Genomic DNA, 144179 nt, shown 5'->3' on the forward strand with positions numbered 1-144179 from the left:
ATATTTTGAATTCAGGTTTGTCTCTCCATGTACTACTACATCCACTTCTCTCACCCAAGAAACTGTTAACATCTTATCTTCAGTCTTGGTGTCTTCACTGTAATTAAAGAGCTTAAAATAAAAGGTTGGATTGTATAGACATTATAGAATCCTTTGGACATACTACAACATTTCCATATCATTTTAAATCCATAAGTTACTATACTTATGCTTTGAAGAGAAAATTCTGGAACTACAATATATTCATGAATATATCATAGCTTTTGTTTTAAAAAACCTAGCTTTTGTTTTCATTCAAAAAACTACTCCAAAAATGAGAGAATCATCATATGTTGAAGTCCTTACAGTCTCTCTCATATTGCAGGTCACTTTCTCAATTGAATTTAGCTTGAACAAAGTAATTTGGCTGAAATTGTATCAGACAATGTTTACGGAGGTCACCTGAAACACCTGATATTTAAAAATTATGTAGGGGGCAAAAAATCTCAATACAGCTTTAGCATTGTAAGCAGGCTTCTTGAAAACAAGTTATTATAATACAGAAATTACAAACAGCATAAAATTTCTGTATCAGCATCATATACTAAACCAAAAATATTATAACAAATAGTTAAAGGTAAAAGATGAAGATGTTGGTAAAACTTTGATGGGCAACTCAAAGTTACATCAAAGTTCTTCTGGTGATAAAAAGGACAATAATGTTGAAGATATATATGAAGCATTTAAGTAAAGTCATTTCACGAAAAGTGTAAAAGAAATAAATCATTTCTAAATCAATATACTAGCTCATGTATTATTTTATATCAATTTATTGACTCTAAAATCAATATTTCAAATATACATAGGTAATTAATTAATCAACCGTATAGGCACAAATTACCTATTTTATCCATCCCTGAAAGAGATATATGTTCACATTGGCCACACAAATGATTCTGTTATCTTTTCATTGGAAAAATGAAAAATGGCCTAAAACCTGGGGTTGTGAAATATTCAGACATATGGTGAGTGAAGTGAAGTGAAAGTCGCTCAGTTGTGTCTGACTCTTTGTGACCCCACGGACTATACAGTCCATGGAATTCTCTAGGCCAGAATACTGGAGTGGGTAGCCTTTCCCTTCTCCAGGGGATCTTCTCAACCCAGGGATTGAACCCAGGTCTCCCACATTGTAGGCAGATTCTTTACCAGCTGAGCCACAAGGGAAGCCCAAGAATACTGGAGTGGGTAGCCCATCTCTTCTCCAGGGGATCTTCCCAACCCAGGAATCAAATCGGGGTCTCCTGCATTGCAGGTGGACTCTTTAAAAACTGAGCTATCTGGGAAGGCATATGGTGGTGGTGGTCTACTAGAGATACGCACGCAAGCTATGTCTCTTCAGTCTTGTCTGACTCTGTGCGGCCCTACGGACAGCAGCCCACCAGGCTCCACCGTCCACAGGATTCTCTAGGCAAGAATATTGGAGTGGGTTGCCAGTTCCTTCTCCTCTATTAGAGATAAGACATCCCCAAGTCATATCCGACTCTTGCAACCCCATGAACTGTAGCCTGCCAGGCTCCTTTGGATTTCCCAGGCATGGATACTGGAGTGGGTTGCCATTCCCTTCTCCAGAGGATCTTCCTGATCCAGGGATCAAACCCACATCTCTTGCATTGCAGGTGGATTCTTTACCACTGAGCCACCAGGGAAGCCCCATTCAGACAAACACAGTATATCAAAATGATATACACAGTATATCAATATTTAATAATATCTACACAGTGTTTTTTTAATTCAATGTATTTATTTTAATTGGAGGCTAATTATTTTACAATATACACTGATTTTAACTAAGATCGAATCCCTGTCCCCCTGGTTTTTGCATTCAGTGTTGCAAAGATGTGGGAAGGATTTCACAATCCTTAAAGAACTTCATTTTCTTTTTCCTTCTCAAAATACACTGAGAAAAAAATTACCTTACTTTACTTTTATAATGTCTCAGATGCTAAAAAAGAATCTGATTTTTCTAACACTCCCAAATATATCTGCTAAATTTGACTTGTTATCATTATGACTTAAACTAGGTTTCCATTTCCTCAAATGCAAAATCAGGGGGAAAAATGCACCCATCCTCACAGGACTGGCAATGGTTAAATGAGATGCTGTGCATAAGCCCAGCCAAGCTGACATCAATAAAATTTAACTACTATTATCATCAGGAAAAGTAACCGGATCTAACTCGCCATGCACAGTTACTGGGAATTATCTGGTAGATTTCAGCATTGTCTCAATTAGCAATACACAGAGAGTCAATTATGTAGAGTCTGTTAGTTCTGATATCAACTCACAAGCATGCATATAAATTTTGAGTAATGAATAAAATTTATTTTCATTTTAGCAGAAGATATGTAGAACAAGAATTCTAGACAAAGAATTTTGCTGAACAGGAGGTGTGATCGGATAGACCACAATGTGAAAGGAAAAGCTAAGAGGTATGGTATTAACATTATATCAAAGAGTAGAGATTTTCCGAAATCTGGGGGAACTTTCTCTCCTGAATTCAAAACACCACACGTTCAAACAGTATCCCAAATGCAATATATTCCTGTTGTTGTTCAGTCTCTCAGTCATGTCCAGCTCTTTGCAACCCTATGGGTTGCAGTACACAAGGCTTCCCTGTTCCCCACTATCTCCCAGGATTTGCTCAAATTCTTGTCTATTGAGTTGGTTATGCTCTCTAACTATCTCATCCTCTGCTGCCCCTGTCTCCTTTTGCCTTCTTGAAGGGCAACCAAATGATGGACATTATTTACAGATACTTTAAGGATGTACCTTGACTTCCCTGGTGACTCAGATGGTAAAGCATCTGCCTACAATGCAGGAGACCCGGGTTCAATCCCTGGGTCAGGAAGATCTCCTGAAGAAGGAAATGGCAACCCACTCCAGTATTCTTGCCTGGAAAATCCCATGGACGGAGGAGCCTGGTGGGCTACAGTCCATGGGGTCACAAAGAGTCAGACACCACTGAGCGACTTCACGTTTCACTTTTTTTTTTAAGGATGTGACCAAGTTCCTAGCAATGAGAATTAACTCTCCAAAGAGAGAGGGTGGGAAGCAACTCCTTGGTAGACTGAATCCTTTGTGAGCAGTTGCTAATTTAATTATTTTCCAACTGTGTCTGGTACATAACTGGTACTTAATATATACTTGTAGAGTTAATGAAATGTTGAATACCTACATTTTCTAAATTGATTAGTTGTGTAAATCCATAATTTTTAAATCTATTTCTAATTTTTAAAAAATCCCCCTTTTGGACATTTCTTAAGCTACTGAAGGGCTTCCCCGATAGCTCAGTTGATAAAGAATCCACCTGCAATGCAGGAGACTCCAGTTTGATTTCTGGGTCAGGAAGATCCCCTGGAGAAGGGATAGGCTACCCACTCTAGTATTCTTGGGCTTCCCTTGTGGCTTAGCTGGCAAAGAATCTGCCTGCAATGTGGGAGACCTGGGTTCGATCCCTGAGTTGGGAAGATCCCCTGGAGAAGGAAAAGGCTACCCCCTCCAGTATTCTGGTCTGGAGAATTTCACGGACTACAGTCCATGAGGTCACAAAGAGTTGGACGCGATTGAGTGACTTTCACTTCACTAAGCTACTGAAACATGAGGGAGCAAAACAGAGTAGGCATGTGTTTCCCTAGGCCCGTTTGACCAAGAGGGAAACTGATCCCTGAAGTGAGGGACTGGTACATATTAATATTCCTTGCTGGGCTTCTCCTAACTATACAGTTCTCCAACTTGTCATGCTCCCCACCTCTCTCTCAATCTTGTTTCTCTCAGATCCTAACAGGAAGGCTAGAGAAAGGAAGTGATTGCAACCAAGTCAGAGGGCAAGGCATAGCACTGAGCAGAGGAGAGAGGCAGGTTGGGGTAGGAATGTGAAAGTGTTGTATGGTACCCATAGCCTATACGGAGTGATATAAGGCACACTTTGAAAAAAAAAAATCAGGTCTTTATGGAACCCAAAGTAACCACCATTCATTCCTTTGCACTACAATATTGTATCTGAGAAACATGCTTAATTAAAAGGCACATATATCTATGTTTTCTAAATGTTATGCTATGGAATATAATAATTTTATACTTTATAGTAACTGAATTGTACTATTTCATTATTCAGTGACTTGCTTTTTCTACATAATAATTTAGATCTCAGGTTAATAAATACGGTTTTATCACACCAAAAAGAACAAAAAGGTACATATATCTAAGAGGAATATACATGATTCACACTGAATAATCCTTTTAAATTGAAATCGTACCCAAGACAAAGAGAAGACAAACTGTCCTGAGGGTACGGAAGTTCAGAGTGGGCAGGACTGCGGGGAGGCCTTACAGAGAAGGCCTGCGGTCAGGAGCACCTGTGCAGAGGCTGAGCGGCACCCGACCAGGGGAATGAGCGCCACAGCACAGAGGACGCGGAGGGGAGCGGAGACGACGGCGAACGGACGCCAAGAGCAGTAAATTAGTCCAAATAATAACTTAGAAGGCAGGGCCAGTAGAAGGGTTCTTCAATGAGAGGAAAGAAGGACGGTACCTCTGGGGTGGCCTGCTGAGTCTAGAGGTGTGATCTGTCCAGAAAAACAGTGGGGAAACTCCAGACTAGACCACACGTCCTTCCATTTAGTGTTCTGGAAGAAATTTTGAATAATTCTTCAGGTCATTAAAATCCAGGGAAAATTTCAGGGAAATTATCCTACCCAGCACTTTATAAAACCACTTACCATAAGAATAAACACAGGGAGCTTGGAGATGTTACTTTAAACGGGCAAGAGGCATTTTTAAGTGCTTTTCTCCACTTCCTCTCTTAACTACCCACACTCCCCAGCTTGTACCCCGAGAACACACACATACTGAAATGTAAAGAAATTAAAGAGTTCAGAAATAAAGAGCTTAAACAGATTTTCATCTTCATAAGCCAACTAAATCTCTAGAAGCAAAGGAAGAAAAGATGAGATGAAGAAATATTAGTTCAAGTTCAGAATTTTTAAAATTTCAGTTGATTAAAAAGTTTGAGAACACCCAGGATATTGTCAAAAAAATTCATGAATCATGCTTCAGAAGCCATTAAAAATACAGGACTCTTTCACACTCGATATGTGTGCAATAAAATAAAAATTATGTCATATTTCTCAGACAAGAACCATAATATACTATTGCCCGAAGGTAAGGAAAGTTAAAATGATGTAAAATGCTCATTTTATTCATCAGCTTGGCACATTAAAAATGTATTCTCTGGAAGCTTTCTTTCCCTGGAGTAGTATTTAAAATAATTATCATTTATTACTATAGTGTCCTACAGAATGTAGGACCTGTGATGTAAGCATTATTTATTACAGCTTTTCAGCAGCTAATGAGACACCATCAGTGCTAACAAACAGGCTGAGTCAGGGAGATTTCCTTGCATGAGGGAAAGCTATTTTCCAATCTAGATACTATATTAGAATGCTGAAGTTAATAACTTTTCTTCTAACAATACCATCAGAACATTCCTCTGTTTCATAGCCATCACTGTCAAATCACACAGTTTGTGGAAAATATAAACCCACTCATTTATGTATCTAGTCATCTTTAGTTTTGATACATTAACATCAAATAAAATTTAAGCTGTTTGAGAGAAAGAAAAGCCTGCAAGTCGGAATAGTTTGATGAAATAAATAACATTCCCTGTAATTACAAATAGTTCCAGCCATTCACTGTGGTTATAAACCCCAAGCTTATATCTGTAGCAGTGACTCACTGCCTTGTGTGCTTTTCTCCAAATTTTAGCCTTTCATAGCTCTGATATAACAAGCCTCTCTTTAAGGAAATTCTCCAAGAAAGTTAAATCAATTTAAATCAATTTCATATTAATAGATGATGCAAAATAGCAAGAGACAGATCCCAGATGCAACCAAAAAACTACTTATAGAAGAAATATGATTGTGACATCATCATTTGGTGAACCATTACTGAGCTTCTACTAAATGCACAAATTCTAGGCATGATGGGGGCTGGTGAGTATTTGACATTCCAAACATTCTGTTTCTAAATTTTAAAGATGAATGCTATCAGCTTAGAGCCATTCCTAACTATAAATACATGGAAAAGTATTATCTTGAAGAAAAAGCTGTGTTTTATGAGTTTACAAAGGGAGTAGAAATAATGAAAACTTTAGAAGCATCTTATCTTAAATATGGGGAAATTGAGGTGATAAAATTGATTACTAGAATCTAAATCTGATTCTCAATCCAAGCTTCTTTCACCATCTCAAAAAGCAGATCTCCACCTGCCTTGTAAAATCACTGCAAGGGTAAAATAAGGCAGAATGTGTTGGTAGAAAAAAATGTGACAGTTCTTTGAAAAGACTCTACATAATGCACTTATTATTAATTAAGTAGAAAACAGACTACTGTTACTGTGACCTGCATTGTCCACCCCAAGCATGTTCCTGAACATTCAGTTCACACATAGTAATTAAAAGGTACAAAAAAGAGCCATTGTCTTGTTTCTTCCTACATTCAAGCCCAGGTCAGGCCTATGAGGTCCCTGGCATTCTCCATGCCCATTGACTAGGCAATAACTTTTCTATGACATGCCTACACCATCCAAGGTCTGGGTGGAAAGCCTTGGGAAGACACAACAGAGGGAAAGTTTTCTATTTCTCCATGGTAAAATCACAAGTATTGAATCCAGGCAACCAGGGCAGTAATTTTAAAGCTCCTTTGAGACTATATCAACATTGAAACATAAATATATAAAATAGTCCCACATAACACTGAAACAGTTTTAAATGAGAAAACGTCCCTTCTGAAGGAACATGCTTCTCCATCCTACTGGATATACGCTCTTCTTTGACTGAGTTTCTATCTCAGGATTAAAGGGTACAACCATGCTCAAAGTAACACATGAGATTTTATTACACTGAGAAACACAAACAAAATTAAATGATTGTGATTATGAGAACACCACCACCCTTCCAAAGGTGTATTTCACCAAAAACACAGTAGTCAGAGAAAATGCAACAGACAACTCTACTTGTTTGGTTAGTGATGTCTCATGCACACAATCACTTTTTTTCTATTCCACTACTTAACCATGAATCAAGGAACAACTGTTCAAGTACATACCACCCTGAAAGTCAGCTCAAAAACATAGTTCCAGAAACCATTCAGCCCTCTTGCTGCTTACATCCTACTTTGGGGAAAATTCTAGAGCTAGGTGAAGCATCCTGGATAAGTCTACTAACAGAAAAATTTCAATTATTCTTTGCTAGGATTTAGAAATATAATTTATTTTTACATATTGACTTTATGTCCTATGAATTTGCTAAATTAACTTATTAGTTATAGGAGATACATATGTTTGGTAGGTCTCAAGCTATTCAAGTACCTGATTAACTGTACTCTTCCACTAATATGCGTTAATTCTATAATTTAACTTGCTCACAGAGTTCATCTTATTTTCTGTTTCTAACTTCTTGAGCAAGTTCCAGAACCCAACTCATTAGCCAGTACTAGGAAAATATATATATGTTATTTTCTGCCCTAGGGCACCAAATGAAACTATCTTGGCCAGTGTGCATGCCTGCTAAATCACTTCAGTCATGTCTGACTCTTTGTGACCCTATGGAAGACAGTCCTCCAGGTTCCTCTGTCCATGGGATTCTCCAGGCAAGAATACTGGAGTGGGTTGCCATATCCTCCTCCAGGGGATCTTCCCAACCTAGGGATCGAACCTGTATCTCCTATTTCTCCTACTTTGGCAAGCAGGTTCTTTACCACTAGCGCCAGCTGGGAAGCCCCTTGACCAGTGTACTGAAGCCTAAAGCAAAGCAGCTTTAGCTTACCCCTCTTGAGTCTGGAACCCAATTACACTCAGAAGATAGTTATAAGTCCCTTCTACTGGTCTCCAAACTTCACATACCTGCATACTTAATTGGAATTACCTTTACAGTCAATGTATCTTGACATTCCAAATACATAGTATAGAGGAAGTATACAATGAGGAAAGAAATCCCGTAGAAAATCATAGCTAATAGTGTTTATACTTCCTCTCCAGGATCTGAAGTTCAAGTTAAGCAATGTGAAGGAGTTAACATATTAGGAGAAATCACTAATTTTCCATGTGTTTTTTATCTTATCCACATAGCTCAGATTTATGATCAAATGTGAGAATAACACATAAAACTCACAGAATTACATTTGAACTTTTAAGGAAATAATTTGATACCTTTCTAGGAAAATATCTCCCTCTTTCCACCTCAATTAAATAAGCAATGTGGAAAATATTTCCTAAGTAAGAAACAGTTCATGGAGCAGATTAAAATGTAAAATTCCTTTTCACACAGACAAATTCCAGCACATAAGAGATGTGAGTGAAGGGTTCAGAGTGCATGGGGGTAAACCGAGAACTCTTACACAGTTTATACAACTGTATCATATGGCTCTACCAAGATTGGCAGAGCTCACATACTTTCTGAGTCACAAATTAAGAGTGTGTCATATTAACTTATTTGTGAGAATTCCAGTATCCAATTGATCAGCTAGCAAATAAAGTCTTTCAAAGCAGAATCACTGAAATAATCAAAGTTCCTGAAATTTCTAGAAATCACCAACACAAATGCCCAGTCACCACAGATTCCAAATATCATAACAAAAATAAAGAAATAAACAAACATAATCACCAACCACTGAGAAGAGCAAAAGGCCTCAGACTACATTCACTGTGTGCTCCAGTTTCTTCTCCTAACAGTTAGGAAACCAGGTGTGATACTTAAATTAAAATAAAAATTAAATTTACACAGAGAATGTAACCACTATGAGCAAGTAATTATGATTAATCATGCCAAATAAATTTTTTTTATCACTAAATGTGAATCATATAAATAATTGCCTTAATTGGTCACTTCATGTTTCTTGCACAGCACCTTAAATTTTGAAATCATGATTGCATATAACTTAAATGTTTCTTAGGACTCGTAAATGTAAATGATGAGTTATTTTTAACTCCTCACTCTGGGTAATTTAAAACCATGGAATATGAATTAACAAGTTAAGAAGCCAGAACTTGAGCAAACTGAAAAGATCTCAAGATACTGAATGAATTTCCATACAGTCATTTTAAGGTCAGGATATACTGATGGAAAGTAATCAATGTGTCATCAAGATGCATGATATTATGTAGACTGAGAGAGAACTATTTGGGTTTTACCATTTCAACCCCAAAACGGTAACTAGTGCTCTTTAGGCTTTTGTGTAAACAATCAAGTTGTCATACTGGATTACCATGCCCTTCAGGGTTGAGGACTCTCACAGTGCCAGGCAGATAGGACCTGACCCAGGGTACCCAAGACACGGCCCCAAACACCTCTTCTCAGTGTGAGAAACATAACAACTCAAAGGAAAGCTTTGAAGAGCTGAATTCAGAGGCTGTTTCCCATATTAATAACTATAATACTCACACTTCGCGTGTATGGACTCTCAAAGTCATTATTGTAGTCACAGAAATTGCTCAGATGAATGTTGAGATGAATCAGTCTTAAGTATTAAACAGTGACGTAAGGATGTCTTGGCTTATCAAATTAAATGTACAGAAGTTAAACTGAGATGACAGGGACTTCCTTGATGGCCCAGTGGTTAAGAATCCACCCACCAATTCAGGAGACACAGGTTCAATCTCTGGTCAGGGAACTAAGATTCCACATGCCATGGGGCACCTTGAGCCCATGACATATCTACTGAAGCTCACTCACCTAGAGCCCATGTTCTACACAAGAGAGTAGCCCCTGCTTACCGCAGCTAGAGAAAGCCAGCACACAGAAAGACTCAGAGCAGCCATAAATAAATAAATATCTTTAAAAATAAAACTGAGATGACAGGAGACAAAGACTCACATTCATACACACCCATACACATAAATGTTTCTAAGAATGGCAGTGGAAGTCAACTAATTGCTTTCAGAGAAGGCTTTATCTTTGTTCAACAGTAAATGTGTTTATTTGCACATGCATATCTATATTTCCCCTAAAAACTTTTGAGGGAGGCAATAGGTTTTCAAGTAGAACAGAAATCTAATCAGAAATGGAGGAAAGGTTTCACAGCATGACCTTTATGGTCAATTCCAACTTGTCTAAAGCATAGTTTATTCAAACATTCAACCAACCAACCATCTCCTGAGCACATACCATGTGTTAGGCACTGTGGATAGAGAATTAAGAAAGAGTCTTGCCCCCAAAGAAGCCTCCTGCTTCACAGGAGAGACAAATAAAGATTGTCAGGAGAACTGCAGAAACCATAACAAAGTCATAAGGTCCAGCCTGAATTAGGGAAACAAAGAAAAAAATGTTATTTAGGCCCCTGGTGGGTAGTAGTGAAAAGAGTTCAACAAGAGGAAAGATGCTTGAGCATCTTGGAGGATTGGCTGGAATTTGACAAGTAAACATGACCAAAGAGAGTAGGCCACAGGGCCTGGTGGACCAAACAGCATATGTGCATTCACAGAGGCAAGAAACAGCACAGCACGTTCAAGAATGAGTAGTTGAACTGTCGTTGGATTTAGATACAGAACAGTTGTATTAATATATTCTATAATTTCCTTATAAATAAACCATACATTAAAGCCCCATTGCTGCTTTTCCCCATCTTTTAATACTGAGAAAAATAAATCCCATGAATTTTCCTTGAAATCTTACTAGATCATCCAAAATACATTCTAGGGGAAAGTTAGAAACACAATTACAGTAGACATAAATTCACAAATGACTTACAGTTGAATTTAAATCAGGAAGAAACTCCTACAATTTATTTCTTTTTCATCACCCTTGTGTTTCAGTGTAAGCACCTAATTCAACGCTTTTCTCAGAAGCCCCATGTGGTAAAAGTTATTCCTGGAGCACAGTGCAAAGGTTCAGAACTTTGGACCTCTACTCATCTGAGTTTGAATCTTGCCTTTGTTTCTCAGTAACTATGTGACCTTAATAAGTATCTGCCATCTTTTTTTTAATTTAAAAAAATTTTAATTTTAATTTTCTGGGTTTTTTTGCCATACCACAGGGCATGCAGGATCTTCATTCCCCAACCAGGGATTGAACCCTTGCCCCCTGCTGTGGAAGTGCAGAGTATTAACCACTAGACTGCTAGAGAAGTCCAGTTTCTTACCTTCTTGAGCCTCAGTTTCCTTGTGTATAAAATCGGAGTTATACATGCCTCAAATGGATAGTCTGATAAGTGAGATTATATGCAAAGAGCTTTGCAGAGGGTCTGGAATGTAGTAAGATCTCAATTAATTATTTAAAAATAAGAATGAAACAAAACAATATAACACTTGTCTGTAACGGCAAACAAAGCTAGGAGTTTATGTAATTATCCAAATAGTTATGAATTAATTCTTATTTTTTGAGAAATAGCTATTTTAGATATTTAAAAGGATATGGGTTTCAGATGAAAGTGGTTTGGGGTTGATTTTTTTCTAGAAAAGTAAGTCAACTCTCTTTTATTCCTGTAAGTGTATAGAATCAACCTAAACTTCTAGTCTCATTAAACTCCTTAAACTTCTTGAACTTGGGTTATCCCAAATTACTCTGTAGTTATATGTCACTGATATTGTTCATTATAAATAGATGAATGAAAAACTGGAAATAGAACTGCCATGCTGCTACTGCTAAGTCACTTCAGTCGTGTCTGACTCTGTGTGACCCCATAGACGGAAGCCCACCAGGCTCCCCCGGTCCCTGGGATTCTCCAGGCAAGAACAACCCACTGCTGGGCATACATACTGAGGAAACCAGAATTGAAAGAGACACATGTACCCCAATGTTCACTGAAGTATTGTTTACAATAGCTAGGACATGGAAGCAACCTAGATATCCATCGGCAGATGAATGGATAAGGACATTGTGGTACACATACACAATGGAATATTACTCAGCTATAAAAAAGAACACATTTGAGTCAGTTCTAATGAGGCGGATGAAACTGGAGCCTATTATAAAGAATGAAGTAAGTCAGAAAGAAAAACACTAACACAGTATATTAACACATATATATGGAATTTAGAAAGATGGTAATGAAAACCCTATATGCGAGACACAAAAGAGACACAGATGTATAGAACAGTCTTTTGGACTGTGGGAGAAGGCGAGGATGGGATGATTTGAGAGAACAGCCCTGAAACATGTATATATATATATCTCATACATGTATAATATAAACATGTACATATTACCATATGTGAAATAGATGACCAGTCCAAGTTTGATGCATGAAACAGGGCACTGAAAGCCAGTACACTGGGACAACCCAGAGGGATGGGATGGGGAGGGAGGTGGGAGGGGAATTCAGGACAGGGGGACACATGTACACCCGTGGCTGATTCATGTCAATTATGGGAAAAACCACCACAATATTGTAAAGTAATTAGCTTCCAATTAAAATAAACAATTAAAAAAATATTTTTTAATAAATAGATGAGTGAAAGAAAAGTACCTATACATGAAAGAAGAGGATATTGAGATAGTTGAAAAGCCTAACAATTCACAAATAGCATGGCACACTTTAAAAAGGCAGCCAGTAGAAGTCCACAGAAGCTGTTTCCAAGAACACCTTAATAATTACCACTGTCAATAGACTCATTAATTGATGCAATTGCACAGTGCTTTTCAACCTTCACTGCATTTTAAAATCATCTGGAGATCCCTTTATGCTCCCTTGTGTCTTCTGTTGAATTGGTCTAGATAGCAAGCAGCCTTGGCATCAGAATTTTTAAAATTCCCTACTCCATTCAACTGGGCATCCAAGGTTGAAAATTACTGGTGTGACATAATGCCTTCTTTTAACACTGAAAACAAAAAAAACTCTTGTTATATACAGGGACCCTTGAAAATGGTCATTTTGATTTTTGTTTCCATTAATAATTTTGCAAGGGAAAAATAATGTCATGTCTTTTTTCCTTTTTAATTCAATTTAATGACAATGTTTACTAAGTGCTCACTATGTACACTGTACATTATGCTAATAACTGTCAGGAATATTTTTTTAAGTCAGTGATACTGTTCTTGGCAGAGGAAATAATCTGGTTAAGGAGACAATATTCACACACAAAAGCATAATTAGTGATAGCTATAAAACAATAATATGAATAATTGAATAGTCTGATTCTAGAGCTCTCATTAAGGTCAGGAGAAATGACCAAAGTGACTGAATTTCTAAGGAACATTTGAAAGGCACTGGGGGAAACTGAGACAGATCTTAAAAAGATAAGATTTGTAAAAGCAGAGAGGAAAGAAAGAAGTTCAGCATTTCTTTTGGGGGATGTATGTGGGGAAGAAACAAGTTTTCAAGGCATCTTTCTAGATGGGCTTATTATCATCATCCTCAGTGTTCTTTGGAAGGACTGATGCTGAAACTGAAACTCCAATACTTTGGCCACCTCACGCGAAGAGTTGACTCACTGGAAAAGACTCTGATGCTAGGAAAGGTTGGGGGCGGGAGGAGAAGGGGACGACAGAGAATGAGATGGATGGATGGCATCACCAACTCAATGGATATGAGTTTGAGTGAACTCCGGGAGTTGGTGATGGACAGGGAGGCCTGGTGTGCTGTGATTCATGGGGTCGCGAAGAGTCGGACACAACTGAGTGACTGAAATGAACTGAACTGAGTTTAGAGGCATACCTAGCATGCCCTAGGCCTCCTATGAGGCTCTCCTCTCTTCATAATTTGGTGACTGTTGTAAGACATGAACAAACATACACCATGATAAAATGACAGCCAGGGCCTCTTTCTGCAAAGAAAAGGTCTCTGAGTTCAGTTTATAGGGAAAAACAAATCCAAAAACAACAGGACAACTGTGTAGATATCAAGACATTTTCAACACTCTTGAGTTTATTTCATTGTCACACCAGAGTGGGTTTCCTAACATTTTAGTTTCTTGGCCAGTGTTCTTTAGTTTGCTATTTGTCTTCAGTCTACAGTCTTGGTCCCTAGATTTGCTTGTGTCTCTCTTTAAAATGCTGGCAGTATTTAAAGTAGGTTTTAATACTGGTTGAAGATTTTTCTTCTTTAATTTGCAATTTGTGGTTGGGAAATGATCTGTTTAATGTTTTCCAATATAATATTTCTTCTTTCACTCCAGTGGGTTCATTTACAAAACATTTAATGTCATTTGTGTCTTTGAAGAACAGTATATTCACTTAGAACAAAAGGGAGTTCTTACACTGAGCTTGTGATGGTTTATAATTGGAAAACTACTAACTTAACTAGGTTTGTGAACTAATAAAAGAATAGGGAACTTTTGGATGTACACTCTATTCCTTTTACTCATTGATTTATTTATTCAACAAATGTTTACTGAGACACCCTCTCTGCATCAGACACCAGGCTCAGCACAAATAAGACTCAGCTCCTGCCTCCAGATAAGTTATGATTCTTTCAGAGAGCGAGGCTCAAACACAGTGTGAACAATGACATGACAAAGGCAAGCACAGGGAGCTATGGGAAGACCAGAGGGAAGGTAATCCCATCCCTAAAAGCAAAGTGTTTCAGCTGCACAAATAAGAGAGAAAAGTTACTTCAGGCAGAAGAAGCAGTTTGTACAAAGGCCTAAATGTCATAAGAGATCATGAAGCTCCAAGTATGGAAGAAATTACCAACGATAAAACTGAAGAGATGAACAAGAACCAAGTACGGAACGTGGTGCCAAAAACCATGAACTTAACTCTATAGACAATGGCAAATGATGGAAGAACTTTTAAGTAGGAAGATGCACGATCCAGCTTAATATGGCTCTGATTTGCAGGACAAGGAGAACAGATGGAGCAGATACAGTGATCTGAGTGAGAAATAAAGAAACTATGAACCACAGGAGTAGAAATTCATATGTATAAAAAGGAATGAATTTGAGAGGCAGATAGCACTGACAGAGTACACAGAATGATTTGATGAGGATAGATATGGGAATGGGAGAAAGGTGGTCAGTGACGATGTCTAGGTTCTAGCTTGAGCAACTGCCTACAGTGATACCACTAACTAAACATTCCTCTCTCACATTCTCTGTGGCTTAAGTAAATTTTGCCCAGAACAAAAGTAAACACATGTGTTTGAGTAATAACGGAAATTTAAGTAATTCATTCACGTGTCAATGAATAAAATGGGAAATTTTTCATTTGTGGTTCTGTCTGGATGATAACCTGTGTTGAGTATCTCTTATGGTTTCATGGGTCTGATGACCCATCCAGTTCATGATGGGAAGCTCAAGCCACCTATTCACTTGGTGTCCTGTGGCTGAACATCTGGTCTTTACACAGCACAGTAGCAAATCAGAAGCTGTTTCAAAAGGATAATTACTTGCACAGGAAGGCACAGATCTCCTTCAGAAGCAGAGATCTCCTTGCCCGAAGCTCCATACTGCACCCCTGTTTGCTATACACGCATTGCCGCTGGATCTGCTGGATCATCAGGCCCAGGCTGTGGAGCAGCAGGCTCTGAAGCTGGAATGGCTGCAGAGCCTTCTCTTGCTCTGGTTCACGTTCAGAACTGGCAGCATTATGGGGTATACCCTGCACAGAGCTAGCAGCATATACAAATGTGGCATATGTGACCTCAAATTTTTTAAAAAACCACACACTGAGCATTGTACCTCTTTTTTCATGGTGGATGGTGCAAGATGCAGCAACTTATCTTTCACCTTTCTCCAGGCTGCGGAACCCCCAGAAATCTCACCAAGGTGGTGGGCCACTGAATTTTTGTGGGATTTATGTCCCACTCTCTTCTTTACACAATTTTTTTTGCACCAAGGCATCTGATTTCTACTTTCTGCTCCTTATACACAATCAACACCACATTATGTAGATCACCAGTGTCATGGTTTGTTCAGTGTCATGACAATCAATTGCTCTGCAGACTACCTTATAGCAATGAGCAGAATTAATATAGCTCCTACTCACAAGCGTGAAGGTCCACTGTTGACTGTGCCAGATAAAAGCAAACTGCCTCTGGTGGTTCTTGCAAAATAGTTTATAGAGGGAAAGGGATGATTCAGGTCAGTAGTTGTATTCCAAGCTCCAGGGCCAGTGTTTCTTTGTTTGAGTCATATTTAGAGACTAGAGAGTAATTGGATTTCGTACCTGTTTATGATTCACAGGCATTCTCCAAGATTCAGTCAATGTCTGCATAGGCTGAACAGGTGAGTTCAATGGGCACAGGAACAGGCACCCTGCACCTTTCAAATCTTTGATAGTGGCACTAATCTCTGCAATCTCCCCCAGGGATGTGGATTTGCTTTTGGTTTACTATAGTTGTAGGAATGGGAAATCCCAGGGGCTTCTACTTTGCCCTCCCCCTATTATAATGACCCTTTCTCCACGGGTCAGAGAGCCTAAGGAGGAATTCTGAATGCTTCCAATTACATATCCCAATTACTACAATTATATATTCAGCAGAAATAATCACAAAATTGGTCAGTTGAAAAACTAAGCTCATGGTGAGTTAAACGGGCTCAGACTACATCGGTCTCTTGACCACTGAAAACCCCCATTTTAACTGGTGGACTACAGTGGATATTGAGGTCATAGAAATTAACATAATTAAGAGCCAGTATCTAGTAATTCCTGAAAGACCTGTGTATTTCCTTTTGCTTTTCCACAAGGCATGGTCATTCTATCAAATGGTTGCAGGTCCCTTTAGGAAAAGACTTGTAGGAAATTTACGGTATTCACTTGAAGCAATAATGAAGGAACCTCCCTCCAGGGGGCCTGGCTTTCAATCAAGAAGCTCTGAATCTGTGAATTGGATTCAGTCAGAAAACTTGGTGAGTGGCCTTTATTTTCCACTGTGGCAACTCAAGTCAGGTTTTGGCTAGCCGAACTTGTGGTTTTCTTTTATACAGATCAAGCAATACTTTTATACAAGTAAAGTGCTCATCTATTTCATTCCTAGGGACACCATGATCAATTAGCCATCACCAGAGATCTCTGCAGCCCAATGCATTCTGATGATTGTGATGTCCCCGATGTCTACAACTGCAGTAGAAAGAAACTCCCTATCATGGGTAGGAAGAAAAAAAGGATCTTACCGATCTTGTCCTGGGATTTTCACAGTAAAAGTGATTCTCTCTTTGGCTACCTCGTGTGGGTCTGAGGTTCTGATTTATTCTACATTTATGGTCCAGGAACTCCCCAGCTGAAAAACTGACAAGCAAAACCCCCTTCTGGTCATAGTTCACTTGTCTGAAAGATGTAAATAATATTTACCTCCCACAAAGGGTAGTTCTAAAGGTTAAATGCAATAATGTATAAAAGAACATAGCATAACGCAGAGTACATATAAAATTTTTGAAAAATATTAGCTGTTATCATTATAAGAGAAGACTATCACACATCGATTCTACACAAAAAGTGCACCTCGGTTAATATACGCTGTCCAGAGTAGCAAGACAAGAGCACGCAAACTTCCCAGTGTCCCCGGGTCAGCTTTTGCCACTTGTCTTGTCTGAAGCAGCTGTTCTCCCTCAAGCTGACTGAAGCTGTATACCTCTGGCTTCTTTAGCGGGGCTACGTGCATACCCCTCGGCGCTGGCTGAGTTTGTCCTCAAAGCAGCGTGACTCTCTAACCTTAAGTAAACTCAGCGATCCAGGGCCTATGACAAATGCACTGTAAGGACGATGTTACAACAGAAGAGTTGCTTGATTTATTGTGTCTTATGAAATAAAAACCTCCTCACATCATGGGAATTAGTGATGGAATTTTTAAAAGAATAACAAAATGAAATCATGAACGGAAGAAAAAAATACCCCGATCCAACTCAAAAAAAAAAAAAAAACCTTTCTAATAAAAAATGCAAACCAGATGCAGTTAGAGATGACTGATAATTAAGGATGATAAATGACTAATGTTTTCTATTGAATTATCCAGTGCACACTATTGTTTCTACATGAGGGAATGATTTACATATGGCTGCTGGGCTATCTTTTTACCTAAATTTGATTTCACAGGCGATTCTTCCAATCCCATAGTGCCCACTCCATCACTGAGTTCTATACTTCCCTCAGGAAAGTGACTATTTTACCTTTCAAATATTCCTTTTATAAGAATAAAAAAGAATAGGATATATTATAGATAAATATTTTCTCCAATGAATATAAAATGTATTTCAGCAAAGCCACAATAAATAGGATACAAATGCTGTTTCCTCGGCAGTGCAAATGACGCATTAGCGTGAGACTTCCCATATTCCCAAACCAGTCTGTCTTGTGACGAAGGGTGCATATTTTTCAGGCACACATAGCGGGTGAGGTGCATGGTCTGTAATTAAACGTTTCTTAAATCCCTGGAACAATCCTTCACTCTCACTGTCAATATATCATTGACAGGCCACAGCCTGTTTTTTGAGCTCCTGAAGTTTCAGTCTACATCACATCACATAGTCTTAGCGATATGCTGCCTTTTGCTAGGAACCACTTCCCAGGTGGCACTAGTGGTAAAGAACTGTCTGCCAATGCAGGAGATGCAAGAGGTGTGCGCTTGATCCCTGGGTCAGGAAGATCCCCTGAAGGAGGAAATGGCTACAGTCCATGCGGTCACAAAGAGTCAGACACAACTGAGCAACTAACCCTATATACTATTGCTTAATATGCTAGTATTATCTCAGCAACTACATTATGAGCAGACTTGAGCCACTGCCCCCTTCTACTTAGTACCATGTGAGCATGAAGAGTCTCCTCAACAAATACTTGGAGGATGTGTTCTCCATCTCACACATCCATATACATGCTAATACTCAACTGAGACAATTACCTTCAACCCAGACTTTGTTTAAGAAACTTCAGGATTTTTTAGACATGAGCTGATTATGTTAAGCACATAATAAGCAGAATCCTGAAGAACAAGTCTAATGATAGATCATATAGTCTAATGATAGTCATATGATAGATCATAGTCTAATGATCCACACTCTATCCCTAGAGAATCCTGTGTGGGTGTGCCAAGTTGCTGTAGTCGTGTCCGACTCTTTGTGACTCCATGGACTATAGCCCGCCAGGCTCCTCTGTCCATGGGATTCTCCAGGCAAGAATACTGGAGTGGGTTGCCGTGCCCTCCTCAGAGAATCCTACTTAAAGCTTAGTATTAGCCTTTCCTAGTCAAAGATGCCAGACATCAATTATTCTCATTTGAAGTTGTCAATTGAATTGTTAAATCTCCACTCTCACATAGGGAAGAAAATAGTGTTTAGTTTATATATGTTGAGGGGCTTCCCAGGTGGCACAGTAGTAAAGAATCTGCCTGCCAGTGTAGGAGATGCAAGAGATCCAGGTTTGATTCCTGGGTCGGGAAGATACCCTGGAGTAGGAAATGGCAACCCACTCTAGTAAAATTCCGTGGACATGGGAGCCTGGCATGCTACAGTCCATGAGGTCGCAAAGAGTAGCACATAACTGAGCACATGCACATACATACACACGTTAAAGGAAAAACAGTCCCGATTTGGGAAAAAAGGAGATGTCTTCTAACAGCGGTCCCCAACCTTTTTAGCACCAGGGACTGGTTTCATGAAAGACAATCTTTCCCCAGACCAGGGTTGGAGGGATGGTTTCAGGGTGATTCAAGTGCACTACATTTATTGTGTACTTTCTTTCTATTATTATTACCTCAGCTCCACCGCAGATCATCAGATCCCAGAGGTTGAGGATCCCTGCTCTAAAAGGAAACTTTTTCTGCCCACCCCCCACCCCCCTTCCAGAGCCAGTAACACTTTCTATCCAGTCGGTAAAAGGGTTTTGGTTTAATTAATCTTAATACCTGAGGACAATCTAAGGGGAGGGATTTAAGGGAATTTTCATGTGGATTGTTATTCAGTTCATTTAACTATCTTGGACAATAAAACTTTCTCTACTTTTGCTGCCTGGCTTGTGAAAGAGGAGGAATTCTGTTTTCCAGGTAGGGGTTTCCAGCAAACCTTAACAGAATCAGATGAAAGAAACTACATAAGAAAGGAAAGTGGTCTGTCGGAGCCTCTTGCTTCATGTTGTATGTCCACATGTCTTGTCTGATTTCCTCGTCACACTCTTCAAAGCCCAGATGTCGCACATCTGGGGCAGAGCAGGTTGGACCCTGTGGTGATGACAATGTTAAAGGAAAGTCACTCTTTGGTTCCACGTCAGACAGCCAAATTGCTCTGTTAGTTTTAAATTTAAAAATTGGCCCCAGCTGCTTCAACTTCTTTTGGCTCCTGCCTGAGAACACTAAATAAAGACAAATAATTAATCAGCCTATTGGAAAGAAAGGAAGCAAATGTCATGTGATTTAGAGACTGAGGTTACAATAGTTTGGGTCACCAGAAAGTTAGAGAATATCTTCTTTCAGACTTTTCAGCAGAAGTGTTGGGTTGAATAGGACAACTGGGCCAAATTCCCTGACACATTCTGCAAAGCTTGGTTCCGGCTGTGAGATCTATAGCTCCACATTGCTATGGCCAGAGAAAACATCACTCAGATTTATTTCAGATATCTGCCAAACAGTCTCATTTTGGTAGAGGTTATGGGGATGGAGGGGATTGTCTCCCTCCATCTGATTTAAATATTTGACTTGTCACAGGTGGAAATTATTAACTGGCAGAAGTAAATCCATTTTGACTCACATAGTAATCAGCCAACTAGTAATTATAAAACTACTAGCAGTTAAACTAGGATTAGGAAAAAAAAAACATATGTAGGACAATTTGTTACTCTCCATTTATACGATATCTAAATTACAAAAGCAACGATTCTGTGATGTAAATATATGGGTTATAACTATTAGTTACTCTCTTGCTGCTGCTGCTGCTAAGGTGCTTCAGTCATGTCCGACTCTGTGCAACCCCATAGACAGCAGCCCACTAGGCTCCCCAGTCCCTGGGATTCTCCAGGCAAAAACACTGGAGTGGGTTGCCTCTTCCTTCTCCAATGCATGAAAGTGAAAAGTGAAAGTGAAGTCGCTCAGTCGTGACCGACTCTTCGCGACCCCATGGACTGCAGCCTACCAGGCTCCTCCGTCCATGTGATCTTCCAAGCAAGAGTACTGGAGTTGGGTGTCATTGCCTTCTCCAGTTACTCTCTTAGGCAACTGCTAGTTGTTTGGGTTTAAAGACAAAGAAGAACAAGGGTGTTATTTGGAGTTTGTAGAGTGATAACTACTAGCTTTTTTTAAGTTATGACTTACAGAAACCAAACTCATCCTAGTTCAAACTAAAGGAATACATGGCTTACATAACTGGTAAAGTCAAGGCATGAACTAGCACTGCTTCTTCCAGGGGTTCTATCAATGTCATCCAAATTCTGTCTCTTTTCTCTTGCTCTACAGTCCCTTTGTTTGACTTCATTTTTGAGCAGATACATCCGCTGATGGTATTGCGTTGGCATACCTACTGGCATTATAGACATTGGGAGACTGAAAGAAGGGCCCCTCCCGTCTCATACTATGTCTGCTTGCCCAGCTCCAGAGAGGAAAGGTCAAGCCAGAACTACATGAACCAAAACTGGGAGAGCTGGTTCTCATAAGGAAACAGGAGTTCTGCTACCAGAGGAGACAATAACTATCTACAACCTATGTCCTCTTCCCTCCGCCTCCTACTCCTAACCCATCAATTCTCGTAGTACATTTACCAGGCAGAAAAGGGGATGAGTGAAATCCAGTTGCTAACACTACTGTGGTTGAAGCAGTTAATGTTTATCAAGCAGCCACATCCTCACATGCACATCTCAGCCTCCCCTGCAGTTATCTGGATAACTGCCACTAGATCTTGCCAAACAGACTCTGAACCACAGTGACACGTGTCACTTCTAGGCCAGGACAACTAAGACTCACGTGCCTCCTCCATCTTCTTTCTTCTTCGCATGAGTGACCTTGGAGACTCTGTGGTCCAGGTGGGATGGCTACTGGATGGAGGATTCACCTACCCACATGGATTCCATGTGAGCAAAATGCAAACTTTATTATATTGTTACTGAGGTTTGGCGATTTGTATGTTGCAGCAGCACCTAGCATTAATTATCTAAGTAATATTTTTCAACAATAGAGAGATGAGAGGCATCATTTAAATAAAGCCTCATAGATCTTGCATAGTCATGTACTCTATGACTTCTTAAAAATGGAAATTTCAAAGTTTCCTTTATTTTTTAAAACTTTTAATTTTGTAGTGGGGTATAGCCAATTAACAATGTTGCGGTAATCTCAGATGAACAGTGAAGGAACTCAGCCATACATATACATGCATCCATTCTCTCCCACATCTCCCATCCAGGCTGCCACATAACATTGAGCAAAGTTTCATGTGCCATACGATGGTCCTTGCTGATTATCCATTTTGAATATAGCAGTGTGCGCTGTCCATCCTGAACTCCAGAACTATCCCTTCCTCCCAAAATCAGATGGACACTTTTAATTACTCACTTTAAAGGCATGACTGACGAGAGAAATATGAAAAAATGAAACAGAAAAATTCCACTTGAGACCATAAGTTTGTTCTCTAAGTCTGTGAATCTCTGAAAGTTTCCTTTAACAAGAGAGTGAAAAGCAGATGTTCTAAGGTGTCCTGAATGTGTCTCCATGATGATTTTATTGACAGTATTTTCTTTATACAGAACACTTATTGGAATTTAGGAATTAACTTAGGAAACTTGATTCCCTAAATGTCATGTTAGTTTACATTTAAATGACCTTTTGAGTTTTTATTAAGAACCTTCCTTAAATGTATTATTCTCATTATCAGCCATTATTTTTCAAAATTTAGGAAAATTTTGATGATGTAACATTACCATGAAAATTGATTATCTTTATATACTTCAATAAATGATGAAATGGATTAAATGAGTGCTGACCTTCAGACTTTTTTCTGGCAGCATATCTTGAAAATAAATTATTTAATTACTTGCTCTTTGTATTGTATTTTTCCCTAAAGTCTGTACAGGTAGGATCCAGTTAATTATGGATCCTGCTTAATTAACTTCTTATTTATCTAAATTCATTGAAATAAGAAATTAAGAAGTTGTCATGTTGGATGCAGTGTAGAAAAAAGACAATGTTCCAGGGATCCAACAGCAAAAAGAAAATGTGATTAATTCCTAGGCTCTAACGTCTTTTCTCTCCCTGAAGTTTGCAGATTGGTACCACACTGGTACAAACTAGTAATGGCCCTTTAGATCATTTATTTTAGCTATAGGTACTATTCAATTAATTTAGCTTATATATACTTATCTCTAACCCATCACCAACTCTATGGACATGAGTTTGGGTGAACTCCGGGAGTTGGTGATAGACAGGGAGGCCTGGCATGCTGTGATTCATGGGGTTGCAGAGAGTCGGACACGACTGAACTGAACTGAACCCAAGAAATCCATTTTGCTGAGAAAAACCTTCGTATCATTTATTCATTCAACAAGTAGTATGCTCCTATAATAAGTAAAGAAGCCTGTGCCCTGGACTTAAAGAGCTCACAGTCCAATGGGGCACAGGATAAGGAGAAATTATGGTGTAAGAAACGCTAAATGCTATGTAAGCCATTTGCACAGGAATACATGCAGCAGGAGTGTAGACAAGACTTTCTGGCAGAAGAGATCCCTCAGCTTGTCCTTAGGGATAAGCCTGGTTAAAATGCAAATTTAGGACATATTTCAGGCAAAGAGCACAGGTGTAGAGGCAAAGCAAGGAAGAAGGATCGGCTTATTTTACTTATTAATGTAATCAGCCTGGGAATATTCAGGAGTCCCTTTGCAACCATGGGCATCTTTTCAAAAGACATGATTCTATGACCAAGTAAGTTATGACTTATCTCTTGGAAGGACAATTCACAGCATGTTGTATGAATTATTGGTTTGAAAATGCGTTGCCCACAAATTGATCCCAGGAAGCTGAGATATGGCAGTTACCCCTGCAAGGACTGTCAGGAACCCCAAGAGAGCCAGCCAGAGGGCAAGTGGTGACCTGCAGGCTAAGCTGATTGGCTCCACAGGTTAGCATGCACCTAAGATGAACAAAAGTGGGGCTCAACATGGTGTAGGTCAGTGAGCTTCCTACTGGTCCTCAACTGTGGGACCCCCAACTGTGGGACCCCCAACTGTGGACTGAAACTTTGTCCCAGCTGTGTTAAAACCTCAGTGTGGTACCCATCTGCCACCTTCACGAAAACACCACTTATAGTCCACGTTTTCTTGAGGATAGGTTGGCAATTTATTTTGATAAGAAGGGTGGCCTATTCTTATATGAAGGGTATATATTCATTTCTCCATCACAAACACCACTGCTGAGGGAAACTACAGGGGATTTCAATGTATTTTTCACCTTTCGTGTGATCAGGATTATTCCTTATCAATCTGTATCTAGTCACCAGATACTGGTTTGTTTTTTTAAGTGTGATTAATTCACATGTATCCTTCCTTGCTCTGAAAGAATTTTAGGTAGTTTAAAAGAAATATAAACACATAAGGATAGCATACATTAAGAGTAAGTGATGAGAGACGTGCTGTTTACAGAAAAAAGAAGTGGCTTATAACACAGTTACATACTAATATGCCAATTTATTGAAACAGAAAGATGTACCTGTGCATAGAAAAAGATCATAAAATATTCTGGGCTTGTTGTTTTTGCCTATGTTTTCCAGTTAGTCTAAAATAAACATGAACAATTTTATAGTCTTGTTTATAAAGTAGATAACAAAAGAATAGGAAACACACACACACATACACAAAGGCAAAGCCCATATCCTCAACATTAGCTGATTAGTCACAAATAGGGTCCAAGCTGTCTAACAGCTACTGTGAGTGTGGAAACTCAGTAACAATTTCACATTGTTTAAAAGAAACCAGCAGTTCAGGAAAAACATTGATATTTATATCCAAGAAAAAATCTCCCGAAGACACTAAAAAAGAATGTAATAATATATTCATAATAAAGTATTAGTTTATTACCTAACCAGTCAACTTTTGATGCTCATTTTCCTGTATACAGGAAAATAAAAGAGGAACTATTTTATATTCATATCACATTAATTTTCTGAGTATCAGGCAAGGAACTATTTCCAAAATGGGTTTATGTTGTAACTTTGTCATTCATGTACCCATTTAAGAATGGATAACAAGAGTGGATTGTTGTGTTCAGTCATGTTTGACTCTTTGTGACCTGTGGACTGTAGCCCACCATACTCCTGTCCATGGCATTTCCTCTGCAAGAACACTGGAAGGGGTTGCCATTTCCTCCTCCAGGGGATTGTCCAACCCAGGGACTGAACCTACATCTCCTTGCATGGGCAAGCAAATTCTTTATCACTGAGCCACCTGGGAAGCCAACATCATTAGAGGACTTCACTTATTAACTAGAGAAATGAACTTGCCCTGACAATTAAAAATAGAAAATGAAATTATCCACATGTACTTAGTGTGCTAAGTCCAGTGATTCAGACTGTATTTTATAAGAAAGTGGTTTCAGTAACCGCTCGCTGAGTCTTTATGAGTAAAGACTCAGGAAGAGTGCTCATTCTCCTGAGTTCAGAGTGGGCAAATCTCCTTATGTGTGGTACTCAACTAGGGCTCACAGCATTTCTACTACAATACAAGTCTGTATTTTTAACAATGTTCAGAATCCAGCCATCAGTGAAAAAGGGAAAAGCCTCCCAAAGAGACATAGAGCCAGAAGGTGACTCCTGGAAATTCTGGTAAGGGCAACATGAATACTCCTCAAATAAGATCCTCTATGAGCTGAGCCCCAAATGTTCAGTCATTACCTTCAACTTTTAAAAAATTGAGGAAAACAGACAATTTCTCCCAATTATGTATAAATTCTAATTCACATATGAAGGGTGCAAAGTTTGTATTATTTCTATCTACTCAAAGACTATAATCTTACAGAACTGGCAACCAAGTTTAAATTTAAAATTCAGCGTTTCAGCTCAACAAGCATCTATGGAACACCTATTAAACTTAAGACATTCTCTCAGGTGCTGTGGCATACACAAAGACAAGAACACAAGTATGTGCCTTTCAGAAATAACAGTTTTCTTTTCAGAATGTCAGTGCTGAAAGTAATTATCAGGCTTTATTCGCTATGTTCAACATTGCTACCTGACCTTATACTGAAGAACATCATTAGTTCATTCTCAGAACTCCCCAAGAACAGTGAGATAAATATTTTTATCAGCTGAGATCCCAGCAGGTGCTGTTAGATATATCGCATCATTCTTTTTTTTTTCTTTAACATGATTTTATTTTTAAAGATTTTTTTATGTGACCCATTTTTAAAATCTTTTTTTTAATTCTAAAATTAATTTTAGTTCTGAACGATAATTGCTTTACAGAATTTTGCTGTTTTCTGTCAAACCTCAGCATGAATCAGCCACAGGTATACACATATCCCCTCCCTTGTGAAACTCCCTCCCATCTCCCTCCCCATCCCACCCCTCTAGGTTGATACAGAGCCCCTGTTTGAGCTTCCTGAGCCATACAACAAATTCCCACTGGCTATGTATTTTACATATGGCACAGTCATTCTTAAAGTGATTCCTAAACCTGCAGTGGACTAGGAGCAAGTGATTTAGGAAAAAAGACACAGAACACTAAGAAGTGTTCAGGTCACACAGCTGGACAGCATGGAGCTGGGACTGTAAATTAGACCCTCGAAATTTGGTACCTGCCCCCAGCAGCATCAGGATCAACTGAGAACAAGACAGCCATGCAAATCTCAGGCCCCATCAAAGACCTACTGAGTCAGAAACTCTTGCATGGAGCCCGGCAATGCGTGCTGTGACAAACCCTCCAGATGATTCTGATACATGCTGCAGTCTGAGAACCACTGATATGCCAGGAAACAGAGAAAAGCTGAGCTGAGACTTGATTTTTCCAGCTGTGGCCATGATGTTCTGAACTAGATCTGATGTTACATCTTAACACTAAAGGCCAACTGTAGTATGACTTCTAATCCCATCTTCCTTGCCCCAACTCTTAGAACAGTTCATTTTAGCTTCTGAGAAAAAAGAAAAATCTCCCTCACTAATCACTATGCCAGGTTTTATTCTTAGAACCAGGCCTGCACTGAATTATCTGCAAAGATCTCAAAGATCTTTAATATCCCACCAACATATGGGAAAATAAACCACTGACAACGTGTCAATGCTTTCTTTTGCTTTTTACTTTGCTTCACTTTTCTGTGATTGAGTTACTGAAAACAATGCAATTACTTTTGCAATCCTGAGCTCTGTGGACTTACAGAGGATCTACTAAAAATGTCATAAATTCAAAGCAATTTGGTAAAGGAAAACAAGAATTCAAGCTATCACACAAATGGCAATGGCTCAACTGGCTTATGATTAAAACATGACATCTACTTTTCATGATTTTTATAGCTAGATTTATCAGTATCTAAAAGAAGCCCCCCAAAGAAACAGAGCTGCATGCAATGATTAATGATAACCAGTTTTTCCTTCAAGGGCAAACTACTGCACTCCAAACAGTCACGACTGGCAATGAGAATGACAATTGGTTCTGAAGGGAAAGAACTGATCAGAACTGATAGCATAATAAGGTCATAAATGACATTCACTTCCCCCACATATTCTTCACTAACTCAAGCCCCATCAACTCCTCAAAGATTGACTCAGTGGCAGTTTATTTCCTTCTGTTTCTCACCAAATTAGCCAGTAAGGCACAGTGTAGGTTTCACTGGTGCCTCAGCAGTAAAGAATTAGCCTGCAATGCAGGAGACACAGGTTCAATCTCTTATTCAGGAAGATCCCCTGGAGAAGGAAATGGCAACCCACTCCAGTATTCTTGCCTGGGAAATCCCATGAACAGATAAGCCTGGCGGGCTGTAGTCCATGGGGTCACAAAAATCATTGGATATGACTTAAGAAGTTGGCTTCTTTTAAGAAAAATAAACTATGCAGAAATCAGAGAAACCCAAATGATTTTTGCTGTAGGGATGTTTTCAAAATTCTCCCACAAACAGTAAAGGTACACTCACTAACAATTTGGCATTTTAGTGGTTGCTCACAGCTTTGTCTCTTTGGCATCACAGACAACACATCTGCTCAAAGGAATCCCCTATCTCTGACACAAATTACCAAACCACGGGTTTACTGCTGCTTTAGCTGCTTGCTGCCTAACACTTGTAGCCTAGCTGCCTAGTCCTGTCATGTGTTCATTCAAGCACAACCTTACAGGTAGTTGGGTCAGAGGAAGAGAACAAAGGAAAGGTAACCATTTACCAAACATCTGTGACTTGGCATTGTTTTATGCTTATGGATCACTCTTTCAATTATCAAGGAATCAGAATGATTGGATTTCACCAGCTTTCAAGCCCATACCTTCGTACCTTAACTTACCGGGACTCCAAGTTCTCCCTCTTCAAACTGGCAGACTTTTCTTTTCCTGTGATCCCCTGCTCAGGTGTCCAAGAATCCCCAGATAGGCTGACTCATCTCCTAAGAGAGTGCTGTCTCTTTCCACTGGTCAGGAACTCCAATGACTCTCGATTCTGGATAACTCCACAGCTTCTGGTCTGGAAGTTGGTTCTTATAGAAATCAGTGCTGGACCACAGTCTCAACCATCATATTAATAGCTGTAGTGCCTGGAATATTGTCACTCACAAAGTGAGAGGAAACAATTTTTAGGGGATACCTTTGTAAAAATGGGGGGGAAAGGGAGAATGAAGAAAGTCTTCCGGTCAAAATTCTAACACACACTTTTGTGGGACGTGACAAGATGATTTTTAAATTCATAAGAAAATAAAAAGAGGCAAAAACCACTACAATATTGTAAAATAATTAGCCTCCAATTAAAATAAATATATTAATTTGCCAAAAAAAAATAGTCAAAATGCTCCTTTGAATAAAAGCAAAAAAGGAAAGAGACGACGACTGGCTTTTCTAGATATCAAACATCAAATCATATTCTAAAGTTACAGACAAGGAGGTAAAGTTAAGACAAGGCGGTATTGGCCCAAACATGTACAACCCTATCAATGGAATATTTAATAGAAAAAGCCCTGAACAGACCAATGCATAAATGAATACTTTATTTAGGTCAAATGTTGCTCTGCAGAGCAGTGGGGAATGGATGATAAATAATAATAATAATAAATATTCTAGCACTTTGAATAAACAGTGCTATAAAATTGGTATTTAAACAGAATAAAAATAAAATTTTCTCCTTAACTCACATCATACACTAAAGTTATATCTGAGTGAATCACAGATCTAAAGGTGTAAGGCAAAGCAACAGGTTTTCTAGAAGATAATATAGAAGACTAACTATGACTTGATTTAGGAAATTCAGTATTTCTTAAACAGGACACAATAAGTTGTCACCATAAACAAAAAAGTTGTTGAATTTATATGCAACAAAATTGAAAACATCTGCTTATGAGATAGCAATATTAAACAAGTAAAATCCCACAAGTTGAAGAAGGGTTTAGAGACAGAATCTTTTAAGAATTCCAGTAGAACAATTGAAAAAAAAAAGATGGGCAATCCCGCCAAAGGAGGCACAGACCTAGACCCATCACAGCTGAAATCCAAATGACCTATAAACATGTGAAGAAGTGCTCATCTACAGTACTAGAAACCAGGAAAATAAAAATTACAAACAATAAGGGATGGTTACACAATTCTGTGAATATTCTAAAAACCATTGAATTGTTCACTAGAGAAATGAGTAAATTGTGTGGCATATGAATTCTATCTCAGCAAAACTATTATGAAAAGTAATATATAGCACAAAGGAAATGGCAACCCACTCCAGTATTCTTGCCTGGAGAATCCCATGGACAGAGGAGCCTGGTGGGTTACAGTCCACTGGGTCGCAAAGAGTCGGACACGACTGAGCGACTTCACTTTCACTTTCACCAAAATGACTAAAATTTAAAGGATTGTACTGGTGAGAATGCTGAACAATGAAGTTGTTAATCACTTCTAGTGGGAAAGTGATTTGATATAACCATTTGGGAAAATAATCTGACACAATCTGCTAAAGTTGAAAACATGCATACAGTGTAACTAGCACATTAACTCCAAGGTACATGTGCATTCTAAGTCACTCCAGTCATGTCTGAGTCTGTGCAACCATATGGACTATAGCCCACCAGGCCTTTCTGTCCATGGAATTCTCCAGGCAAGAATACTGGCGTGGGTTGCTATGCCCTCCTCCATGGGATCCTCCCAACCCAGGGATCAAACCCATGTTTCTTGTATCTCCTGCATTTGCAGGAGGATTGGGAAGTCCCAGCTCCAAGGTATCAGTTCAGTTCAGTCGCTCAGTCATGTCCAACTCTTTGCAACCCCATGGACGGCAGCACGACAGACCTCTCTCTCCATCACCAACTCCCAGAGCCTACTCAAACTCATGTCCATTGAGTCAGTGATGCCATCCAACCATCTCACCCTCTGTCGTCCCCTTCTCCTCCCGCCTTCAATTTTTCCCAGCATCATGGTCAACTGAAGAGTCAGTTCTTCACATCAGGTGGCCAAAGTACTGGAGTTTCAGCTTCAGCATCAGTCCTTCCAGTGAATATTCAGGACTGATTTCCTTTAAGATGGACTGGTTTGATCTTCTTATAGCCCAAGGGACTCTCCAACACCACAGCTCAAAGGCATCAATTCTTTGGCGCTCAGCTTTCTTTATAGTCCAACTCTCACATCCATACTTGACTACTGGAAAAACCATAGCCTTGACTAGACAGAACTTTGCTGGCAAAGTAATGTCTCTGCTTTTTAATATGCTGTCTAGGTTGTTCATAACTTTTCTACCAAAGAGTAAGCATCTTTTAATTTTATGGCCGCAGTCACCATCTGCAGTGATTTTGGAGCTCCCCAAAATTAAGTCTCTCACTGTTTCCACTGTTTCCCCATCTATTTCCCATGAAGTGATGGGACCAGATGTCACGATCTTAGTTTCGTGAATGTTGAGCTTTAACCCAACTTTTTCACTCTCCTACTTTACTTTCATCAAGAGGCTGTTCAGCTCTTCTTCGTTTTCTGCCATAAGGGTGGTGTCATCTGCATATCTGAGGTTATTGATATTTCTCCCGGCAATCTTGATTCCAGCTTGTGCTTCTTCCAGCCCAGCATTTCTCATGATGTACTCTGCATCTAAGTTCAATAAGCAGGGTGACAATATACAGCCTTGACGTATTCCTTTCGCATTTTGGGACCAGTCTGTTGTTCCATGTCCAGTTCTAACTGTTGCTTCCTGATCTGCATACAGATTTCTCAAGAGGCAGGTCAGGTGGTCTGGTATTCCCATCTCTTTCAGAATTTCCCACAGTTTGTTGTGGTCCACACAATCAAAGGCTTTGGCATAGTCAATAAGGCAGAAGTAGATATTTTTCTGGAACTCTCTTGCTTTTTTGATGATCCAGTGGATGTTGGCAATTTGATCTCTGATTCCTCTGCCTTTCCTAAATTCAGCTTGAATATCTGGAAGTTCACAGTTCACGTACTGTTGAAGCTTGGCTTGGAGAATTTTGAGCATTACTTTACTAGCCTATGAGATGGGTGCATTTGTGTGGTAGTTTGATCATTCTTTGGCATTGCCTTTCTTTGGGACTGGAATGAAAACTGACCTTTTCTAGTCCTGTGGCCATTGCTGAGTTTTCCAGATTTGCTGGCATATTGAGTGCAACACTTTCACAGCATCATCTTCTGGATCTGAAATAGCTCAACTGGAATTCCATCACCTCCACTAGCTTTGTTCACAGTAATGCTTCTTAAGGCCCACTTGACTTTACACTCCAGGATGTCTGGCTCTAGGTTGGTGATCATACCATTGTGATTATCTGGATCGTGAAGATCTCTTTTGTACAGTTCTTCTGTGTATTCTTGCCACCTCTTCTTAATATCTTCTGCTTCTGTTAGGTCCATACCATTTCAACCAAATGCACGTATGTGTTTACCAGGAGAATATAAATGTGTATCCTGGTACACATACCATATTTTGGCAGCAGCATTATCCGTGAGTGCCAGAATCTGTAAATAACCCAAATGTCCATTATCGCTATAACTGATAAATACTGTAAACTATTATATATTCACACAGCAAAGAACATGAACAAACTTCAGCCAGATACAACAATATCTATTTTAGATGAATCTTACAAAAGTATTGAGCAAAAAAAGCTACTAAAACTATGATGTCTGAAGATGAACTCTTATGTGGTAAAACTCTAAGGTAAGCAATAAAGTGCTTATCTGAAAGTCAGGATTCCATTTAGCAGACACCAGAGTGACTGTGTTGGGAAAGTCACACACAGATGCCTTCCTGTTTGGGCAATATTCTCTTTCTTGATTTAAGTGATGGTTACATGAGTCACAAGTGTTAGTGATAGTTTATTGAGCAATATATTTATGTTTTATGCATCTTATTATACTTGATATATTTTACAAAACAGCAATTATTTTAAAAATTAAGTTTTTTTTCTCCTGTTTTTCCCTTTTTAACCTTTTTGGCCACACCCCGCGGCATGTGGGATCTTAGTTCCCCAACCAGGGATTGAACTCGCATCCCCTGAATTAGAAGGCAGGGTCTTAACCACTAGACTGCCAAGAAAGTCTAAAAAATAAAACTTCGAATGAAGTTGCTCAGGCCTCTCAACATTGCACATCACCTCATCCTTCACGCCTACTCCTAGAACTCTGATCTCAGTTCCACTATGATGAAACCTTCGAGTCCCAGACCCAGAAGGCTCAAACCCTCCCAGCCTCCTGCCCTGGACTGCAAAGCTTTTGCTTAGTGATTGTTTATTTTTCCTTGGCTTGGAGTGATTTCCAACATCATTAGGAATGACAACTTTGGGGAATTCCCTGGTGGTCCAGTGGTTAGGATCCCATACTTACACTGCCCAGGGCACAGGTTCAATCCCTGGTCAGGGAACTAAGACCCCACAAGCTGGATGGCGGAGCCAAAAAAAAAAAAAAAGGAGGGCCTTTGGTCTAGAGAGTCTTGCCACTTGAAGCACAGCCCACACCAGACTGGCAACATTGGACTCCACCTGGAAGCAGGATGGAAAACACAGAATCTCTGGCCTCATCACAGGCCATCTGCATTTTCACAAGATCCCCAGGGGATTCACATTAGCATTTGAGAAGCTGTGGTCTAGAAAATAGAAATGTCTGTTCTAACACAAAATTATCCCCCCCTTTTTATTTTATCCCCAATAGCAGGATGTTTTTGCCAAATCTGAACAGTTGCAGAAATATTTTAAGCTCTACTGAATTTAGTTAATTAAAAATAAAAGCTAAAGTAAGATTTTCCCCACATTCTCAGGGAAATTTAGTATTTTTATGTAATTCTTATACAGTTTAAGGTTTAGTCTAGATATCTAATCTTTGTCATATTTCCCTGTCTTAATTTACACATGAAGTCCACCGAGTCTCTAAATTATTTTTAACTAAAAATAACCTTTCTAATGTTCATGTTATAAAAGCAAAACATGTTTGTATAGAAAAATCAGAAAATACACCTAATTGAAGAAACATAAAAAAATCAATAAAATAATAAAACTACTCAGAGATAACCACTGTAAGACACTCTTATGGCAAATAACAGATTATATAAAATGCAATCACAAAGTATATACTCTTTTATCATTTCTCTATTATGAACACAACTCCAATAAATATTAATCTAAAATTTTTTCAATGGCTGAAGAGTATAGATTATTTATTTAGGACATTAAATTAACAAATGTTTCACCAGGATCTGTTTCTGTTTTTTTCTAAAGGCATTTAAAAAAGTAAGTAACTGCATGTTAGTTATCCTCTAGACTTGAGTCAATTGATTTTTTATAAACCAGTTTCCTTTTTCATTTGATTCACCTCTATCACGTTCAGTACTTTGTATTCACTAATAAAATTTAGAAATACATTTGTAAACACCCTCCCCGCAATGTTCACTGCAGCACTGTTTACATGAGCCAAGATATGGAAGCAATCTAAATGTCCACTGACAGAGGAGTGTGAAATACTTCTCCACAATTAAAAAGAATGAAATAATGTCATTTGCAGCAACATGGATGGACCTAGAGATTGGCATATTGAGTGAAGTAAGTCAGACAGAGAAAGAGAAATATGATATCACTTACATACAGTATCTAAAAAGAAATTGTATAAATGAAATTGTTTAAAAAAGAGAAACATTCACACTCATAGAAAACAAACATGGTTACTATGGGGGGGGGGGGAGGGATAATTAGGGAGTTTGGGATTGACAGGTATACACTGCTATATTTAAAATGGATACCAAACAAGGACCTACCGTATAGCACAGGGAACTCTGCTCACTATTATCAGTTCAGTTCAGTTTAGTCACTCAGTCGTGTTCAACTCCTTGTGACCCCACGGACTGCAGGACACCAGGCCTCCCTGTCCATCACCAACTCCTGGAGTCTACTCTAACTCATGTCCATTATGTCAGTGATGCCATCCAACTGTCTCATCCTCTGTCGTCCCCTTCTCTTCCTGCCTTAAATTTTTTCCCAGCATCAGGATCTTTTCAAATGAGTCGGTTCTTTGCATCAGGGGGCCAAGGTATTGCAGTTCCAGATTCAGCATCACTCCTTCCAGTGAATATTCAGGACTGATTTCCTTTAGGATAGACTGGTTGGATCTCCTTGCAGTCCAAGGGACTCTCAAGGGTCTTCAACACCACAGCTCAAAAGCATCAATTCTTTGACGATCAGCTTTCTTTATAGTCCAACTCTCACATCCACACAGGACTACTGGAAAAATCATAGCTTTGACTAGACGGAGCTTTGTTGGCAAAGTAATGTCTCTGCTTTTTAATACACTAGGTTGATCATAGCTTTTCTTCTAAGGAGTAAGCATCTCTTAATTTCATGGCTGCAGTCACTATCCACAGTGATTTTGGAGCCACAAAAAATTAAATCTCTCACTGTTTCCATTGTTTCCCCACCTATTTGCCATGAAGTGATGGGACCGGATGCCATGATCTTAGTTTCCTGAATATTGAGCTTTAAGCCAACTTTTCACTCTCCTCTTTCACTTTCATCAAGAGCTCTTCAGCTCTTCTTCGTTTTCTGCCATAAGGGTGGTGTCATCTGCATATCAGAGATTATTGATATTTCTCCCGGCAATCTTGATTCCAGCTTGTGCTTCATCCAGACCAGCATTTCTCATGATGTACTCTGCATCTAAGTTCAATAAGCAGGGTGACAATATACAGCCTTGATGTACTCCTTTCCCGATTTGGAAGCAGTCTGTTGTTCCATGTCCAGTTCTAACTGTTGCTTCCTGATCTGCATACAGATTTCTCAAGAGGCAGGTCAGGTGGCCTGGTATTCCCATCTCTTTCAGAATTTTCCACAGTTTGTTGTGATCCACACAGTCAAAGGCTTTGGCATAGTCAATAAAGCAGATGTTTTTCTGGAACTCTCTTGCTTTTTCGATGATCCAGTGGATGTTAGCAATTTGATCTCTGGTTCCTCTGCCTTTTCTAAATACATTTGAACATTTAGAATATCACAGTTCACATACTGTTGAAGCCTGGCTTGGAGAATTTTGAGCATTTCTTTACTAGCCTGTGAGATGAGTGCAATTGTGCAGTAGCTTGATCATTCTTTGGCATTGCCTTTCTTTGGACTGGAATGAAAACTGACCTTTTCCAGTCCCGTGGCCATTGCTGAGTTTTCCAGATTTGCTGGCATATTGAGTGCAACATTTTCACAGCATCATCTTCTGGATTTGAAATAGCTCAACTGGAATTCCATCACCTCCACTAGCTTTGTTCGTAGTGATGCTTCCTAAGGCCCACTTGACTTCGCATTCCAGGATGTCTGGGTCTCAATATCATGTCACAATTCAAATGGGAAAAGAATTTGAAGAACGGATGTATGTATATGTATAGCTGAATCCCTTTACTGTACACTTGGAACTATCACAACATTGTTAATCAATTTTATTCCTTTTTAAAAAAGGAATACATTTGTGGGGAAAGTGTGTGAATTTTTATGCAGCTCTATGAATAGATAAAACTGAAATATGTCCATTAATTGACATCCTTTGATGGTCGTTAAGTGGATAGGTCTGTACTAATATTATTATTTTCTATACAATAGATAAATAAGTTAAACATGTGTTCTTTCTTTTCCTGGGGTTATTTTTAACTCACTTAGGCTGTAACTCACTTAGAGCACCTGAAGACCAAAGATATAAGAGATGGGAGGGAGGTTCAAAAGGGAGGGAATATATGTATACCTGTGGCTGATTCATGTTGAGGTTTGACAGAAAACAACAAAATTCTGTAAAGCAATTATCCTTCAATAAAAAATAAATAATTTTTTTTTAATTTGAAAATTAAAAACCACACTGCGCTCAAGGTTGAAGTAGCCATGAATGTATCAAGTAGCTATATCCTAGTGATTATTTATCAGTATTAGCCTTTGCAAAGACATACTAATATATAATAAACTACAACAAGGTATAGGATAAGAGTTATAAATAACATTTGAACAACCTTAAAATCTTTTACATCTGGCTAGAGAACACAATTTAGTCAATGAAACGAAGTGGAAAGCTGTGATTCATAAGAGCCTTCCCTCCTCATTAAAAATGAAATTAAGTTTTTCATAATGTGAACCATATTTAGACTCCTTTGCTCAGCCAGTGTTATTTGACTTGAATCAACAGAAAGGAACTCTGGCTATCTTGGGCATAAAAATGGACTGTATTATAAGAGCATGAAATAGCAACAGAATAGAAAGTCAAACAGCCAGCCTCAGATAGAATGAAAATTCTGAAGCCCCGGAATGTAGCCAGCAATGGTCCTTTCAGCTCTTAGAATAAATGAGCTTCAGCCTCACAATCAGAGGGTATCTGATTGCCCCCTTTAGTCACCTGCCAACCCATTTGGCTACTGGGGAGAGGGGAGGGGACCTTGTTTAACAGCCCCACCCACCTAGAGGCCTCTGATGAGGAAGATACTATTATGAAATTAAGGAAAAATGGGCACCTGGGCAGGTAAGACCAACAGCTGTTCATCCTGTTATTCACTGTAATCTCACAGTGTGATGGCTATACACTGGCTATTGGTGGCAAAGAAGTACACCAACAAATTCAAATATCACACTGAACTGGTTACAGACATCAGTGGCTGAAAGAACTGACTGACCCTTGGTTTATTGTGAGGACTGTGAAGCATGTGGAGGGAAGAAAAAAAAAGAAGACTGTGATTTACTGATGCACAATAAATGGTTTTGGAGAGAGTCAACCATTTTAGTTTAAAGAAACAAATAATTAACCTTGATAACAAAAGTTTAAGAACTATGTGAATGACTTTAGTCATTTTTCTTCTCTGCTCTTAGATGACAGTTGTAACTTATGTGATATTACTGGAACTTGTTTTGAGTTCAGAGTACTTATCCAATTTTAATGTCCATATAAATCACTAAGAGATACTGTTAAGATGCAGATTCCAGTTCAGCAAGTCTGACTTGGGGCCTGACTTTCTAACAAGCTCTGGGGGGATAACAGAAAAGTACCAGAGAGCTGAGTCTCTCCTGTGGCCATGATTCTCCTCTCACATCCCACAGTCCCTCACACAGGGGATGCACGATTCACCAGCACTTTCAGATCACAAGAGACTACTTACCTTCTGGCAACTTTTAGAAAGATATGGTGGACAAGGAGATTGAAACTACCCATGAACATGAGTCTTACGGATTTCATTTATACAAGTGTAATGGGCTGAATGTCTGTGTTCCTCCCAAATTCATTCGTTGAAATCCTAGCCCCCAAAGAGATAGTATTAGGAGGTGGGGCCCTTGGGAGGTGCCTAGGTCATAAGGATGGAAGCTTACAAATGGAATTAGCGCCCTTACAAAAGAGAGACACCAGAGAGTTCCCTTGCCCCTTCTCACTGTTCACAGTGAGAATATCACTACTCAAGAACCAAGAAGCAGGTTCTCACCAGACACCAAATCTGCCAGCACTTTGATCTTGGACTCCCCACCCTCCTGAACTGTGAGAAATCAATTTCTGTTGTTTATAAGCTTCCCAGTCAATGGTATCCTGTTACAGGAGCCCAAACAGACTAAGACACCAAATAATCCCCTTTCTACGAGTACAGAAACTGCACAGTGCTTTTGTCTTCTGACCCAAAAGCAGACCACAAGTGGTTTATGTTGCATTCTCACAATGCTGCTCGACCCAGAAATCTAGTATACTGACTTACCACCAGCCCTTAAAATGGGGGCATTGTCTGTCAAAAGAGTTGGGGGATTCATTTCTCCATCAAAAGACAAAAAGGGCAACTTTGAAATGAATCTCTTGTGTGCCTGCTGGACAGAGCCCAGGCCCTGTCCTCACCTCTGGCAGTGACTGGCCACATCCTGTGAGCAGGGCCAGCCCAGACCCTCTGGATGCAGTGAGGGGCTTTTATCTGCACCTTGTCACAGACCCACTGAGTGACAGAACATGAACTGAATAGCCCATTCTCTCTGTCGAGACAGAGTCAATAGTGTTCTTGTAGCACACTTGGCCTTCCTTGCCTGAAGGAGAGTGAGGGCACCGCACACACCCCCTCTGGCAGCTCACTTCCCTCGGTGGACAGCTTGAGCTGGAGAGCCGGAGATAAGATAAAAGTAGAACAGAAAGAACAGATGTCAGGTTCAGAGGCGAGGCATTATTTTTAGAGCTTGTAGGTAACAGTGGCTGACCCTAAAGGGAAGACAATTCCTTAATTTTTAAATTTGAGTTCTTGACCTAAGGTTCTGAATTTAAGACATATAATAATTTAAAAAAATCATGCAACAAGGTCTAGGTTGGTTCTAAAGCCTGAATACAGGAAATTAAAAACAGAACCTGCTCACAAAGAATAAAAGTGACAATACATTTGAAATAAATCCACAGAGTTTATATAATCTTTCTCTGGGTCTTGATGGTCTTTGTCCATTCATTTTCACTAGAATGCTGGTGAGCAAAGGGCTTGTGAAAACATCATGGCCAACAGTAGCAGTTCTCACCCACATCTCCATTGACCATGACTTTTTTCCTTCCTTTCCTCCAGATAAATTTTCTGAATATCATTCCAGAGCTGTCTTTGGACATGGCAATGTGCAGTTTTGTCAATGGAGGCCTTACACTTCCTTGAGAAAAAGATACAATTCTGTACACACTATGACTAGGTATTCAGAAATCCAAGAGAAATGGGCCAGAGGCCTTATCCTGGAGAAACCTACAGTCTATAGGAGAGGAGCTATTGGTAGACTGCAATGGTCGAAAGTACAGACTTCATCAGTCAGATGCAGGTTCAAATCCCACCTCTAACATCATTCACCATTAAACCACTCATGTCATTTCGTCTCTGTGAATTTCAGTTTCCTCATCCATAAAACAGATATAATTCCAAGGGCACAGAATGACCGTGAAGATAAAATATTCCATAAAAAGCACTTATCACAATGTCCACCTATTAAATATTTGGTATATACTAGTAATTATTATCATCAGTACTGCAGCTCACTGAATTTCCTCTTGCCGATCCTCTGCCTTCTACTCACTGTTTTTCCTACTACTTGTTTTGGGTCTGTTTACAAGACCTCGTTTTAGCCACATGATCTTTGGTCCAAAATACATTGAGAGAATAGGGAGGAACATCCTGAATGGTGTGATATACAATTGGCTTGGATTAATACCACCTCTGGGATCGTTCTGGGTCCAGAATCTTAGAAATGAAGAGAAACTTAGAAATCTAGTAACTAATCCAACTTATAGAGGAGCTTTTACCTGCCATGTCTCTGGCCATCAGTAGTGAGATACAGTGAGCCTGATAGAAACCGAGGTACAAGGACCCAGTACCTCCAGAGGTACATAAAGGAATAATCTCAAGATCCAACATAAGCTCCTATATCCATCTGAGGTGACAATGACAAAAATCTATGCAGCTCCATCATCTGCATTGACCTTATCCTTTTGAAATACTATTGGGGAGATGGAGCTGTGCTGCTAAGTCTCTCAGTGCCCACCTACCTTTTAGCAAAGATGCTCTAGTAGAGACTCTGAAGACAACCAGAGCCACAAGCGGGTAATCTCTTAGGCTACTAGGGCTTGACCTATGTGTCTTGAGTTCCACTGCTGTCAAAAAGCTAAAACCCTCTCAGGTACAGATGGTGGGTTTGACTGACTGCAGACAATGGGGTAAATGACACATTGTGTTTTTCCTGAAGACTAACTGCTGCATGGATAGAAGCATTTTAACTATTCTAATTATTATCAAACCCATTACAAAGCTCCTTTAAGCAACTTGCTTAACCCAGCCTATTTGGTTCTTAGCTGGCTACGACTTCTCCTAGAATTACAGTGCTCAGAGTTCTGATTCAACACTGACCACCAATCCCTTCCAAGCAGTAGGGACTCTAAACTTCTCCAGGGAGCCCCTAATAGAGTAAGGAATAGAAAGTGTCTCCAGCCAGACATACAATTTACAGTAACTTCAGTTCAGTTCAATTCAGTCGCTCAGTCGTGTCGGACTCTTTGTGAAAAACTTAATGCTTAAGACTTCAACTCCCAGCATCAGAAAATCAAGACACAGATCACTGAGACCACCACACAGTTGCCTGTGGAGTACCATTTATTTCCTGCCACAGAGAAATGGAGAGAAGAAGAAGCGAGGAGGCAGTAAAGGCTTGCAACCTCAGACATTCTCCCAGGCAACCTGGGCTTTGTTTAGGCTGCTTCCTAATGGAAAATGAATGTTCAAAACAAGTTTATCATTTATTGAGTCTGTAATAGTCTCTTTTTAAAAAAATGAAGGCAAAGAAGTCTAGGAAGGGCATAAGATGAGGGTTCCTCTGATAAAACTGTGCCAGAGTTCACTGACCAGAGGACACGGGTATTGCACGCTTAACTGAGGGCTCTCTATTTGTCACCACACAAGACTCAGTGGACCACAGACCAGAGCTGCTATCTGCCCTAGACACAGCCTTTCTGGGGTCAGGTGCAGGCATACACATGTCAAAGCTCACCTTATCTCGCTCCCCGCTTCCTATCTCCTGTCGATAAACAAGGGCTCCAGTCCTCAGCTATCAGGCCAGGTCCTCTTCACACATGCATATTCAACTGCACAGAGAGTCCTCATTCCTTCTCAAAGTACAACTTCCTCCCCCCTGCAGTCCCCGGGCACGCGTTGCCTCAGGGAGGATGGTGATGTCCATCCTGAAGACACAGCCCTCCAGTAGGCTGTCTTGTTTCCCAGACTCACATGGTTTTCCAAGTAACCTTGACTAGACCTTTTCTTTATTGGAAACTACTTGACAAGTCAGAAAGGAATCAAGCAGCTCAGGAAATAAGCCTCAGTTCAGTTCAGTTCAGTCGCTCAGTCGTGTCCAACACTGCAACCCCATGGATCACGGCACGCCAGGCCTCCCCGTCCATCACCAACTCCCGGAGTTCACTCAAACTCATGTCCATCGAGTCGGTGATGCCATCCAGCCATCTCATCCTCTGTTGACCCCAAAGGCGGCCGATCAGGCGACTACAAGTTCATGTTGATATATGACAGAAATCAAACCAATATTGTAAAGCAATCATCAATCAATTAAAAATAGATATAACTGTTAAAAAAAAAAAAAGGAGTCGCATTCTTTGCTTAGTCATGCACCCGGGAGAGGACGCTGCCTCTGCTAGGTCACAGAAGCAAGCAGGAAAGGATCTGAAAATGGACAGGAGATAAATACATCCTTTACCTTTCCCTACTGAGCCCCAAACCCCTCCGAGTTCTTCCTTGCAGGTTTTGAAATCACGTGAAAACTTTCTTGGACGTCAGCCTGGGGGAGTCGGCCCTTTCTTGTGACAAACAGGCCTGATGGGTTTAGCGTCAGGCTCTGGGTTTTCTTTCTCTTCCTTAAGGAACAACCTTTCAAAACGCATTCATACATATCACCTCAATATACCTTCATTCCAAGGGAGATAGAAAAGTAAACTTCAGTATTTTTAAGTTAACAGTGAGAGAAACAGACACGGGTGAAGTCAGAGCTGTCCTGACGGGGCTGGGATGGACCTGATAACTTCGGGTCCTTTTGTTACCAGCAAAGCTCATGAAAAATTCCTGGGAAGTAAACATAGAATCTGGGTAATAAAGCCTAACCTTTCGTTTTTCCTTTTCCTTTGTGCTCAGCCTAGTGTCACGTGCTCGCAAGATGCCGCAGGCAGAGGCCTTGCCCTGGGGTTCCTGGCAAGAATCTGCTGGGCCAACAACCCTGCTTTGAAGAAGGGCAGAATTCAAGATGGCAGCGGGCTGCGTACAGAGACCACGCCCACCCCCAAGCCCGCGCTGGGATCTGGAACCCCAGCAACCTGGTTGCAGCTGCTCGCATGCCATCCATGGGAGCTGCACTCCGTGCTCCCCCCTATGAAGACCCTATAAAGCAGCCAGGAGCACAATTTGTCAGGGAGGGCATGGGCCACAGAGTGTGAACACTCACCTCTCCGTTCTCTGATCAAAGACGAAAACTGTCCTCGGTTTTAGGAACTCGGTCTCATTCTACTGGCCCAAACAGCATCCGGCTGGAAGAACCTTCCTGGAGCCGGACAAGAAAGCGTCAGTCACACTTGGTTCTCGCCATTAATTGTCCCACGTGTGTGAGGCAATGATAGCTTCACATTTAGACTCTCCTATCATGGCATCTGGTCCCATCACTTCATGGGAAATAATGGAAAAACAGTGGAAACAGTGTCAGACTTTATTTTTTTGGGCTCCAAAATCACTGCAGATGCTGATTGCAGCCATGAAATTAAAAGACGCTTACCCCTTTGAAGGAAAGTTATGACCAACCTTGATAGTATATTAAAAAGCAGAGACATTACTTTGCCAACCAAGGTCCGTCTAGTCAAGGCTATGGTTTTTCCCGTGGTCATGTATGGATGTGAGAGTTGGACTGTGAAGAAAGCTGATCGCCGAAGAATTGATGCTTTTGAACTGTGGTGCGGGAGAAGACTCTTGAGAGTCCCTTATACTGCAAGGAGATCCAACCAGTCCATTCTAAAGGAGATCAGTCCTGGGTGTTCATTGGAAGGACTGATGCTGAAGCTGAAACTGCAATACTTTGGCCACCTCATGCGACGAGTTGACTCACTGGAAAAGACTCTGATGCTGGGAAAGGTTTGGGGCGGGAGGAGAAGGGGACGACAGAGAATGAGATGGCTGGATGGCATCACCGACTTTGTGGACATGGGTTTGAGTGTACTCCGGGACTTGGTGATGGACAGGGAGGCCTGGCGTGCTGTGATTCATGGGGTCGCGGAGAGTTGGACACGACTGAGCGACTGAACTGAACTGAACTGAACTGAGCTTGGTGGCTCAGACGGTAAAGCGTCTGTCTACAATGCGGGAGACCCGGGTTCAATCCCTGGGTTGGGAAGATCCCCTGGAGAAGGAAATGGCAACCCACTCCAGTACTATTGCCTGAAAATCCCATGAAAAGGGGAGCCTGGTAGGCTACAGTTCATGGAGTCGCAAAGAGTTGGACACGACTGAGTGATTTCACTTCACTTCAGCTTGTTTGATGGGGACTTCCCAGGTGGCCTAGGAGTAAAGAACCCGGCTGCCAATGCAGGAGACATAAGAGACATGGGTTCCACCCCTTGATTGGGAGGATCCCCTGGAGAAGGGTATGGAACCCACTCCAGTATTCTTGCCTGAAGAATTCCATGGACAGAGGAGCCTGGCAGGCTATGGTCCATAGGGTTGCAAAGGGTTGGGCCTGACTGAAGCGACTTAGTACACACACGCACATCCCCAGCCTACCTCCCCACCATTCTCAACCTCACTAGTCTCTCAGCAAAAGAGCAGTATATTGAAAGTGGCATAGTCTATGCTTTGTCTGATATTTTTGCTTGTTTTTTTAAGTACCAGACTTTGAAACTCAGGATATGATTTTTAATAGTTTAACAAAAATCACCTTAACCAAAGACTATGTATATAGCTTCTTAGCCTGAGAAATACACTTTTTATCATCTTTTTGTTCAAGGTGGTTGGTATACATTCAGTTCAGTTCAGTGGCTTAGTTGTGCCCGACTCGTTGCGACCCCATGAATCACAGCACGCCAGGCCTCCCTGTCCATCACCAACTCCCGGAGTTCACTCAAACTCATGTCCATCGAGTCAGTGATGCCATCCAGCCATCTCATTCTCTGTCAAACCCAGCTCCTCCCATCCCCAATCCTTCCCAGCATCAGAGTCTTTCCCAGTGAGTCAACTCGTCGCATGAGGTGGCCAAAGTATTGGAGTTTCAGCTTCAGCATCAGTCCTTCCAATGAACACCCAGGATTGATCTCCTTTAGAATGGACTGGTTGGATCTTCTTGCAGTCCAAGGGACTCTCAAGAGTCTTCTCCAGCACCACAGTTCAAAAGCATCAATTCTTCGGCGATCAGCTTTCTTCACAGTCCAACTCTCACATCCATACATGACCACGGGAAAAACCATAGCCTTGACTAGACGGACCTTGGTTGGCAAAGTAATGTCTCTGCTTTTTAATATGCTATCTAGGTTGGTCATAACTTTCCTTCAAAGGGGTAAGCGTCTTTTAATTTCATGGCTGCAATCAGCACCCGCAGTGATTTTAGAGCCCAAAAAAATAAAGTCTGACACTGTCTCCACTGTTTCCCCATCTATTTCCCATGAAGTGATGGGACCAGAGGCCATGATCTTTGTTTTCTGAATGTTGAGCTTCAAGCCAAACTTTTCACTCTCCTCTTTCACTTTCATCAAGAGGCTTTTGAGTTCCTCTTCACTTTATGCCATAAGGGTGGTGTCATCTGCATATCTGAGGTTATTGATATTTCTCCCGGCAATCTTAATTCCAGCTGGTGCTTCTTCCTGCCCAGCGTTCCTCATGATGTACTCTGCATATGTTAAATAAGCAGGGTGACAATATACAACCTTGACGCACTCCTTTTCCTATTTGGAACCAGTCTGTTGTTCCATGTCCAGTTCTAACTGTTGCTTCCTGACCTGCATACAGGTTTCTCAAGAGGCAGGTCAGGTGGTCTGGGATTCCCATCTCTTTCAGAATGTTCCACAGTTTACTGTGATCCACACAGTCAAAGGCTTTGGCATAGTCAATGAAGCAGAAATAGATGCTTTTCTGGAACTCTCTTGCTTTCTCCATGATCCAGTGGATGTTGGCTATGTGATCTCTGGTTCCTCTGCCTTTTCTAAAACCTGCTTGACCGTCTGGAAGTTCAAGGTTCACATATTGTTGAAGCCTGGCTTGGAGAATTTTGAGCATGACTTTACTAGCATGTGAGATGAGTGCAATTGTGTGGTAGTTTGAGCATTCTTTGGCATTGCCTTTCTTTGCGTATACATTGGGTATGCAGTAAATGCTGAAGGAAAAGCAAGAAGGGAATGATGAAGGGGACTGGAGAGGAAAGAAGGATGATAAACAAGGGCTATGAGGATTTCATCCTGCCTTCCTTCTCATCCTCATTATTTATGGGCTTTTAAAGAGTCATCAGAATATGATGACTCAAAAAAAAACAAAAAACTGGATGTTCTTGGTAGCCTACTTCAAGGAGAAGTGCTCAGGGTTCTGAGATGTAAGAACAATGAACCCCAAGGCAAATCTCTGAAACAAGCAACAGTATTTGAATCACAAACTGTTTTTTATTTATGACAGCTTTCTTGAGGTTGATCAGTAAAATATCCTTTTGAAATCTATTTGCTAGGATCTCAAAATCATGACACTTCAACAGCTCATTTGTCTTGGAGCAGAGATGCAGCTCCTGGAGACAGGGTTTGTGTTTGTCCTTGGAAATAAGGACAAACACAAGCTGGCAACTGAGAGTCTTTATTTTTGTCAGCTTGCTCTTCTGCAAGCTTACACCGTCAGCACTGTGTGAAGAGTGAAACCAATAAAAAATCATCTCCCTCAACGCAGAAGGCCAACTCAAGACTGTTTCTTGGCTCAGGAGCAAGTATCTGTCAGTCAAGGTCAGGGAGGTTTCTGCTGCATTCAGCCAGAAAATCTCTCACACAGAGTAACTGGGAGCCTGAGAAGGGAGCCTAAATGGAAGAAACTGAGGCTCCCAGGTGATAATGCTTTGCTTCAGTGAGGCTCGCCCTGCTCAGAGGTCATTAACTGAGATCCAGAACCAAGAAAAGAACAGACTCTAGAGCAGTGGCAAAGTCACAAAACTCCATCACATTTGTCAAAGAAGTCAAGAATCTCAGCCACAGGAAGCCATTTTGCAAGAAGCTACAACGTCCTAAAGAGCCTTGACAACGGCATAAAGGAACGATCTTCATGGGGAGGGAGCTTCTCTCAGTTCAAGCCTCAAGCCTAGACTTTGTAGCAAGGCTTGGAAGTCCTTCATGATCTGGCCCTTGCTTCCTCTCCAGCTTCATTTCTTCTATTCATCCAACACTTGTAGTTGAGCTCCAAGTATCCAAGCTACTTGAACTGCTATCCAAGTGTGTTTTTCCAGATGCCTGGAATCCCCTGCCTGCCCTTACACAACCTGACGTCAGCTGGCAAGTTTCACAGCTTCTTCTTCAGGAGTCTACTTAGATGTCAGCCTCTCTCAAAAGTCCTCCTGGACCCAATACTCTCCCACTGTTTGTGTTTGAAAATGTCGATTTCCTGATTATTCAGGTTTGCTGAGACCAACAGGTCATTGCCAATGAAAAGAGAGTTTGTTCATCAAAGATCCCAAAAGAGGGCAGGGCTTGCCAAGCCAGTGCACACAGATTTGTCAGGAGGCAAGAGGGGAGGTAGGGGAAAATGTGGGTAAGAGCATTTATAAATAAACATTTTTATTTATAAATAAACATTTTTATTTATAAATAAATAAAGGTTTCCTTTATGGGGTTCCCTCAGTAACAAACAGAGAAGCAGGGTGAGGAGGCTTGGGATGGGCTAGTCTGAAGTTTACGTGGGTTCTGGGGTATAGGGTCTGTCCCTATTGGCTGTACCTGGCCTTTGAGTGATTATGACATGGGAACAGGGGCCCAGAGTATGACAGCCTGAGAGAGGAGGCAGGGGTTTATAGGCTCTGAGCTGCTCTGTGTACATAGGAGAGGCGAGTCCTTTACTACCTCTCAGAATTGGCTGGCCCTGGAAGGAGCAGATTCTCCAAGGTGAGCAAGACCTCGCGTGTCATGACAAAGGATCAGAAACACATGATTAAGACTATACACTGTTCAAAGTGGTTAACTGCTCCTCTTATACTCACCATGGACTTACCCTCTGGAAAAACTGACTACTTAGCTCTTTATTTGCTACCACTTGTGGCCCCTGGACTTGAAGCTCATTGAGGATGGGGGCTGTATCTTTTTCAACGCCAAGAATGACAACAAAGTATACAGAGATCAACTTGATTGGCTTCGAGTTCTAACCCTTGGTCTGGTGCACTAGGTGACCAGTGCAGGATCGAGTCTCATGGAGGGTTGATCACCTGCTGCAGGATCGGGTCTCATGGACCACTCACAGCTCATGGAAACATGTCATGTCTTCCATAGCACTATGTTGCCCTTTTTTCCTTAGGAACCCAGTTAGCATCATGCAAGACCTCTCTTTGGGTTCAGAAAGCAAAACTGAAGGCAAAAACAAAGTTCTGTTGTTTCCAGATTCTTAATCTGTTTTTCCAAAACTAAGAAAACTAGCTAACAAAGGCAAAAATCAAAAAATAAAATTTTACTCATCTATTTTGCTCCAAAAGATAAGACTGTTTGTAGAATTAAATGTCAAGGGATCTTATGACATTTCTTGGCAGAATTTCTGTGTGAAGCTTTCAAATCAGTCAGTTTAATCCAAATTAGTAGGAGCTTCAGAAAAGGCTTTTGGCCCATCCCTAACTGGGAAGAGGTTTTGTCATGGACTCTGCCAAAAGCACAAGTATATATAAAAAAGAGATAGAGGGAAATTGGGATTTTGGCCCAATATTTTTTAATAACGAGCAAACAAAACCCTCAACTTAATTAAAAATTTCCCCACATTCTGGCCTACCCTGTGATTTTTATGTTGCTACCCAAAAGCCATTAAGCAGTTACTTAAAAAAGAGAAAGGGGAAGTATTTTTAAAGGACAAGGAGAAGAGGAAAAAAATGAAGGTTTCCTTTTTCTACATCCAGAGTCCAAACCATGGTGGCCTGTTTCTTTAGCAGGTGTGTCTTCGAGGCAACTAACAAGAGCTTGTCAGTTTTTAAAGTTCTATGATGAGGCTCATGAACATATACAATAAGTGGGGTGCATGCATTCATCCAGTTTGGACAGGGGCTCATCACCCCAAAGCCAGGAGTATTGCTCTCTGCATCAATACTAACAGTGCAATCCAGCAATTTCACCTCACTAGATGAATTTCACTAGGTGATATTTGTCATTAAAATATAAATTTCTCATAATTTTGGAATTTCCTCATTCAGTCTGACAGGTGTTGGGTCATGCCAATTCTCTTTGCTAAATATACACATCATGCAAGGGGACAATGCCACAGAACGAACCGGTATGGGGTTTCTTCACTCAGTGGCTCTTTGTCTCAGGCAAGGATGTTCTGCTCCTCAAATTTGCAACCACCATCCAGATTTGCTCTTGAATACTCAAGAGTCTGTTGTGCAATTTTCTGTGCCTGTTCCATAGGCTTCTCATGTTCAGGATGTCTGTCCATCCAAACCTAAACGCATGGTCTTTTCTATTTTCTATTCCATTAGTGTCATGCCATCCACCCAGTCGCCCACCCAGTCTGGACATCATCCATTACTCATCTCTGTGTGCAATCAATCAATCAGCAGGGCCTGCTCGTTTCATCTTCTAAATATTCTCCATTCAATCTTTACTGTCACTGCTCTCTAGTTGAGATCCTCACATCTCTAAGCTGGATGGATGACTGCAGCAACCTTCTGACTAGCATTCCAGCTTGTAATCTAACTCCCTTCATTACAAACCACTTCTGCCAGAGTGATAGTAATAGACCAAGCCTGACAATATCACCCACGAAAATCCCAAGGTAGCTTCCCTTCCACCCCCAGAAGGCAAGGTAGAAAGCCCTCCTGCCATAATTTCTAGCTTTATTCTGTTGCCCCCTTCAGTGATTCCAAACCACATGCAGTTCCCCTACACACCTTGGTCTTTTTATGCCTTTTATCGACCAATCAGCAGCAAGCAAGCCTTAGAACACGTATAATAGGAAAAGCAGGGAGCTTCCCTGGTGATCTGATGGCTAAGAATCCACCTTGCAATGCGAGGGATACCGGTTTGATCCCTGGTTCAGAAAGATCCCACATTCTGCGGAGCAACTAAGCCTGTTCTCCGCAGAGAGAGAGGCCACTGCAGAGACGCCCGTGTACCACAGAGAAGAGCAGCCCCACTCTCTGCAACTAGAGAAAGCCTGTATGCAGCAACTATGATCCTCCACAGCCAACAAAAGCAGTCCTTAAAATAAAAAAAGGAAAAGTAGAGTAGCATATATAACTGGTACATGGCAAAGCAGTTATCATTAAAATAAAATAGAAAAGAATGTTTTTACATATTTTTGGCTCTAGAGGAAAATATAAAGAGAAGAAAATTAAAGATAATAAATCAGCTGAAATATTGATTTTCCAGCTTCAACATCAATAATAAAGCATACCAAGTAGAGGGCTCCTTTTGGACCAGATTGTCACAGCTCCCTCTCTGGGTCTGGTTCTGGAAACCTTCCCAGTTTGAGGCTCAAGCTGTTAATCAACAATTGTCTCTGAGCTGAAACCCGACAATTAAAAGACAGGTGTCTGACAAAGGATGAAACACTGTACTGTTCAGAGCTAACTCTAGAGCAATGTATTACTAAGCCTTTCTGAGAAGGCTTGGTAAACGACTGCTAGAGCAAACATAGAACAATGCAGAGACAATTTCCAAAGCTCAAAAATTCCAGATGCCTGTGGATGGCAGGGAGCATGGAAAGTCTATCAAACACCTTGACGATCAGCCCATGGTTGAGTGGCTTTTGCAATAAAAGGTATAATACCATTGTCATATGAATGGTCCAGAAAGCCAAACATGGGACACCACTTAGTTTCAAGGTCCAAAGTGATGTGGCTGGAGTCAACTGATCACACGGGAACAGCAATGCTGTAACCAAAGAAAGTACCAACAGCAGTGACACACAACCAACAGCTCTGAGAGTGGGGGCAAAGATCTGAAACAACCAACCTGCCAGGAGCAGGCTGGACAACACCCCATGCCACATGGCCTCCTTTACCACAAGGCAATCAGGTCTACTTTTTGGCAGGAGTCATAAGTCTGGCGCCAAACAGTAGCTCTGCATCAGAAACGTCCTTTACTTAGTGTCCTGTCTACATATTGGCGAACGTGCTGTCACGTGTGGGACAACGATGGATCCAGGCCACAATGATGGCAATCTGGGTGGTGTCAGCCCAACCCACAGGTTTCTTCTAGCTGGCTTCATCAGAGAATGACCCAGACAGCTCTGTCAGCAGCCAGTCTGTTTCTGCTGTTGGTTGCCCCCAAGGAAGGGTATCTTTAGTCAACCACTCTGTAGTTTTCCAAGTGATGGACCAAACCATAGGTCATCAGCAACAGCTTAAAAGTCAGTAAAAATATAGTAAGTCTCAGCAAAGAGGGTACTGGCTGGAGCTATGAGAACAGCTTTGAGATTTGCCCATGGACCAGGTCAACCACATCCATTTTCAGGTCTGAGTACCTGGTGCTGAAATGGAGTGGCCACGGCAGCCCATTGAACACACTGGGTTTCAGTTTGGCTGATCCATCACTGAAAGAGGCAGAAGGCATTTAGAGGAATCTCCTAACTGTAACGTAGAAGTATTTTGAACCCACCGTAAATGTAACCTTTAAGAATCAAGGAGACCATTGAGCCACTCCCTTTGTTTCAGGCAATGTGGAATGGGGGATAAAATTTTCCCCAAATGGATAGCTGCCACCTTTTCATCTAAATTCAAGATGCAACTAGGGCTATGCCAGCTGCATTCCTGAGTATAGCAATTCCATCTGACAAATGAGGTTTGCTGGGCCCTTCTCATCTCAGTGAGTTTGTTTGATTCACTCCACATTGGAAGTATCAGGTTGGTTGGCTCAGGTATTCAGTTTTGACAAGAGCCCGTAGTTTGCTGTTTTTTAGAAGGGGGAGCAGGCAGGGGGAGATACAATATCTCTATCTTTCAAGGGTGCTCACACATCCACCAAAGGAGTCTAGAATGTAGGGAGTCATTGCCTCCTTAGTAAGATATATAGAGATGTAAGACATCAATGAAGAATCATCTCCTAACAGGTAAAAACTGTAGAAAAATGCAACAACAACAACAAAAGTTTTGCTGTTTGTGCTGGAAGCACTCAGACTTGTGAGATACTCCAGTCCATGATTTATAAACAAATCAAAGTAGACTTCACTTACTCTGTGGATACAATCCTTCTAAGAGAAGAAGATTCTTACAAGTGTTAAAAGAGGTTTTACAGATTTTTTAAAGGTTCACCAATACCAGCTCTGACCATCCTGATTCACTTCAGAAATGTACAACATATTAGATACAATACTTAAGCAGACCACTGAAGCCCAACCCAAGTACCATTTCACTTCCAATTTTAATTTCCTCCTCAGTCATTTTTAAAATTTGACTAACTTCACACATAAGCCCAGCTAATCTCCACTGCTGGATGTTAGACAAAATAGAGTTCTTCTGATAAGCCCTCAGGAGAGAGATGGGAAGACTTGATTAAAGGAGAGATTTTAAAGTCACAGAGGTCAAAGCAGATTCCTTTTTGGGTGATTCAGTTTGGCATCACTGTGATATAATTATCTTAGTAAGAACATTCAAATGCTAGAACAAAAATATACTAAGAACATCCTAATATCCCAAGAAATAGGGCTAGCAGTTACATAAAGTGAAGTGGGCTTATCTTAACATTCATCTCTTAAGCCTATTTTGTTCTGTGACCCAGGCTTCTTAGGAGACTGCCATGAGAATTTAGCCTCCATCCCCCTAAAAGCCTGTCTACAATGGCTTATGAAGGAAGGGATAAGAGCCAAATTCCAGGTTGGCCTTGGTTATGCCTAAATGTCAACTTGCTTATCCCACATAGTGAAACATATGAACATCCTGAGGCAGACCTCTATTGAGGGAAGAGGGTCAGGTTCCCTAGTGAGCTTTGCTAGGAATGTGCTGTCTCTATGATTCTATGGCTAGACAGAATCACAGATATGTTTACCATTCCATTACAGTTCTTTACACTCTAGACTTTATGTTCTCAAACCACTCTGTTTTACAGACGCTCTCAATGTTTTAGTAAAGTACAAACATCATCAGTCTAGTAGTATTGTGTCCATGTGTATGTTCCGGATTAAGGCACTTTTTTTTTTGTTTGGATTACAAACCACATTACTTGATAAATATCCGAGAAAAATGGGAGTGAGTGAGTTGGAAATAAAAGTAGGTTTTGCTTATTCTATGAATACAATTCTTCTAAGAAAAAAAGATCCTTAAAAGTGTTTAGTTTTTCTAAATAACTTTATAATGGAGAAAAACCATGCTCTTGTAAGAAATTGTCAAAGTCCTTATTCTGGTATAATTTACTCCCTTTGGTCAAACAGAAAAATCAACAGTAAGATCATCAATGTTCTTAACCACAATTACCTCCCATTTCTATCCCTATGCTCCATATTAATTAATTAATTTATGCCCTGCTTTATCTACAATGGATTTTTTTCCCCATTAGAACTATTAACATCAGCTTAGTTCCACAGTGCTTTTACAAGGGAGATTAGAATGGGGTAGAAAGATCATTTTCCCAAAAACATGTCACCTTCACTCTTTAAAACATAAACTTTATGCCTTATTACATATCTCCTGGGATTAGCAATACCTGGTAATACTTCAAGCATGGTTATTTCTTTTTATCCAAGACGACTAAGGCCTTTGATTCAGGAGTCAGATTTGCTTATACTGGCATCTAGATAACCACCTTAACATCTAATTTCCTGATGTTAAAAAAAGTCATCCCTGATTATAAGAGTATAATAAAATATATTACATAAACAGTTGTTTCTGTCCCAAACTTTTAAAGCACATCTTTCACTCAATAACGTAAACACATTCACTATAATCCATCCATTAACTCATACTCTACCTTTCCCTACCAAACTTGAAATAAATTTCTTTAGCTGTAATCATCATTCTCCTTAAATGTGTAGGCAATATCAAATTTTAAGTGAATTTTCACCATAAGGAAATAGTTGTAACACTGACTTACCTTCCAGAATTTAAACAGTTTGAAAATATTTTATTGCTCAATCTCTGTATTTAAAGAATTAGTCATAAGGAAATTAGTGGTGAACAGGCCTAAACCTGGGTTACCCTGGGCAGGAAGCGGCTAGAAATTTATAGGAGATTTGAAACTTTTTTTTTTAATCTGCTGGTCACTTTGTCTAAATACCCCGAAGACCACCTACTCCACTATTCCCTCCCAGCTATCACAGAAGAAAAGAAAAAAATATACACCAGAATGGATGGGAAGGAGGTTACTTATGATGAGACACCACCAAGGTAACCATCTGGCTTTTATAGATGTTTTAATATATGCCAGAAGCAAAATTATAGAGTCTGTCATATTATGAACATTAACTAGGCCAGCCCACAGACCACCTAAGGTTCACTCACAGATTCTACTGTAAATTCATACAGGACTACCTAACATGCAGGCATTATGCTAGGTGATATTCTTGCTAGTAAAGTGCATAAGGAATATACATAAAACTCAAGCAATCCTGGAAATGATCTCTAACTTATGCAGGAAGTAGTAAGATCCTGATGCCAGAAAATAAAGTTGTTCTTTCTAGAATAAGAGGACGTGTGACCTCTAAAATCAAAATTGGTTGAGAGTGATTAGTTTCTTTTCACTTTTAGGTACCGACCTTAAAACAAGTAAAAACAGTCTCACAACAATGAAGAATTAAAGAGTAGAAGACCTCCACTAGAGGTAATAAGAAATAAATTGAATTTTTTTTAATATAGGGTCATTTTTTAGAACAAAGTGATTAAAATTAACATTGAAACTTCTCCAGATCTAATTTGGACTAATTTTTGAAAAACCAAAAAACGGGGCAAGGCTAAAATTTCATATTCCAAATTTAGTCAGCTACAAAATTTCAAACTCACTCCCCATACAACCTCAAAAAATTTTATATAAGACAGTTTACAACAGAAATACTGAAAATAAATCATTCTTGAATACTTTTAGATTTTCCCCAGTGTACCACAAATCACATCCAGAAGCCCAAACAAAATAATCACTGAACTGTTTGAGATCTGCTGAAATTCAGAGCTGCAGAACAAGAAAAAGAGGGAGAATGTAGCAGACGGTCTGCTCCCTTTCTGCTTGGACAGCACCAGTCTTCTGGAGGTCTTAAGCTATGCACATTCAAATTCTGAGTCCGTAAAAGCCAGCAGTAACACTAAAATAATAATAACAGCATAAATAAAAATAGGCTCTGGTTAGAGAGAAAGGATTCATTTACTGCCGCCCTGCTGAGGTACTTTGGCCACCGAAAGCAGGAAAGCTATTAGCATTCTGAATTAATGGGTATAGTGGTTTCCAAACAAGATATTTTCATGATGGACACAATGTGGACTCAGCAAAGTCTCTCCTTCAAGAAAAATATAGCTTCTATTTCAAAGAGCTCTGATTAGACTTAATACCATTAGGGAACCATCAAGGATTTGTGTTGTTGTTACTGCTTTAACTATCAGTTACTTTCTAAACCAAAAATTGTGGGTAGTTAACTTGACCGACAGTCAAGGTTTAGGAATGCAGGAGCAAGTCCAAGGTACAGACGAACTTCAGATGTGAAAGGCCTCAAGGAGTTTGGAATCTTTTTAGGTTGTCAGGTCCTAGCCTTTCTCGTTATCACCATGATCACTGTTACTACTTATTTGTCTGGGATTTATAAATAAAAGTTCATTTCTATCATCACACCCCCTCTGTATACTACATGATTTTAGAAGTTCTCAGTAAGCTTTATTAGTGACAATGACAATGTAAAACAATTACAATCAAAAACAAAATAAACAAGTCTACCTAATGAATAAATTCTCAACCACTATTAATTGCCTATAACATATCCAGCAGATTATCTGTTTAAAAAATCAATACAATTAGTTCCCTTTATAAATTAAGTACCAAAAATATAACTGTTTTCAATTTCCATAATACTTGAAAATACAAATATAAATTAAAGTTCAAAAGACACATACAACAAAATAGTCTATAAAACAAAGCTAACGTTAAAAGAATTGTACTTTGTAGCATTTATTTCATTATATAAAGCTATTTAAACCAGTACATTTTCTGTATTATACATGAAAATTCACATCCAGATGTCTTTTCTATCAAATCCTTATTCTTTCTCCGTTGTCAAAAATCTTAAATTTTCATTCCTGGCTAGATTTTTCTTCCTTGGCAATTCTTTTTGTTACCCCACTGAAATATTTCTCACGGAAGGAATTATGACCTTGGTACAGCAGAAAGTGATCGCTCAGCAGATGTGAATACTGGTCCCGGTTCTGGTTGGTTGAAAAATACAAAAAAAAAAAAAGATGTTTGAGTTACTTCTTTTGTTAGCCTGCAAACGAAGCAGTTACTTTCAGCAAAATCTCACTCTCTGGCACATAGTTGCTTTCCTTTATCACAGCTGATTTGGAAATACACCACCATTTTACATCTGGGTCATGCCTGTGAATCCAAAGTACTTTCACCTACTTCACCTCACCCGATCCACCGAACGGTCCTCCGCACAGAGGACACATACTCTTACTGGGTAAGAGGGAAAGCGGGGAGAACCATCTCCCACAACTTTAGTCCGGACGGCCACCAGCATCTTCCAACTCCTCGCTCAGCACAAACAGAAGCCTTCTTAGACTGTAAGAATTACTGAGCAAAGCTTCTGTTTCAACACATTACTACATCTGCATGATGTCATACAGGTCAGTAAAACTGTTTGAGGATACGTCCACGTTCGGTTATTGACGTTCGGTTAATGACGTCAACTACTCCTGGCAACTTTAACCTCAGGAGATGCAGATACAGGCTAAACAAGCGGTCTTCACACTCTGAGACTTCAAAGACAGATGAGGACTAGCGGTCAGACAGATCTTTAGGAAACTAGAAATACGAAACTGGGACAGACTGTCATGTTTCAGCTTAGAAAACCGAGGGATAAGAAGATTGACACAAAACATGGAAACATCAGCTTCTTGGTCACTTCAGTTCAGTTCAGTTCAGTCGCTCAGTCGTGTCTGACTCTCCGCAACCCCATGAATTACAGCACGCCAGGCCTCCCTGTCCATCACCAACTCCCGGAGTTCACTCAAACTCATGTCCACAGAGTCGGTGATGCCAACCAGCCATCTCATTCTCCGTCGTCCCCTTCTCCTCCCGCCCCCAACCTTTCCCAGCATCAGAGTCTTTTCCAGTGAGTCAACTCGTCGCATGAGGTGGCCAAAGTATTGCAGTCTCAGCTTCAGCACTAGTCACCTCAAAATGTGAAAAAAATCAAATTAGACATAAAACCTCATATCCCATGCCCTTCTGCAAGTTCATATTCTACTGCACATGGGTTCATGGGATTTGGAGAACAGGCATGGAGACACAACTAGAAAATATGAAGCCTAATTTATTACCCTGGTTTCAGTATCAAAACAATATCTACAAATATATCTGGAATAAAACAATCCTCAAAATATTCTTGTATTTTTCCTCATTCCTGTATGAGATGAATATCTTCATTCTTTCCCTCATATCTAATATTAATACAGCCCAGGTTTAGCCAAAATAAAGTTATTTTGGCTGATTCGTTTATTCAAAACTATTTTGCCCCAGAATGCTTTTTTAAAAATCACACACAAAAAAACAAATTATTAAACATGCCGAGATTTCCTGATTCATTTTATTTAAAAAAAAAAGTGGCTACTTAAATTCTATGGCACTAGGAATACTATACTTCCAAATTCTTGCAAGCATATGAAAACATGATGATGGTTACTAACTTTAGGCTATATAAACGTCAAAAGATTAAAAATAAATTTTACTTATCTACAGGTAAAAAACTAAAGCATGCCAAATGAAAGACAGTATTTATGTGGTATTTATTATGGGCCAAAAAGACAACCCACTCCAGTATTCTTGCCTGGGAAATCCCACGGACAGAGGAGCCTGGTGGGCTACAGACCAAGGAGTCACAAAGAGTCAGACACATATACACACACACACCATACTAAATGCTTCATAGAAGTGGAATTGTTAGTTGCTTAGTCACATCCAACTCTTTGCGACCACATGGACTGTAGCCCCGCCAGGCTCCTCTTGTCCACTGGATTCTCCAGGCAAGAATACCGGAGTGGGTTGCCATGCCCTCCTCCAGGGGATCTTCCCAACCTAGGGATAGAACTGGGTGCCTTGCATTGCAGGCAGATTCTTTACCATTTGAGCCACCAGGGAAGCTCAAAGGCTTCATAAGCACTATCTAATATAAACTCATCAGCTCTAAGAGATAAGTACACTACTATCACATCTAGAGATGAATTATTTAAGAGTACAGACCCAAGATAATACAGCCAGTAAGTGACACAGCTAGGATTTGAACACAGGTCTATCAGACCCAGGGACTACACTCTTTAAATGTAACATAATGAGGCTTTTTTTTTTGTCCCCCAAAGAGCTAACTTTTTCCTCAACTCGAGAAGCAGGGAACAAAGCATGTGATGAACAAAGGCCTCCCAGAAAGGAAGAGAACTAGATCAGAAATGTTATTAACTTAGTTCCAGTAACTAAAAGAATTACTTCAATGACACAAAACTTTCCTACTAGGAGATGTAAGGAGCCACCGATGCCCTAACCCTAGGAGGAGAGTTGACTTGAAGGGAGGACTCAAGGTCCACATCTCAGCAGCAGACATGGGAGAGCAGCAGTACAGAACAATGGTCCAGCTTAGCCTCTGACATGCCAACTCTGATCAGACGTCCGACTGAGGAGCCATAAGAAAGGACGGGGCGTGCCTTGATCTATTCCTCCAGGTGTTCTGCGTTAGGAAACGTGTCTACTTGCTGAACTGCGTGAGTTTAATCCTGGCAGAAATACCTTTACTTAGTTATAAACAGAGCTATGTCCAGAAGTGACATCTCTCCTGCTATTACTTCTCACAGCTCTTTGCGTCATTCTCCACCCAGTCATCAAAATCACAAACCTCAGCCAAACTGCTCTCCCTTTTTTTCTCACGTTAAGTCAATCCTAAAATCTTAGGTTCTGCATCCTAAATATTTCACATCCACTCCTCCTCTTCATTTATAACTCCAGTAGTACAGTTTAAGCCTTCCTCACCTCTCCTTGCTTTTTTCCTGAACAGCCAGTTGCCCTGCCTCTGCAGCTCCCTCTCTAGTCTATTTTCCATAGTGGGATCAAATACAACTTACTAAAGTGGGCTTCCCTGGTGGCTCAGAGGTTAAAGCGTCTGCCTACAATGCGGGAGACCCGGGTTCGATCCCTGGGTCGGGAAGATCCCCTGGAGAAGGAAATGGTAACCCACTCCAGTATTCTTGCCTGGAGAATCCCATGGACGGAGAAGCCTGGTAGGCTACAGTCCACGGGGTTGCATAGAGTCTGACACGACTGAGCAACGGAATGGAATGGAAAGTGCAAATCTACTACACCAGCATTCTGGTTGAATCCAAACGAGGCCAAACTCTCCCCAGTGCTGAGGCTTTTCCCTTAACGTTTGGGAGTGACATACAAGTTCACATCAGTTTGCTGAATGTCCTCTCCCTTTCCCCTTCTGAACAAGAGGGATCAGAACACTATCCGGCAGTGAGATCCTTCAGTTCTGCCTTCTGTCCATTCTTCTCCCTGTGACTCCTTTAAGCCACGCAAGATCACCTCTACACCAAAATGCACTGCAGACTAGTTTAGTGAATGATCCAGGGCTGCAGGGGTATGACAGGACAGAAATGTGTGATCCGGGCATGCAAGCGTAAAAGGCAGAGGTGTGGTAAGACAGCTGAAGACCAGGATGCGCCAGGAACTGACTGGGGCTCAGTTGCTCATGCGCCTAACCTAAACTGCCAACTATGTAGCTCACGAGGGGAAGCAGGAGAGAAAGTCAGAGCACAAAGGAAGACAGGTGTCCTCAGAAGACAGACTGAGAGCTTAACAAGATAGCTTGCCTTTGATTCCAAGGATATACACAGGGCAAACTGATGATAAAGAAAGACAAGACCATAAAGATCAGAGGCAGAGACTGGGAATGAACAGCAGAAGCCTGGAAAACTCAAAGTGGTGATTATAACCTATACCAAAAAATGACTACCAAGAAAACATGCACTAGCTATGGCGTTCTTTATCTGACTAGTTTAGACCTCAAGATTTACTCAAAATACAATAAAAGCAAAATAAGCCTCTTAACAGATCATATGCTCAGTGCCACAGAGACCCAGTGACAGAGAAATACAAGCTACTGGAAAAGTGGGGAAAGACTATTATTAGAAATGCAACCTCTTCGGGGGTGTGGTGGCGGTGAAGTGAAGTCACTCAGTCGTGTCCAACTCTTTGCAACCCCATGTAATAGTCCATGGAATTGTCCAGGCCAGAATACTGGAGTGGGTAGCCATTCCCTTCTCCAGGGGATCTTCTCAACCCAGGGATTGAACCCAGGTCTCCCACATTGCAGGTGGATTCTTTACCAGCTGAGCCACCAGGGAAGCCTTGGGCAGAGAGGGGATCCTATTCATCTCCCAGGGAGTAGAGAAGAATTAACGTGAGTCCTATACTGGAATGCCTCCTTACGCAAGGATTGATTGCCCCAATTGCAAAATCAGACATTCATAACAAAAACTCCTGGAGAACCCAAAAGCTCCAAATCCCTTGTTCAGCCAGGGATCTGGCAAGTGCTGTTCTATTACTAGCAGCTTAAGTCAGCTTCAGGGCAAGCCAGACACTCCAGGACTTTGACTACCGCTTTTTTCATCTAAGTGGAAAAGACACGGTTCACAAAATGTTTCACATAATAGGTTCAGTACGTTTATGGTCCACACAGATATATGTAAATATCACACCTATGAACAGTACACTCTGGTCCTTATGAAAAATACCATTTGCAGCATTCAGAACTTATGTTACCTTGATGCTGAATCAAATAGCAAAGTCACTGCTTTTCTGATTTCTCTTTCAACCTATCTTCAGTTCAGTTTACCAGGGATCACACTTGAGATGATGATATTCAACTCCACATATTTTTCATCACCTTTTGATAACTCTTCTGCATTCACATTCCCTGCCCATCTCAACCAAGAATATCTGCATATTTCTTTTCAACCCAGTATCTCAAAGGCCAAGAGTTTACTTCAAAGGGAGAAGAGTTTCCTCAAGTAACACGACCCTTGAAGTCCCTCACCAACTCCAACTTGCCCCAGTGTTTGACTTCTGCTTTCTCTGACACTTCCAAATCTGCCTGTCACTATCGGTCATGATATCATCTACGTATCATAAAACCTGAGCCAGCCAGTTTTCAGTAAGCACGATATACTGCCTGGAAAAATAAACATACACAAAGAATTAGGAAATGCCAAGGAAAAAAAACTATGGCAATGAAAGGTTACAGACCAACCTTCCTAAATATCATGACTACTGGTTAAATTTTGGCACATGTCCAAGGAAACAGGAATAAAATATTAAGATTGTTGATTATACTATCTACTGTTTATCATTTTTATAACCAGAAATCAAGAATTTCTGTAGGAAAATTCTGGCTACATAATGGGAATACATAGCTTTCAGATCTATTGTTTAAATTTGTAAGACAAACAGCAATTATGTTTGTCTTAAACAAACAAATTCTGATTTAAGAAAGCAACTGATATACATTTATAGCTATGTGTTTGACAGAAGTGAATTATTTAATTTTCTGCATCTTTTCACAGCAGATTATTATCTAAATTTTCCACATACGGAGACTTCAAGAGTTTAAATAATCTGCCACAAGTCACACAGCTAGTAATGCCAGAATTGTAGACTAGGTCAGGCTTTAAAGCTCATACGTTTTCTGTCACACATTTTTTTTTAATAGACATTACATCAAAACAGTGGTTAAAGAGTTAACTTCCTGCATGGTAGATTAGTGGGTTGTTCAAAATGGAGTGTGACATTTAGAGATTGTTTTTCACTGAACAGCAACATTATGGTGAAGTGAAGCGAAGTGAAAGTCACACAGTCGTGTCCGACTCTTTGCGACCCCATGGACTATACAGTCCATGGAATTCTCGAGGCCAGAATACTGTAGTGGGTAGCCTTTCCCTTCTATATATTTCGGCTCTAAACTTTCAGACAGAACCCCTTTAACCACTGTCCCACCCAGCCAATTTCCGGTCCTATCACTACTACTAATTCTAAACATACACTCCTCGAGGAATTTTAACACAATTGCCAAGAAAAAAAAAAAAAAATCAAAGGAAGCTTTACAATTGGCCGTGTACTTTTATGTGTACAGTGCCCCCTGCTGGCTGGAGCAGATAAATTCTTCTTTATAGTATTTCCTGATGTGGGTAAAGAGCATTTGAAGCCCAGCTGAAGACGATGCATCCGACAGTCAGGAGCACTCCACTTCCCTCTCTGTCTGAGTCCTGGTTGCTGTAAACATCTAGAGCCACAGAGCACCAACAGGACAGCCGTTTTCCTTCAGAGAGCACTGGCATTTATTCACATCATTTCATTTTTAGAAGAATGATGTGGAAATATACCAATACATATTTACCTTAGTGATTCTAAAGTGTTTTATCATTGTCATTTATGTCCAATCTAGAATTGCAAATTATTCTCTGGAAAAATAAAGAAAAAGTACATAAACCAGACGTTATTCAAGTTAAACTTTATTTTTACAACTAACTTTACATCAAAAGTTGTTTAGTTGTTCAGTTGTGTCCGACTCCTTTGCAACCCCATGGACTTCAGCCCACCAGGCTCCTCTGTCCATGAGATTGCCTAGGCAAGAATACTGGAGTGGGTTGCCATTTCCTCCTCCAGGGGATCTTCCCTACTACCCAGGGATTGAACCTGAGTCTTCTGCATTGGCAGGCAGATTCTTTACCACTGAGCCATCTGGGGAAAAAGTAGAGCATCAAAAAGAACAAAAGAGACTTTAAAAGGGAAGAACTTTGGCTACTTATAATTTAATAAATGTTAACTTAAAGGGGAACAAATTCTCAAGAAAACAAACAAACAAAGTTTTATAGTAACATCTGAAGCTGCCACTTTAAATGGAACTAATGACACTCTGGATTAATCTGAGAGAATACATACATGCAAGAGTGTCCTCAAACTGAACATCATAAAACTGCTCACTTCAAAGAAAATAAAGCTGAGAACTGCACTTACATAAAACTATCCTTCTAACTACTGTCTTCTCCCAGAGACCTGCCATTCTTTGTTATTTCCACCTTAATTAGAAGGAAGATGTTCTGATTTCCACAGTACAGCGATCCACCTGTTTTTTTGTTTGCTTCTCTTAAGAAATAAAGCCTAGGTATCGTAAGATTAAACTACTTCTAAATCACTGACTTTTCAGGAGTGACATCAGGGTAATGACAAAATTCAGTGTATTACTCTTCCTGCAAATGGATGATTTAAATACTGTTGAATTTGATTGCTTTTATTCTAGAGGGGCCCCAAACAATCACTGAACAGTTACTATTTATTTCATAAATATTTACTGAGTAGTGAGCAAAACAGTCAAACTCCATTTATTCACAGAGTTACAGCCATTAAACAATATACACACTAACATATACTTACAAACTGTGATGAAATACTGGGAAGAAAAGGGTACCATAAAAATATAAGGAGATAGCTCGTTAGATGGGAGAGAAGAAAATGAACAAGAAAGGCTTCCCAAAGGAAGTGACATTTACCTGAGACCTAAAGGATGAATCAAATTTACTCGTAAAAAGAGACAGGAAGAAAGCATTCTAGGAACACAATGAGGGAGGAAACAACATGTGAAAAGATTTCAGACTAGAATGAGCTAAGTGCATTCTGGGGGCTGAAAGCAGGCCAGTGTGGCTCAAGCTTGAAGAATGAACGGAAAGGTGGCTCAAAATCAAATTGGAGAGACCGGCTAGAAGTAATTCAGGCTGGCCCTGAAGGTTATGTGAAGGATTCTGAATTTTAGTCTAAATTTCACAGCAAGTTATTGATGAATTTTAAGCAGGGGAGTTTCATTATCTGCTTCCACTCTGAAAGATACTCTGGCTACTGTACACGCCATGGAGTGGGAGCGGAAGCTGCAGAAGCAGGGAAACCAGCGGGAAGACTCCCGCAGTAGCCCAGGGGGAGCAGTACCGCACCATGTCCTTTGGGACGGAGGGGCAAGGATAACAATACCTGCACCTACTCAGTCACCCCAAGCCAGGTTTCTAAGTCAGCCTTAAACTTGTCCCCCTTCCCCAATTATTCAGTCAGTCTTCAGGTCCTGCCACATCTACCTACCCGGAAACTCTCAATAGCACTGTTTCTCCCACAATCTCTATATTCTATCTTTCTTAGTTGACAGCCTCATTGTCTTCACAAGATCATGCCAGAAGCCTCCAGGCTGGTGTCACAGACATCTTTCTACAACAAAAACCAGGCTGCATATTAAAGTCTGGGTGACCTTCCTAAACAAGAACCTCTGTTACTCTCCTAACTCACATCCCTCAGGATTCGCCATTGCCAATAGGATAAACCTGAAACTCTTCGGTAGGTAAAGACCTTCAACACTGCAGGCCTCTGGTTTTCCACTTTATCTCCAACCACGTCTCCCCAAATACTTAGTATCTCAGTCATGCTTCAGTGTCTAGAATTCCCTGAATGCACCCCTCTCGTGTCTCTGTACCTTTGCTGAGAATGTTGGCCTCTTGACTCTAGCACCATCTCCTCGGGGAGGTGCCCGCTGGAGTTCACAAAGCAACGTACACCGATCACAACAGAACCAAAGTTTCTCTCACACCAGGTTCTCTAAGGATAAGGACTATGTTTCATTAATCTGTTCTATCTCAGCATATGATAGAAGTGGTCCTATAAACACATGCTGAGTGATGAAAGCCATGGCTTTCCCCTCAGGGAGCACGCAATCAAGTCAGAAAAGAAAACACAACAAAAATACCTGAATGTAAAAATCAGTAAAAGACAGTTTTCTTTCTCATTTCGCACAGTACTTTTTCCATTCACTCTCAACAAAAAACTTAAATCCTTCCTTAGAGAGAAAATAGAGGAGTCATGGGGTATGAATTTCCTCAACCTCCTTGCCTACAGTCCACCCTCTACTACAAACTGGATCCCCTGCTTAATTCTACAGTCTCATCTCTCACACCACTCCCTACCCACATTCTAACTGAAGCCAAAATTCTCTCACAGCATCCGTTTTCTGCCAAAGAGTGACTTTTAAAGAATCCCCCAATAATATACCTAAGGATAATCATCAATTTATAATTAATTTACTGTTAAAAAACAAGAGCTTTCCCCTAGAAAGGGATCACTTTTGGGATGAAGTTGAAAACCATTTAAAAGAAACCCAAATGCCTTCTATTTTAATTACAGGTCAGGTTTAAGTTGTCCTTTTACTTAACTGACAATTCCTGATAATGAGATAATGATTTTTTCTACCTCACTAGTATTAACCTTAAGTCATTTATATTCTCAAAGTGGCAGCAGTTTATATAACACAGCAGTTTCACTGCAAACACTTGATACAAATGACTTATGAAACTTATTCTATGATAAGTGGAAACCAATGATGCTGTCATCGTAATAAAAGCCAAACTGGTGATGCTCACCTAATTTTGTCAAGACCAACTTCTGGATTCAGGCAACAGATTAAAGGTATAATACACATTCTTTAATAAGGTGAGAGGAAGAAGGCAAAGAGATGGAAGAGGAAAAGAGTCAATAGATTTTCCTTCTTATAATTAGCAGAGAGTGAAATGAAAAGTAAATGATAGTGCTGAATATAATGGACCTCAGTTCAGCTTCAGGGTAATTACCCATGTCCGGCTTTTGTTTAAAAATCCTTGCTCCCCTTATCAAAGCTTCCCACTGTTCTACATCTGGTACTGGACAGTAGCTATAGAAACCACTTGTGCTAAAGTTATACAACTATAAACAGCACTAGGCCATTTCCAAACCAAGGACAAGCAGGTCAGAAGTGGCATCCAATACTATTAAGGGAAACTTCTAGCATTACTCTTAGTGGGAACAAGGTAAGGGTTGGAAATCTTCCTCCCTAAATTAGGTATTCACATATAATCTATACTTGTAAAAAAAATTACTCTGTAAGGCATTAAGTTACCTAAAATCTGGTAAAATATTTTAATATATTAAAAAATCTTTATAGCTAGAGCTCTGAAAATGAGTGACATTCAATGACTGAACTTTGACATCTGGCACTCAACATATAACTTCTAACTGTAAAAAAAAAACGAACAAAAAAAACCCCAACATGGATATCTGTGCTATCATGATGATATAGAACTGTGAGTATATTCTACATGCTCAGCACTAAAACCTGTAACTTCATAAAATGCAAAACCCAAACATGAAAATACAGGCCAACGCACAGGATAAAAATGTAACGACAACTTATTAGTTACTCTAATAGTTAATTACAGTTAAGAAGAATCTTACGTACCCTAAGCAGCAAAGGATGAGTCATAGACCAAAGCATGCGCAGACATGCACAAACAAACTCTCCTGTTTTAATGTGGAGACACTTCAGCTCCTAGGTGACTTTTTAAAACCATCACAACCCATTAAAAGGAAAATTAATAAAAATACATGTGCATTTATATATATAAAGATCAAAAACAAAGAATTATTTTGCTTCGCAATGAACTGGATAGCAATAATATTACAAAGGAAAGCAAGGAAGTAATTACCATAAGAGTCAGATTAGTGCTTATACCTGCAGGAGGAGGTGTTTATGATCAAAAAGAGCCACAAAAGTGGGGTGCTCCAATACTCCATAATTTGACCTTGGTGGTCGCTACAGAAATGTTTACTTTATAATTATTCATTAAACTGTACCCTTAGGATTTGGGCAAAAAATACATATTAAATTTCAGGGTTGGGTTCTTGGTGGGTCACACGGTGAGAAGCCAAGTTTGTGATTGAATTTGAAAAATACTAAAAAGACAATTCTAAATTAAATAACTATATGATAAACAAAAATACAAAAAATAGAAAATGTCATTTGAGCATTATAATAAATTAAATAACCATACGATAAATAAAAATACAAAAAATAGAAAATGTGTCATTTGAGAATTATTAAAAAAAAAAAGCTCCAGAGGATTATGCTGACTCTGAACATACACTTCTCACTTCCCTAAACCATTCATGCCTTGGACTCCCAGATCACACTTTATATTTTGCAAATGACCTCTGCCTAAGATTCTGCAACAGCAGTACATTAAAGGCTGTTTTACTGTCATTTGAAAATATGAACATTAGAGCATGAAGATGAATGCTCCCTCTGCTGTCAGAGAACTGCTTTTTCCTGAAAATAACAGAGTTATATCCAAGTAGCATCATAAGTAGAAAGACCCAGGTATCTTAAATATTTGATTCCTTCTTGGAGCTAGTAGGGGACAGAGTTTTGTTTTTACCTGGTTTACCAGAAACAGTAATTTCAAAATATTGTGATAGCATTAATTTAACAAAAAATCCAGTCTGGCGAAGTCATTTAGTTGCAGAAATATAAAAGAAAAAGTCAAATGATGACTCTAGAAAATTTAAATTCAAGCAAAGTACCATTAATAGCAAAAGTAATTCACTTGGTAAGTAAATGGCATGATCCTTAAACTTGAATTAATACAACAAGATATATAGCATCCTCAGGCTTCTACCTGTGGTTATAAGCCTTTTATAAACACCTCAAGTTGAAATATAATTTAAAAATAATGCAAATAGCTTCCTTTTGATTTCTAATGCAAAATAGTTTAGAAGATTCTCCACCTCTGTTTCTTACCCCTCTCTCACACACACACACACACACGTATCTTGATGTTAATGAATACTGCATTGCACTAAGACAGACTGAGTTCATATCCCGTTATCACGTTCTTAGTGTCATTTTGTCTTATTTTTGTCACTGATGAATGGAGTAGCATCTATTTCCCATTAGGCTTAAGATCTAAGTACTTCATACCTAATTTTTAATCTTTCCTCTCTGATCAAAAGGAAAATACCCAATCACCCTGGCAAGGGATAGGCAAAAAACAAAGTATTTCAGAAAGAAAGGTCAACAGGAAGAGACAACCTTTAATTCAAATGGCTGCCAAAGGGAAAACAACTAACGCCACTGATCCTGGGAGAGGGTAATGCATCATGGGAACAGGCACAGCATGAAGGCAGCAGGACACGAGAGTTTATGATTAGCAACACTACCATCATTCTACTATGTCAACTACTTACACCAAGTCAAACTTCTTCCACTTCAAGCCATCCATAAGTCATTTTCGCAAACAAGTGACCTCAGTTTCTCTTCTCTCTCTTCCTCATTTAAAACACTGTTGTTGTCAGTGGTATGTTAATGGCTCTTTTCTCCCTCCACAGCTTTAAAATCTTTCAGTCCTTTAGTCAAGTCTTTTGGTTTTGGCCACCTTCCACTATAATTAATGAAGCATTCATAGGCTTCATGTTACGGGACTCTTTTATTTGGTCCATAATAAAAAATTACATTAACTTTCATCACCTGCCACTATGACCTTCCAATATTCTCTATTTTAAGTCATGTGAACTATACTATCTAGCTACTAAAAAAAAAATGATGACAACTGACTCATACTATAACTTTAATCTAAATTAATGTCCTTGATATCTAAAATTAATTTGCCCATACTTCAGTACTTCTCAAATCACCAGCAGGGTAAGGCAGGATGTCAAGTAAATAAGCCACAAATAAATACGGCATATGATGGCCTATTTAGTGCAATGGCAATTTAAGATAATTTTCTTATATTTAACCAAATACTTTTATAGCATATAAAAGTTGTATGAATGTTTAAAAAAAAATTTCAAGGAGATCTTGAAAATGGCTGCCTTGGGGACGCATTCGTCTGTCCAAGTACACTGGTATAGAACACAAGAGTATTATTTTGGGTAATTTTCACTGAAGACAAACTACTGCACTCATATTCTTCTGGATAACTCTAGAGATCAGCATTTTTCTCCTATGAATTTTATATGAGAAAAATGTTTTATCTGAGTAACCTCTGTGACCACAACTACATATGGCAGCATTGACTACACGTTGTATCAGCAGGAAGAATAAGCTCTAGTACAACAAATCACATTCCACCATGGCCACAGGAGGCATGAGAAAAGAAACTTGTAACATGCCACTTGAGAATGTTTGCTTTCTAATCTCGGCATATTCTTAAGGCAGGATTGTGTTCTGGTAAAGAGGCAACATGATGTTGAAAAAAGGATATAGAATTTCAGGTACAAAGGAGTAGTTTTGGTCTCAATCTGGCTACTTCCTACTTAAGCGGTTGGGCTAGGCCTTGGGCACTTCCTCATCTCTAACCATATGCAACAATAATAAGGTCAAATTGATGTGAAACTGCTGCAAAAAATAAAGCCTTATAAAAGGGCTATTTGTCATTCATTTAGCTTTCAGATTATATCAACAGGGAATAATGACAAAAAACTGGCTTTTCTTAGCATGCATTTTCATATTTTAACACAGTCAGCAACAATTTTTTCTTACTACCAATGTTCAGTAAGTCTAAAAACCATAGCCAATAAAGATACAAAATTTTATGAACTATCTATACTCTTTAGATATGTTTTACATTTATAACTTATGTTTACATTTTAAAAGGGGGGAGAGGGAGAACACTTTATAACAACGTATCAGCTGGGCCAAAAGTTATACTGAAGTTAATCCTAACAAGTGACAAATCAAAAATGAAGAGACATAGTATACAAAAGTGTAAAAATCTAAAATTAATAGTCTTCTACTGCCAAAGTCAACAACACTGAACAAGGTCAAGAATAATTTGTTAGATGTACATGAGAACTGTTTGACAATTTTATGTCATCACTTTCATTATAAAGGACTGGGATCTTGCTGCAATTATACACACTCCTCTCCATACAAACAGAAGGTAGAAATGAAGGAATTAATTAAAACCCAAACATGACTAATTCAACATGACAAAGTAATTTCAGTTATAATAAACCCCATGCAAATTAAAACTCACTGATTAAATTTGATCTTATAAAGGGAAGGCCATTTCAAAAAATTACTCGAGCAACAGGATTTCCTTACTGTATAAATTAATTTAAAAGGACAAAAGTAAAATATTCAATATTAAAAAGATCTCAGGAGAGTGCCTTTATTTTTAGATAGCAGAACTATCTTGGAAGCATCCTTAGATCATCCTCTATTTCCTCTTCTGTGTATCAGATTTGCTTGGAGAAATATAAATCTACCAAAAAAACACCAGACTTTCTTAAACAAATTAAACTTGGAGGAAAGCAAACATGAAATGGTCCACAATGGGTCTTAATTCTGCCATTAAAACAGAAATGACTGGTTTACCATGTGACTCTATTAATTATTAAAGTCTTTTCTCTAGACTGTTCTCCTTCCAATTCTTCAGAATAGTGCTTCAAGCCTTCATAATCATCATATGGTGCACTTTTTACGGAGGCCACAGAGTAAAGACTGCTGATGTCATTCACTGTACTTTCTAATATCAAGACTTAAAACTGAAAAATCTATTGGTAATATTAATTTTTCAAATGTATTAAAATAAGCATTAAATAAACAACCTAACTTTATACCTCAACAAACTAGAAAAAGAGGAACAAAGACCAGAGTAGAAGGAAATGTAGGTCAGAGCAGAAATAAATGAAACAGAGACTAAAAGATAAATGACACTAAGAGCCAGTTACTTGAAAAGATAAAACTGGGAAGCCTTTAGCCAGACTTATTAAGTATAAAAAAGGCTCAAATAAGTAAAATCAGAATTGAAAGAAGATACTTTAAACTGACACTGCAGGGGAAAAAGAAAGGACAAGAGACCAGTGTTAACATTTACATGCCAACAAATTATACAACCTAGAAGAAATGGGATAAATTCTTAGAAAGACTTCTAAAGAATTCTAATAAATTCCTAGAAATCCTTCTAAGACTGAGTCATGAGGACACAGAAAATCTGAACAGTCCAATTACTAATAGAGAATGAAAAAGTGACAGTGAAAGTGTTAGTCGCGCAGTCGTGTCTGACTCTGCAACCCCATAAACTGTAGACCACCAGGCTCCTCTGTCTATGGAATTCTCCAGGCGAGAATATTGGACTGGGGAGCCATTCCCTGGGCTTCCCTGGTGGCTCAGACAGTAAAGAATCCACATGCAATGTGGGAGACCTGGGTTCGATCACCAGGTTGGGAAGCTCCCCTGGAGGAAGGCATGGCAACCCACTCCATTATTCTTGCCTGGAGAATCCCCATGGACAGAGGAGCCTGGCGAGCTATAGTCCATAGGGTCGCAAAGAGTCAGATACAACTGAGCAACTAAGCATAGCACAGCACAGCCATCCCCTTCTCCAGGGGATCTTCCTTACCCAGGGATCAAACCTGGGTCTTCTGTACTGCAGGAGGATTCTTTACCATCTGAGCCAGCAGGGAAATCAATAGAGACTGCATTAGTAATCAAAAGCTTCTCAACATACAAAAGCAGAGGACCAGAGAGCTTCGTTTGGTGATTTCTACCAACCATTCAAAGAAGAATTAATACCAACTTTTTCAAACTATTCAAAATATAGATGAGGGAACAATTCCAAACTCATTCTACAAGCCCAGCTGTACCCAAAACCAGACAAGGACACAACAAAAGAAATTACAGGCTAATATCCTTGATGAATACAGATACACAACTCCTTAACAAAATATTACTGAACCAAACTCAACAATACATTAAAAGAATCATATACAATGATCAAGTGGGATTGATGCAACAGTTCCAGGAAGGCAACAGTTTAATACTCACAGATCAATCAACATGATATACCACATTAACAAAAGGAAGAATAAAAATCATATCATCATCTCAATAGATACAGAAAAAGCACCTGACAAAATTCAACATCAATTTATGATAAAAAAAAAAACCCTGTCAACAAAGCAGGTATATAGGAATGTACCTCAACATAATAAAGGCCACATATGATAAGCCTATACTCAACAGTGAAAAGCTTAAAGCTTTTCTTCTAAGATCAAGACAAGGATGCCCACTCTTGACAATTTTATTCAATACAGTATTGAAAGTGCTAACCAAAGCAATTAGGCAAGAACAAGAAATAAAAGGCATCCAAAACGGAAAGGAAAAGGTAAAACTGTCACTATTTGTAGATGATGTGATAATATATATATAGAAAACCATAAAGACTCCACTAAAAACTGTTAGAAATAATAAACTGTGAAGTTTCAGATGCAGTAAAGCTGCAGAATACAAAAATAAGTTGTATTTCTATATACTAACAAACTGTCAGAAACAGAAATTAAGAGAACAATCCCATTTACAATTACATCAAAAAGAAGAAAATACCTAGGAATAAATTTAACCAAGGAGGTAAAAGATCTGAAAACTATGACATTGATGAAAGAAACTAAAGACAACAAAAATAAATAGGTATTCCATACTCATGGACTGGAAAATTTAATATTGTTATAATGTCCATACTACAGATTCAGTGCAATAACTATCAAAATTCCAATGGCATTTTCAAAGAAATGGAACAATTCTAAAATTTGTATAGAACTGCCAAAAAAACCCACAAAAAACAAAAACCCAAACAGCTGAAAGACAACACATAGATAACGGATACCTGAAAAGATGCTCAGCATGACTAATCAGGGAAATGCAAATCAAAACCACAATCAGATAACATCTCACACCTGTTAGAATAGCCATTCTTCAAAGGAAATAAGGAGTGTTGGTGAGGATACAAATGGAAGGGAACCTGTGTGTTTTGTTGGAAGGAAGGTGAATTTGTGCAGCCACAATGGAAAACAGTATGCTGCTGCTGCTAAGTCGCTTTAGTAGTGTCTGACTCTGTGTGACCCCATAGGTGGCAGCCCACCAGGCTCCTCTGTCCCTGGGATTCTCCAGGCAAGAATACTGGAGTGGGTTACCACTTCCTTCTCCAATGCATGCATGTATGCTAAGTCGCTTCAGTCGTGTCCGACTCTGTGCAACCCCACAGACAGCAGCCCACCAGGCTCCTCTGTCCACGGGATTCTCTAGGCAAGAGTTCTGGAGTGGGTTGCCATTTCCTTCTCCAGTGGCAAACAGTATGAAGATTATGCAAATTAAAAACAGAACTACCATGTGAACCAGCAATTCCACTTCTAGGAATTTAAGAAAATGAAAACACTAATCTGAAAAAATATATATAACCCCACTTTCAAGGCAGTATTATTTACAATAGATAACATATAGAAGTAACCTATCACTGATGGATGAATGGATAAAGAAGATGTAATACATATGGGCTCAATAAAGGACAGAAATGGCATAGACCTAACAGAAACAGAAGATATTAAGAAGAGGTGGCAAGAATACACAGAAGAACTGTACAAAAAAGATCTTCATGACACATCACGCTGGTGTGATCACTCACCTAGATCACTTCACATCCTGGAATGTGAAGTCAAGTGGGCCTTAGAAAGCATCACTACAAACAAAGCTAGTGGAGGCGATGGAATTCCAGTGGAGCTATTTCAAATCCTGAAAGATGATGCTGTGAAAGTGCTGCATTCAATATGCCAGCAAATTTGGAAAACTCAGCAGTGGCCACAGGACTGGAAAAGGTCAGTTTTCATTTCAATCCCTAAGAAAGGCAGGGCTTCCCTGGTGGCTCAGAGGTTAAAGCATCTGCCTCCAATGCGGGAGACCCGGCTTCGATCCCTGGGTCGGGAAGATCCCCTGGAGAAGGAAACGGTAACCCACTCCAGTATTCTTGCCTGGAGAATCCCATGGACGGAGAAGCCTGGTAGGCTACAATCTACGGGGTCGCATAGAGTCAGACACGACTGAGTGACAGAACGGAACGGAAGAAAGGCAATGCCAAAGAATGCTCAAACTACCACACAATTGCACTCATCTCACACACTAGTCAAGTAATGCTCAAAATTCTCCAAGTCAGGCTTCAGCAGTACGTGAACCGTCAACTTCCAGATGTTCAAGCTGGATTTAGAAAAGGCCAAGGAACCAGAGATCAAATTGCCAACATCCGCTGGATCATGGAAAAAGCAAGAGAGTTCCAGAAAAACATCTATTTCTGCTTCATTGACTATGCCAAAGCCTTTGACTGTGTGGATCACAATAAACTGTGGAAAATTCTGAAAGAGATGGGAATCCCAGACCACCTGACCTGCCTCTTGAGAAACCTGTATGCAGATCAAGAAGCAACAGTTAGAACTAGACATGGAACAGACCGGTTCCAAACAGGGAAAAGAGCATGTCAAGGCTGTATATTGTCACCCTTATTTAACTTATATGCAGAGTACATCATGAGAAATGCTGGGCTGGATGAAGCACAAACTGGGATCAAGATATGCAGATGACACCACCCTTATGGCAGAAAGCAAAGAAGAACTAAAGAGCCTCTTGATGAAAGTGAAAGAGGAGAGTGAAAAAGTTGGCTTAAAGCGCAACATTCAGAAAATTAAGATCATGGCATCTGGTCCCATCACTTCATGGCAAATAGATGGGAAAACAGTGGAAACAGTGAGAGACTATTTTGGGGGCTCCAGAATCACTGCAGATGGTGACTGCAGCCATGAAATAAAAAGACGCTTGTTCCTTGGAAGAAAAGTTATGACCAACCTAGACAGCATATTAAAAAGCAGAGACATTACTTTGCCAGCAAAGTTCTGTCTAGTCAAAGCTATGGTTTTTCCCATGGTCATGTATGGATGTGAGAGTTGGACTATAAAGAAAGCTGAGCACTGAAGAATTGATGCTTTTGAACTGTGGTGTTGGAGAAGACTCTTGAGAGTCCCTTAGACTGCAAGGAGATCCAAGCAGTCCATCCTAAAGAAAATCAGTCCTGAATATTCATTGGAAGGACTGATTTTGAAGCTGACACTCCAATACTTTGGCCACCTGATGCAAAGAGCTGACTCATTTGAATTAAAATAAGACCCTGATACTGGAAAACACTGAAGGCATCACTGACTCAATGGACATGAGTCTGAGTAAACTCCGGGAGTTGGTGATAGACAGGGACGCCTGGCATGTTGCAGTCCATGGGGTTGCAAGGAGTTGGACACAAATGAGTGACTGAACTGAAACACATATATATATGTGTGTGTATATACACAAAGCTTAGCTTTCAGAAATGCCCTGATACCAAAGCCCAATTATTGAGAAAAATGTCATACTGAAGATTCTGAACCTTACTCTGTAATAAAAATGAGTCACTAACACTCTTGCATAAAGAAGTGACCTAACAAATGCAGTGTTTTAGGAAGATTTATTTAACATATAGGGCTTCACAAGCGGCGCTGGTGGTAAAGAAGCTGCCTGTCAATGCAGGAGATTTAAGAGATGCAGGTTTGATCCCTGGGTTGGGAAGATCCCCCTGGAGGAGGGCATGGCAACCCACTCCAGTATTCTTGCCTGGAGAATCTCATAGACAGAAAAAGCCTGGCAGGCTAAAGTCCATAGGGTCGCAAAGAGTCGGACACAACTGAAGAGTCTTAGCATGCATGCATATTTAACATATAAGAGCTAGAGGTGTGAAATGTAGGAGAGGTGACTTAGGAGTTTATCAGCATTAACCAGGTATAAGGTAACAAGGGCCTATATTAGCGACAGATAGGAAATAGAAATTAAAAGGAAAAAAAACCGAGAAATATGCAGCACAACATATGCAAAAGGCACTGTACAAATGCTAGTCTTTATTATTGTGAAAGAATCCATAAGCTGTGAACCATATGAAAAAAATGAAATGCAGAGTTAAGGATGAGTAACACAAAATCCTCAGGCAGTAACACGCTATTCGTTTCTGCTTGCCCTCCAGATCCAAAGCACTCACGGGGCTTACCCAAGTTCTAGTGAATGAATATGGAAGTGCTTTGGTTGTTAATCAAGATCTGTACAGACCAAGATGAATTCTGCAGGTTTAATTAAGCTCCACGAGGAGGCATTATTCATATCGATTCTGATCTTGGTATGAAATAACAGATGTTTTGTTCTTTCTTTTCAACCTGAAATGAATTGTGTGTGGGAGAGAAAGAACGAAAGAGAGGTAACACATGCTGGACGCTAACAGATGGGTCCTTCTCCTTTATATAAAGTGGCATTTTCTCTTCAGCAGGTTCTGCTTTTGAAGAAAAAGGGTAACTAGCACATTGCTAATTACACCTTGGTTGTTTAATCAACAGTGCTCTGTTCTATAAGTTAGCCCAAGGATAACAAACATGGCCTGAAAAATAAAAGTCAACCATTCTTTCTATTCTTCAGTTTCTATATTCTATTCCTACCCCACCAAATGCCACAAACCTGTTCAACTTTTGCCTCCTCCTGAATTCATTAAAAACTTAAAAAAATCAAGGACTAACATTAACCAAACTTCATTAGAGGAAAGCAGAAAAATCTACATCTAATTCTTCCAGAATTTATCTGGAAAAAAAAATAAAAACTTGGATAATTTACCTCAAATTCCTTCACCTTTTCCATTGTTATCAAACGCCTGGATGTGTGACTGGAAAGCTTCTGCTCGCAGTTGCTGATGAGTTTCAAGCAGGGGTGCCAGGGTACCATCTCCTCAGTGTATCTGAAGAAAGAAGAGCTGACTGTTATGAACACTCACAGGTGCATCCCACACAGGATCATCAAGGGGCTTGATCCAGTGTGGAATGGGATCTCCCCCTCTACAGGCTGCACCATAAACCATCTGCATTTTTAACAAGCAGCAGTTTAATTTTTTTACCTGTATAATGTGAGAGAATACCAATACATTTTATTGAAGAATGAAAAGCATTTAAACTACAAAAATACAAAATGACAATTCGACCCTAAAGGATCCCGCAAGAGCACAAAAAGACAAATACAGACCACAACAACTCTCTTGACATTCTTGACGGACTGATTCAGCTAGGGATTTTTATTAATTCCCCAAGCATAAAGTCCACTACACCATATGTTTTTCCCTTTAAAATGAAATGTCCATGCAAAATTTTAATGACATCTTGAGACCTCTAATAACTTTTGTTATGTAAAGATAACTGAGACAAACTACCGCTATAACACTGCAGAGGACATCAATCCTCTGCCATGAAATAAAACCAGTCATGGTAAAGAGTGGTGGTCCCTGCTGCTGTGCAGCACATGTATTGTACTTGGTGAATGAAGATGGTGACACCACAAAAGCACAGCAGTCCAGCTGTAGGAGTTCAGGACCTGGCATCCGATAGGCTTCTGGCATTAATCTTGGTACAAGAAGCAGGTAACAAATGCGGGGGAAATAGTTATGGAGCAGAATTCAGAAGAACAGTAGGAGGGAGGGCTCCCCAGGTATGGGCACCTTTAGGAACACCGGGATTGCCAGTTTTTCTTTTTTTCTTTGCAAATCTTCATACCTTTCTAGATACATAGTTTCTGCAAACCTTTCTTATATGGGAAATCTTAAAGCTCTGATCCAAGGTGGGAAAGGAGATGATCAGCACTTCCTGTAAAGGACCACCACCTTGGTTAGCCCATTCTAATACATCAACACTGTCTCCCCCACTCCTCTAACTGATTTATCTAGGTCCCTGCGACCTGCAACAAGCTCTCCCTCACCACCTTGACCACTTGCTCAGAACCTTCACCACCCACTTAGCAAACGACATTCATAATGCACCTCACTTCATTATCAGTGGAAGGAATTCTCTTGAAGTCATTCTCTGCCTCCTTCCTCAGGGCTTTCCAATAAGTAATGACCATTTTGGATTTCATCTCACCCCACAATTCTCTAATGCTAACTACACAATCAGAAATGTGCTCTTATAACATCAGTTGATGTCAAATTTGGAGACTTCATACAAAGCATTTATGATATGAAAGAACACATTTTATATCATAATTGACAGACTAAAATAATGATAACAGAAAGAAAATATAGTTCTGACCTTAGGCTTACAAGCAGCAGGGTTTCTAGATGTCTGAAACTGTCAACTTTAGTAATGTACCTTTTTTTAAAGAAAAGAATCTTATTTTCTAGCAAAGTGATAAGGTATGATTGTTAAAATGCTACTTAAATGTATACAAATATAAATTCCTCATGTTTATATAATCTGTATAATTATAAAACCCAAGATAAATCTATAAATCAAAGGACAAAACCAATACAATTATTTATGACATGAATAATATTAACCTGGTAAAACTAAGTCATTGGCATTTGCCTTAACAGTAGAAAAACATATTTACACGTTCTAGATTATTTTTTGACTTGATCTTTGAGTTTGAGCATGAAAGGACATCATTTAGGTTATCATTATCATTAACACACTGTTTTTAACTTACTACTCTTGAATGAGCCAATCAGTTTAATCATGTACTTCCAAAATATACTAAAAAAATTAAAAAACAGCATTTAAAATAATCTACTATATATTTATTAATATATTTCATACCAATGGATTGTTTGCAATCTGTTAAGTAGGAGCTATAAATCTGTACTATGCCCAGATTATGATGATGGAATGGTATCTTATCTTAATTCTGTTTTTACTACCATCCCCCTATGATATAAGCAACTATTTAAAAATCTAAATAGTTTATAATCAGCTAGAATAGGTAAATCCACAGAGATAGATAAGTGGTTGGCAGGGAAACCAGCAAGAGAGATTGTTTGTGTGAATGGGGTTTCTTGAGGGGATGGTAAAAATGTTGTGGAGTTAGACAACAGCTATGGTTAAATCACCCTGTGGCTATGCTAAAAACTGTGGGGTTGCACACTTAAAAACTGTGATTTTTCTGGACTTCCTTGGCAGTCCAGTGGTTAAGACTTTGCTTCCCAATGTTAGGGGTGTGGGTTCAATTCCTGATTGGGGTAACTATGATTCCACAAGCCTCATAGCCAAAAAACCCAAAATAAACAGAAACAATATTATAACAAATTCAATCTTATTTAAAAATAAAATAAAATTGCGATTTTCATGGTATACAAATTAAATTTCAACTTTTTTTTAAAAAGGGGGGAAAAAAACCCCTATATTTATACATAGCTTTTCCATCAATCAGTTCTGACAGTCATTTATTTTCCTGTGAATCTTCACACTTCAGACTGTTTCCAAATGTCATTAGAGTTGCACTTCCCATTTGAGACACAGATTTTGTGCTTGAATGGAGCACTTACTGAAAACAATTTAAAGAATCATTTTTTTCTGTTTCCCAGATGAAAAATGAAAACTATGTTCTGTTCACTGATCTGAGCCACCACAACATTCATTTTATCACAATTAAAATTTACCCCCAAATCCTACTTTGGAGTCCTTTATCAGACTTCTTCACTTTGTCATCATTTTTATCACACGCTTAGCAGCTGGATTTCTATGAAAGGACATCTTTCACAAAGAAACACAGCTCCTAATCATTTCATATGGATATGTGGAACCTGGGCAAGAAGCTACAGTCACTCAACAGCTTAGCAACTCCTATAACATCAAATATACAAGTTGACTGTATGCCCTGACCAAATGAATGTTACACAGATCTTCAGGGTCATATGCAAATAGTTGAAATTGTGAATAAACTCACATATACCAAGAGTCAACAGTAACTGTATGTGGTTAAGTTTCTATGAGTAATAAGAGTAAACTACGAGAAGAGCACAGATGCCAGACTGATGTATTCTGCTGAGAAGGGTTGGGAAAGTGTCAGAGGTCGTGACAATTAAGCCTGGCCTTAGATTACCAGAATTTTACAGCTGAGGAAAGAAGAGAATATCAAGTAAAGGGGACAAAATAAAAAAGGTAAAAGGATATAAAGAATACAGAATGTCTTGATGCAGGCCCCAAATCCAATATACTAGAGCAGGAAGAATCTGGTCTAGAGGAAGCAGAATTTGTTGAGCAGTAGTTTCTTCACCACAATTTAAATTGCTAAACAGTGAAAAAAATCCTTTTTTCAATAATCAGTTTTGATAATTCTTCACAAATAACTAAGCTATGATGTTTTTATTATGCCTTACAACTTAAAAATGTCCTAGGTTTAATGAATAACACCTTAACTTGATTATAATGTGCAATTCTTATTTTTAAACTTCACTCATATTAACAGGATTTGGCTGAGTAAATGAATTCAACAGCAGGACTAAAAGCCAACATCACTACACCAAAAATACAAAAGTTTTCCAATTAAGCTGTGCCAAGGCACAGTTTTAAAATGAATTATTTATTGCCAGTCTAATAAAAAGCTATATCCTCAATACAACATAACCAAACTAATTCTACATTGTTTAATTCAAAAGCAAGAACAATACTTCAAACTTTCGCAGATGACTTTAGCTTTAAGTTCATCTAATAGAAACAGTAAAGATTTTGGGTTATGCTTGCTGCAAAGGTGAAAACAGTTCATTCCCTAATATAAACTCATGACAAATTAAGTTCATTAATAAGATCACTTCGGGTTAAGAGGAGAAGACACAATGGAAGTCTAGTAATGAACATCAGAAGATCTGAAAATAACTCTCAGACAAGTAAGTCAGGGAAGTAAATGCCACAGAAGTCTTCTTATTTGTGTCCTAGGCTGGATGAAATTTGCCCTTTGATAAAACATCTAAAGCTAAAAAAAAAAAAAGATAAAAACCTGCCTCCTTTTTTACTTCCAAAAAATCCCTTTGGTTCTATGAACTTGGAAATTTCCCCTTGTCAAAAACTATTAAAAGAGAAGTCACTGAAGAAACATCCCAGCCATTTTTTAAGATCTTCAGAAATAGTAAAATAGTTGAAAGTGCCTCCAATTTGACTTTTCATAACAACAACAACAAAAGAATTATAAAACCTACTCATAACCACATTTAATTTCAATTATAATTAAATAATAAACTACAAAATAGTGGGAAGTAAAAAAAAAAAAAGCCAGAAAATAAGAAACATGAAAACTAATGAGGATACTTCAAAAGGATAGAGCAGCCACCTCAAAGGGACTCTCATAGTTCAAATCTAGGACAATGTAACAAAATCATGACAGAATTAAATTATAACCCAATGAATAATACTGGAATATCTGACTCCATACTGATATAAATCAACAAATTAATGGGAGGGAAGGGGAAACTAATCCTTACAGAATGCCAACTTACAAACGCAGAAGGAATGATGGAATAGCAAACTCATCATTATGGTGGCTGTCAACAATAAAATAAGATATTGGTGTATCCTGAGTTACTGTCCCCTGGAACACACTAATCGAAAAGAAAATGATAAATCACTTTCTTTATCAGAGTTTTGATATTTCTTTATCAGAAATGATAAAGTTTCTCCACTTGACAGAACATGACCAGATCATTAAGTTCAAGATCTCCAGGAGGGGCTGCTTCTGTGTGCCCCACAATGCAATGCACTAAGAACATAGTATCATTTTTGTGGTATTCCTACCAAGAGCCATTACCAGAGTCTGGTCATGGAAGAAACATCAGATGGACCTGGTTAAGGGTCAACCTTCAGAATATAAGCCATGTACTATACAACTCTTATGAACACAAAAGATAAGGAAAAGACAGAGGAAGTATTCCAGGCTGGAGGTGAATGACATGATGGATCAAGACAAGACATTTTCCTGGAGAGGCTATAACCAGTAAAATCTGAAGGGGTCCAGGATCGGACAGAAGCACTATCAATGCTGTTTCCAGACTTTGGGGCTTGATGGTGATTGGACAAGAATGCTCTTGCTCCTGAGAAATGCAATGAAACATATAGGGGTGATGGGACATCATATCTGCAACTTCTCAAATAGCTCCGAAAAAGATTAATGACAGCGGGCACAAATGCAATGTGTAAGCAAACAAGGGCAGTGGAGGTGTGTGTGAACAGTGGGAGGATCCGCAAGAGGGGAGAAATCAGAGCGTTTTGTATTGTATTTGAAACTTTTCTGTACGTTTTAAATTCATTTCAAAATAAGTTTTTAAAAAATTCAGTCTTGAAACTTGAATTAAAACAAAAGGACAAGGAAGCTTGCTGCTGGAATTTAGCTTGTCTAAGGCAGAAACCACTTTTGCATAGAAATAAGCAAACATGCTCTTTTCTGAAAATATTAATAAAACCTCAACTATCACTTCATATACCAGGTTCCTGAGATCTTAGCAGAATGCTGAATCAAGTGAACACAGCACAAGGAATAATGAAACCAATGAACTAGTCAGCTTTAAACTTTAGACAAGTCATTTCACCCTGAGAATTAACTTCTCACATTTCTAAAATTAAGAAATGATTAATTTCTTAACAGAACATAAGCCCAGTATTAAGGGGTTCAGATATAAATGTGCACAGTTTTATTAGTCAATAAACAAAATGCAAGACTAAAGTTAGCACATGCTAGCTCCCAATGTGACATTTATAAAAAAAACAAAAAAGCATAGCTTCCAACTGCTGAAAGGCCATCCACCATTACAAAAACACAAACAAGATAAAACTGTTCTAAAATGCTCTTTGTATAATTATATATAGTAAATATAGAAATTAAAATAATTTTTAATAAAGATTTCTATATAGCAGACTGGATAGCCAGATTTTGAGCTTGATACTGCTTTTCAACTCTAAAGATTCTATTTTGTTCAATACATCTTGTCTTTCATTGTTGATGTACATAGCTCTGCTTAAAATTAATAATTATTGAATAATAAAACCCAAACAACTAATGTTGAACATAATCAGGGCTTTAAATATATGCGTAACTCTTATTTTGGTCTTAGTGTTTTAAGACAGTCACAAGAGCCAACATATATTAAACCTCAGTTCAGTTCAGTTCAGTCGCTCAGTCGTGTCCGACTCTCCGTGACCCCATGAATCACAGCACACCAGGCCTCCCTGTTCATCACCAACTCCCGGAGTTCATTCAAACTCATGTCCACAGAGTTGGTGATGCCATCCAGCCATCTAATTCTCGGTCGTCCCCTTCTCCTCCCGCCCCCAACCCTTCCCAGCATCAGAGTCTTTTCCAGTGAGTCAACTAGTCGCATGAGGTGGCCAAAGTATTGGAGTTTCAGCTTCAGCATCAGTCCTTCCAATGAACACCCAGGATCGATCTCCCTTAGAATGGACTGGTTGGATCTCCTTGCGGTACAAGGGACTCTCAAGACTCTTCTCCAACACCACAGTTCAAAAGCATCAATTCTTCAGCGATCAGCTTTCTTCACAGTCCAACTCTCACATCCATACATGACCACGGGAAAAACCATAGCCTTGACTAGACGGACCTTGGTTGGCAAAGTAATGTCTCTGCTTTTTAATATATTATCAAGGTTGATCATAACTTTCCTTCCAAGGAGTAAGTGTCTTTTAATTTCATGGCTGCAATCAGCACCTGCAGTGATTTTGGAGTCCCCAAAAAATAAAGTCTGACACTGCTTCCACTGTTTTTCCATCTATTTCCCATGAAGTGATGGGACCAGATGCCATGATCTTTGTTTTCTGAACGTTGAGCTTCAAGCCAACCTTTTCACTCTCCTCTTTCACTTTCATCAAGAGGCTTTTGAGTTCCTCTTCACTTTCTGCCATAAGGGTAGTGTCATCAGCATATCTGAGGTTATTGATATTTCTCCCGGCAATCTTGATTCCAGCTTGTGCTTCTTCCAGCCCAGCATTCCTCATGATGTACTCTGCATATAAGTTAAATAAGCAGGGTGACAATATACAGCCTTGACATACTCCTTTTACTATTTGGAACCAGTCAGTTGTTCCATGTAAAGTTCTGACTGTTGCTTCCTGACCTGCATACAGGTTTCTCAAGAGGCAGGTCAGGTGGTCTGGGATTCCCATCTCTTTCAGAATGTTCCACAGTTTATTGGGATCCACACAGTCAAAGGCTTTGGCATAGTCAATGAAGCAGAAATAGATGTTTTTCTGGAACTCTCTTGCTTTCTCCATGATCCAGCGGATGTTGGCAATTTGATCTCTGGTGCCTCTGCCTTTTCTAAAACCTGCTTCAACATCTGGGAGTTCACGGTTCACATATTGCTGAAGCCTGGCTTGGAGAATTTTGAGCATGACTTTACTAGCGTGTGAGATGAGTGCAATTGTGCGGTAGTTTGAGCATTCTTTGGCATTCCCTTTCTTTGGGATTGGAATGAAGACTGAGCTTTTCCAGTCCTGTGGCCACTGCTGAGTTTTCCAAATTTGCTGGCATATTGAGTGCTTGAGTGCAGCACTTTCACAGCATCATCTTTCAAGATTTGAAATAGCTTAACTGGAATTCCATCACCACCACTAGCTTTGTTCCTAGTGATGCTTTCTAAGGCCCACTTGACTTCACATTCCAAGATGTCTGGCTCTAGGTCAGTGATCACGTTATTGTGACTATCTTGGTCGTGAAGATCTTTTTTGTACAGTTCTTCTGTGTATTCTTGCCACCTCTTCTTAATATCTTCTGCTTCTGTTAGGTCCATACCATTCCTATCCTTTATCGAGCCCATCTTTGCATGAAATGTTCCCTTGGAATCTCTAATTTTCTTGAAGAGATCTCTTGTTTTTCCTATTCTGTTGTTTTCCTCTATTTCTTTGCATTGATCGCTGAGGAATGCTTTCTTATCTCTCCTTTGATTTCTTTGGAACTCTGCATTCAGATGCTTATATCTTTCCTTTCCTCCTTTGCTTTTTGCTTCACTTCTTTTCACAGCTATTTGTAAGGCCTCCTCAGACAGCCATTTTGCTTTTTTGCATTTCTTTTCCGTGGGGATGGTCTTGGTCCCTGTCTCCTGTACAATGTCACGAACCTCCATCCAGAGTTCATCAGGCACTCTATCTATCAGATCTAGTCCCTTAAATCTATTCCTCACTTCCACTGTATAATCATAAGGGATTTGATTTAGGTCATATCTGAATGGTCTAGTGGTTTTCCCCACTTTCTTCAATTTAAGTCTGCATGTGGCAATAAGGAGTTCATGATCTGAGCCACAGTCAGCTCCTGGTCTTGTTTTTGCTAACTGTATACAGCTTCTCCATCTTTGGCTGCAAAGAATATATCAATCTGATTTCGGTGTTGACCATCTGGTGATGTCCATGTGTAAAGTCTTCTCTTGTGTTGTTGGAAGAGGGTGTTTGCTATGACCAGTGCGTTCTCTTGACAAAACTCTATTAGCCTTTGCCCTGCTTCATTCCGTGCTCCAAGGCCAAGTTTGCCTGTTACTCCAGGTGTTTCTTGACTTTCTACTTTTGCATTCCAGTCCCCTATAATGAAAAGGACATCTTTTTTGGGTGTTAGTTCTAAAAGGTCTTGTAGGTCTTCATAGAACTGTTCAACTTCGGCTTCTTCAGCTTTACTGGTTGGGGCATAGGCCTGGATTACTGTAATATTGAATGGTTTGCCTTGGAAACGAACAGAAATCATTCTGTCGTTTTTAAGATTGCATCCAAGTACTGCATTTCGGACTCTTTTGTTGACCATGATGGCTACTCCATTTCTTCTAAGGGATTCCTGCCCACAGTAGTAGATATGATGGTCATCTGAGTTAAATTCACCCATTCCAGTCCATTTTAATTCACTGATTCCTAGAATGTCTATGTTCACTCTTGCCATCTCCTGTTTGACCACTTCCAATTTGCCTTGATTCATGGACCTAACATCCCAGGTTCCTATGCAATATTGCTCTTTACAGCACCGGACCTTGCTTCTATCATCAGTCACATACACAATAGGCAGTAAATAGATCAATCACTCAGCTAAGTTGTTAAAAATTACCTAGGTTTGTGGCCTCGCAAAAGAGCTAATGAACAGCTGACACGTAGACCCTGAACTAAGAGTGATAAACAACAGGGCAAACTTTTGCACTTACAGGTCAGACAGTAAATATTTTAGCCTTAGGACCACGTGTGCTTCTGACTCATAATCTTTTTTGTTGCCTTTTTCCTTTCTAACTCAACTGCCTTACAAAAACAGGCTAAAGACCATACCAGGCTCACAGTCTGTAATTTGCCAACCCCTGATGTAAAATAAAAAGTTCAAAGCAATTCAGTCAATAAGTGAAAGGGGCCTGTTTTATACAACGTGTTGGTAAATAGACATGTACACATTAAACACAAAGATATTCACTCTGAATATGATTAGAAATAGAAAAAAAGCATGTTAGATACACAAACACCATAATAAAAATGAAATTAAAAGTAAAATTATTATTATTACATACTCTGGTGTGTATACTGGTAACCAATAGACAAGTCTTCCACCTAATACGAGGGTCTCTGCTGAGAAGTTTAACAGGTCAAAAAACATATCACTCAGATGATAACTCAGGGAAACAGGAACGTGGCTTTCTGGACTAGACAAGACAAAATTTCAGAATCAGTGAAAAACTTAAAAACCAGTGAAAAACTAACACTATTAAACAGTTAAAAAGAAGCAACACAAAAAATAAAAATTAAAAAAATTATAAAAAAAGAAGCAACATGCTTCTTCCCAAGGTAGTAATATATCATATTTAATATTCACTTACCACTTTTCTATTCCCTTTGGTATTTCCTTCTGTGAACCTGTTCTCCTTGTAGATTCTCTAATACCATATGGAGCTAGAGAGAAAGCACAGGGAACGTGGACAGTCAAAAGTCACCCCATCACCACTGCCAACTAGATGGACACCACGTGCCTCCAGATGTGACATCCTGAGAAGGACACAGCACCTGTGCAATATTCCAGCTAAGAATGCAAACTAGAGGGACGTTCTCGCTAACACTGGGAGGGCAGGCAGGCAGGTGACTATGTTCTTCAAAACGTCAATGTTGTGAAAGACAGAGGAAGGTTGTGGAAATGCTACAAATTAAAGGAGGCCTTAAAGATATGATTACTAAAGGCAATGCCTGACATTAGACTGGATACTGTACTTCAGGGAAAAACATGCTATAAAGGAGTATTACTGGGTCAATAACAAAACTGGATGAGAAACTACAGATTAAAGTACTGTACTGACTCACTGAAATTGGTAACTGTACTCTGACTATCTAGGGCTTCCCAGGCTCAGTGGTAAAGAATCCGCCTGCCAATGCAGGAGCACAGGCTTGATCTGTGGGTTGAGAAGGTCCGCTAGAGGAGGAAATGGCAACCTGCGCCAGTTATTCTCTCTAGGATAATAGAGAAGCATGGCGGGCTGCAGTCCATGGGATTGCAAAGAGTTGGACAGGACTGAGCATGCGTGCTCTCTGGCTATCTGAGAGCCTATCCCTATTCTTAGGAAATACACACTGGCATGTAGGAAGGTAAAGGGCCAAGATGGACACAATTTACTCTCAACTGATCAGGAACAAAATTACATATTTTTATAAATACATACAGAGTGAGAACAAGTAATACAGTAGGTTATAAATAAAAAGCCACCCAATTTCCATAAGTATATTCATAGTGATGTTGTCATGTCCCACTCCTTGAGACGTCATGGACTGTAGTCCATGGAATTCTCTAGGCCAGAATATTGGAGCGGGTAGCTTTTCCCTTCTCCAGGGATCTTCCCAATCCAGGGATCAAACCCAGGTCTCCTGCATTGTGGGCGGATTCTTTACCAGCTAACCCATAAGGGAAACCCAAGAATACTGGACTGAGTAGCCTGTCCCTTCTCCAGTGGATCTTCCCAACCCAGAAATCAAACTGGGGTCTCCTGCATTGCAGGCGGATTCTTTACCAACTGAACTATCATTGTAATGCCTTGATAATTTTCCTTTTGTTAGATTTGAAACCACCTAAGTTACCAAAGAACTGAAGAGGTCTGAGATGGAAGGGTTGAGATACAGCTTGCCACTGTGTACAGATTTATAGTCAAAGACTACAGAAAAGGCAGATCTAGTCTTAGACAGGATGCCTTAAAAGCCCAAGAACTCAGGAGGCAAGAGAAAACAAGTTCCTATGCACGTTCCTGAAGCTCAGTGGCACAAGCCCGGTGGTTCACAGAACTCCAAATTTCTTATAACTCTAGGAAGAAGATGCCAGTTACACAGGGCATAACAACAACAACAAACACAAAAAGTCAGACACAGAAAATCTGCGATACCTGAAACTTTCTTCTTCAAACTCTGATCCCATAATTGCAAATGATATTTGGCTCTAGTTGGTATACTAATAACCAACTACAGTTAAACACAAAACAAATATAAAAACAAATTTATGTCTTGAAAATAAGCTGAAGAGTAAAAAGGGGTGACAAGTTAATATACATAGTTTAGAAAAACAAAACCATGTAGTTAAATTGGTGTCCTGCCCTACATTCATAATTTCTTCCTTCTCACCATGTGAAGAATTCAGGAGTAGGGGAATGCTAGTACAAGTTGGCTCTTTTTTTGTTGTACTAATACATTCTATACACTAAATGTAAATGACCTTAGGAACCCAATCCTCTTCCTACTTTTGTATAAAAACATACTTACGATCAGTGATGATTGCATCAAAATATGTGCCCTTCCTCCAGGAAGGTTTAGATGCATCTGACACCAGGACATCAAGGTAATACTTCTCTAAACCATACTGACGAAGATTTGCCCTAATGTTTTCATCCGGTCCTCTCCATTTCTGGTTTTTCCTACTAGCCTTTCCTAAAGGGAAAGAAAAAGGAAGACAGAACAAACAAACAACATTCTTAACTCTTGTCATTTAGCTAAAAGCAATTTTTAGCTCATCCAAACCTACATTAACTCAAATAGAACCTGCTTTTGTTTATAAAATTTTAACTTTATTTATACAAATGAACAATTTTTTTTTTCATGTAAAACGGTCTTAAAACACTCACTCATTCAATAATTAACTCATCCAAAGCACACTAATAAAGATATGGGGCTGGTATGGCAGAAACCAACACAATACTGTAAAGCAATTATCCTTCAATTAAAAATAAATAAATGAAAAAAATAGATATAGGGCTGAATAGAGCATGGTCCTTTTCCTCCAGCAATGAAGAAATACTGATGGAGCAGAAATGAAGAGAGCTAACTTCGGAAACGCAGGAGCAGTGACCAAGGAGGGAGGAAGTAAAAGGGAGACACGAGATATGAAACGTTAAAGCGGGGGCTCAAGGGAAGTTCAAAGTTTTGGTTTAGGAGACATGCGTAGATGATGACATCATCAATTATGATCTGAGAAACCAAGAAGAAAAACAAGCCTAGGAAAAAAGGTGACATTCATTTGAGATACATCAATCTCGATACACCTTGGGGTACCTATAGAAGATCCAGAAAGAGATATTCAGCAGGGAGTTAAAGGCCAGAATATATACACACACTGGGAGATATCAGTAAATAAACTTAAGCTAAATGTATAAGAATGAATGATATTTTTTACTAACATAAGTGGCAATTATATGTTTGTTCTATAATTTCTCTATTTTTATAGACTCCTCTGTATTATGATCTACTTCACAATAAAAACGAAACCTAAAAATTAAAAGAAAATGAATGACATGACTCTGCACAGTATGTAATGTGATAGAAGAGGCCAACAAAGACACCTCGAGAAAAGCAACATGTAAACAGACACTGAGAAAACCAGAGGGCCTTCAGGAAACTGAGAAAGAAACAGACAAAGAAATCAAAGCACCATCCGATGAAGTCACTGTCTAGAAAACCAAGGGAGGCATTATGAAGGTCAACACAGCCAAGTACTGTAGACCTGAGGCCTGAGTTTTCAATATAAGCATGGAAGCTGGAAAAGAACAGGTAGAAGACAGTTAAGAGATGAAAAAGAGGAAACAGCAAGTAAATACTAGTCTTTTTAAGAAGCACTTGGGCAAACAGAAGAGGAAAACAAAGTAGTAGCTAGGAGGAAGGCCTCTATAGGGTTGAAAGAAAAAGTTTTGCATTTTTAAAATAGAAGAAATTTGGAAGTATTTGAGAGTATAGTAAGAGATGAGAAGCACAGGAAACAGAGGGCAAATCCAACAGCACCTTGGATAAGCTCTGACGAAATTCTACCTCAATCAGAATTCTACCCAAGCAGACTGAGGTTATCACATAACTTTTACACATAACTCTAATAAATAAAAATTAAAATGAAGCACAATAGGACAATATCCTTAAAGCAAACAGACTGTTTCTACTACAAGCAAATAGGAACAAGTCTTCTTAGCACTCTGTCTATGCTAAAATACTGAAAACAAAGACTATCTTTTTCTAGTTAGCCCGTTTAGGTCAACTTTATAAAATGTTATTCATTCTCCTTATAGTACTAAATTCCTTACAGTCAAGGTAGGGAAAAAGGCAATTATCAAATACAATATATCAAATTACTTTAAGAAAAGAAAGTCTAATAAATTCTCACCTATATAGTACTTTACACCGGGTGAGAAAAATAAAAAGCATGTTTTACAGGCTGATTCTAGCTACAACGATGAAACAATAACATAAAATACAATTTCCAAATCAAAGAAACTTTACATTTTTAACACTATTCAGCTATAAAGAAATATTTTTAGATTGATTCAATTTCATGCAATCAAACTTCATTACTGTAGCTTCTAGATTTTAAAAGTGTTTTCCAAAATTGCCTCAAAAGCAAGCCGATGCTTATTTCAAGTCACTCTCAGTCTAATGCAGAATCTTTAAAGTTACTGTCACCTTAACAGCTTTGAAGATGTTTTGGTCAATTATGAAATCAAAAACATATCGTACTCAAGGACCAGAGTAATTAATCAAGTATACACATAACCTAGATAGCATATTAAAAAGCAGAGAAACTACTTTGCCAACAAAGGTCCGTCTAGTCAAGGCTATGGTTTTTCCAGTGGTCATGTATGCATGTGAGAGTTGGACTGTGAAGAAAGCTGATCGCCGAAGAATTGATGCTTTTGAACTGTGCTGTTGGAGAAGACTCAAGAGTCCTTTGGACTGCAAGGAGATCCAACCAGTCCATCCTAAAGGAGATCAGTCCTGGGTGTTCACTGGAAGGACTGATGCTGAAGCTGAAACTCCAATACTTTGGCCACCTCATGCGAAGAGTTGACTCACTGGAAGACCCTGATGCTGGGAGGGATTGGGGGCGGGAGGAGAAGAGGACGACAGAGGATGAGATGGTTGGATGGCATCACCAACTCGATGCACATGAGTTTGGGTGAACTCCGGGAGTTGGTGATGGACAGGGAGATCTGGTGTGCTGCGATTCATGGGGTCACAAAGAGTCGGACACGACTGAGCGACTGAACTGAACTGAACATATAACAAATGACTGCTAATTTTTAAGTAGAAACTACGTTATACTAAGGTGAATACACTACTTACAAAAGGCTTAGTTAGTCCCTCTCCTACTTCTTTCCTAGCCATAGTTTTACAACTTTATTGCTTGCCTACTTTTTAAAAATCTAAGACCAAAAATAGCTCTGAGAGAAGGGCTTTTTGTTATTCATCTTTGGTTCCCCTGGGAGGTCATTTTGCTCACTGGATAACTTCATGAAAAGCAGATACCCAGTGAAAAGTCTTATTGCTGTAAAAATAACTATATTATATCACAACTATATACTTTAACATTAAAAACACATGTATAACACCATACATAACTATTAAGTATTTTAAAGGCACATTTGGTATAAGAGCAAAGACTCATTGGCTCATTTGTTATAGAGGAAAGACTGTAACACCATCTAGAACCACTACTCACCCAAGCCATGAACAGTATTGTAGTCTATATCCGTCCCATACACGTATGCACCAAAATGAGCAGAAGCTACCAGAAGGCCACCTGAAAAAAAGCACACAATTGTGATTTGTTAACCAGAAAGTCCCAGACTCTTATTTCTTCTTCTATTTAATCTGATCCAGATTCTTACAAACTAGCTGTAGGCAGAGTACCCTAGAATAACCTTGGTTCTGGCCATATTTAACAGGCTTCAGGATGAAAAAACAAACTCCTAACCTGTGCTCATCACCCTGGTTAGAAAGCAAGGAATTAATATATGTCCTGGCATTACTACTTGAAAATTCCCAGCACTACTTTGGGAAATTTTTTTTTTTTTATGAAAATAAGGTATTTAGACATTTTCCTTTTATTTTTGAGAAGTCTATATAAAAGCATCTTGCTCCCTTCTTACAAATAAACATATAAGGCTGCTACACAAAGAGCTGGCAATAAAAGTAAGTTCTGACAATTGAGCTTAATTCTCAGTGACATCAGAGTTTCAGATAACTTAAAGAGGGCATAATTAATATATGAGATTAATTCTTACAAAAATTAAAATATGAGGACAAGTTAACAGTTACTCCTATAATCAGTGAGGTAATTATCTCATTTTAAACTGTAAATACAAATTTCTGAGTAACTATTATCAGACATAAACAAAAATAGTTAATAAATCTTTTTACCTAGTGTTATGAACAAAGAAAAAACAAATGTCCTAATACAATCTGAAGGGATTAAGTAACTTAATAGGTATGACCAGTTTAATATAGAAAAGAATCCTAATAGAAATTAAAAATTAATGAAACTCTTAATGAAAAATGAAAGGTAACAATGTTTTTAAATTGTTTAAGAACAAAAATTCACAAAGTTAATAGTTGTTCTTTTCAGTGAACTTCACTTTTTAAATTACCCAAACTAAAAATGTTCTTAGTGATTGGGTAAATCCTAATAGCTTTACTGCAGAAAGATCTGCCAATCAATATGAAATCAGAAATACACGGAAACATATACTTAGATGATGTACAAACTTGGATACGGGAAAATAACTAGGGCTCTTTCCATTCTATCCTTTTGAAATGTAATCTCTAAAATTAAGATGGGTAGTGCCTCCAGAGGGTCAAGATGTATAAATCTTTGTTTTAATATTTATAGATAGATATAGATCTATATATATCTATACAGACATAGATCTATAAATCTATAAATCGTGTTCCTTCCATAGTCATTTAAAACATAGTTTGGTAACATGTACTTAAAAATACTTTGCTCAATGAATAATAACTGACTACTTCCTAGTGGAGCCATGAGTAAGAGAGATAGAAGACTAACAGCACAGCAGAAATCAAAACCTAGGTTCCCCCATAAGAACTACAAAAAGCATTTGTTTGAGGAGGTAAAGTAAGACCTAATTCTTAGCCTATAAATGGAACAGTCAAAATTTAGGAAAGATACTGTATGTAATGACTTGAAATACTCATTAAAAAAAAAATCACTTCATCCAAATTATGAGGCATTACTACAATTCTGCCAATTAAGGCAGATACTCACCTAGAAGAACTAGTTGTCAAGGGGAACAGAAAAGCTTTCCTGTGCTTCCTTAAACAGAACCTTATCCATTTGGTTAGAGTGAGCTTTGAGAAGACCCAATTTAGAGTACACTGCTGAAAGGAGATGAATAATCTGTTAGACTACATCTGTTAGTTAACTTTGTACTCTTTAAAGTTTTTCAAGGTTTAAATAAAATCACTATAAATTAGCTTCTCTGGTCACTGAGTAATCATTGTTAACTATCTCATTTTATTTCAATTAAATTGAAGCATTTTTGCATTTAGTTATATATCTCAGATGGAGTTTTCTTGGAAGCTTTTTGGTGGAAGAAGGGGTAATAAAAAAGGAGGGGTGAAGTGTTGAGGGGGCAGATAATGCAATTCACCCAATTTCTCATTATGCTATCAAGTGTAAAAATACCACCCTGTGATTTACACTAGTAAACCAGTGTTTTAATTTCTTATTACTTAAACAGTAACCAGTTTAAGGTTGGGGCAACATCTTTGTAGGCAAACGGACACAATAACTGAACTTTATAATGGAGAAACTAATTTATGATTTTCATCTGTAAAGATTTAAGCGGAAAGCTATACAAAATGTGAAAATCACAACTGGGCTTTAGTTCTGCTGAAAGAAAAGGAGGAAAAATTGTGATACTACTTCACCTGCTGCTGCTGAGTCACTTCAGTCGTGTCCGACTCTGTGTGACCCCTTAGACGGAAGCCCAACAGGCTCCCCCGTCCCTGGGATTCTCCAGGCAAGAACACTGGAGTGGGTTGCCATTTCCTTCTCCAATGTGTGAAAGTGAAAAGTGAAAGGGAAGTCGCTCAGTCGTGTTCGACCCTTAGCGATCCCACGGACTGCAGCCTACCAGGCTCCTTCATCCATGGGATTTTCTAGGCAAGAGTACTGGAGTGGCTTGCCATTGCCTTCTCCTCTAACTACTTTACCTATGTTACCCTAAAAGAAGAAAATAAAATACATAGAACTCTAATAAACCAGCAGCTTATGCAAAAGGATACTGCCAGAAAACAGAAATTCTACCAAACTATGAGACTCAGGAAAATGGGACTACAGAGTGGTGAGTAAAATGGGAAGCAGAAATTATTAGAAACACCTATGGAGATCCATTATCTCTCTCCTAACTTCCTCTCCTCCTCTTCATAGTCTCTTTTCAGAGCTAGGACAGTGGGTATCTCAACATCTTGCTCTCACATCTATCATTCTGCAAAGATAAAATTTTTAAATTTTACTCTTTTCCTTACACCAATGGGCCATCTGAAGGTAGAAGAAGCCAAGGAATACACAACAAGTCTCCTGTGTATATTCTCCACTAAAGGAGTTGACTCATTTGACAAAGGAGAAAGGGAAAAGGAATCTGAGCTATGGCTGCAGAGCTATGTCACTGCACCTGCAGACACTGGCAGACACTTGGGCCAATTATTTTCATTATAAACAAAGAAACAGAAGTTTACAATTTTAACCCTCAATTACTTTTCTTGCTGCCATAATTTACAAACAGCTGCAAATTATGAATATCTTGGAAATCAGCCAAAGAAGGAACTAGAAAATGAATTCATGGCCAAATTGTTCATCATAACAATTCAATATTGGCTATACCTAACATCTTTCACCAAAAAGGATTTCAGTGCTTAACAAAATAATTAAAAAATGATAAACAGTACAGTTCACTGTCTACCATGCATCACACAACTTCCTAGTAAGTTCATATACATATATTACCTTATTTACCCTCACAATATATTACTTATTACAATTTTACAAATGATGAAATGGAGGCCCCAAAAAGTTAAGAATTTAGACAAAGTCACATAGTAACTGGTAAGAGTAAGGATTTAAAACTCACTCTCTTTGCTGTTACGGTGCTCTATAATCAGACAACCTCCTCTAGGATCAGCAGCAACTGAAGTAAATATTTATTAGGCTATTTCTTAGATACACAAAAGTAAAAATTTGTTGTTAAACAAATTAGATTAAGTAAGACTACACACTCAGTTAAGAGTTGTATACCATTCAGAAGTCTTACATCACATCACAGGTCTGCCTGTGACATTATAGGTATTCATTCAACTTATGCATCCTCATCACTCCTTTAGTGATGTTCATATTAGAATAGCAGTATTTTCTAAGTACTGAGAGCTGATCCAGGATACGGATCTTCTCCCCTGGAAAAATGGAGATGCAAAACTTAAAAAAAAAAACAAACCCTTACTCTAATGAGAATCAATGTATTTGCTAAAACAGAAGTGAAAAGTGTGCTTCTGCAGCTTATAATGTCATTCTAGACAAGACAGCAGACTGTCTAAAAGAAAAAGGAAAAGGTATTTAGGTAGGAAAAGATTACATCTCTCCTTTCAACTTCCCAGAAGTTCTCTAACCTACTCTATAACCTTGAGAATATCACAAGTCATAAGTAGTCTGTGGGTAAAGCATTCAGGAAACTAATAAATATCAATTTTATACCTTTAAAACAGAAAAGGGACTGCAGACACTTAAATTTATAAGTGAACAAACAAACAGGAAAGAGAACAGAAATAACCAATAGTGTGTGAGAAACTATGGCCATGGAGGAAAGCACAGGGCTGCTTCTTTCTCCAGTCCTTCAGAAGGCACTACCCATCAGAGAAAAGGCCCAGGAAAGAGGGAAAACTGCTTAAAAACTCTTGTCTGTTCACAATTACCGGCCATTATCAGTTTTAAAGGTGGAGCCAGTGGTGAAAAATCCACCTGCAAATGCAGGAGACGTGAGTTTGACCCCTGGGTGGGGAAGATTCCCTGGAGAAGGAAGTGGCAACCCACTCCAGTACTCTTGCCTGGAAAATTCCATGGACAGAGGAGCCTGGTGGGCTACAGTTCATGAGGTTGCAAAGAGTAGGACCAACTGAGCACCAGTTTTAAAACATAAGCACTAAAAGCTAAAGTCTTAAAAATATGCTTAAACCACAAGCACAAATTATGAAATGTATTTTAGCAACGTCTTTGCAAAGATCTTCCTCCTGCAATTTTTCATTAACTGTCCTGCATAGTGCGATTAATTCTCCATTAATTGTCCTTATATTATCATTCAGTCACCAAATCATATTCGACTCTTCGAGACCCCATAGACTGCAGCACACCAGGCTTCCCTGTCCCCTGTCCCTCACCATTTCCCAGAGTTTGCCCGAGTTTATGTCCAGTGAATCGGTGATGCCACCCAACCATCTTTATCCTCTGTAACTGTCCTACACAAACACTCAAATGACCAAGATATGCCCCTCACTCTAAAGAGCTGCCCTGAAGCACATTAAGGGCAGATCTCTCACCCCTTACCACACTAAAGGTAGTCAACATCTTGACTGCTATGGAAGTTAGCATTTCTTAATCTGCCCAGCCTCATCCATGTCAAGGGAAGAAAATTTTACCCATGCTAGTAACTATTTTTAAACTTTATGATCTTGCCTATGTGTGTGTGTGTGCACGCATATTAAACACGTACATGTATGTAACTCAAAAAAAAATCACTCCCCAGAAAATGGTTTTAGAAATCCAAGAACAAGATAATTAATAGAGGGTGAGCATTTGGAAAAAGACAAATTAGATTTATTCCTCACCGCAAACAAGAAAATAAACTCCAAATACATCAGAGATCTAAAAGGAAAAAAATCAAAACTACTAAAGAAACCACAGTTGAATTCCTCTATAATTTTGATGTAGGGAAAGCTACTGCCTGGTTAAAAAAAAAAAAGACAGTTACATGAAAAATCAAAAGAAAAACGGCAAACTGAGAGAAAATATTTTATATATTTATATACATTAAAACAGGAAAAAAAGAGGGGGACTAAAATACAAAGTATTTTTAAAAATAAGGGGGGAAACCAAAATATCTACAGAAAAATAGGGAAATGACTTTAAGAAAATTCCAAAAACGTTACACTGCTAGTCCTTAAAACAGAAAGTTATTAGACTTCACTCAATAAGAAAAATACAAATTAAGATTACACTGAGATAACATTTTCACCCAATGGACCGGCAAATTTCAAAAGCCTGATAATACACTCTGCTGGTGAGGCTGTGGGGTAACAGGAACTCCTATACATTGCTGGCAAGAAAGCAAAATGGCATAATGGAGAGTAACTTCGCCACATTTAACAAAATTACACACACATAAACTCTTCAACCTAATTTCCTAATTCTAGGAATTGACCCTAGAGCTATATTTCCAACACTAGAAAAGTATATATATTAAGATTATTCATTGCAATCACCATTTATAACCGTGAATACGGGAAACTACCTATATCCAAGCTTAGGAGATTGAATAAATTACAGTACATAAGAATCTGCCTGCAACGCAGGAGACTGGATTCGATCCCTAGGTTGGGAAGATGCCCTGGAGAAGGGAACGGCTACCCAGTATTCTGGCCTGGAGAATTCCATGGACTGTATAGAGTCCATGGGGTCACAAAGAGTCAGGCACAACTGAGTGACTTTCATTTCATTTCAAACCCATGGAGTACGCTAAAAATACATGGAAACAATCTCTATGAACTAAAGGAAGTCATTTCTAGGAAATATTGTTCAGTGAAAAAAGAAACCTATAAGGTTAGAGTGGAATTTGTAGTATATGTGAGAACCCACAAGTTCTAAACTATGTATATATATGTTTAGTTATGTATACATACAGTATGTATGCATGAATATGTATATTTACATATGCATTTATATACATATCATATATATATATATATATACATACACACACACATGCATTTCCAAGTTGTCTGCTGAAAGGGTGTAGAAGCAAAAATACCTAGCACCCAGATCTTGGTTTCTAATATTAATACCATTCCCCACTAAAAGAAATAAGAATTTCTAAGAGAAATGACTGATTCCAGGATCTGGGAGGTAGGAAATGAGCCAGAAAGAAGAGGGAGGTGTTAAAAAAAAAAGACTACAGGAACATCTCACAAAGACAGATCCAATATGAAAAGGCTCGCACAAGGCAAATCAGGGACAATTTGAGCAACAAAATAATTAAGAAAAAAAAGAATTAAAGACCACTTGGGGAAAGGAGGGGAAATCCACTAATTCTTATTAACAATAGATAAATGAATACAAAGGAAAAGTAAGAGCTTTTGCTTATAATAAGACAGGTGTCCACTGGAGGGAGTGCTGAAGACAGAAAATCATCCCTTTGTAGTCAAAGTCAAGACGGGTGTAGGCAAGAACTGACAATCAGTGCTAAACCTGACAACCACAGGGGTGGGGGTGATTCAGATGTGTAGAATAGAATATTTTCAAGATCTTGGTGTCTCCATACAGACTGCCTATTAACTGCAAGGGAAAAAAGTAGTAATCACAGGGAGGGGGCAGTGAATCAAACACCATCTTAACCAGTTGATCAAAATTAACATTATCAATGGGGAGAGATAGGTACTATGTGGATGCCCTGAGAAGGACACAAAATCACTGATGCAGTGGTCGAGCCAGGAAAGTATGATCCCTTAATCTAACCATAAAGAAACATCAAATTAGCCAAAATAAGGAATATTCTGGATAAAAAATAAAGAGAGGAGGGATAACATTCCAAGTTTCATAAAAGAAAAAGTAAGACTTAGGATATATTCCATATCAAGGGATCAAAGAAATGCAGACAACAAAATACTACACCTGATGCTAGACTGAAAAAGAAAAAAGATCGTACAAAGGACATTCGTGAGTCAACCAACAGAAATGGAACACAGACACTAAAGTGCTGTATGAACAGTGTGTTCAGTAACAGTGAGAACTACACTGTGGTTCTATAAGAGAATACACTTATCATCAAGAAACATATTAAAGCGTTTGAGAGGTAAAGGGATTTAATGGATGCAACCTACTTTCAAATGGTACAGAAAGAAAAACACTGTGTATATAAAACATAATGAGAAAATGGTAAAGCAAATAATGCCAAATTTTAACAACAGGCCACTCTGGGTCAGGGATATGTAGGTTTTCTTTCTCTTATTTTTATTCTTGTAACATTTCCGTAAGTTTGCTATTATTTCCTGTCAAGTTAAAAAGTTGGGGAGGCACTTAGGATGATTAGGATAGGAAAGAAAGGAATGGGTGTTATGCTGGGGGTAGGATACACACAGACAATGGAGGAATGGAGCAGAGAGACGCACCAAGACTGCTTTAGCAACTCAGGAAATTATTCCACCACTTTGAAATCTCTTGACCTTGATTCTATCTGCTCCTACTGTGCTGTATTCCTCAAGTTAGCTTATGGTACAGTAGCTGGCTGGCAGATCCTAATGCTGAGAGAGGCAGCGTTATGACAGTAAAGGGCCCTGAGCTCCGGAGTCAGTCTGCTTGAGTTTGAAACCCATGAGATTTATACAATGCATAACTCTGGGAAAGTCATTTAGTCTCTCTCTGTGCCATGATCTCAGGAAGATTTTGTAGAGTATCTCAATTTCAGTAGCTATAAAGAGTTAAATTAGCCAGTAGCCTTAGAGTGCACAGCTAGTACCTGACACGTTTCCTACTCAACAAACGGGAGCTCCTGCATCATCACTGCTTAGAGAGTTTCTGATGAGTTTCTGACAGGGAAAGACCACTAGTGAGAAATTCCAACCGCACATAATTTATTCCTACACAATCTGAACATAGCAAATTTAGTCAGGTGAACCTAACTGTGAGCACTCCATAAACACAGGCAAGATGGAAGAAAAATGGGTTGAAACAGGAAAATGTCCTCAGACTCAGCTGGAATAACCTTGGACTTCCACACGAAGTTAACTACGAGGACATCCAATCAAGTGCATATAAAACCCAGGTAACCACCTCAGCAGTCATGCTCTGCTGCTGCTGCTACATCACTTCAGTCGTGTCCGACTCTGTGCGACCCCATAGACGGAAGCCCACCAGGCTCCCCCTTCCCTGGGATTCTCCAGGCAAGAACACTGGAGTGGGTTGCCATTTCCTTCTCCAATGTGTGAAAGTGAAAAGTGAAAGTGAAGTCGCTCAGTCATGTCCGACCCTTAGCGACCCCACGGACTGCAGCCTACCAGGCTCCTCCATCCATGGGATTTTCCAGGCAAGAGTACTGGAGTGGTTTGCCATTGCCTTCTCCGAGTCATGCTCTAGGCCACTGATACTCACTTTTCTTATTTTCAAACTTCACACGTGAACCTCCACAAGCCAAAGATAAGGCACATTAACCATTTTTTATGTAAGTATATGATCACCAATTTTAAAAGATGAATATTTTTTAAAATCGTGTCACTCAAGTCTTTCTTCCTCAAGTTTTCCCATTTTTTAAATCAAGTACAGTAAGAAATTTCCTATATAAAGAAACTGAAAAGCTTTACAACATTTCTGTAATGAATGGTATGCTCCCCTCAGTGGTTACTTATGGGGAAAAAACCCCACAAAATTCTAAAAATATAATAAAAATAAAAACAGAGCCCACAAAATTCTTTCAGCATTATCTTTGGAAGTAGCAAAAATGTCAAATACTAGCTATTATACAAATATGTGGTTGTCTCTTATTTAATTATTATAATTATTATTATTCTATTTAATCTTTTAGCAAAAATAATACTATGACCTTGACTAATATAAACAAGTAACATCGCTACATTAGTTAAAAACAATTAAATAAAAATACCTGTTCCAACAAATGGATCAAATACAATATCATTTTTTTTCACTTTTCCATGGTTGGCCATGATGAATGATAAACCAGCATCCATGCTTGTATTTCCAATAAAGTGTCTCTTTTTGACACTATATGACTCAATAAGCTCTCTCTGTCCATCTGCAATCTAGATCAGAGATATTTTTCAATAAGTATAAATCTAAAAAACAGATTTAAAATGATTATTCACATTAAACCCACAATATCTTGATGACAATAACTTCTTTCCACTTAATCACTGCTTCATATAAAAATGTGACTAAAGTTACAGACATACACTTTTTATTTCTTAGTGTGTTCTCATTTAACTTCTGCTTTTCAAAGCAAATTTGAATTGAACTTGAATGCAATTATTCCAGGAGCTGGTAGGGAGCTCTAGCCACCTCTTTTATTCTCCTAAATAGCAATATCTTGTAGCATAAACCACAGATTCCATTTGCCCATTCAGTGCCTCAGGGAAATGGGCAGAACTGCTCTGCAGTAATTTAAGAATGGAAACCTCAATCACAGAGCTCCACAAATGAGGATCTTGCTGTCATAGCACTCTGCCTTTTCTCTGCTTCTATTTATAAAGTAGTTCACACTTTCCAAGTTTTGGGTTATCCAGGTACGTAACCTCCTACCTAGGCCCCACATCTTATAATAATCCTCGTGCATTTCATCAGAATCTCTGGAAAAAACAAAACACACAACCACACATTTTCCACTGATTTTAATTCACACAGTTCTGACTCTTCAGCTCCTTTCAAGTTTTACATATAAAGAGTCCAATTCAAAGGACTAACATTTAAGTTTTAAAGAAACCTAAAATAGGTAAAAAGAAAACTTGCTTACCCATCTACCAAAATAAATATTATGTGGATTTTCAGGGATGTGGTTTGGGTCCAAACCATAATCCTCCAAAATAGAGAATATATGTTGTGGCTTCTTTAAATTTACTTTCCCTTCAAATGGCAGAAATTCAAGTGCCTAAAAAATAAAAGTAATTCTAAATAATATAAATATCTAAAAGGAAAAATAGTGCTTATATAATAATTCCTATCTTGTAAGTCTGGTATCATCATTAAATCAGACAAAACATGAAAAGTGCTTAGCATATAATGTGGTACAAAAGCACTTAGTAGACATCGGGGATTCTTATATATTAACGGTGGTTATTTTACATTAATCTCATAGGTCCTTAGCTTTTGCATGCGTGCTCAGTCGTGTCCAACTCTTTGCGACCATAGGTTTTGGTGTTTGCTAAATTCACTTACATCTATCCGTTTGACTTTTTCTTCTTGTGTCAATGTTTTATTAAATGTGTGAATCTTTATTTTATATGTAGAATCTGAATGCAGATATGGAACCTAAAATAAGAGCAGATAAATTCTTTAAGTTTTGTACATAGTACACATGTAGATAGTACAGTATCTACAGATATGCTTATATAAAACCACATTTGCTACGTACCATCTTCTCTACAGGGTAGTTTTTAAGAGAACTGTACAGCTCCTCTGGACATTTTCCATGACCCCACAGTTCAAATATAGACCTAGGAAAAAAATGATTGGCACTAACCTCAGTAAAAAAAAATTAGTTCATACAGTAATATGTAACAATTATTTCACTGGTTCTTTATGCTCGCTCCACCAAAGCAATTACTGCGTATGTTTCTAAGCTATTAAATGAGAAATACGTATCCTGAAAACAAATATAGCTTAAGTCTAAATTACAAACACAAGTTTAACTTTACACAGAAGAAGAATTTATAAGTCAAGATCTTTTTTGAAGTCTTTATCATTATCATTTCATTTTTTTTAAACTAGAACACAAATGATGCCATAAAAATCACTTCTTTTAATGAAACAGTTATAAGTGCAGGAAATTCAATCTTTCCCAATGTCTTCTACATTAAAGGAAAAATGACTGGATAAAAATGTTACCATTAATATCTAGCCATATTTGATAACACTTAGTAATTGTTACTTTTACATACGAAATTCTTACTATGAAAAAAATCTCAAGCTTATATCTATTTTAAGGAATAAAAAAAATTAAGCAAAATTTTACTGCAACCAACAAAATCACTTTTAGAATCAGTTGTAACGAAACTTTATCTATATATTACACTTTTGTGCATCTAAAATCAACTACTTTATGATTAGAAAAAATGCTGCTCTCAGGACTGCAAATATTATCCTTTGAAAATGAATTCCTCCTTTCCCTTGTACTGAATTTACAGAAATAGGGCCTCTACAATTACACTGCTCTTACTTAGCTAAGTAAGAGCTAATACTTAATATAACTCAAAGTACCAGGGACTGTTTTAAGGCCATATAATATTAAATCAGGTATTCTTCATGGGAATCCTGAGGTAGCTGCCGGTATCGTCATCCATTTAACCAGTGAGGAAACTGAGGCACAAAAAGATTAAATGACTCTCTCAAGTCATACAGCAATTTGTAGGGCAGGATTCAAACCCAAATCCGTCTAACTCCAGAATCCATACACCACTTCTCTATGCAAAAAGACAGGAACTCCAGGTCATTCAGGAAACGCACAGACAATGCCACAATTCATAATTATCCCTAAGGAACTATTATATAGTAATAACAAAGGAACTAATGCTTGGAGTGATAACTCAGATTCAGTAAAAATAATACTCCATATCCTCTTTCAGAAAGAATTTATGTAACAATAAATTTATATGTAAATGGAAAAATAAGAATATTCAATATATAACATCATAAGCTTCCATTATAACTGGCACACTGGAGTGACACCTTTTATGATTTAGATTTTCAGAGTAAACTGTTTCCATATATATGACTGCACGATTATGATTCCTATTTTAGAGATTAGAAAACTTATATGGATTGCTACATTTCCCATGGGTGCTATATAAATAAGCATGGGTGTCAACTTATTAATATCAGTATGATCAAAAATATTTCACTGATTATAGCAATAATAATGAAACCTTTCTGACAAATAATGCTTTAAGAAACTATCCTTTGAAGGAACGAGGATTAGAACTGTGAAATGTACACAAGGAGCATGAATCATTTCGGTAATGGTTTATTCTTTTTTGTAAATTGTGGCAAACTACCCCAAAATGTTGAGATTTAACAAGGTAGGTACCTAGGCATTTGTTATATTTTTCAATCTCATCCAACCAGTTCATTCTAAAGGAGATCAATCCTGGGTGTTCACTGGAGGGACTGATGCTAAAGCTGAAACTCCAATACTTTGGCCACCTCATGCGAAGAGTTGACTCACTGGAAAAGACTCTGATGCTGGGAAAGACTGGGGGCGGGAGGAGAAGGGGATGACAGAGAGTGAGATGGCTGGATGGCATCACTGACTCGATGGACATGAGTCTGAGTGAACTCCGGGAGTTGGTGATGGACAGGGATGCCTGGCGTGCTGTGAATCATGGGGTCGCAAAGAGTCGGACACGACTGAGCGACTGAACTGAACTGAACATGCTAAAAAAAAAATAGTGCATGTTAAAAATAAGTCAAACAAAATCAACTTTCAATCCCTATTCTACCACAAAAAAATCTGAATCTAACTTAGTTTTGAATACACACTTCTAATGTCTGTTATTCAAGAATAATTAATGCTATAATTAGGATTGTGAATTTTCTCCTCTGAAAATGAATATCCCTTTATCTATTAATTACAGAGAGAAGGCCTCCACAGTGATACTACTTTTACTTAGTTATCACTTAAGGTATAGCCTCAGCTATGCAAAATATACACAGACTAAAAAGAAAAGTCAAGTGGGCCTTAGGAAGCATCACTATGATGAACAAAGCTAGTGGAGGTGATAGAATTCCAGCTGAGCTATTTCAGATCCTGAAAGATGATGCTGTGAAAGTGCTGCACTCAATATGCCAGCAAATTTGGAAAACTCAACACTGACCAAAAGACTGAAAAAGGTCAATTTTCATTCCAATCTCAAAGAAAGGCAATGCCAAAGAATATTCAAAGTACCGCACAATTGCACTCATCTCACATGCTAGCAAAGTAATACTCAAAATTCTCCAAGCTAGGCTTCAACAGTATGTGAACTGAGAACTTCCAGATGTTCAAGCTGGATTTAGAAAAGGCAGAGGAACCAAAGATCAAACTGCCAACATCTATTGGAGCAACAAAAAAGCAAGAGAATTTCAGAAAAACACCTACTTCTGCTTCATTGACTATGCTAAAGCCTTTGACTGTGTGGATCAAAACTGTGGAAAATTCTTCAAGAGAGAGGAATACCGGACCACCTTACCTGCCTCCTGAGAAATCTGTATGCAGGTGAAGAAGGAACAATTAGAACCAGATATACAACAATATTGGTTCAAAACTGGGAAAGGAGTACATCAAGGCTGTATACTGTTACCTTGCTTATTTAACTTATATGCAGAGTACATCATGTGAAATGCCAGGCTGGATGAAGCCTAAGCTGGAATCAAGATTGCTTGGAGAAATACCAATAATCTCAGATATGCAGATGACACCACCCTTATGGCAGAAAGTGAAGAGGAACTAAAAAGCCTCTTAAAGAAGTGAAAGAGGAGAGTGGAAAAGTTGGCTTAAAACTCAAAAAACTAAGATCATGGTATCCAGTCCCATCACTTCATGGCAAATAGACGGGGAAACAATGGAAACAGTGACAGACTTTCTTTTCTTGGGCTTCATTATCACTGTAGATGGTGACTGCAGCTGTGAAATTAAAAGATGCTTACTCCTTGGAAGAAAAGCTATGACCAGCCTAGACAGCATACTGAAAAGCAAAGATATTACTTTGCCAACAAAGGTCCATATAGTCAAAGCTACGGTTTTTCCAGTAGTCAAGTATGGATGTGAGAGTTGGACCATAAAGAAAGCTGAGTGCCAAAGAACTGATGCTTTTGAACTGTGGTCCTGGAGAAGACTTGAGAGTCCCTTGGACTGCAAGGAGATCCAACCAGTCTATCGTAAAGGAAATCAGTCCTGAATATTCATTGGAAGGACTGATGCTGAAGCTCCAATATTTTGGCCACCTGATGTGAAGAACTGACTCTCTAGAAAATACCCTGATGCTGGCAAAGACTGAAGGCAGGAGGAGAAGGGGACAAGAGGATGAGACGGTTGGATGCCATCACTGATTCAGTGCACATGAGTCTGAGCAACCTCCGAGAGTTGGTGATGGACAGGAAACCTGACATGCTGCCCCATGGGGTCACAGTCAGACACGACTGAGCAACTGAACTGAAAAAGCAGCCAGGGATATTATTTCATAATGTTACTCAAGTATTACACAACTATTTCAGTTCAGTTCAGTTCAGTCGCTCAGTCATGTCTGACTCTCCATGACCCCATGAATCACAGCACGCCAGGCCTCCCTGTCCATCACCAACTCCCGGAGTTCCCGGATGGATTTCATGTCCATCAAATCAGTGATGCCATCCAGCTATCTCATTCTCTGTCGTCCCCGTCTCCCCCTACCCCCAATCCCTCCCAGCATCAGAGTCTTTTTCAGTGAGTCAACTCGTCGCATGAGGTGGCCAAAGTATTGCAGTTTCAGCTTCAGCATCAGTCCTTCCAATGAACACCCACGACTGATCTCCTCTAGAATGGACTGGTTGGATCTCCTTGCAGTTCAAGGGACTCTCAAGAGTCTTCTCTAGCGCCACAGTTCAAAAGCATCAATTCTTCGGCGATCAGCTTTCTTCACAGTCCAACTCTCACATCCATACATGACCACGGGAAAAACCATAGCCTTGACTAGACGGACCTTTGTTGGCAAAGTAATGTCTCTGCTTTTTAATATACTATCAAGGTTGGTCATATCTTTCCTTCCAAGGAGTAAGTGTCTTTTAATTTCATGGCTGTAATCACCATCGGTAGTGATTTTGGAGCCCAAAAAAATAAAGTCTGACACTGTTTCCACTGCTTTTCCATCTATTTCCCATGAAGTGATGGGACCAGATGCCATGATCTTTGTTTTCTGAATGTTGAGCTTCAAGCCAACCTTTTCACTCTCTTTCACTTTCATCAAGAGGCTTTTTAGTTCCTCTTCACTTTCTGCCATAAGGGTAGTGTCATCTGCATATCTGAGGTTATTGATATTTCTCCCGGCAATCTTGATTCCAGGTTGTGCTTCTTCCAGCCCAGCGTTCCTCATGATGTACTCTGCATATAAGTTAAATAAGCAGGGTGACAATATACAGCCTTGACATACTCCTTTTTCTATTTGGAACCAGTCTGTTGTTCCATGACCAGTTCTAACTGTTGCTTCCAGACCTGCATACAGGTTTCTCAAGAGGCAGGTCAGGTGGTCTGGGATTCCCATCTCTTTCAGAATGTTCCACAGTTTATTGGGATCCACACAGTCAAAGGCTTTGGCATAGTCAATGAAGCAGAAATAGATGTTTTTCTGGAACTCTCTTGCTTTCTCCATGATCCAGCGGATGTTGGCAATTTGATCTCTGGTGCCTCTGCCTTTTCTAAAACCTGCTTGAACATCTGGGAGTTCACGGTTCACATATTGCTTAAGCCTGGCTTGGAGAATTTTGAGCGTGACTTTACTACTATTTACTGTACCATTATTCAAATGCATTCATCAAAGACATGAGTTATGATGGAAGCATATAAATCTGGTTCTCAATAAGATATTTTAAGCCTATAAGATTTATCTTTGGAATTCAAACATCTCTCAGAGCCATAAATTTTAATATGCTAACATACAGAGATAATTATTCAAATGACGTGTTTTTTAGTTGTTTCCATTTTCTGGTCATTTTTATTGACTAAGTAAAACTCATTAACAAGCTTCAATTTATGAGATTAGACTTAGCAATGCAGCTGGTTTTCAACTGTTGTTGTTAAGTCACCAAGTTGTGTCCTACTCTTTGGGACCCCGTGGACTGTAGCACGCCAGGCTTTCCTGTCCATCTCCTGGAGTTTGCTCAAACTTGTGTCCATTGACTTGGTGATGCCATCCAACCACCTCATCCTCCGTTGCCCCCTTCTCCTCCTGTCCTCAATTATATGGGTTATGTAACCTACTTAATAATAAAGCATTGCTAACCATATTAACAAAACTAGATATATGTAAATCCTTATTTGCACAGCATTATTAAATGTAATTTCCAAGCAAAAAGAAGGAAGTTTTCAGAAATCTGTCAAAATATTCGGGGGGTTGGAGGGGAGTGTTAAAAAAAATAAAGCAAGGATAGCAGAAGTTTTTCAATTTTAAAATGCTAGTTGAAGATGCAGATTAATTTCCAAACCCAAAGACAGATTTTTCCAACAATGAAAAAAGAAGGAAGAATAGATACTAATGATGAAAGCCAGAAAACACTCAGGCAGGATAAACAAGAATGACATCATTATATTAATTCACATCAAGATATTATAATCAGAACTACACTAACAAATAAAACAGTAAAACATATTTTATGGTAGGCTTCATTTTTTGTCATCTTAAACTGCACCAATCTGTTCATCTAATTAAAAACCATCTATAAGAAAAACATTTTTAGAATTTCAATACTTTGGTTATAATTAAAAGTGGCATTTTTTCTATGTAATAACATAGCATTTACATCTTAAACCATATGCTTGCTTAATATAGAAGTTTAAAAAAATTATTCTAAAGCACATGTTTCTGCATTTCATCATTTGAGATTCTCTCACCCAGTTTCAGTAGGTAACTCTTCCCTGTTCTCTTACCACCATCTAGTGGCAAATACACGTAACTACAAGCTAAACTGAGCTCACAATAATTGACCCCTTCTACTTTCTGCCAATATAGCAAAAAGGACAGGGTAGTTATGAGAAGTCCAGCTTACACTCATGCAGGAGAACATAATAAGTTTTTCTTACTTGGCACACACAGTCCGTTTCATTAAGTTTCTGGCAATCTCCTCAGAGGGAATGCTAAGAATCCAAAAAGGAGACTGAAAGAAATAATAATATACAACTTACTTCTAAGTGGTTTTATGACCTTATTTAAGAAGTCAATAAGAAGAAATTCCTATTTGCTACTTTTATGTGAGAATATCTAATCTGACACTAAAAAAAATAAAAACTGCTCCAATAGTGGAAAAAAATTAATTAATAGGTAACCTGTTAGGATAATACAGTACAAAATCAGAATACTGGTTAAAATGACCATATAAATGAAAACATTTTGTACAGAAAATTTAAGGCTATTTAAACTTAAGATTAATTTCGTGTCTGCTCATATGTATTACGACCAAGAATTAATGCACAATCCCATGGATGGAGGAGCCTAGTAGGCTGCAGTCCATGGGGTCACTAAGGGTCGGACACGACTGAGCGACTTCACTTTCACTTTCACTTTTCACTTTCCACTTTCACACATTGGAGAAGGAAATGGCAACCCACTCCAGTGTTCTTGCCTGGAGAATCCCAGGGACAGGGGAGCCTGGTGGGCTTCCGTCGATGGGGTCACACAGAGTCGGACACGACCGAAGTGACTTAGCAGCAGCAGCAAGGATATTATATATATAGGTCTAATAAAAAATATAAATTCAACTTACCTTTCCATAAGTTTCCTGACTACTGGTGAACTGACCTCCAAAAAGTGAAAGCAAAGACTTTATCTCCTATATTGAAAATATTAGAGAATACATTTTAACACATGCAACTTAGAAGTGTAATAAAATACAGTTATTAACACAATTTTTTAAAAAAAGAGAGAGGGGGTTGATTATCTACATAAAGGGCTTAACTGCCAATACCAGATAAATTATAACTCTGGGTTCTGAAAATATTTTACAGTCACAACCATAGGAAGCAATTTCTGAGAAATTTTAGAAAAAAAAAAAAGTTGTCAAAAGATTTTGAGGAAATGCCCTGATTTCTGAAAAGGAAAAAGCAGATTGTAAAAATGATATCTGACAATGGATCAATAAAAATAAAACCATTAGATGATTTGAGGATATTCAGAAAGGAAATAATACGTTTGTAATGAGGTTTAAGGGGCTTCCCTGGTGGCTCAGAGGGTAAAGCGTCTGCCTGCAATGCAGCAGACCTGGGTTCGATCCCTGGGTCAGGAAGATCCCCTGGAGAAGGAAATGGCAACCCACTCCAGTACTCTTGCTTGGAAAAACCCATGGACAGAGAAGCCTGGTAGACTACAGTCCATGGGATCGCAAAGAGTCGGACACGACTGAGCGATTTCACTTCACTTCTTCACTTCAATGAGGTTTAGGGCTCTTACTCCTTCCCTTTAAATATTAATTTCATAAACATCTTTCTCCTTGGCATTAGGATTACCAGTTTTCAGTAGGAAACAACATACTTTATGTTGAACACTTAGGTGTTTTCAGAATTTTATCAGTTTAAAACAAGGCTAAATACTCATTTTCATAAATATCTGGCTTTTTCCAAATTTTAGGTTGTTTCTTTAGGATAGAGATATAATAAACAATGATAGATGTGGAAAACTGTATGGCTTCTTAAAGTACATATGGTCAAATACTTTCTTAAAGAATTGTTCTAAGTTATAAGGTGAGTGTATCAATTTGCCTTCACTACTGTTCAACTGGATGTTGTACTGTTTTCAATTAAAAATATGAAAAATAGCACTTTTGTTGTTTCAATTTTTGATTACTTTGATAGAAAATTATTTTTAATGTATGTTTAAAAGTTGTATTTGGAACCATTCTTTCTCTAGAAAACAAAATCATTAGTTATGATTAACGAAGACCAATAATAGAATTTTACCAAATGTCAGAAGAGAATCCTTTACAGATTAAGTTTGCTGTCTTGTCCAGTTAATTAGATGAATAAATATATGTTGAATTTAAAAAAAGAAAAGTGATCAGGGAGCATAGCTATAGATTAATTGAATAAGTACAAGTTATGGTACTTTTTATCCTTCCTGGATAAAATTACAGAACTAGAAAGAGAATACAACAGCTACTTTAAAAACATCAAGTATGCAAAGTTGAAATCTGTTCAGATAGTTCATATAGCCTATGAAGCAAATATTTCGGTAAACACAAGATGAGGATACAAACTTTGTAATTCATACTGCTAACAAATTTTATCTTCCTCAAATAACATAAAGCAGATAGACTCCCACTCTTCTGGGTGGGTCTTACACAGGATGAAACCTAATGAGAGAGTACCTACAATCCCCTTTCCTCTCAGGCAGGGGAAGGAACAATTAACACCAAGTCCACCACGAGCCCTGGTCACCCTGGGAGAAAGCACCCAGGCTAGGAAAGCCCTCCACCTCAAGACCAAGAAGAATGGGAGGTTTGCGCAACTAGTGCCTTATCTGTTTTTCCTTTTGTCTGTGCAACAAATCTTTTTTTTAATCCCAGGTACTAGAAGGTGCTGCATTCACTTGAATCATAGGGACAGACCAAGAACGAGCACAGACTATCAGGAAATCACTGAAGGTAGTCCAGCAGTTATTTTGCAACACAGGTGACACAAATTTAAACAGGAGACATCATTCGACCTTGGAGGCAGGCCACAATTTGGTTTCCAGTTCTTCCAAACAGCAGCTATGGGATTTTATACAAGAATCTTAACTCCCTCAACTCCCAGTTCCTTCAGCAATCAAACAGGAATCAGCTACCTCAAAAGGTTAAGAGGAGATCTGTAATGAAAAGGGCAAAGAACCTAGGCTGTAACTGAAGGAATCAGGTTAGTGATCACCACAACACTGCCCTTGAAGTTCAGTGAGCCAAGGAAGCAAGCAAGACTGACAAGTATACCACTTAAAAGAAACAATGAAAATATAGATTAAGCTTCCTGGCCAAGAATGACTATTGTTCACTCCTGATTAAATCATATTATGAATTCATACATTGATAATATACTTTCAAAACATGAAAGTTTGCTGCTCTTGAAATACAGTTAGAAATGAGCAACAGGTTAAAGCACAAAGGTTCTAAGCGTTTAAAAAAAAAAGTGAGGATTATTCGAAATTTTATGGCATAGGATTAGCACCATTACCCAAAATCTAAGAAATGACTTAAAAGTCAGAGTAAATGTGATAATCCATGTTTCAAACTGAAAAGCAAAACATGTATTAAAACTACCACATCAACCTACTTGGAAAAAACAAAACAAAATTTTTATTCATCACATGGCAAATTTACTTTTCAGTTGAGAATCTTTTTATATCAGGAACAAAGAATTTAGACATCGGATACAAAAATACGGCATGATCTGGTGCATACCTGATGCATTAATTCACACGAGCTTTGCAGTTCTTTTAGCTACTCACTTTTTCATCTATTTAGTTTGCTTCAGAACCAGCAGTAAAATCCAGGTGTCTGAACTTTACTTTTAAATAAGGCAGCTGCCAACTAAAACTGGCCCTGATTAACTGCACAGAGGTAAAACCAGAACCATATTTGCACTCTTAATCTTTCACTTTAAATCACATAGGCAGCTACTCATTACAGCTTTCCTGTCTAGCACTTCTAATAATGTGTGTGTGTGTGTGTGTGTGTGTGTGCACGCACTCATGCACACTCAGTCAAACCCAACTCTTTGCCACCCCATGGACTGTAGCCCGCCAGGCTCCTCTGTCCATAGAATTCTTCAAGCAAGAAAACTTCAGTGGGTAGCCACTGGCTTCTCCAGGGGATCTTTGCCATCCAGGGATCAAACTCACATCTCTTGTGCCTCCTGCATTGGCAGGCAGGTTCTTTACCACGGTGCCATCTGGGAAGCCCTCTAACATAGTAGGTGGGTCCAAAAGCCTCCTTTTGATTGCCTTCCTCAAAAAGATCCTATTTCACTCAATTCAATATTTATTAAATGACTAATATATGCAAGGCATTGAGCTGTGTAAAGATACATAGTTATCCTGAAGGAGCTAGGGTCTAGTAGACCTAACATTTAACCTAGTAACTGAAATGTGAGGTGTACAAAAGTGAATGCCCTTAAAGAAGCAAATAATAATAATAATACACTAGAGTACAAAGGAAGAAAAGACTGCTTCAGTTTTAGAAGAAAACTTTCAATGGAAACTCACTTTAATCCCTGAAACACAGGAAGAATCTATACAGAAAGAGAACTTTCACTTTCAGTGATGGCAATTCAATTCAAATCTAATTCAGGTAATTCAGATTAAGCCTCCTGTTGAGAAGAATTAAAAAAAAAAATGACCTCTACTTGAAAGCATGAGAGATTACAAGAATTACCAAATTGAGATCCAGGACAGGACAGAAATCTCAAAGTATAGTCACTCTCTCCCTGGGAAATACATCAAATTCAAGAGTAGCGGTAAAGGTGCACAGCTTAATGGAGCCAGAAGAACAAAAAGGAGCACAGGGCCAACAATGGGAAGGAAAGGAAGTTTGATAAAACCACTCAGTTCAGACTGGAATCCCCCAAAAGTATGCACATTATCAAGTGTGTGCAAATCAAAGCAGAAACAGAACTCAAGGCCTAAAAACGAGTTAAAGCGATCCTGGAGTATTAATGCTCCTATCTTCAAAAGCATTAGCATCATCCCAGTATTCATTTCTTTTTTTAAATAAATTTTCAAATATATCTGGCATGTATTTGAAAAACACCCAGCACACACATGAAAAAGAAGCAAGAGAAACAATACATGAAAGAAACGGACCCACAGGACCCCTTTTATCAATTACATATTTTAACATAACAGTGCTTTCTATATTGAAGAGGATAAAAGACAAAATTAAGAATTCGGGCAGAGGATTAAAAAAAAAAAGAAATTGCACATCTGAAAAAGAATCAAGTAAAAAAAAAATCATGAAACCTAAAATAAACAAGTGTGTGGGCAAATCTAAATGACCACTGACTATATAAAATCAATAGACTGAAGAGTGCAGGAAAGAACCAAACAAGATGGTGGGAATGACAGGGAAGGGTATCTGGCTGCACTGTTTGTGGCGGGAGGTGGTGGGAGGGCACAGAGGAGAAAATCATGCAATGGCAGGTTTTAAATGCCAGACTAGAGTTTCAGCCTTAGGACAGTGGAGACAGAAAAGCAGACTGAGTTTTGGGGAGATGGAACTGGCACAAGGGAAAGATACTAAGAAGATTTTAAGGAAGAAGAACCAAGTAAAAAATTAGCAACTACTAGGGATGCTATTTTTAAGACTGCAGCCTAACCACTCCATTCTCCCTGCGTTACCTGACTACAGGCACTCACCCTTCTTGGCTTCTCTCTCTAGTTCCACCCTGGTGGACTAGAATCCTACAGGATTCTAAGTGATATCCTTTCTCTGGTACTCCAGAGTTATCTTTTTAAAACACAAATGACTGCTAGTCACTTCATGATTTAAAAAGGAAAATCATTTGCTACTTTTTGGCTTAAAAAGGAAAATTAAAAAAAAAAGTCAGTGGTTCTCCATAATCTAAAATAAAATTCAAATTACTTCCAACAGTTTCAAAACACTCCAGAATCTGGATCCTAGCCACCTCTCTAGCCTCACTGTCTGTTACTTCATCCTCCTTCCCCATACAACTCACACCCAAACCACAATAAACCACCACCCCTCTGGGCCTCCACACTTGCTTTCCTTTCTCAATGAAGTGGGCTCCTGAGTCCTCTTCATCCCCAGAGTATCTTCCCTATCACTTAAGATCTAGTTAAAATATTACTTCCTCCATGAGACTCTATGCCCTTGCACCTCATCTTGCCAGCACATGTGCTCAGCAACACATTAGTCCTGATTCAATGCAGCAGTCTTCCTTGGAAACTCATAAGGCCAGTGAACTGAACACAACTGAAGAGTCACAGAATCCTGGGAGAATTACAAATATGTGCTCTTCACCCCAGCCGAGTTTTCAGCATCACTCTAACACCCGAGTTCCTCTCTACTCAATTGTTTAGCTCATCAGCTCCCTCTGTGCTCACATTGATTATTTCAAATTTTTCTCAATTTCTCCATTCAACTGCTTGGTCTTCTCTATCTTTCAAGAAAGTACTTTGACTCATTCATTACCTAGAAAACAGCCCTTCAGGCAACTACCCACACCTGCCCTAAGTCTCCTCTGCCCAAGCTCCCTCCTATGGAAAGGCCAACACCTCCAGCTGTGTCCTTATACCCATTTTCCCCTTCCCTCCAGCCTACAAACACACCAATTTCTCCAAAAGGGAAAGGGATTCTCCCTCAACTCTAGGTCTCCCTCAAACTGTTAACCAATCTCTTACTTTCCCTTCTTGTGTTAAGAGCAGTCTATCTCTGCTTTCTCATTTTCTAGTGATCACTAAACCAAGTAATCTGTTTCTCCCCTAAAACTATACAGCCACTCTAGAAAAATCCTAAAGCTTTACCCACTTTATTTCTTTGGTCTCATATTAAAAAACAGAGACATCAATTCACTGACAAAGGTCCATACAGTCAAAGCTATGGTTTTTCCAGTAGTCATTTATGGATGGGAGAGTTGGACCACAAAAGCTAAGTGCTGAAGAATTGATGCTTTCAAACTGTAGTGCTGGAGAAGACTCTTGAGAGTCCCCTGGACAGCAGTCAATCCTAAAGGAAATCAACCCTGAATATTCACTGGAAGGACTGATGCTGAGGCTCCAATACTCTGGCCACCTGATATGAAGAGTCGACTCACTGGAAAAGATGCTGACGCTGCAAAAATTGAAGGCGAGAAGAGGAGGTGACAGAGGATGAGATGGTTGGAGGGCACCACTGGCTTAATGGATATGAGTCTGAGCAAATTCTGGGAAACGGTGAAGGACAGAGAAGCCTAGCGTGCTGCAGTTAACGGGGTCGCAAAGAGTCGGACACAACTTGGCGACTGAACAACAAGAACAACTCTCTCCCTCTTCTGACGCTCGCCTATATTCCTCCTGACCTTCTTTTCCCGCTCCCCCTTGATATCAATCCTTCCAATGCTGTGTTTCGCCCACTGCTCTTTTTGATAGTATGCTTTCTCTGAATAATTTCTTCCTCTCTCCTAGACTTCATATGCAAGAGACTTCTAAATATTAGTCACCAGCCTGCTGCTGCTGCTGCTGAGTCACTTCAGTCGTGTCCGACTCTGTGTGACCCCTTAGACGGAAGCCCACCAGGCTCCCCCGTCCCTGGGATTCTCCAGGCAAGAACACTGGAGTGGGTTGCCATTTCCTTCTCCAATGTGTGAAAGTGAAAAGTGAAAGTGAAGTCGCTCAGTCGTGTCCGACCCTTAGCGACCCCACGGACTGCAGCCTACCAGGCTCCTCTGTCCATGGGATGGAGGCAAGAGTACGCAGCTCTATTAAGATCCATGCATACTCATATTCACTGCCTCGTCATGTCTGTTTGGTGTTACACAAGCATATCAAATTCAGCATAACCAAAATTTAAATCTTACTTCTGCCTGTGCTATTTTAAACAGAAACACACCTTGATATCATCCCAGGAGTCATCCTTGATCGACCCCTCTTCCCCCCGCCTTCAACCAATCACTAACCTTCAACCCCCGTCATCAAGCCCTGATGAGTTGATCACCTAAATATTGTCCCAGTGTATACAGTCATCTTATTCCTTGCCCTAATTCAGGCTTTCTTAATTTATTAACAAGACTATTCCAACAGACTCAACTCCTAGCTCCTGATTACCCTCAAATCCATCCTCCACACTGCTTCCAAAGTGATTTTTTTTAAATCTGATTTTATCATTTCCTTACTTAAAATTCTTCAATAAAATCTCCTTCTAAGTTCCAGAGTATTTAAGGCTTTGCATTTTATGAACCCTACCCTTCTCTCCAATATTTTGGTCATCTGAAGTGAAGAACTGACTCATTGGGAAAGACCCTAATGCTGGTAAACACTGAAGGCAGGAGAAGGGGATGACAGAGGATGAGATGGTTGGATGGCATCACTGATGCAATGGACATGAGTTTGAGCAAGCTCCAGGAGCTTGTGATGGAGAGTGAAGCCTGGTTTGCTGCAAACCATGGGGATGCAAAAAGTTGGACACTATTGAGTGACTGAACTAAACTGACCCTTCTCTCCCAGGCTTCACTGGTGGCTCAGTGGTAAAGAATTCGCCTGCCAATGCAGGAGACACGGGTTCAATCCCTGGTTTGGGAAGATCCCATGGAGAAGGAAATGGCTACCCACTCTAGTATTATTCCTGCCTGGGAAATCCCATGGACAGAGGACCCTGGTGGGCTACAGTCCACGCGGTTGCACAGAGTGGGCCAAGACTTAAGACACTAACCTTAAGACAACAACCTTTCTCTCCCGCTCTCTTGTCATTCTTTGCTACATATTTGGTAATTCAGTAATAATGAATAGCTTGTAATTCTAATTTACTTGTGTCTCTCCCTGGCCAACTTCTACTCATCTTTTAAGTTACAGTTCAAGCGTTATACCCTCCTGAAAGCCATCTCAATGGCCAACATCCCCCATCCCTCAGATTCCCCTTCCATATGCTGGTATTTCACTGCGTGCCTATCACTGCACTTACCAAAGTTATTTCATAATGCTCTGTTTACGCATCTGGTCACCCTTTAGCCTAAACGGTAAACTCCGTGAAGACAGAAACTCTGTCACCGTTATATCCCCAGCGTCCAGCACATCCTACTACATATATTCTGAAAATCTTTCTTGAATGAATAAATAAAAATTTCCCCAACTTTTCATCATTCAACCCTAGCACCCACATTCACCACCACTACTCCAACTCCCATGAAATTTGAGCCGCATATTCGATACTTAAACTACTACCCTAAGCATTTCTGTCCGCTGTATCTATTTTCCCATAGACGAAGAGCTCCACCAGGAAGAGTACCGGTCATACTCACCTGCCTGCTGCTGCTGCTGCTAAGTCGCTTCAGTCGTGTCCGACTCTGTGCGACCCCATGGACGGCAGCCCACCAGGCTCCTCTGTCCCTAGTATTCTCCAGGCAAGAACACTGGAGTGGGTTGCCATTTCCTTCTCCAGTGCATGCATGCATGCTAAGTCGCTTCAGTCGTGTCCGACTCTGTGCGACCTTATGGACAGCAGCCCACTAGGCTCCTCTGTCCACGGGATTCTCTAGGCAAGAGCACTGGAGTGGGTTGCCCTTTCACCTACCTAACTCCGGTTAACTGGCACAAGGTCAGAAGAATGAATAAATATGCTTAGCGAGGATGAGAAGCCGTTTCGGACTTCTCTCTCACATCCTCCGCGGAGCTGAGACCTGTCCCAAGGGCCGAAGGATTGGAGGGGACGAGTCGTCTCCCGGACAAGCACAGACCCCCAGTCCCCGCGGGCTCAGACTGCGCGGGTCGCCTCCACCCGCACATCAACCCCCACCGCGCCGTCCTCTCCCTCCAGAAGCAGTGGACGGCACTGCGGGCTCACCGGAAGGCGGAACTCCAGGTGCTCCTGTGCCATGAGCAGAAGATACCTGTTCAAGATACCCGGCGGCGCCATCGCGGCAACCCAAGGCACGCCTGCGCGGTCCAGAGTGTCTCACCGTTTTCTTCCCCCACACACCACTTCCGCTGGGGCGGAGTCTGAGCCGGAAGCGGAAGTAGGGCGGGCCGGGCACTGTCCGGAGTTTTCCAGCTGTTGCAATTTGAACCCTGCGGCTCCAGGGGAGGCTTCCTCCGGTACTAGGTGGGCACTGGTTGAGGCCACCTTGTACTAGGAGCTCGTGTGGGATGCTGCGTTGTGTTCCAGAGCAGGTTGCGATGAGACAGTGTAGTTCCCAGTGATCCTTCACCTGAAATGTACTTTTAACTTTCCCTTATTTCAGTTCAGTTCAGTTCAGTCGCTCAGTCGTGTCCGACTCTTTGCGACCCCATGAATCACAGCACGCCAGGCCGCCCTGTCCATCACCAACTCCCGGAGTTCACCCAAACTCATGTCCATCGAGTCGGTGATGCCATCCAGCCATCTCATTCTCGGTCGTCCCCTTCTCCTCCCGCCCCCAATCCTTCCCAGCATCAGGGTCTTTTCCAGTGAGTCAACTCGTCGCATGAGGTGGTCAAAGTATTGGAGTTTCAGCTTTAGCATCAGTCCTTCCAATGAACACCCAAGACTGGTCTCCTTTATAATGGACGGGTTGGATCTCCTTTCAATCTAAGGGACTCTCAGTTGTCTTCTCCAACATCACAGTTCAAAATCTTATAACAGAATTGAAATTTCACTTCCTTCCATGCAGACTTCTCCAACCACTTTAGGCTTGGGGACTGACTTAGCTGGCCCACTCACTCAAGATTTAGTATGCTTTTTTATATTTTCAATAACTTTCAAAGATACTTGCCTTGTAAGCCAATTAGAGTAAGCTCTTGAGGATGGAGGTCATCTCTTAACAATCCACTCTGTACCTCACAGAAAACAATGTCCTCCCCAAAGTAAGTACAGTTGACCCTTGAACAAGATGGATTTGTACTGTTGGGGTCCAGTTACACGTGGTTGTTGTTGTTTTTCCACTGAGTACTACTAAAGTACTACAAGATTAGAGGTTGAAGGGCCAACTATACATTTTTACACAGATTTTCAACTTTGCAGGGGCTGGATACCCCTAATGCTTCCCCAAGACCCCACCCACCCCGTCTTTTTCAAAGATCAACTGAACTTGAGTTGTGTTGTTAGACTCAGGTGACAAATCCACAGCCAATTGTATATTAAAATAATGGTGTAAGTTGCTTCTAACTATTCATACTGGCACAGATTTGATAGCAGATAGTTCATAAGTTCTAATAATTTACATATTCTATGTATATGTTGTTGCTTCTGAGGATCCTGAGTCTTTCGTGCTTTTGAGACCTGTTTTACATTCTACATAATATTGTGCAAAGTACAAAAGGGTTGGTATTCTGCATATCCCCACCATCAAGTGCCAAGATCATAGTTGATACTTAGTGGAAGCGATTAAGAGCATAGGCTGTTGTCAGTCTTAGGTTCAAACTTCAGTTCCACTATTTACCATCTATATGCTCTTAAGCAAATTTCTTTGCCTCTTTTATGCTCAGTTTTATCAGAAATGGAATAATACTGCCTTCCTTAAGGGATTGTTCTGATTGAGATAATGTACATAAAGAGTTTAATAAATTGTATGGGGCAAAGGGGCTTCCCAGGTGGTGCTAGTGGTAAAGAACCCACCTGCTAATACAGGAGACGTAAGAGAAATGGGTTTGATCTCTGGGTTGGGGAGAGCGCATAGCAACCCACTCCAGTGTTCTTGCCTGAAGAATCCCATGGACAGAGAAGCCTGGCGGGCTACCGTCCATAGGGTTGCAAAGAGTTGGACATGACTGAAGTGACTTAGTACATGTAGGGAAAAAATAAAACAAGGAGAATATTTTTCTTCTCATATAAAAAACTGTGTGAGAATACCTGTTAACAATCCATCAACTTTTTTTAGGTAAAATGACTTGATAAGCCCACTTGAAGTAAGTGAGCCTCTGAATGTCTCTTGGCCAAGGCTTCAGAGGGGAATAAATCTACTAGATGTGAAAAGGGAGTTGTTGACTCCTTTGAGAAAAGAGGCCAAAGTAGGCACAGAACCGATGAAATGTTAGGCCAAGGATGTGCAGTGCTTGATAAACCCCCATCCTCCAAGTTTCTCAGAATGATTAAATACTATACATGAGATTTTTATGGAACAGCTTTTTAAGTTTTAAAGAAATGCTCATTTTCATGGCTGGGTTGATCTGGTGCTGTGCAGAAATACCAAGTGAGAATACTGGCCCTAGGAGAACCCAGATGAATTCAAGTTTCACAGATTTTTCACGTTGAGATCCTTTAGGCTAAGGTTCATAACCAAATCCCAACAATTCTTCACTCCAGAAATGAGCAGGAGAGCATCTGCATCATGAATCTCAAAGCACTGGCTACATGGTCTGAGGAGATAGAGATTAACCCTGCATAGGCCATTAGGGTTAGTGTGGAACTACTCTGAGACCAATTAAACTGCCTTTGGAGGAATCACAGCTAGAACTGTTCAACATTTTGGCACTTTCTATAGTAGTTAAGGAGCAGCAGGAAGGTATGGACTTGGGAATTTGGTGTTCAGACTAGCATCTAGAGACTTGCAATTTAAAAAAAAAACATTTTGTTGAAGTACAGTTCATTTACAGTATTGTGTTAGTTTCTTGTGTACAGCAAAGTGATTCAGTTATATATACATTCTTTTTCATATCCTTTTCCATGGTTTATTATCAGATATTGAATATAGTTCCCTTGCTATTCAGTAGGACCTTGCTGTTTATCCAGTCTATATATCATAGTTTGCATCTACAACTAAAAAAAAAAAAAAAAAAGAGTTATGGAGGGAGTTAAGAGGTTCAAATTCCGTCTTCTGGGAGCTGATCCAAAGCTCCATTTTTGTTTCATCTATCCAGACAGATCTCTTAGAGACCTGGCTCCTCTTGTGAGATTGGAGCCTCTGGGATAGGCTGCTCATATTAAAAACCCAGAAGAATTACTGGGAAGCCAGGAGAGAAGAATTTTGAGTTCAGGTTATAATAGGTCACTACAGTGTTGAGTCTAGTAGGACACAGTGAAGCTAGGAAATGAGAGTTAACAGGCCCAGCAGCAGAAGTGGGACCATACATCTAACTGAACATCTAACACTTGAAAAGTGTTCAGGTGTCACAAAGAACCACAGGGATTGTGAGTCAATGAGAGGGAGAAAAGTATGTATTAAGACTAGATTTTTGCAACAAATTAAAAGCAAAGGGATTCTGAGCAGCTCAAAGAGTACAAATTTGTTGTGACAAGTCATATAAGAACTATGAAAACTTCACTATAGTGAAGCATTCCTGAGGGAGTTCTGTTTCACAGGATTTCAAAAGAATACTCGGCATCTTCAGTCTTAATGAAGATAATTCAGGAAGAAAAGAGAAGAAAAAAAAAAACTGGCTGCTTTCAGGAAACAAAACTGAACAAAGTGGGACTCTGAGTTCAAACTCAGCTCCTGGAGGTTAAATTTCCAACAAGCAAGATCTCTAGATGAGAATAAAAGTAGATCCCATCTTCTGGTCGAAAGACTCCCCAGAACAAACCTGAAGTCCCAGTTGCAAACTAGACCAACTAATTTGCTTCCTGTGAAGCACAATCTGTGCATAGAAAAAAGTGTGAAGGGAAACAGGCTGGAGATTCAGCCTTCTGTCTTGGCCGTCCTGCCACTTTCAAATAATCAAGGGCCATATACTTCCAGGCAGATGTAAGATGGCAGCATGATTGAGTTAGGCTCGAAACCAACTCTCCCCAACTGAGCAACTGCATTAAGTTGAAACGGTTTTTCCAAAAGGAGCCTAACCTAGGGTCTGCTGCCAAAATTAGGGATGCCTTTCCTCTCTAGGCCTGTCCTTAATTTCTTTTGTTTGCAATGAGATCGATTGCAAGATACTAAAAATGGTCTGTCTTTTACTCCACTTCAAATACAAGGCCATGCAAGACCTGGGTATCATCTACACTGCTCCAGGCTTCAGCTTTGTAGCTTAGGTGGCTCTGCATATCTTTGAACAAATGCCATTTATTACTTCTCTTGGGCAGAACTTGTGTACTAGGCATCAGTTCACAGTGCATGTGCTTTATCTGAGCCAGATCTTTCATCTTTCTTTTTTTCCTCATTTTCCTTCTCTCACTTCCTTCTTTCCTTCCTAAAATATAAGAAGCAAAATATGATACCTAAATAAAGGCTTTTGACTAGTGTACATGCTAAATTGCTTCAGCTGTGTCTGACTCTTTACAACCCTGTGGACTGTAGCCCACCAGGCTCCTTTGTCCATGGGATTCTCCAGGCAAGAATACTGGAGTGGGTTGCCATGCCCAACTCAGGGATCAAACTCTTGTCTCTTACATCTCCTGCTTTGTAAGGCAGGTTCTTTACCACTAGGGCCACCATTTGTTTGCAGATATTAAGTAGGTGTGCAGCTTTCCTAGGGGAAAAAAAAAAAAACACAACATTATTTACGCACAATTCCCAATAATCACTATCTCTTGATCCTAGTTGCTTCCCATGAGTAGGAAAATAATCATATATAGTGTAGTTAGCTTCAGGTTCCAGAGAAAGATTTTCTTGAACATCTACTGTAATAGGGCCCAGAGAAGTTTTATTCAATCCCATAGGACACAGGTTCTCCAATTTAACTGCACACTGGAATTACCTGAAGACTTTTTAAAACTACAAGGCCTGGAATCTATCTCCAGAGACTCTAATTTGTCTAGTATGTGGCCTGAAAAGAGTTATTTTTTTAAAACTCCTCAGTTTTTATTTACTGTGCAGCCACCAGCATATCACCTGGGAACCACTCAGAAATGCAAACTCCTGTCCCACCCTACATCAGACACTCCAGTGTAGGGCCCAGTAGTCTGTTTTCAGTGAGCCCACGAGGTGAGTTGAATGCACACTGAGGTTTGAGTCACTGCCAAGGACAGAGTGGCACGGATGATGGATGGGCTTTGAGTCCCAGGTACCACAGATAATAGCATGTTTTGCCTTCTTCGCACCCACCTTTGGGAAGAGAATTTATGTGATAAATTTGCAAAACACTGCAAATATTTTCTCAGAAGATATAACAGAAAATATTCCTCTCTTACTAGCCAGAATGAGAATCAAAGATACATCTCCTTAGCTGAGAAAATACCTAGTATAGCCTCCTGTGCTAGGTCACTTCAGTTGTGTCTGACTATTTGTGGCCCTATAGACTGTAGCCTGCCAGGCTCCCCTGTCCATGGTGATTTTCCAGTATAAGCGCCTAAGGTAGGTGAGTTCTTATGGCCCAGGCATGGTGATTAGAACTGCGGCTTCAGAGCAAGTTTTTAAATTCCAGAGTGAAAGTGAGATAAATGTGTCCCCAAGCAAGGAGAGAAGTAGAGTAAAAGTGAGTCAACAAGATGTCAGCAGCTAGAGAACACTTTCCCGTGCCCTGCAAATGTGTGCTTGTTAGTTGCATGAAATGCTTGGTGTGGGTGGATTCTTTGGAATCTCAGAGGTTTCACACCCGAGTTATCTTGGTCATGGACACCACTATAATGCCAGGATAGTCCTGACATCTAGGTTGTACTCTTGATTTTTGGACTGAAAGCTGCCTGAAATCATCATCATGGTGCTTGACCAGATTTTGGTTCGTTATGGTAACATTTTAAGAGACGCAGAAATTAAAATACAATATTTCCTGACTGATATTATGCATCAGTCACTGGGTTAAGGCTGTGGGAATACAAGGATAAAAAATCATCCAACTAAGAGTTTTAAATCCAATGGCAAGAAATACACCATATTTCCTGGCTAGACTGTGTAAGGTCTATGCCAGGAATATAAAATGTCCTGGACCACAGCTGATGGTACATTTAATAAAGCTGTGGTTGGGGATGGGAAGTATCAGACATGACTTCCCTAAGGAGGTAACATTTTAACCTGATCTTTAAAAGTGAACAGATTTTCAAAGGTGTGTTCAGTTTAGTTGAAATAGTAAAAAACGTCTGGCATGTGGACTAAGTATAGGAGATAAAGCTGAAAAGGTTGATGAATAATCTTGACGGTAAATACGACATTTTCATAAGAAAGAAAATTGCAAATTATCAGGTCAGTAATTTAGAATGAACTCTGATGGAGGCTGTGTTAGAAAGGAACCAATAATGGAGGCAGAAAGCCCAGTCAACAGATTCTAGTTAACATTCAAGGCAAGACAGGATGAGTGTCTGGAAAGGCAGAGACTTTGGGCACTTACAGGAATGAACTGATTTTTGTTTTCAGTCAGTTCAGTTCAGTTGCTCAGTCGTGTCTGACTCTTTGCGACCCCATGAATCGCAACACGCCAGGCCTCCTTGTCCATCACCAACTCCCGGAGTTCACCCAAACTTATATGCATCGACTTGGTGATGCCATCCAGCCATCTCATTCTCTGTCGTCCCCGTCTCCTCCTGCCCCCAATCCCTCCCAGCATCAGAGTCTTTTCCAATGAGTCAGCTTTTCGCATGAGGTGGCCAAAGTATTGGAGTTTCAGCTTCAGTATCAGTCCTTCCAATGTGAACACCCAGGACTGATCTCCTTTAGGATGGACTGGTTGGATCTCCTTGCAGTCCAAGGGACTCTCAAGTCTTCTCCAACACCACAGGTCAAAAGCATCAATTCTTCAGTGCTTAGCTTTCTTCACAGTCCAACTCTCACATCCATACATGACCATGGGAAAAACCATAGCCTTGATTAGACGGACCTTGGTTGGCAAAGTAATGTCTCTGCTTTTTAATATGCTATCTAGGCTGGTCATAACTTTCCTTCCAAGGAGTAAGCGTCTTTTAATTTCATGGCTGCAATCAGCATCTGCAGTGATTTTGGAGCCCCCAAAAATTAAGTCTGACACTGTTGCCACTGTTTCTCCATCTATTTCCCATGAAGTGATGGGACCAGATGCCGTGATCTTAGTTTTCTGAATGTTGAGCTTCAAGGCAAACTTTTCACTCTCCTCTTTCACGTTCATCAAGAGGCTTTTTAGGTCCTCTTCAGTTTCTGCCATAAAGGTGATGTCATCTGCATATCTGAGGTTATTGATATTTCTCCCGGCAATCTTGACTCCAGCTGGTGCTTCTTCCAGCCCAGTGTTTCTCATGATGTACTCTGCATATAAGTTAAATAAGCAGGGTGACAATATACAACCTTGACGTACTCCTTTTCCTATTTGGAACCAGTCTGTTATTCCATGTCCAGTTCTAACTGTTGCTTCCTGACCCTCACACAGGTTTCTCAAGAGGCAGGTCAGGTGGTCTGGTATTCCCATCTCTTTCAGAATGTTCCACAGTTTATGGTGATCCCCACAGTCAAAGGCTTTGGCATAGTCCATAAAGCAGAAATAGTCTTTTCCCAAACAACAGAATGGGAAAGACTAGAGATCTCTTCAAGATTTTTGTTTTAGGTTCCTTCAGAACACAGTCTATATGATACCATAATGATACGTGTCACTAGGGAGCGTCTGTGTGTGCTCAGTTGTGTCAGCTGCGTCTGACTCTGCAACCCTAATGGACTGTAGCCCACCAGACTCCTCTGTCCATGAGATTCTCCAGGTGAGAATACTGGTCTGGGTCGTTGTGCCCTCCAGGGGGATCTTCCTGACCCAGGGATTAAACGGATCTCTTGTATTGCAGGTGGATTCTTTACCCACTGGGCACCTGGGAAGCCCCTACATGTCATTCATTATATATTTGTCCAAACCCACAGAATGTACCACACCAAGGGTAAACTTTAAGATAAACAATGAACTTTGGGGTCATTTTGATGTGTCAATGTAAGTTAATCAGTTGTGTTAATAACAAATGCACCACTCTAGTGGGGAACCTTGATAATGGGAGAGGCCTTGCATGTGTGGGGACAGGAAGTATAAGAAATTAATGTACCTTTCTCCCAATTCCGCCATGAACCTAAAACTACTCTAAAAAAGCAAAATCTTTTAAAAACAAAAAAATTTTTTTAAAGTCCAGAGAGACAAAATTTCACACAATATTTTTCCATATTTATTTAGCAGAAATTTAGCTAAGTAAACAGTTTGAAATAGTTCATTATTAATAATTTTAAAATTCTGCAGTTACCAAAAATAGTATCACAACATGCATTAATAATGCTCTTGATACTACTTTAAACATTTTTAAGATGGGTTATGAATTAGCATTTGTACTGAGCTAATGTTATAACTGTAGTAGCTAGAGTTACGAAATATTAATAATTAAATAAATAAATAATTGAACTATATACTTAAATAAACCTAATAATTAAACTACTACAAAAGCTGAGTTAATTTCAGTTGTCATAATTCGATTATTAATCTTGACAGGAGAAGTGCCACTAAAAATTTAGGGCTCCAAGGGTTTTCCAGCAAAGGAAAACAGCTTACTATGAGAAGGTATAATCCCCTATAGATTAAATCAAATGGCTAATCATCATTTTTTGTGAAGCCCATACGGCATCTGAGAATTCCGAGTATTCCTTAAAGACCTGACATGTTATTATCATAATACTGTCCATTATGTCACTACAAGGTCACAAAGCACAACACGTTGCACGTGTTGAAAACTCCTTTCCTGAAGAAGCTGCTCACAGCTGAGCTGATTCATAGGAACGTGTAACTGCGAATCTGCGTAGGTGCTCAGCGAGCTACTTAACACAGTAGTGCTGAAAAACTTGTAAATATGATTTTGAGAGCCCATAACCCCTCTCTCCACCTCCAGTGAATGCAATGGAATCCGAATATTCAATTGTAAAGTAAATAATAACGGAGGCAAAATCCAAGGAAAGTACACGTTGGTCTCTCAGCCTTAACTTCCACTATCTCCCTGCCTAACGCTGAGTCACGAATACTTGGTTCTACTGCCACCTGTCTGCAGTGTTTCCCTCTCCACAGACTCTGCTATGGCCATTTTGATACTTAACATACAAACTTGTACTCACTGGTTTTGTCTGATCCTTGTATTGGCAATTAAAGGCAGATAGTCCTTTCTCACGTCTATATTTCCTGATCCTGGCAGTGCCTGGTACAAGTTAAATGCTCAGCAAATGTTTGTTGAATGAATAAATGAACTAGACAATATTGATTCCAGAGGTTGTAACGAAACACTGTAATAAGTATTTCGTTACTTAAAACTACGTTTAATATAATGCCCCCCAAAAAGGAAGGAAAAAGAAAACTAGTCTTCTCGGATTATTTCTAAGATCAATACTTTTTAATCCTTATGTTCATTTATATTCATGTACATGTTACAATTATACACTGGCACAATGTAAGATCAGCTCTCAGTGCTTATTTTTCATTCACATCCCCTACTATTAGTGTAGATTAGCACCAAAAGATAATTCCTAAAGAAATATGTCTCATGAAATGATTTATCAATAATATTAATGTATTATTAAAGTAAATTTTCTCATCCAAGTCTATCCATCTCTACTTTCAAGTCAGGGCTTGTTCATGATAAAAGACAGGTCTAATCACTTTTCAATTCTAATTTTCCTTTGGTATAGTAATAAACAAATTATCAAGCAGCAGGTTCCCCCAGTTTTTAATATATTAGTAAAACCACTTCATGTTTCTTCCCCATTTATATTCTTACAGGTAAAATTCCATTACAATGAATTCTCTTGGATAACCAAATTGATTTGTTGTGGCAAATTCACTGTTAGAGAAAAGTTATTTTATATACACTATATAAGCTTTCAGTATCAATTTATTACAAAGATGCTAGGTTTCAGGAAGTGAAAACCAGCATCTGAAGTCTGAGTAAAAAGTGACACATATACAATTCTTTCCATCAAGATCAGAGGTCACTGTGTAGTATGGTACTCTTTATTTTGAAATTTTACATGTAAAATTACAGAACAATCAATAAGTAATTTCTTTCTTTCCTTCATATAACAAAGGTTCCAACAAAGTACTTTTATACCAGTTTATTCTTCATAAATAAATCACTATTATATAACTACTTACTGAGAAATTAAAATATTTGAATTTCTTAAAAAAATACAGAGCCCTTCTTGATTAACAGAATTTGTTTTAATGGGATTTTATCTAGAGTATCTTATACCTTAGACAAGGAACCATTAAAACAAAGTCAATGACAAAGAATTTATGTGACTATATCACACATTTCAGGAAACAAACATGAAGAAACAATTTAAGGCTACCCAGTAATAGCTTCTCATAAAACCCAGTGAACCTTACATTTGTAATTAGACTTCAAAGAGATGAAAATATTAATCTACGTTGAGCCAAGATTAGGAAATCTTCCACTGCTGACATTTTCATGTTCTTAGTTTTTCAATCAAATAATCAGCCTGTAATTAAAAAAATAACATATCTTTATTCTAATTATCATAGCCTATATGAAATCATTTTACTGGCACTCCTATTATAATAAGCTACAACAGAAGAGCTGGATACTATGTATTCTTTTCCTAAAAATCTTATAAAAAACTCTCAATTGCTTTTAAACTACTCCAGTACTCTTGCCTAGAAAATCCTATGGATGGAGGGGCCTGGTAGGCTGCAGTCCGTGGGGTCGCTAAGGGTCAGACGCGACTGAGCGACTTCACTTTCACTTTTCACTTTCACACACTGGAGAAGGAAATGGCAACCCACTCCAGTGTTCTTGCCTGGAGAATCCCAGGGACGGGGGAGCCTGGTGGGCTTCCGTCTATGGGGTCACACAGAGTCGGACACAACTGAAGTGACTAAGCAGCAGTAGCAGCAGCAAAGGGGTTTATTTAATATTTTGTATATACATAGGCAGATTTTTATCTACATTGCCTATTTGTCAGAAAGTTCCAAAAAGAAATATTTATAACACTGAAGTTTTATAAAGTAAACTAGGGGAGCTTCCCTAGTGGCTCAGCAGTAAAAGAATCTGCCTGCATATGCAGGGGACAAAGGTTCACTCCCTGGCCAGGGATGATCCCATAGGCTGTGGAGCAACTGAGCCAGTGTACCACAACCACTGAGCCTGCTCTCCAGAGCCCAGGAGCTGCAATTTCTGAGCCCACGTGCCACAACTGCTGAAGCCCGTGCACCCCAGAGCCTGTGCTCCACAAAGAGAAGCCCCTGCAATGAGCAAAGAGAGTGGCTCCCACTTGCCACGACTAGAGAAAAGCCCGTGCAGCAGCCAAGACCCAGCACAGCCAAAGCTCAATAAGAATTATTGTTTAAAAATCAAGAAGTAAACTATATATGGAGGAACTTGAAATGCATTTTACTAAGTGAAAGAAGTGAAAAGGCTACATATAATATGTTTCTAACTGTATGATATTCTGGAAAAGGCAAAACTGGAGACTTAAAAAAAAAAAAATCAGTGGTTACCAGAGGTTAAGGGGCAAGGAGAAATGAATGATCAGAACACAGAGGATTTTTAGGGCACCTAAACTACTCTGCATGGTACTATAGTGTTGGATACATGTCATGATACATTTGTCCAAAGCCACAGTATATATACTACACAAAGAATGAACCCTAATGAAAACTCTGGACTTTGAGTGATAATGATTTATCAGTGTAGTTTCACGGATTACAACAAATTTATCACTGTGGTGTAGGATGTTGATAGTGGGAGAGATTGTGAGTACGTGGGGACACAGGATATATGGGAACTCTCTGAACTTTCCATTCAATTTTTCTGTGAACCTAAAATTCTTTAAAAAAAATTATTTAAAACAGAATAAAAACTAAGGTCTTCTAGTTATATTATTTCAGATACTTTACTCAGTCATCTTATATATCTGGAATACTATATAAGATTTCAGAATGTTAATATCTTTATTTTGATTTTTTCAAAGTCTCATAGTACATACTTAATATATATATTTAAGAAGAGTTCAGATTCCCAGGATGAACCATTAACAGATATCATAACTTTGCTCATTCATTTTTTTCCCAACTAAAAAATCTTGTAAGGAATACAGTTTGGAAGTTATAAAAAGGTATTTAAATTATTTTTTATTATAAAACATAGTATAGAAAATTAGAAATATAGATTTAAAAAAATACCTCTTTTTTATCATAGCAATATTTTAAAGAGACCACACCAGTTTCCTACAAAATGTCCCATTTTTTAATCTGAAGTACACACACATCTTGGCTTCCCAGGTGGCACTAGTGGTAAGGAACTCATCTGCCAATGCAGGAGAGTAACAGACGGGGGTTCGATTCCTAGGTTAGGAAGATCCACTGGAGGAGGGCGTGCCAATTCACTCCAGTATTCCTGCCTGGAAAATTCCATGGACAGAGGAGTCTGGCAGGTTACAGTCCATGGGGTCACACAGAGTTGGACATGACTGAAGCAACTTAGCATGCACACACGTATATCTTAAATATATTTTTAATTAAATAAAATAATCTGGACAAGTTGAAGAAAGAGATAGTAAGTCTGAAATGTGAAGTCTCTAAAAATCAAATGTTTTTTCATTTCTTCTGTAATATGACTATAATAATAATATATATTAACTACTGGTAATTACTTAATTTATAATTTGATGGTTTTTCAGATATAGCTGCTACAGGTCACCTTATCATCGTGGACATAAAAGAAACTGGTAAATTACTAGTCAAGTGGCCCTGGAAAGACAGTCATTTAATAACAAAGCTTGAGTGTCAGGTTACAAGCTTATAATCAGTAGAATTCTATTCTACTGTTGCTCTAGCAAAGCAGAATTCTGCAATTTTTTAGACTCACAGCTTCAACTTCAGGTTTAGTAGCTGATGCTGCTTGCCTCTGTTTCTACAAAGAGGCTAATGATGATAGAGGCTGCATTTACTGAGCCCTTACTATCTGCAAGGAACAGTTTTAAGCACTTTGTGCATGTGTGTGTGTGTGTGTGTGTGTGTGTGTGTGTGTGCTTAGTCGTTCAGTTGCGTCCAACTCTTTGCAAACCCATGGACTACAGCCCACCTAGCTCCTCTTTCAACCGAATTTTCCAGGCAAGAATACTGGAGTGGGTTGCCATTTCCTTCTCCACGGGATCTTCCTGACCCAGGGATCGAACCTGTGGCTCCTGCACCTCCTGCATTGGCAGGCAGACTCCTTACCACTGCACCGTGTTACTTAAATCATCGATCCTCTTCTGAACCCTACAGGCAGGCACTATTACCCATAGGTCAGTAGTAGACAAAAAACTTGGGCCTTAAAACGTTTAAGTAACTTGCACATGGTTACTTGAATAACTAATATAGATAGAATTCAGAACTATTAATGCCATGAACTTCTATATCATATCCTCTGCTTACAATTCAGAAACTTCACCACAGTGTCTCTTCCTACAGATCTGATGACCTGGAAAGTCCCTCAAATTAAAAGATTATTTTGGATATGTGCAAATAGTGTGTTAAAACAGATGACCAAATCTATAAGAGGTGTAAGTGTCTACTGTTGCTAAGGAAAGAAAAACTACAACCGAAAGGACAAATATTTTTGTATGCTGCTAGCGTAACAATAACACTCACTGTGATAAACCAATAGGAATTCACTCTATAAACCAATCTCGACATGAAGCTCAGCTGATCAGCTGGTGCCAGAACATGAAGGTGCAAGTGGGAAATGGAACAGAATGGTGACACATGGAAACCCATTCTGAAACAGAAAAGTGCGAGATAACTGACAGATTAGTTCTACCATAGTTTACAGCTATATTTTCAGGTTAAAACACATAAATATTAAAGACACCCAAGACAGGTTACCCAAGGTAGACAGATTACCACTCAAACAACTCTTCCACTGTTTTTCTACATGAACTTCAGAGTATTCACACAGTTCTTTCTCATGTTGAAGTTCACAGTAAGATAAACTCTTCATCAAGAAAAGCTTTCACAGAATATTATGGCACTGTGTAACTCTTATGACTTCTGAGCTGGCGTTATGTCTTACTTCAGGTCTTATCACATTATCTTTAATTCTCCTAAAAAATGCTGAGTCACTGGGCACTGAGTAGAGGTAGGGGGCCCTTAGTTCTAAGACATGACCAGTAGATGGCATGCTTTCTCCTAAATAAAATGGTCAATTCCTTACCATCACTAAAAAATCTTCGTCATCACTTTAAGTTTCTTGAATGCTAAAAGTTAGATTTTTTCCCTAAGGAAATTCAACTTATACACAATTTTATAGGAATGCACACACTGAACGAAGAAGACCAAGTAACTTCACCTGCCCACTGCGTGAATATACTTGTCTGTCCAAACTATAAGTGGCGACTATTAGATGTTGAGATATGAAAAGAACTTTTGTTTATTAAATTTACTAATGAACAATATGTTCACTTTCAGGAAAACGGCATTTAAACCATGAACTCTGCATCTCTACTTTCATTTTCTCAAGGAAATAACATTTGAGAAAAACCAACTGTATGTATCGGTTTCTATCCGGACGTATACATACCTTGTATTTTCAAAGTCAGTGAAATTATTCCTTTCTAGAATGGCTTTTCCAACAGTTACCATGTTCTCAACTGTAAAACAGGAAAGAAACAACATTATGCTACAGGAGACATTAACTTCACTACCTAGTTATTAACCCAAACTTTTAGATCCTAGGAAAAAGTCGTATCAAATGGATACACATTTAAAGACTTCTTCAACAGCTCTAAGTTATTGAGACGTTTGCTGATCAACACCTGAAATGAAGGTTCAACCTATCACAAACTGTCACACATGAGCTGACTCCAAACAGCTCTTGAGGGATATTATCAAGTGATACTATTTAGGACATCTGATCCTACTGTGGTCTAATTCTAATCATAAGGAAACCAAGTATCTACACAAAAATTGTCTGAGCTAAGAAGATAAGAAAACTTTGAACTTGCCTTTGAACTCCTATTAGGAATATGACACCCCTTAATACTAGCCCAGCTGTGACCAAATGTTTGTTTCGGCTCCAAACTCTCATCTGCCTTAGCATCTTAGCCTCACTGTTTCACGGTCTTCAGATGGAATATGCTTCCCCATTAAAACATTTCTGGCAACCTGGTATCTGCAAGCACAATGCCAAACTTTAGATCCCTTCTCTTTCTGAATGGTGTACTCAAGCATTTAAAAAGGGAAGAAGTGAGAGGATCTGCAGAGGATACTTTCATAAGAGGTTTAAAATCATTGCTATCAGATTGCTTCTCTTAAGTCAGGCTTGAGTGGGAAGGCTTCCATGACAAGGTCAGTACCACTCAGTCAAAAAAAAAAAGCTCACACCAGACTGTATCTTTTTTGCTTTCAAAAGACTCCCAAGATTCGAGGGGTGGGGTAAGGTTAAATTAGGAGGCTGGGATTAACATACATACACTGCTGCTGCTGCTGCTGCTGCTGCTAAGTTCCTTCAGTCGTGTCCGACTCTGTGCGACCCCATAGACGGGAGCCCACTAGGCTCCTCTGTCCCTGGGATTCTCCAGGCAAGAACACTGGAGTGGGTTGCCATTTCCTTCTCCAATGCATGAAAGTGAAAAGTGAAAGTGAAGTTGCTCAGTTGTGTCCGACTCCCAGCGACCCCATGGACTGCAGCCCACCAGGCCCCTCCATCCATGGGATTTTCCAGGCAAGAGTACTGGAGTGGGGTGCATACATACTTCTCCCATACATACAGTACTACATGTAAAACAGATAACCAACAGGGACGTACTGTATAACACAGTGAACTATACTCATTATTTTGTTATAATCTGTAAGGAAAAAGAATTTGAAAAAGAATATATATACATACATGGATAACTGAATCGCTATGCTGTATACCTGAAACTAACACCATATTGAAAATCAACTATACTTCAATGAAAAAATTTTAAAATAAGAGAGAGATGGTAGAAGCATGCTACAGTTCATGTAACAAGATAGAGAAGGACTTTCAGCACCATAAATCTAGTCCAGACATTTTAACTGGATGACAAATTAAACTGAAAATATTCAGAAGAATGTTGCCTAGTTTCTGGTTCAATATGGAGACCTGTGTGATTATTCAACTTGCTTTTGCTTTCAACATAAAACCATTATTGAAAGTATATTTTGAGAAAAAAAAAATACCCCCAAGATGCCAAACATTTGAATAAATAATAAAGACTGTTTTTTCTTTTAATTTCTTTAAAGGACAGATGACTATTTAATCATTTTAACAGTAACATGGCATTATAAAGTATATAGATGAAATATAAATGACAACAATAACACAACAAAGTGTTGCAAAGTTTCTCATATTTTGAATTGATACAATGCTAACTCTAAGTAGGCTGTTATAATTGCAGGATGTGTATTTTAATTTCGCTATAGCAACTACTTTAAAAATACAAAGAAAATTGGCTAAAATGACAGGAGATAAATTAAAGTAGAATATTAAAAGTATGTTTGAAGAAAAAAAAAGTATGTTTGATCAAGCACAGAAAGGCAGGAAAGAAGAAACAGGGCAACAAAAAGCAAGTGGGACAAACAGAAAACAAATGGCAGGATGGCAGACCTAACTCCACTATGTCAATAGTTACGTTAAATGTTTCTGAACCAAATGCTCCAATTAAAAGACAGAGATTTCCACATTACATTGTTTTTTTTTAAATGCCAGATGCAATTACATTGCTATCTTCACGTCTTTAAATATACATATTCAATTTATTGTAAGTAAAGGATAGAAGGGGCTTCCCTGGCGGCTCAGTGGTAAAGAATCTGCCTGCCAGTGCAGGGGACACAGCTTCCATCCCTGGGTCGGAAAGCTCCCGTGGAGAAGAAAATGGCAACCCACTCCAGTATCCTTGCCCAGGAAGTCCCACAGACAGAGAAGCCTGACAGGCTACAGTCCATGGGGTCTCAAAAGAGTTGGATACAATTTAATGACTAAACAGCAACAACACAAGGATAGAAAAAGACACCCAAGACAAACAGTAAGTAATAAGAAAGTCAGGAGTACCTAAATTAGTATCATACAAAACAGACACAAGAAGTATTTCCAGAGATTAAAAAGGAACATTTTATAATGATAAAAATAGATCATTGAGAAGACATGACAATCATGTTATATTTTCACTTAAAACCAGATCCAAACTACATTAAGCAAAACCAATTGTCTCGTTCCTATTTCATTGATATCTACTCTATTATTTCCTTCTTTTTACTTATTTTGATCTGATTTTGCTTGCCTCCTTCTAGTGTCCTAAACTGAAAACAGACCGTTGGTTTTATACCTCCCTTTCTAACATAAGCATTTAAAGCTACAAATTTTACTCTATACACTTTAGCTACACTCTGTAATCCTTTGATATATATTTTTATTATCAATCAATTCAAAATATTGTCTTTTTTGAACTACTTAAAAGTTACTTATAAGTGTGTTAATTTAAAAATATTCAGTACTATTCTGCTGCTGCTGCTAAGTTGCTTCAGTTGTGTCCAACTCTATGCAACCCCATAGACGGCAGCCCACCAGGCTCCCCCATCCCTGGGATGCTGGCAGAAACACTGGAGTGGGTTGCCATTTCCTTCTCCAATGCATAAAAGTGAAAAGTGAAAGTGAAGTCGCTCAGTGGTGTCCGACTCCCAGCAACCCCATGGACTGCAGCCCACCAGGCTCCTCCATCCATGGGATTTTCCAGGCAAGAGTACTGGAGTGGGGTGCCATTTCCTTCTCCACAGTACTATTCTAGATTTTATTATTTCTTCTAATTCCATTGTCATCAGACAACATACAAGATTTTGATCATTTGAAAACGTACTGAGACTTACTTTATTGTCCAGAATATATCTTGGTGAACATGTGCTCATAACAAAATATGTATTCTATAGTTAGATGAAGTTCTATTAATGTTAATTATAGTCACAGGGCTTGACATTGTTACTAAGCTCTTCATATGGTTATTATTTTCCCAACTTTATAGACTATAAAAAAAATGAATTGCTAGGACTTTTAAAGTTTTATTATGAAGATATTCAAATATACACAAAATCAGTAAAAACAGTATTTTATAATGAAATCCAAAACATCTACTATGCTGCTTCAAAATCAGTAACATTTGATTTGCAACAGTTATAAAAGCTTTTAAGAAGAAATATTAGAAAAAGAAAAGCAAGCATAAACACATTTCTTCCTCTTAAAAAAAAAAAAGTAAATACTTAAGGGGCTTCCCTGATGGCTCAGTGGTAGACTGTGCCTGCCCGTGCAGGAGAAATAGGTTCGATCCATGATCTGGGAAGATCACACGTGCCACAGAGCAGCTAGGCCCGTGTGCCACAACTACTGAGCCTGGCCACGAGTTAATAAATGTTGAGGTTGGATGATAAGTACATAAAAATTATACTATTTTCTTTAATTCTGTATATATTGGAAATTTTTCATAATGAAAATTTAAAAAGCCACATGCTCCTTTATCACAATACCTGTCTAAACTATTTCAATTGTCACTGCCATCACTGATGCCAGTTCAAGATGATATGATATGAAGAATACCACCATCCACTTACTGAGTTCTATTTGATCTTTCTTTAGATATTTGCAGTTTTCAAAATGCTTCTTTGGCACCACAAGATAATGATGAGGTGCTGCTGGCTTGATATCTCTGAAGCAAACTAGGTCTTCATTCTAAAGGAAAAAAAAATGTGTCATTTGTTAGTGAATTTTTTAAAAGAATTTCCTAATGCGGTTGAGGCATGTGTTAAACATCATAAATCTCAGTCTGATATGGAAATGGTACTTACGTTAAAACTAATTTCCATTGGGCAATTTTGTGATTATGCATTACGCCCATAAAGACAAGCTTTAGCTTCCTTCATGAGACACTCATTTATCCCAGAGAAGAAAAAGACTTATAGAAAGTCAACTTCCAGGAAACAATTATGAATGAAGCTATTAAATTCATTGCTATAATCCCAAATTTTTTTTAAATTTCATATTTCTCCATCTCTACCCTAAGGTTTTCTTCTCCTAATATATACTTTTAAAGGTTTGACTACAGAATCATAGCAAGTTTGATAAATTCTTTTTTAAATTTAGTTTTTTTCCAAAGTCACATTTTCTTCAATTATAGCATCATCTAGCATCTACATGTGGAGAAGGAAATGGCAACCCACTCCAGTGTTCTTGCCTGGAGAATCCCAGGGACGGGGGAGCCTGGTGGGCTTCCGTCTATGGGGTCACACAGAATCGGATACGACTGAAGTGACTTAGCAGCAGCAGCAGCACCTACATGGGATTACATTTTCGAAATTTTTCTACAAATTTTTTTTTTAATTTGCCACTTTATAGCATTAAAAAAGACTCAAAATATTGAAAACAAACTCCAGTATATTGTGCTAAGATATGTATGGCATCAGTTTTCTGTTTTATAAACTCTACACAGTAATGTAAGGAAAAAAGAAAAGGAAACAAAACAGTGAGTCTTTCAACCTATTAACATTTGAGTTTCAAGCTTTTCCAAGAGAAAAATCTATATTCCCTAAAAAAGCTTATTCAATTTCTCATACTTAAAACTTAAGTAAAAATTAAATAAAATCAGTATCAATAATCATAGTTTCCCTCAGAAACACTGACAGAATGCACTGTTGCTTATTAGTTCTCCATTACAAGAACTAAAATTCAACTGGGACAAGGGCCTCATATGCATACCAATAATCTTGATTTCAACAAGAATGATGATGAAAGGCAATTGTATATGTATCATGAACTTCCTTATCAGTATCCATCAGTTCAGTTCAGTCGCTCAGTCGTGTCTGACTCTTTGAGACTCCATCGACTGCAGCACACCAGGCCTCCCTGTCCATCACCAACTCCCGGAGTTTACCCAAACTCATGCCCATTGAGTCGGTGATGCCATCCAGCCATCTCATCCTCTGTCATCCCCTTCTCCTCCTGCCCCCAATCCCTCCCAGCATCAGGATCTTTTCAAATAAGTCAGTTCCTCATATCAGGTAGCCAAAGTATTGGAGTTTCAGCCTCAGCATCAGTCCTTCCAAAGAACGCCCAGGACTGATCTCCTTTAGGATGGACTGGCTGGATCTCCTTGCAGTCCAAGGGACTCTCAAGAGTCTTCTCCAGCACCACTGTTCAAAAACATCAATTCTTTGGTGCTCAGCTTTCTTTATAGTCCAGCTCTCACATCCATACATGACTACTGGAAAAACCATAGCTTTGACTAGATGGACCTTTGGTGGCAAAGTAATGTCTCTGCTTTTTAATATGCTGTATAGGTTGGTCATAGCTTTTCTTCCAAGGAGCAAGCGTCTTTTAATTTCATGGCTGCAGTCACCATGTGCAGTGATTTTGGAGCCCCCCAAAATAAAGTCTGTCACTGTTTTCACTGTTTCCCCATCTGTTTGCCATGAAGTGATCAGTATCCATACTGCTCACCTAAGCTTTAGGTGACCGACAAACTGATATCCAATGACACCACATGATACTTTAATATCACAAATATACTGTGTATCTGTCATATTCTATATGACATAGCTGTACTTTATAAAGAATAAACCATATACTTTGCTCCTTCTCCTTCTTCAGAGCTTTATTCAAATGCCACCTTCTTTTCTTTTTTAAAATTTATTTGGCTGCATCAGATCTTAGCTGTGGCACACAGGCTCTCTGTTGTTATATGGACTCTTGCATTGAGGCACGCAGGCATGGGCTCCAGCTCAGTAGTTGTGCATGGGCCCAGCTGTTCCAGGGCACATGAGATCTTAGTTCCCTGACCAGGGATCAAACCCGTGTCCCCTGCATTAGCAAGCAGATTCTTAACCACTGGACTACCAGGGAAGTCCTCAAATGCCACCTTCTTAGTGAAGCATTTCCTTACTAAAATTTTCAAGCTGCATCCCTTTTCTCTTCTGTTGTTCCCCATCTAAGAAACTATGCATTTTATTTATTATGTTGCTTATTGTCTATTTCCTGTGAGTAGAATGTAAGCGCCACGAGGACGGGATTTTTGCTCATTTTATTTCTTGCTGCATCCCAATGCCTCCAGCAGTGTCTGGCACACAGAAGGTGCTCATGTAAATACTGAGTAACGGACGGGTGACTGAGTTTCCTCTTTCCCAGGGACAAAGCTCTACCTCTCGGGGCCAGTTTAAACCTCTCTCCATTGGTACCTGCCCATCGGGATTTAAGCACACCAAAGACTTCCCTGTTTCATAAAACTTTCTCTTAACTCCACGTCCTCCTGTATTTACCACTATCTCTCCCTTCTCCCCAAGACTGTCAAACTTCCTTCAGAAGTCGTCTGTCTTTGCTGTCTTCAGTGTTTTAGGCTGAATCGCGAGGTTTTTATCAATGATCTGCCCTCTGCCCCATCACTGCACTGCATTTGTTCTCCTGAAGGTCAGCGGTCATCACCCTGGGGACAAAACCAGTTCTAAGTTGGCCTCTCTGCATGCATACTGGAGAGTCATCCAACCCAGATATGAGGATGAGGGAAGGGAGATATTGCTGCCAATTCCTATCTTCTCAACATATTCCTTTCTCTGCGCTTTCCTAGTTTCCCCTCTGTTTCTCTGTCCCCTTTTCAGGTCTTCATCCTCTGCCTCTCTCTTATGATGTTCTTTAGAGTTCTGTGCAGGGACCCCTTCACTACAAATATGTCCTAGGTGATGTTATTAATGTCCCTCTTTTCAATTTCCACCTATAAGCTGGCAGTTCCTATCATCTGGGCTAGAGATGCAGACCTCTGCATTGTCAGACTCCTAATTATTTCTAAATTGATCTACATTTTATATCAGGCTGGATTACCGCAACAGCTTCAGAACCAATTTCTATGCCTCAAGCCTGGTCCTCTCCAAATCATTCTTCCCCAGGGTACCAAATGATTTTTCGAAGATCAAACGTTTTCATGGACTTCCTCAACCCTTTTCTTCCAACCCAGCATGAACAGTAGCAATAAACTGTGGCGCTTCCTTCCCTTCACTCTTCAAATAAAGCCCAAACTGCTTAACGTGAAGCACAACAGCCTTAATAACTTGGCCCTCGCCTACCTCTCCACGCTCATCTTTCACCACTCATCCCTTCAAACTCTATACTCCAGTTAGATTCCATTTCTATTCGCCTGTGGCGGAGACCAAACCGCGGAAGGTTCTCTTTACCGAAGACATTCTTCTCTCCTCCTCCTCACCTGACCATACTTATTTTTTCATGTGTCACTTCCTCTGGAAGGTTTCCCTAACCCTTCAGATCTGGTCAGCTGCCCCTCCCACGGGCCTTGCAAAATACTGCAGGTGGTAAAACCATCTCACCGTACACGGAGCACTATCAGCTGCCTCTTCTGTCGTACTGACTCCACCCTTTAGATTATAAAATGTAGACAGGGACTACTAGCCTTTATTTACCTTGCTCACCACTGAATCTCCAACAGTGCTTAGAAGGAATTCAATTTACTTTTAACAAATGAATGACTGCTACAAAACAAAAACAAAGCCCAGAATCTTTGGAGCTGATTCTTTCAAAAGACCGTTTCTTTAAAGGCGAGTCAAGCTGGTAGACCAAAGTGCCTGCCCGATATCTGTTTTAAAATATCTGAGCAAAGTCTAAATGCTCTGAAAATTTCCACATATCCCAACTGATAATAACACTTCTAAGGAACTGGACTCTTCAGTGGAAATCAGAATGTATTAACCAATAGTGTGACCACGGACCACTTCTGCCAGCCTATTTTCAGTCGATCTAACAAATGGGCTTTTCACAATCACCATTATCTACTTTCTACTAGTTTGTTTTCAGTATCAGTATTTGCAGAATGTAGAGGCAGAGTCTAGAAAAGTGGGGGAGGGGTGGTGCAGGGGGAGGTTCCTTTAATAAAATCAGGGGTCACCGTTGTCCACCGACCACCTCGGCAGCTGCGGAGAGGGGTTTTATCTCCACGCTCTCTCCCCTTAGAGCAGTAAACGAGGCTGGCAACGCTCCCGGCGCCGAGAACCAAGCCTGTCTGTATCACTGGGGCACGCAGCCTGCCCCAGCTCCGCCGACGCAGGCCCGTCCCCACCCGACCCACGCCGGCGAGGCCCCCAGCGGAGCCCCCGAGGGCGTCCCGGGTCCCGCCCTCGCCGGGCCGCGCGCGCAGCCCACCTCGCAGTGCAGGAGCTCGGTGCCGGGGTCCCGGTGCGCCGCGATCCGGCAGAACACGCACTTGCTGCCGTGGCCCGCGAGCTCCGGGGACTCGGCGGCGACCGCGGGGGTCACCCCTGGGGGCCCCGCGGGGTGGGCAGCCGCCGCTGCCTCAGAGCGGGCACACGACTTCCCTAAGTCGCACTGCTGCGCCTCCGTCATCGCTCCCGCTCTCCGGCGCCGCTGAGAGGCTTCTCCGGGGCGACAGGGCCTCTTGCAGAGTCAGCCTCCTGCACCGCCTAGATTCTACCTCGAGGCGGCGCCCCTCGCCTGGCGCCGGGCCGGGCAGGGAGCAGGGCACAGCGCGCATCCACGGCGACCGGAGCCGCAGAAGCCAGAGGCGGGCCTTCACGCTGACTGCCACGCGGGGGCGCGCGAGGACGCGACTCGGAAGAGCAGCCGGCGTCGCCCGTCCCCGTGCGTCTCGGTGGTAACGACGCAGGACTTCCGCCGCAGCGGCCGCTCGCGCCCCGCGTCGCGGTGACGTCACGTTCGCGCTCTACCGGGGGAGCGAATGGAGCTTGTTGACCGTTCTGAACGTCTTCTCCCTGAAGCCAGTAACACAAAGCGCCTCGAGTGTATAATCATGTCTTAAAAAAAAAAAAAAGCTTTAAAAAAATTTGTAGGTTTTACGAGAATGAACATTTCTAGAGCTTTGTTTTCTACACAGACTATATTTGATGCTTTGGGTATCCATTTTCTACCATGATAATTTTAGCTGATAAGGCTCAAAATATCAAACAGAACTTCACACCTGTTTTTACCTTTTGTTGTTATTGACAGCACCAGCTAGATCAAAATAGTGGGCTTTATCTCATTCTTCATACACAGGTAAATGCAGAATCCTGTAGTTTATGGTCTGACATATTCCAGAACTTCATATAAATTAATGAACTGACCTAGGAACTTAAAGAACTTGGCAAGAAATTCAGGCAGGGCTTTCTTGGGAGTTGTGCTTCGGGAAAGAGCGAAAAATGAGTAACACATTACCTTGTTGGCTCCCTGGGTTGGGAGGGGCGCACGAGTTGGTCCCATAAGTGGGATGAGGGTCGGCCAGATCTGGCGGTCTATGCGGGTGGGGTGGCTTAGGAGGTCTGCCCACCCACCCCCACCCTCTTGAGGGTGCTGTGTGCAGGGATCATCAGTAATACCTTCTTTCTGCTCAGGACACCACAGAAGGAGCAGTTGGGTTTTTGGTCTTTTTGTACCTTGTTTATAATTTGTTCAAGCAGTACTTCAGTTCAGTCCCTCAGTCCTGTCCAACCCTTTGTAACCACATGGACTGCAGCATGCCAGATTTCCGGTCCATCACCAACTCTCTGGAGCTTGCTCAAAACTTGCAAGCAGTTATTTTTAGTCCTTTCAGTTCAGTTCAGTTCAGTCGCTCAGTTGTGTCCCACTCTTTGTGACACCGTAAATCACAGCACGCCAGGCCTCCCTGTCCATCACCAACTCCCGGAGTTCACTCAAACTCATGTCCATCGATTCGGTGATGCCGTCCAGCCATCTCATTCTCTGTCGTTCCCATCTCCTCCCACCCCCAATCCCTCCCAACATCAGAGTCTTTTCCAGTGAGTCAACTCTTCGTATGAGGTGGCCAGAGTACTGGAGTTTCAGCTTTAGCATCAGTCCTAACAATGAACACCCAGGATTGATCTCCTTTAGAATGGACTAGTTGGATCTCCTTGCAGTCCAAGGGACTCGCAAGAGTCTTCTCCAACACCACAGTTCAAAAGCATCAATTCTTCAGTGATCAGCTTTCTTCATAGTCCAACTCTCACATCCATACATGACCACTGGAAAAACCATAGCCTTGACTAGACGGACCTTTGTTGGCAAAGTAATGTCTCTGCTTTTTAATATGATATCTAGGTTGGTCATAACTTTCCTTCCAAGGAGTAAGCATCTTTTAATTTCATGGATGCAATCAGCATCTGCAGTGATTTTGTAGCCCAAAAAAATGAAGTCTGACACTGTATCCACTGTTTCCCCAAATATTTCCCACGAAGCGATGGGATTAGATGCCATGATCTTCGTTTTCTGAATGTTGAGCTTCAAGCCAACTTTTTCACTCTCCTCTTTCACTTTCATCAAGAGGCTTTTTAGGTCCTCTTCACTTTCTGCCATAAGGGTGGTATCATCTGCATAGCTGAGGTTATTGATATTTCTCCCGGCAATCTTGATTCCAGCTGGTGCTTCTTCCAGCCCAGCGTTCCTCATGATGGACTCTGCATAGAAGTTAAACAAGCAAGGTGACAATATACAACCTTGACGTACTCCTTTTCATATTTGGAACCAGTCTGTTGTTCCATGTCCAGTTCTAACTGTTGCTTCCTGACCTGCATACAGGTTTCTCAAGAGGCAGGTCAGGTGGTCTGGGATTCCCATCTCTTTCAGAATTTTCCACAGTTTATTGTGATCCACACAGTCAAAGGCTTTGGCATAGTCAATGAAGCAGAAATAGATGTTGTTTTGGAACTCTCTTGCTTTCTCCATGATCCAGCGGATGTTGGCAATTTGATCTCTGGTGCCTCTGCCTTTTCTGAAACCTGCTTGAACATCTGGGAGTTCACGGTTCACATATTGCTGAAGCCTGGCTTGGAGAATTTTGAGCATGACTTTACTAGCGTGTGAGATGAGTGCAATTGTGTGGTAGTTTGAGCATTCTTTGGCATTGCCTTTCTTTGGGATTGGAATGAAGACTGACCTTTTCCAGTCCTGTGGCCACTGCTGAGTTTTCCAAATTTGCTGGCATATTGAGTGCAGCACTTTCACAGCATCATGTTTCAAGATCTGAAATAGCTCAACTGGAATTCCATCACCTCCACTAGCTTTGTTCGTAGTGATGCTTTCTAAGGCCCACTTGACTTCACATTCCAAGATGTCTGGCTCTAGGTGAGTGATCACGCCATCGTGATTATCTTGGTCCTGAAGATCTTTTTTTGTACAGTTCTTTTGTGTATTCTTGCCACCTCTTCTTAATATCTTCTGCTTCTGTTAGGCTGTTCGTCCTTTAGTTTCTTTATATTCTGTTGCTCAAGGAGACATTTGTCCATGTGCAAACACTGTAGCAAAGGGTCCCAAGTCCCCATTCTCTCTCATTCCCCCACCCCACTGTGAGCTTTTGTACCCCTTATTTTTAAGGATTAAGGGGCTGAAGTTTTCCTCTTCTGAAGCATCTTCCTGCTGAACAGGGGTCTCAGACCCTAGCTTACACTCGAGGTGTAGACGTCCCTTGCTGACTGTTTCAAGGACATGTAGGGACCTGGGGCACCCTCTGCTGGAATGGATTGAAACCCTTGAGCCATAATGAGCCTTACTTGAAACTGCTGGAGCCTAGAAGATACAAGTTCAGTTCAGTTCAGTCGCTCAGTTGTGTCTGACTCTTTGCGACCCCATGAATCGCAGCATGCCAGGCCTCTCTGTCCATCACCAACTCCCAGAGTTTACCCAAACTCATGTCCATTGAGTTGCTGATGTCATCCAGCCATCTCATCCTCTGTCATCCCCTTCTCCTCCTGCCCCCAATCCCTCCCAGCATCAAGGTCTTTTCCAATGAGTCAACTCTTCGCATGAGGTGGCCAAAGTATTGCAGTTTCAGCTTTAGCATCAGTCTTTCCAATGAACACCCAGGATTGATCTCCTTTAGGATGGACTGGTTGG

General features: G+C 39.6%; 2 protein-coding genes across 6 annotated transcripts; both read right to left on the minus strand.

The window, feature by feature from the left end:
- Positions 1–49999: 49999 nt before the first annotated feature.
- Positions 50000–117480, minus strand: TRMT11 (tRNA methyltransferase 11). 5 transcript variants are annotated; one of them, XM_088840557.1, is made up of 13 exons: positions 116818–117250; positions 108609–108674; positions 107929–108002; positions 101536–101617; positions 101340–101432; positions 100918–101052; positions 100054–100210; positions 90834–90914; positions 87620–87784; positions 85705–85777; positions 85399–85530; positions 75726–75846; positions 50018–55542 (listed from the first exon to the last, which is right to left on the minus strand). In XM_088840557.1, the coding sequence occupies exons 1-13, from the start codon at positions 116968–116970 to the stop codon at positions 55411–55413; spliced, it is 1464 nt and encodes a 487-aa protein (XP_088696683.1). In that variant the 5' UTR covers positions 116971–117250; the 3' UTR covers positions 50018–55410. The 5 variants fall into 5 exon arrangements, with proteins under 5 accessions (XP_088696684.1, XP_055289045.1, XP_055289044.1 ...); XM_055433068.2 differs by lacking the exon at positions 116818–117250 and adding an exon at positions 117360–117480 and having other exon boundaries at positions 50029–55542; XM_088840558.1 differs by lacking the exon at positions 75726–75846 and having other exon boundaries at positions 50000–55542; positions 116818–117263.
- Positions 117481–127260: 9780 nt separating this feature from the next.
- HINT3 (histidine triad nucleotide binding protein 3) lies at positions 127261–140767 on the minus strand. Its single transcript, XM_055433408.2, has 5 exons — positions 140478–140767; positions 135896–136013; positions 131853–131922; positions 130925–131051; positions 127261–127770 (listed from the first exon to the last, which is right to left on the minus strand). The coding sequence occupies exons 1-5, from the start codon at positions 140676–140678 to the stop codon at positions 127738–127740; spliced, it is 549 nt and encodes a 182-aa protein (XP_055289383.1). The 5' UTR covers positions 140679–140767; the 3' UTR covers positions 127261–127737.
- Positions 140768–144179: the final 3412 nt, after the last annotated feature.

The sequence above is a fragment of the Moschus berezovskii genome, chromosome 10 (genome assembly GCF_049115385.1).
Source record: "Moschus berezovskii isolate FMDL1 chromosome 10, NW_MosBer_1.0, whole genome shotgun sequence".
NCBI classification, from domain to species: domain Eukaryota; kingdom Metazoa; phylum Chordata; class Mammalia; order Artiodactyla; family Moschidae; genus Moschus; species Moschus berezovskii.

Excerpts from the sequence above, each read along its gene's own strand:
- TRMT11 (XM_088840557.1), bottom strand. The coding sequence starts at position 116,970 with ATGCATGCATGCACTGGAGAAGGAAATGGCAACCCACTCCAGTGTTCT. Across the intron at positions 90,915-100,053 it reads TGATCCATTTGTTGGAACAG|GTGGCCTTCTGGTAGCTTCT; the intron begins GTATTTTTATTT and ends GCTTTTTTTCAG. Across the intron at positions 87,785-90,833 it reads CAATACTGTTCATGGCTTGG|GAAAGGCTAGTAGGAAAAAC; the intron begins GTGAGTAGTGGT and ends CTTTCCCTTTAG.
- HINT3 (XM_055433408.2), bottom strand. The coding sequence starts at position 140,678 with ATGACGGAGGCGCAGCAGTGCGACTTAGGGAAGTCGTGTGCCCGCTCT. Across the intron at positions 136,014-140,477 it reads CCGAGCTCCTGCACTGCGAG|AATGAAGACCTAGTTTGCTT; the intron begins GTGGGCTGCGCG and ends TTTTTCCTTTAG. Across the intron at positions 131,923-135,895 it reads GAAAGATCAAATAGAACTCA|TTGAGAACATGGTAACTGTT; the intron begins GTAAGTGGATGG and ends CCTGTTTTACAG.